This window comes from Carex rostrata, chromosome 19 (assembly GCF_964058835.1).
Source record: "Carex rostrata chromosome 19, lpCarRost1.2, whole genome shotgun sequence".
NCBI classification, from domain to species: Eukaryota; Viridiplantae; Streptophyta; class Magnoliopsida; order Poales; family Cyperaceae; genus Carex; species Carex rostrata.
In genome coordinates this window covers 6,887,711-7,017,100 of record NC_135936.1, presented here as the reverse complement: position 1 = coordinate 7,017,100, position 129,390 = coordinate 6,887,711, and the positions used below count along the sequence as shown (strand labels likewise).

The following is a 129,390-nucleotide window of genomic DNA, read 5'->3' as shown; positions in this document are numbered from 1 at the left end:
GTCAATCTTATAGGTTTTAGAGTTAAGTTTACAATTACACTTAGTGAACTTAGGAACATCCTAGTTCTACTCGATAAAATTATATACTACAATTTTGCAATGCTGGAGTCGGAACTAGAAAATTTAGATAGAAGGAACTGAAAATAACATGCATAATATGTAAAAAGATAATGTGTAATCCACAATTTAAACTCAAGTCTCTACAACTACTAAATAGATTTGAGGTTTCTAACAACTAGACTGCAAACACACATTAGCATTTTATGAGAAGGACCAAACTATATAAAACTTTTAAAAAAATTAAAAATTAATTAATTTTCAATACATATAATTAAAAAAAAAAGTGAAATCATAGAAGTAGGTAAGCACATCCTAGGCTATACGTAGATCCACACCCAATTAATTTGTGTTTTTTTTAATATATATAATTAAAGAACAATCAATTAATTTTCAATATATATAATTAAAGAACAGAGATATTTATTTTTTTGAATTTGTGTTTTGATAACAAAAACAATTTAGTTGGAATTAATTTTCATATTAGTAATGTGATTATATATGTGACAAATAAATGTGTCTTAGTGTTTTATTTAATAAATAATAAAAATAATTATTATATAAGTATTAACCGTTATTTACCCATTTCGTTATCCGACAACTACAACGGATAAGGGTAGAATACAGTAAGGCAATTTGTAATGGGTAAGGGTAGGGTACGGATAAAGATAATTTGTGACGGATACGGGTATGAAAATGCTTCCACCCGATCCTTACCGTACCCGTTGACACCCCTATTTTTAACCCCTTTCCTCATTCTTTATCCATTTTTTTCGACCTAATAAAAATATTAATAACATAAAATTAGCCCCAATTCTTGGCCCATTCTGGTTCGATCCATTAGCAACCCATGACTTCAGCCCATTAACAAGTCAAGGTCTGACACTTTAGAAATAATGTAGCAAATTGAGGGTCTTTTGGGGTACCAGGCGGGAATGAAAATGGGCTTGGCTTTGAGTCTAATTTGAATGTCCAAAACACTGTGCACGTGAAAAAAAAAATTCACTCTGAGTGAATTTTTTTTTTCCCAACAGATACAGTGGCAACCGAATAGATCCTTACATTTGATTCGTTTAAAATTGTCATATGCTTTAATCCAGCAAATATAGCAAAATTCATGATTCCAGTTATCTCAGCTTGCACCATTGAAAACTCACTATCTGTACAATTCTAACTGATTTGGGTACAATAAAAAGGTAAATGCAAATCTATTTCGTCTCCATTTTTCTTTTTCTTTTTTGGTTGAAAGTTTGTAGGCGATTGCATTTATACAATAATTTATAAAGTAGCTATTACATAGATTTGTTTTGTTAAAATTAAAAAATATTAAAATCTATACATTGAGCTACTTGTACAATCATCTAATTTGTTATGTCAGAAAATAAAAGATACATGAAGTCAGAGAATACAAATTGATCTATTTGCGCCCGAATAACAAGTAGGTGGGCCTTTCGATTTTCTTCTCTGAAAATATAAACACAGCAGTAATTTTTTCGAGTTGCATATCTCGCGAACTATGCCTCATTCTTGAGGACGAAACGTCTTCTTCTTTTCGAATTCGATGCCACCCAGAGAAGTTCATAGTCGAGAGGCACTGAATCAAACCGGATCGGGACAATCACCACTCAGAGAGGAGGAAGATGAGGACACTGAATCAAACCGAACCAGGACAGTCACCACTCAGTTGAGATGGCACTAAATCAAACCAGAACTGAGAACTGAATCAACCGGACCAGGATAGTCACCACTCAGAGAGCAGGAAGAAAAAGAAAAGAGACAACTCTTCACATTCTTGTCATTGGCAACAATCAAAATACATACCTTATTCATATATAGATATAGTAGATACTAGGGAGCAGAATGAATTTACAAACCCTTTGTCGAACTTGGAAAGTCGAAGCGAACGGAAAAAACAACAAGCGATAGAATCCTTAAACAGATCGATCTGCTCAATTGAGACACAGTAAGATAAACCGGGCACACAAGAGAGGCTGGTGGAAGGGGCGGGGTGAAACAGCCGGCCGACTCTCAAACCTGCGGCTTCATAAAACTGGATCGCTTTTTTTTTTTTTGTTCTTTTTGTTCTTTTCTGCTTTTCTGCGCGCGGAGAACCCTAGAAAAGAGGCGGAACTTTCCCCATTTTTTTTTTCTGTAATATACAAAAAGATAACTAAATTAAAGACCTTGAAATTCTCATATTCACCAAAATAGCACAGAATGAAAATTGTCTCTTGTATAATATTTTTTTATTACAGTAAATTATGATAACTTTTCATTTATCTTATGAATTTACTCACGGATAATATTGCATTTATTATTATTGCAGAAAAATCTAATTACCAAATATATTTTTAAAAACCTTGTATTATATATATTGAACCTTTTACTATTTATGTTTCTTTAATAAATTGAACACAACAATGTTGTGGTCTTCATCTACATGGCAGAAGTTGACCTTCAAATCTATTTTACTATTCATACATCAATTTATGTGTGCCTCTGCCAAACCTTACAAACCATTTACTAACTGATAAAGAGGAAATATGAGGTTGAAACAATTCCGCTACGATAATGGGATGGAGAACACTCCTACTGCTGAGACTGCTTAGTCGATGCCATGCTGTTATTTAGCTGTTTTTTTTGTGTCAATTTGTGTTTTGTAATAAAGGGTATTCTAGTAAGAGATGGGCTACGGTGAGTTGCGAAGTAAAACGTGTTCCTACTTCACGTCGTATTTTTATTTTGAAAGTCCAAATGACCGATTCAAACCGTTAGATATTTAATCTATATTGAAATGTGCTTGGAGACCAAATTTTACATTTTTTTGAATTTTTTTACTATTTATTAAGTATTTTTGAAAATTATTGTTTTGCTGTGAATAGTGAAAAACAGTAAAATTTTCTGGACTATCAGATCAGCGACTTTCAAAATTGCTTAATAAATAGTAAAAAAATTCCAAAAAATGTAAAATTTGGTCTCCAAGCACATTTCAATATGAAGAACAAGATGAACGGTTCGGATCGACGTTTTGAACTTTAAAATCGCAAAATATGAGCATGAAGTAAAATAGTCGCTTTACTTCGCAACTCACCATAGCCTAGCTCATTCTAGTAATTTGTGATGTGCACTTTAATATGTTTTAGTTTACTGGAACTTGGGGTAAGATCTGACTAAATGATGTTATATGCTGAGGTCTGATTTAAAGGGTATTTCAGGATGTTTCTTTTTCTGTTGGATATGTAATTAATTAACTCTCTGTTTGCTAATGCAAATGGGCATATATGTCTTTTTTTATTAAAAAAAAATGGATAGAGAGGAAACTGGACATTCAAATTATGAGAGTTGAAACATAAAATACATAACGTGTGACCTTTAAAATTTAAACTCAAAACTTTATGATCACAGTGAAATTTTAACAACTAAACTATAAACACATATATATGTATTTTATGAGAACTTGAACCCAATAAATACATTAAAAAAATTAATTGTATTTGAATATACATAATTAAAAGTTTAAAATTTATTAAGAGCATGTTCAGGTCCAATTTGAATAGCCAAAATACTGTGCGCGTGGAAAAAAAAATTCACTCTGAGTAAATTTTTTTTTTTCTCACAGACACACCTTATCATCAATGTAGTTCTGCAAATAACAGGTATTTCTCCATGGAGAGGGTTCAAATGTCTCAGAAAATACTGGTACCGATTTTGAATTGCACGGTTCAGAACAAACAATGATTCCCTCAGTGTGAGAAATAAGGCAAGTCAACCTTTAAATCATTGCTCAGTTTTTTTGTCATTTAATAGCTACAATACAAAATCCTGTTCTCAGTTTCTGCCAATATGACAAGCAATGAGAAAACTAAATGCAACACAGACAATTCCAGGATTCCACTGTCTATTGAACCAAAAATGAACCAACAAATAATACAAGAAGATCGCATCCGAATTGAGTGGTTACATCAACTTTTAATTTATGAGCATGTAGCTCTGTCCCAGCAGAATTTCTAAAATTTCGTTCAAAGCCCTTAAAAAATGAGAAAATTGACATACGGTCCATGATTTTTTTTTTTTTTTTACATTTTGCAGATTATAATTCTTCTCAACTTCTCAGCATAAACAGATCCATTGAAATCTAAATCCACTATTTACTAGCAGAACATGGTTAATTAGGATTTTCTTTCGTTTTCAATTAACAGTTGATTATACTTCATGGTACAAAGAAAATGAATCATGGGAGCGAGAATGTTTTATTTATAGAAATTCTTATCTCCATTCTTATATTAAGTACGTAGATGTCCTGATCCGCCAACGGTTCTTATTAAAAAATGAATTTTCGGATTTAATATCAGCCATCCAATCAAACAGTATGTTTTTTTTGTTCTATGCATCTTTTTTTATGTTTTTTCTACGTGTAATTCTAAATTTATTTAAATATGTACTCGCCACATACAGATGTCATGATTTCTTCATTGTTTTAATTTTTTTCCTAAACTCCCTTATTTGATTGTCAAATACTCGATTTCTTTCCATTTTTAAAATGTCGTTTAATATACAAATCTACAGTAACGCTGCAATTCTTGATTTCGTTGTTTGTCATTTAAGAATACAAATCCAAACACAATAGCAATAAAGATTATAAATCTACATTAATAGCAATAATGATACAGATTCACACTTAATAGCATATTACATATTCACATTAATTGCAAAAATATACAAATTTTCATGCAACAAAACTATAATAGATTGATAAAATAGTATAATAACAAATTGCAGTATTGTATAATAGAAAATACCACACAAAATCTAACGTACGTATTGAAAGTCCTCCAACTTATTTTTTTGTGAAATACTGTATTTTGAACACAATTTATTTGGGAGAGAAAAGGATTAAAATGAAAGAGTATATTTGTCAATTTAATTTATAAAAGAATTGAATTAAAGATTAAATGGATATATGGGATTAAAGAAACAATGTGATTTTTTTATGGGAATATTGACTACTTTAGAAGTTTACATGGGCACACTAAAATTTTTCCTTATTATTTAAACACTGTAGGAATTGTGGTTCATGTTCAAGTTCTTGATCCTTTTTATTTGCTGGGGTTATGTGATATATTCAGTTTTTGAGGGGGGTATCTGTGAATAGTTTTTGGTTTATTAAGATAGTAAGATGTAAAATAGTAAATGTATAGGTCATTGATGAGAACAGCTCCCAGAAATCCCGGGTTTGCAATCCCATACCTAATTTGCTTATCACAATCTCTTACTCTATAATAATTTGTTTAGAATATATTCAAATAATACAAGGTGACCTGTCCTCTAAGGTGTCATTTTTGTATTGTCATGTCCATTTGGCCGTTAGCAGGACCAAGTCCTTCCAAAATATTACATTTTTTATATGAATAAAAAGGAAGGGCGTTTTTGCATTTGTTAATATTTGTACATTGTACAGTATGAACAGCCAAACTTGTAGTAGGTAACAAAGACAAATAGTTGAGACTGTTTTGGTACCACTTAAAAAGAATTGTATCATCTGCGTTAATTCAAAAAATAATCTTTTGAATTAATATATCTGAACTGTTCAATCTGCTTTAAAATCTATGTAGACTAGATCTGCACTAATATTAAAGGGTCCCTAAATTATAGGAATGCGTACACTCTGTATTAACTCAAAAGAGAATCTTTTAGAGTTAATGAATCTCAACTGTTTGATTTTAAACGAAGTCAATCCAGTTCTTGCTTATAACTTAGGGGTCTTTTAATATTAGTGCAAATCTAGTCCGCATGAATCTTAATACAGATCAGATAGTTGAAATTCATTAACTCAAAAAAATTTCCTTTTGAGTTATTACAGGATACAAATTTGAATTATAAGCTGTAGTCAGCTTGACTATATTTAAAATCAGACGGAGATGCGTGAACTAAAAAAATGCTCTTTTAAATTAATACAAACGATGCAAACTCACTTAAAAAAAAGAAGGCTCGAGGGAAAAACAAAGTTACTTTGAAATTACCAAGCGGCAAATGATACTGCGACGAGACAGTACAGTTGTTACAGTGAAGATCTGCCACAGAAGATCTAGACTCGAGTAGGTATTGTGAAGTTGTTATTGTAGATGGCACTATATATAAGACTATTAGAAAATAGTTTATGAATATAATTAGAGTGAGGCTATGGTACTATATATATTATGATTTGTTATTGTGCTACGGTTCTATATTCGAGTTTTCAAATTATAACGGTCGATCCGAACCGTTCATCTTGTTCTCCATATTAATATGTGTTTGGAGACCAAATATTACATTTTTTGAAATTTTTTTAGATTTATTGAAAATCACTGTTTTTAGATGGTCCAAAATTTTCAGATAAAGTGATTTTCTAAATATCTAAAAAAATAGTAAAAAATTTTTCAAAAAATGTAAAATTTGGTCTCCAAAGTCCAAACACATATTAATATGGAGAACAATATGAACGGTTCGGATCGACCGTTAGGATTTGAAAACTCGAATATAGAGCCGTAGCACGGTAACAACCCTTGATATGCATAGTACCATAGACTCACTCATATAATTAAATAAAATCCTTGTAGAGAATTGGAGTAAAGATAATTTACAGAGTTGTTTTGATTTTATACACCACACTAAATTATATGTTTTTTTTATTTTAATTCTATTATGTGTTTTATATCAAATTAAAACAACACTGTCAATATCTTTTATTTTTATAATTACCTACTAAAAGTGTCCACCATTGTTTGTCTTCAAATACGCACCTAATTGTTGGAATTCACATTCTCTCAGGTATCTGACTGAACTTGACCGAAACGGACGGTCCAGATTTATTTTTAGTTCAGATTTTTAAATTGGCACGAATCTCAAAGCAGACATAATACTGCCCCCTACATCATCCCGAGTAATTACCGACTGAGAGTAAATCTGGGCCGTCCATTTCGGTCAGATTCAATCAGGTACCTAAGAGGATACGGATCCTAATTGTTGAGCATCTAACTTGAATTATCCAATTTTCTATGCTATTATATAAAAAAAATAAAGATAAACTAGCCGTGAGATGGATTTTTTTTAAATATAATTGTTTTTAATCTTTTTAATTAAACAAGCACTGTTTGTGGTAAAGTTATAAAAAAAGATTTCACTGGACAAAAAAAAACATTTTAGATAGTGCTGATTTTAGATAAATATGAAGTTTTTTGCTCTATCGATTCTAGAGATCAGAGGAGAAAATAGTGTTTTTGCCGATAGAGTCTTTTTTTATAGTTTCTCTGCGTATAGTGTTTGTTTCCTTAAAAAAATTAAAAGCGTATTTAAAAAAAAAATCCGTGAGATGGGAGCGCTTCCTTATTTTTACTTTAATTCATCAAGTATTGTACTCCCGTAAAAAAATTGTTTTTTTTTTTTTTTGGTTTGCTGATATCTGTTGATCGATCTGCAGAATGATTACATTTTTTTAATCTGTTTCATTGATGTGGATTGACTGTTTTGTCATGTTAGCTCAAATAGTTGAATATTTTTGTGACAATAGTATTGAGATTTTTGAGACTGTACAATCTCTTTGGCAATTCGACCCAATTTATATATAATAATCGCTCGTAGGACATTTAAAAGTATTGCTCATGTATTTTTTTTTTTTTTTATAAAAAAGTCAAAGTCCATTTTCGTACAAAATATAGATATTTTTATGGGAACGACTAACAGTACCTCCATATCAGTCCCCTAAACGTTCCCCACACTAAAAGACAAACAATTTTTAACAAGGGATCACTAACTGACTCTAACATCTGATATGGGGGTATTTATACTCTGAGTTAATAGTCAAAACGTATAGTATTCATATCTACGAATGTATAGTATTCATACTTATTATCAGAACCATTTGTCGTATGTAAACACAAGCTGGAGGGGACCAGTAACGACCAGGGGGACCGTTGACGTCTTGTGACAGCCTGGATTGGGGACCGCAACCGTCTGAAAGCGACATTTGCCAAGATTGGGGACCACTACAGCGAATTTATATATTATTCATATCTAACTGAAGAAGTATGCATATCTAAACAAATGAAGTATTCATACATGTTTGAAATAATTTATACAATTCAAAATTCAAAGTTAGACCCTTCTTCTTGAACACCTCTTCTAAGAAATATTAATATCTAACTAATGAAGTATTCATATGTTGCACTCTTGACAACCTTCGCTGGGCTTAGCATGGACCCCCTCCAATGGTGCACCACGCTCTCCCTACCAAATCTCGACGGTGCACCACGCTCTTCTCGCCGGATCTCGACAGTGCACCACGCTCTCCTCGCCGGATTTGAGTTGTGTTGAATTTATTTCTATTTTTTTTCTTTCTAAGAGAAGATTGAAGATGGTGGGTTTTGACCACGTGGGGGAACAAAAAAAGAAAGTTGTTAGAGGAACAGATAGATAACAGATTCAAGAGGGACAACATTTTTACTCTATTTTTATATCTCATCCTTATTCTCTTCCTAGATAATTCTCAAAAGGTCTAGATATTTTCATACAACATTTTAGATTAGAAAATATTTTCCTACAACATTTTAGACAAAACAATAAGTTAAATTTAATCATTCAACAATTACAACATCGGATAATTTTTTATAAACACAAATATAAGTATAATATATACTTTAAGAATTTTGTTAATTTTTTCTATGCCAATCGTCTTAGAAAAAAACAATTATCTGGTTTCTAATAAAAGTTTAGCAGTAATGAAATATAACTCGAAAAAAAATATAATGATACTTTGCCAAATTGAATTTTAACAATTATTGCATGAAGTGTCAAATTAAATTATATGTCTATTTTAGATAAGCGAAGTACAAAACACAGTATAAGTTATCAGAGAAATTATTGTTGTCTTCAGTTTCTGCCTATCTGATCTGTTATTTAAAATTCACGAGGCAGTTTGATAAGAAAAGCTGACCGACTCACATTTGGGCGGTCAGGATATTTATAAAATTATTTTCAATGCGAGAGCAAATTTGATAATTTAATTTTTTTTTAGGATATTAATAAAAAAAATGACCATTTTTGTCTCCTCTTATCTCACCGCGCCAATATTATTTACCTCCTCTCAAGGATACATAAATATTTTTTTGAGAGTACAATGTTAGAAATATTTGTATGATTTGTATTAGTATTTAATCAGATGAAATGTATGAGCAATGTGATTATGAATAGAAAGAATTAATGAAATATTTCAAATGACAAGTGCTTGATGTAAATATATATTTTTTAAGAGCGTAACTTTTTCAAATTGACAATTGTTACTAGTTATTCAAATGTCTCGTGTGAGATGCAGAAAAAAGTGCAAAATTTAGAATTAGTTCAACAAGTTAGTAACAGAACTGACAAAAAAAATGTAGAACGTGCATGACGATTGGCGAACCATCCTGTCGTAGTGAGACAGAGAGCTTGTCAGCAGCTTGCTTTGATAATTTCTAAACTCATATACAATTTCTTGTCAGTTACATACCCCACCGTTTAATACTATACCAGTCGGTGCCAGAGAATCAAAATTAAATGACCTGTGGCACAAACAGCCTGTCACAAATTCCCAGGTGCACTGCACGAGTATATTGAAAGTTTGAAACATCATCAAATCAAGCGCATGCATGAGATTTAGTCATATAATAATGATAACATTAAGCATTTATTCATTTAACAAGCTTGTTTCATTTAAATGTTTCACTGACACTAATGAGAATATGAGATGACAGGGGACAAATTAGTACCTGATAACCTGACTGTTTGGTAATAATGAGACATTAACCAATTTACAAACAAGTCAGAGACATGCCAAAGAGCTCAGATCAGCACACAACTTGGCCATAATCAACGGGAAACTGACAGTTTCTAATTTAAAGAGCTTCTTTATAAAAAAGAAAAATAAAACTTGAGAATAATTTAATAGTGGAGCTATTGGAAATGGAACCAATATATATCAGTATTGTAAATAACGGTATGCGGTTGTTGGACGGATAAGTTACCGTTAAGTGATTAATCGGAAATAATTAGAAATAATCAGTCATATTCAGAAATAATTGTCTGATTAGTTAAAAAAATTTATGACGGTTTGGTCACCGCTGGCACTAACGACTAATCTGTTGATTAATCGGCCTAAACGGACGTTTTTTTTACAAAACTGATATATACTTGTGTATACCAGTATTGTAAATAGCGGTATGCGGTCGTTGGACGCATAGGGTACCGCCAAGTGATTAATTGAGAATAATCGGTCATAATCAGAAATAATCGGCTGATTAATTAGAAAAATCCATAACAACCAATCGGCTGACTAATCAGCCTAAACGGACGTTTTTTTACAACACTGGTGTATACGAAATTAATATTAAGTTATTAACTGAAACGTAATCTATATGGGACATTAAAATGTGTAACTTGGTATATTGTATAATTAATTTCCTATTTTTTTCTTTTAAAAAAGATGAAAGTCGAGTCTTTAATAAATTTTGTTGATTAAAACATTATATTGGTACCTTCACAATTTTTAATGTTTTTTTTTCCCTTAGGGACGCTCTTTTTAAAATATTTTTGTTGTTGAAAACCACTTCTAATATATTTAATAGAGAATAGATGAAAAAAAGGTATTTTGTACTTGAAATAAAATGTTAAAGATATACGAGGAGGGTTCAAATGCCTTCATTTTTTGTGCTTCCATCATATCTCTATTTTTAAAAACTTAAATAACTCAAAGTTTAAAACTTAAACATCAAAATAAAACCGTTAGATGTAATCTATGTTATTTTCTCTTTGTGCCCATAAAAAATATCACATTTTGATTTTGCTTTTATATAAATCAATAAGTTGAAAAATCAACGTCTAGAAATTATCAACATTTGTATACATTTTTACAAGTTCAAGATGACAATCAAAACAAAGTTGAAATGCCATAATTTTTTATATGTGCATAGATAAAATGATATAGTTCATATTCAACGGTTTTATTTTGAATTTTAAGATTTAAATTTTGAGTTATTAAAGTTTTTAAAAATAGAGGCACAAAAAATGGAGGCATTTGAACTCTCCTCAAGATATATAATGTAATTTTGAAATAGCAAGGATATGCTCTTAATTGGAGTACGGGAAAAATTAGGGGTGTCAATGACTTAGAAAAAACAGTGAGAGAGAGAGATGCATTATTACAAGAAGATGCGGATCGATGGCGTGGCAAAATTTATATTTATTTCATCACACACCGATTATATAGTAAAACTGTATAGAAGTGATGGAGCATCCATCCAAAAATGCGCTCCATAAGTTCAAAAAATATTCTCCAACACTCATACACGGTTTTTAGTACAATTGGACCATATTGTACTCGATTTTATTGTTTACAACAGTGTATGAATGTTGGAGCACACTGATACACAGTTGTAAACAATAAAACAATGTATAATCTGCATCAATTTTCAGAGCATATTTTCTTGCTTTGGACACAGATTTAGAAATTTTTTTGAACAAACATGTATAATACATAGTTTATGGTCACGTTTTCTGTACCAGTGTATAATACATAGGTGATGACTCTCATTTACATGAGGCTTGTATAGTCTGTATGGATACACAAACCTTATTTTTGTTTGTATGAATTACAAAATGTAGGTCATGCAAATAACTCCCCATGTAATAAATTTTTTATCCATACAATAGTTGTGTCCATATAAGGAATACATTTTACGCGAAATTCATTTTAAGATGGGAGTTGTATTTAGTTATTCATGCGAGTAATGCAAATTTTAGCTGTGAATTTTAGTTGTATTTAGTTATTCATTTTAAGGTGGGTTGTGCATATCAAGTCGTTTATTCTAATCTAATAGAATTTTACGATTGCATCGTAGAGCATTTACATTCCAGCAACTCAAATGAGTTTCTAAATAACTGTTAACTATTTTTTAGAAATTAAAGTCTTTGAAGTTTCTAACTTTTACGTCTTTAAAATTAATTTTAGAGTTTATATGAAGCCAACGCCAGCAATAAATAAAAAAGAAGAAATAATTTGAGCCAATCATTTAATCAACATGAAATTTATAAAAAAATTTAATGCATAGTTTATAAATAAAAAAAACTCCCTCACATTCTGAAATTGAATTAAACTGAATTAAAAACTACCATTACATATAAAACCTCACAAAAGATTACAAAGCACAAATAAAAAACTTTAACGACAACACTACTTGGGGTTGGTCCAAGTCAAGATCGTTGCTTATTTGTTTTGCGATCTCTTCTACCGGATTTAAAACGGTATACTTAATTTTATCAGTGGCCTCTAATGCGGACAAGAAGGTCTCTTCTGTAGAATTATAGTTTTTTTTTTCAAAATTTCTATGCATTTTTTTATTCAAAAAAAGTTATATGCATTTTTTGTGGTAATTTGTACTTGTAATTTTTTCTTTCTTTTTTTCTTTTCTTGTTTTGTATTTTTCTTGGTTAATTTTTTTTTTACTAGGCAAGATCAAGGTTCTAAATAGCGCAACCATAGCTAGCTATTTAGAATCATTATAAAAAAAAGCAGTTAATAGCGTTATAGCTTTTGTGGTTCAAAAAAAGCTCTAGCGCAGCTGTTGCGTAGCTATAGTTAGCTATTTAGAACCCTGGGCAAAATAGCATACATAAAAATTTCTTTAATTTTGATATCATGAGAGCAAGTTTAATTGAGGCATTTCTCACAAATTAGTAATTACATATCCTCAAGCATATATATTTAATTATTAAAAGCTTAGGACATGCAAGAAAAAAAAAATATAATTCTTTATTTTAATCAATTAGAATATGTTTGGATGTACTGAGAATAGCGAGAATAGAGCTGTTCCAATCCATCCAAACATACTCAATTGTTATTCGGAACAGCAAGAATAGCGTTGTTCTCGCTATTCCTACAAAAAGTTGGAATAGCAATTGGTGCTCTCTGAAATGTTCAATCCCTCCATCGCTATTCTAAATGTTCAATCCAAACAACATTTTCGCTATTCTGAATAGCACCACATCAACACTATTCTCACACTCTTTCAAAAATCACTATTTTCATCTACTATTCTCAAATAGTCACTATTCTGGCTATTCTAGAGTGCATCTCAAATAGTAACTATTCTAGCTATTCTAGAGTGCATCTAACTATTCTCATCTACTATTCCCAAAAATCACTATTCTAACTATTCTAGCTATTCTATTATAGTGTCTAGTGAGGTACAGAAGTGTTAAAAGTAAGCAAAATAATAATTGAAGCGATGAAGTTCTTTGATAGGACCGAATCACAGAGAACATAAAAGAAAGACTAAGACATAATACTGAAAGAAGAAATCGCTGGAAAATGCTTTTAAAAATGCTGATTCTCTACCACTGATTTTTCCCATAATAGTATAATACACTATCTCATTTTCAAAGCTGTGATTATTTTTTTATTTTAAACATAAAGCCTATCACTGGGTCTTATTTGGAAACCAACAAGATATCTATAACAGCTGTTCTCAAATCTCAAACCTCAAGCATATATACAAAAGCAGAGTCAGACTTTCAAACTAGAAATATCAAATATATATAGGAATCAATTATATAAATTTTTTGTGTGAAAATAGAATTAATTTTATAATTTTTTGACATTTTACTTTAAATTATATAAAAAAATTATACATAAATATAAAAAATAGAGGTCAATTGAGCCCATACTTCCTCTTTACTTGTGTATATATATATCATAAAATCAATCTTTGCATGAATGATAAATTGATAACTGCATCCAGGGGTGTTCAAAACTTCAAATGGTTCGATTTGTTCTGTTTTTAATCGAACCGGAAAATTTCAGTTTAAATGAATCGGTTAAGTTGAAATTTTGAATTACTATTGTTTAAATGGATCGATTCGGTTTAGACTTTTCAAAACCAACTAAACTGAACCGACCGGTTTATATTGGTTCGACTCTAACTTTATTGGTGTTATAATGATTTCATTAAACCAAACCAAACCAAACCAAACTGAACTAAACTTTAATTGTTGTGTATGACAATGTATTATTTTCGTTAATAATGGTAACAATGAGTTTACTTTCATTTGTTCAGTTATGTTCTTAATCAGTTGATAGCTTTAATCAGTTTGGTTATGTTCTTTTTTTGAAAACCAAAGAAAAGTTTTGATTTGGTTATTTTACTTCGGTTTTAAGTTTTAACTGAAGTGACCGTTTTAACAATAATTATACCCAGTTTGCATATAAATAGTTCTGAATTTAAATACATATGATTTGCATATTAAGTATAATAACTTTTTTTTTACAAATAATAATAATAATAATAATTTTTGTTTCTTATAATAAATAAACGTCAATCTATCTAGAGGAGGGTTCAAATGCACCCAAATTTTTGTGCACCCAAATGCACCCTATCTTTTAAATTCTTTTTCTTCGTTTTCAAAGTCGGAATAATCAATCCGAACAGTTAGATGAAATCTATATATTAAGATGTGCTTGGAGACCAAATTTTATATTTTTGAATTTTTTTTTACTATTTATTAAGCCACTTTGAAAATCGCTGATTTTACATTTTCTGGACCATTGGATCAGCGATTTTCAAAGTGGCTTAATAAATAGTAAAAAAATTCCAAAAAATGTAAACTTTGGTCTCCAAGCACATCTTAATATATAGATCGCATCTAAAGATTCAGATTGACTATTTGGACTTTGAAAACAGAGAAAAAGGATTTGAAAAAATAGAGTGTATTTGGATGCACAAAAATCTGGGTGCATTTGAACCCTCTCATCTATCTATAAGGACTATTAATTATTTATTAATAAACATCATTCTTTAGTTCATCCATGGTCCATGAAAGAGTTTCTAAAACCTAATTTCTGATCTAAAGATAAAAGAAGGATAGTTGCCATAATCATAATTAAGTGAAACTAAGGCATTTCGTGATATACCTAATAAGTTCATGTATTACTCTATGATGTGTTGTTCATAGAGCCTATATTATATATATTATGTGTCTTTATTAATATCTAAAGAATAAATTAGATTCTTGGTCTCATGCCTAGCTAAATGAACTTACATTAAAGAGAATAAAATTTGCAAACATATTCGAAATAAATTTTAGAAAGACCTGGAAAACAATTGTCAATTATAAAGGATGCTTTTTGTTTGGAAGTATATAAAGATAATTTTTGAACGGTTGTTTTGGAAGGAAAACAATTGTCAATTATTTAAGAGTAAGGATTATGTGATATGGATAACATAAGGCTTTCCGTGTTACGGTCTCAAAAGTTTATCGTATAAATTATAAATTTTGATTTAAATAATGAACTTGTAGAATACTAATTTTTATTATTTTTAAAAAAAATTTACTATTTTTTATGATTTATGAAAGATAGTAAAAAAATTTTATAAATAAAAGAAAATTGTCAATATTTTAAGCTATTTTTTGTCATATTTCATAAATCATAAAAAATAGTAAAAAAATTAAAAAAATAGTAAAAATTAATATTCTACAAGTTCATTACATAACTAATTTACCGAGCTACTTAGATAAAAGTTTTAAATTTATACAGTAGATTTTTAAAGCCGTAGCACAGAAAACCTTATGCTATCCATAGCACCTAAGTCTTACTCATTATTAAAAGTGTTCCTATTTAAGTTATCATAATAAATTAACATATAAAGAGCTAGGCGAAAAATAAGCCTTTGGTCCAAAGACAAACCCAGGTGGAGTACTTATAGGTCCGGACCAACTTTGTTTCTCTCTGGAATTATTTTTACCCTTTTCTGGATTTTTGATATGTAATTTGGGTTAAATATAGAATTAAAATTAGAATAAATTTCTTAAATTCGGATTGATAATTAGAATTAGAAGAGCTAGGCGAAAAATCAGCCTTTGGTCCAAAGACAAACCCAGGTGGAGTATTTATAGGTCCGGACCAACTTTGTTTCTCTCTGGAATTATTTTTACCCTTTTCTGGATTTTTGATATGTAATTTGGGTTAAATATAGAATTAAAATTAGAATAAATTTCTTAAATTCGGATTGATAATTAGAATTAGAAGTTAAAATATTGAAAAATAAAAGTGGGAGCATTGTTTTTTATTATCCCATGAACTATTTAAACCTGATTCGCATTTTTTTTTTACCCTCCATAGGTAAAAATTCTAAATCGTCTTGGTATAGTGACAAAGACATATATCTTCTGATGTGGAAGATCATAAAATTAAAACTCAAATAAAAAAAAAATTTCTATGAACAATTAAATAAAAGTTAGTAGACTAGACCTCCATTTTAATATATCAAAAATAAAGAACTAGGCGTTCTTGCAAAGCTCATTGCCAACCAAACTGTGGCCAAAGATTTTCTCTGGATTTTATTGGCACAGATGCTTCAAGTGTATTAAGACAAAGATGAATAAAATAGAGGTCGCCGTAGAATCAATGACAATGCTTCACATGCCCACCATCAATGATCCTTGTTAAATAACAAAATAAACACACTCAATGGAAAAAGAGAGAGGCAGCATAATTTTATAGGCAAAAAGCCTAGTTCTAAGGCAAGCAAAAGCCTGATTCCAAGGGAACATACAACTATAATTATTGATGACGGTTTATTCAAAACAAAAATACTATCGTAATCATTCATTACGGTAGATTTCTTGTATGACCCTACAGTATCTTGAAATAACATGTATACCCCTGCAAAATGTGACACCTTTCTTTCAAGCTTTCACTCAACCTTTTCACCAATTCTATGGATTTTGTTTATGCCTATCAAATATTTAAATCTTTAACGGTGATATTTTAGTTTGAAAGATTCAACAACTTTATACTTATTTTATGAATGTACACGTTTCCAATTCATACTGAACTCAACGTCTAGACAAATAGAAAAACGTTGTAATTATATATTTTCTTAAGTACATAATTAAGAAGATTGAACATATGGCCAAGGGCGGACCCAACATGTAACAGGGGGGCAGCCGCCTTCCCCTGAATTTTGAATTTTAGTGGTGATCTATCGGTACTGATCGACTTTACTCCTCCCTGAAAATTTTTTTGCGCCCCCCTCCCTCTAAATATTTGATTTGTAATTCAGGTTAAATTTAGTATTAAAATCAAAATAAATTTCATGAATTATGATTGGTAATTAGAATTATAAGTTAAAGTATCAGAAATTACAAGTCAGAGCATTAGAAATAAAAGTCAAAGCATCGTTTTTTTTATCGAGTACCCAATTAGTTAATGTGTTTAAATTCGATTCAATATTTTTTTTGCTCCGTCTGACAAAAATTCTGGATCTGCCCTTGAGTATAGCTTGAAAATGTGTATTTAGAATGAATTGTGTTCAGGTTAAATTGTGAATATATGCGTTCACCTTTTATTACGACAACATGTATTCATAGCTTTTAATTTGCTTATTTTAGTACTTAGAAAAATATTAATAATTTTTTGAGTTGTCTTGTGTTCAAAAAACAAAATATAGTTGTACTTTTTAAACCACAAAGGAGTCTCTATCACTGCTCTCTTTCTCCCTCATTTTGTCAATAAAAAAGCATAAAAATAGCAAATAATTTGGGGTTGTCTTATGCAGTAAATGGTGGAGCAAATGACTTTGCTGCTTATTTTCCCGTTCTTATATAAAAAGTTACATCCCTATGTTTTGCAAATACACGTGATATATACACCATTATGTAGAGTCCAGTTAGTATGACATCAGCGTCATATGACACTAATTTTAAAATTGATTGAATAAATTTCAAACGACTAATTCAAACCGTTCAAATTGATTTATTTTATGAGTGATACGTTTACATGCAAATATTTTATATTTTCGAGTTATTTTAGTATCAAATCAAGCGGTAAAAAGTGTTAAAAAATGAATGTATTAAAATTAACTTAAAAACTCACACATTTGACTGCTTGACTTGATACTAAAGAAATTCGAAAGATTATAAATTTTGTATGAAATACACAACTAATGAAGTAGATCGGTTTGAACGATTTAGGTTCATCGTTTGAAGTCGATTCGATAGGTTTTGAAGTTGGTGTTATATAGACTGAAATAACACTGATGTTATACTAGTCAAGACTCCATTAGAGTTATGTATAGGTGTACATTATAATTTACAAGTTTGGAAGGATACGCATGAAATTGCGCCTATTTGATAATTACACATACGGTGCTGCGCGACTTTTTATCCAACCTGAATGATGTAAGGGAAGAGAAGCTTTTCATGATTTTCCCAAACTTAAGTTCCCTCCAACCCCACATGTCAGAGACCACTGTAAATAGCATAGTACAACCACAGAATGCTAATATGACTGTAGCATTCTTACTTGATTACGCTTTTCAGAAGAGAGTCATGAGATGAGACAATTAGAAACACTGCATACAAACAATAATTTTGTCTAGGATTTTGGAAAAACAATTATACTTCTTTACACGGACAGAGTCTGAGAGCAATGATTAAGATCTTTCGTTGAGATCTCATTATTATGTGCAAAATCATACAGAAGTTTAGCCAACAACTGTTTGTTAGAGAAAGCATGGAATCTAAGCACCTAAAAAGCAACAAAAATAATTGAAACAGACATGAAGCAACAACAATTAGGTGTTAATAGAGGTCAACATTTTGGTCAATTACCAAATAAATGACAAAGAATGAAAAAAAAAAAAACACACACACACACAGCAAGCTGAAACAGCAACACTTTAACATGATCAACTTCCAAACAGAGACTAGTCATGACAGGCAATTTACATAAACTGGTAAGCAAGCCAAAAGTTCATTGCACACCTAATAGCATACAGGAGGAAAAACATGACACACTACAATGATAACAATACTAGACAGTTAATGCAGAGGTGGAATTCCTCTGACCAATTTCATCTTTTTTCAGAATGCCACTAATTTCGGCTCTTGCCCTTCTCAGCTCTTGGAGCTAGAAAAAAAAACAAATGTTTAGTTTGAATTTCAAATGCATGTTTATGTTCATCAAAAGATAAGGTTCAGGTCAACCAATCTTAGACCAAGTGCAAAGAAATTATACACCAATAAAACCTTAGTAGGGAGTGCACAACTAGTCAACAGGCTTCCTAAAACTGGGATTTGATTAATTATAAATTTATAATCAATTAAATAAAAACTATTTGATCTTACCAAGTCCAATAGCATCAGAACCCTTCATGATCCTAAGCCTTCTACAAGAACCAGCGAACATCCTGCATGGCAATTGTATCATCCGAGGTCAAAATGACTTCTTTTTCTCATTCATCCTTTCATTTTATTTTCCTAGGTTTCTTTTGTTTTATATGTGGTTATGTACATAATCAAAACTGAACAGCTTAATTTTTCAAACAGCTTGATTTTTAGTTATAACTTAAAAGGAACTATAATACGTACTCCCACGGGACATCACCAACAAGCATCCAGTCTCCATCCTTATCTTCATAGGTCAACACAAATTCAGATCCGTTTAGAAGGTCAGTGGGCCCCACATGTGCAGATTCATTGGAGTCGCACTTGCCTGAAATAAACCGCGAAAGAGAAAACAACTCCTCAGAATAATAGGTACTGAAATACATTGCCAAGAATGTCCTTCTATTTGCCTTATTTTTTTTTTTTTTTGAGGTGATCCTTTACCAAAGGTTTTGCCAACTTAATGTCAATGAAAATAAGTATGATTAATGATTTCTGACCTTTCAAGTGATAAAAAGTGATCGAAGGTGTTATACATATCATGCACTAGGTGCACAAGAAAAAATTGCATCAGTTTGTATGACATGAAAAAAGAGCTCAACAAATCTAAAGACCAAAATATTTTAATTTTTCAAGCTCTCAACACCCATAGAAACAAATTTGAATTCCCTTAATTATTGCCAGGTACATAATTGAGGTAATATAGAACACATTCAACAAATGAACTTGCTGCCTCAAACCCAAATAAAAGAGTTGGTACGATTTAAATACAGAATAGTAAGGTGGTATTAAATCCCGCTTCTTTTTTAATGCATTACATCTAAATTAATGTTCACAGATCATCTCAAGAAACATTGATATTATTCAAGGTATAAAACACCATCTTACCACCAGATACAAAATAAAAAAATGAGTTGGAATAAGAGTTAAGCCAAGTAAATGATCAGCAACGCTTTATTTATATTGAGCAATAATAGTAATAATTATGACAGTAGAGAAAAGGAATTAATGAAACAAATATTGTCACAAACTTAAGAGAGAATCTATCAATTGAAACTTGGAAATGATACAAAACTTCTCTTTTCCAAATAAATAAAATAGTAAAAGAAAAAATTAGATACATCTCACCTGAAGTGAAACCACTGAACATCTTCTCCAGTGCAGTTGAGAGATCCCTGTAATTCTTGTAGGTTTGGAGATCCACCTTTCGGAGATATGGAGCACCATCCATGCTCACCTTTACATAAAGGCACCTGCCTCCTTGTTTCGCCTCGGCACCATCCTCTTTGTTCTTTGATGGATTTATTGCCATGGTGTTCTTTCTGTAGCTACGAATCGGAGGCCATCCAACAACCTGTGACCTGCAATTATGCGCATTACAATTCATTAGCTTGCATTAAGGGTTATTAAAATAAAACCAGAATGAAGGTTTATGAATTATCTCAGGTTGCATGGCAGGTGTCCCTACTATTTGTCTGGTACAACTGTGATACATCAATAAATAGTCGTGAAAACAAATAAGAACAACCACTTATTGGGACAACGGGTAGTATGATTAATTAAAAGAAATCAAATGAAGTAATTGCTTTCAACAACTATGAAATAAGTTGCTTAGCTCCAAAATTGATTTAGCCAACAAACTCGAACTCTCATTTTATCACATGGATTGCTCGTCCAAGAAAGAGAAGAATCAATTTATTCCCCTAAGAAGGACCACCTCACCAACTATTACAAAAGCTATATAGATGCATAGTATATTAGTATGTAAGAAAATGAACCTTTTATCTAATATAAAAGAAAATTAACAAATACAGAATACATTTTTGCTACTCGAATCATAACCTAAAAGGGAAAATACTCAAATAGTATCCTCCATCAGATTGAACTGTTGAACATCATTAATGCTGGAGAAGTAACTAATTGAAATAATAACAGGAAAATTTTAAACTATTTACTTGAGAATGGCATGCTAACTTCAGCTGAGGTTTTTCTTGTTTATTAAAATTAGCTCCTAAAAGTAAACTTATTTTGAACCACAGAAAACTAAAAATTAGTGAGAATATTAACTGTGAGGTTAATCGAAAATATTAGTCAGGTAATTTTTAACAATAAACAATTCTTTAGCTTAAAAATAGAAAGAAAATAGTAGATCATATAAACAGATATTTAAAATAATTAGAAGAAATTTTTATTTTTATTTTTATTTTTATTTTTACTTAAAACTCAACAATTTTTCCAATAAACGCCAACCAACCATCATATAACTTCACAGAATGTCTCCAGCAAAAATAAAATAATAATGATACAAAAAAAAACTTGAGAAAAATTACTTAGCAGCTGGAGCAGCTCCAGCAGGTTTCTTCTCTTCCAGCTTGCCTTTGGTACAGTTCTCGTCTTTCCTTTGAGGCCCCAATTTATCCCCAGAAGCTCCACCATCCTTCTTTAGTTCAGAGAAGCCTCTCTTTCCCTTCGCCGAAGGAGGCAACAGCTCCAGAGTAAGTTGCTTCCTCTCGGGCGACACGGATCCGGGTAGGCCTAAGCGGAGCTCCGTTTCCCTCAGATCTGGCGAGGAGGCTTCTGTTGAAAGGGCCCCACTTCCTCCCATGTAGTCGTGCTCCAGCAGCGGTGGTGACATGAGCTAGAGATGGTTGTATGGAACTTGCATTAACAGGTGCTTCGACTGGAATTTGTCAGGAAGAGAGAGAAAGAGAGAGGAGGTGATAATGGAGAGCTGAGAGTGAAAGGACTAAAGGTGAGAGAGAGAGAGAGAGAGAGGTTTTGGCTTTGGCCTTTGGGTTCGGTTGATTTTGGTTTTGGTGTTGTTTGATTAGGGAGAAGAAGGGAAGGCGTTGAACTGGATCCGTATCCTCCCAGGTACCTGACTCAAGTCACTCAACACAACTGAAATGGACGGTTTAGATTTACTCTTATCCGGTCAGGATTCGGGATGACAGAGGGGCAGGATTATTTGTGCTTTGAGAGGCGTGCAATCCATTTTCGGACCGTCCGATTCAATTCTACTCAGTCAGGTAACCTGAGGGGATACGAATTCCGTTGAACTGTGTCGATTTTTCTCTCTCGTCCCCGTAAATTTGGAATTCCCATCCTCTGAGATATCTCATATTTTGCGTGACTTTTTGGAAACTCTGAACCGTTCAAATACGTTCTGCACGAATCTCGAAGCTAAAATAATACTGGCCCCCCTTCTATCCCCGAATAGAAACAGGACACGTAGGTCACGCGAAAGTTGAGATATCTTAGAGAATACGCACTAGTAAATTTGATACATTATCATCCTATTCATTTTCCAAAATAAATAAGCTGTCGCATGACCGAATTTAAAAGAAATTACAAAATTATGCGTCTAGTCAGATAGCATGCATTGATGTTGTAGCACACGTGATTAGATACTTGAAAGTATAATCCTTCAATTATTTCTTTGGAGCTGTTACTTCTGTGTTTTATTCTGAGATAAGGAATAGGAAAAAAATGCTCTAACTGGATGCATCCAGTACAACACAAAACAGAGAATTTACACTGAATTGAAAAGAAGAGAAAAAGTAGATAGAGTAAAATATCATACAATGAGACAAAATATGGTATTGAGTTCAGAAAATGTGGATCAATTTCAATAATTATTAATTAACGTATGTGGATTGTGGATTGCCACGGCTAAAGTGTTGTTGTCATTCTAATTTCTGCCTGAGTTGAGCCGTTGAGGTGCCACTTTTTTTTTAAAATACCATAATCAGAAAAAAAAAAAAAAAAATTAAACCAAAACACTCTATATTTTGGGGATTTCTATATTTATCCGGACCACACAGCCAATCTGTGGCCCATTTATGGTGGCCGCAGATTGGTTTACAGGTCTCCAAAATTTAAATATATCCAGCATCATTTTTTGTGGTTTTGGGGAACATCTAAGCCAATCTGCGGCCCTCTATAAATGAACAGCAGATTGACTGTGCAACCCAGGTAAATATGAAAATCTCCAAAATCTAGAGTGTTTTAATTTTTTTAATTTTTTCTGATTGTGGTACAAATAAAAATTTCGGGTTGAGGTGACTACCAACTTGGTAGCTTTTGAACACCTTCTGAATTGCACATATCTTCTGTTTCAATGTTATTTAATAACGATAATTTTCAAGATTCTGAATAGCAATTATAGCAGTATAGCGGAAAGATTAAAAAAAAAGTTATTCCGAATAGTGTAGCTATAGCGGAAGCTATTATATATAACTTTTTTTTTCCTTTTTAAAATTTATATTTTATATTTCTACTAAATAACAACTAATATAAATCTATAGTTTTTTCAATCATACAAATAAGAAGAAAAATATAGATCAAGATGATAATATTATTTAATAGTTTATATTTCATGGTATTACGGATTATAATAGACAAATAACAATGAATTTTACAAGTGGAATGAAGTTAGTATTTTTTGGAAATTTTTTATTATTTTTTTAGATTTATTGAAAATCGTTGTTTTTTATAGTCCATATTTGTCTGAAAAACAATGATTTTCAATAAATCTAAAAAAATAGTAAATTTTTTTCAAAAAATGTAAATTTGGTCTCCAAACACATATTAATATGGAGAACAAGATGAACGGTTTAGATCGGTTATTTGGACTTTAAATCCAATGATTTATAGTCCAATGTACAAAAATGCCTATGCAAACATAATAAATAGTTAATATTTGAATATTTTTTGATATAGAATGAGAGACTAAATCATAAATAGGAACAAAAGTACATAATTCGATTTAGCATACTTACCATCGCAGATCATGTAGCATCAGAAATAGAAACAGAAACACAGAAGCCCATGTAAATCATAAAAAAAAGTCTATGTAACATAGTGGTTGGAATAGCGCGTAGTAGTAATAGCGATTAGTCATTACAACTATAGCGGTCGTAACTGAATTAGCGTACTTTTAACTTATAGCTTAATTTGTATAGTCTGAAAAAACTACAGCGCAACTGTAGGTAACTATTTAGAACACTGATAATTTCACATCTGAATTTGATATTGTGTTTACATCGAATTCGTATCATTTACATTAACTCAAAAGGGAATCTTTTGACTTAATGAATCCTAACCATCCGATATATTTTAAGATTCGTGCAAACTAGATCCGCACTAATATTAACGGAAGCAGGAGCCGAATTGGCTCCGTTTAGAATCAAACGGTTGAAATTCATTAACTCAAATATATTATTTTTTGAGTTAATGCAGAGGATACGTATTGTGTTTACATTATTATATCTCTTCTTGCAAATCAGTGAAAATATTAATCATATTATTATTTTGCTGATACTGTTTGAAAAGATACAAATCGAGCAGACGGGCAGTAATATCAAAGAACAGGACTTGGTGGGGTTTGGTTTGTACATTTATAGATGATGTCTTTGTTTTTTTTTAATTGAATGCTGTTCGCCGTTTTCTCAACCTCCGTGGAATATATTTTTTGTTTGAAAAATAGTATAATATTTTCTTGCTGAATCGAATTTAGGGAAATTTATTCTTATTTAATAAATACAGAATATTTAAGTAAATTTCTAAAAAAATATTAAATAAATTACGAGAACTAGAAAGTCCTGAAATTTATTTTCGCGACACAGGCAAGAATAAAAAAAAAAAAATCAAAATTTTCATTAAAATTGTCAATTGATTGGTAGATTCTAAGAGCTGAAATTTTTATTTTTAGCACACAAAAAAAAAAAAAAAATCCAAAACACTCTAGATTTGAAATTTTTTCACATTTATCCGAACCACTAAGACAATCTACGATCCATTTATGAGGGGCCGCAGATTGGCTCAGAGGTCATCCAAAAGCACCTGTCGTTGAATATATTTAAATTTTGAGGGACCTCTAAGTCAATTTGCGGCCGTCCATAAATAGGCCATAGATTAGCTTAGCGGTCCGAGTAAATGTAAAAATCCCTCAAATTTAGAGTGTTTTCGTTTAATTTTTTTTAAAGGGTATCAATAAAAATTTCAGTTCTATGAAAGTCGAATTTACAAGGGTCAGTTGGGTTTCAGAACTTCTTAGCCATGACATGTCATGCTCAACAGCTCAATAATAATTGTATGATAAACTTATCTAATTTTATATATCTTGATTATAAGGTTCATTTATTCTTGCTTCTTTTTATCATTTAAAAACGTATTGGTTGTAGCAAAGATATTATGTAATTTTTTTAAAATAACACATCTTTTTTGTATTGTTATGTAAAAATTCTTACGTAGTAATTATGTTGTTCTTCACCTAACATAATTTAGATATTTGATAAAAATATTTAAATTTTATCGTGTGCAAACCTTTTTTTTAATGTAAATTGTCTTCTTTTTTATTTTACTCATCATTTATTATAAAAAAAAAATCATAGGAGTAAAACACACAACAAGAGTCAATTATAAAAAAAAAATTAAAATCATAAATAAAAATCAATTTTACAGTACTTAGAACATCCTACTGTAAATTATATAGAAAATAATGCATATTATAAAAATTTGACAAAAATAATTAATTCCATTCCACTAGTTGAAAAACTATTATTCTTTATGACGCACCAATTAATCATTTAGTAGTCCTTGTCAAACTTATAGATTAAATTGGTTATATTATATCAAACTGTTTAATAATTTACATACCAATTTTTTTCGTATTTTAAAGTCTAAGATCAACTTGTATGTATTTGTATTCTGTTTGATAAAAAAAAGATCGGTAAAGATCACATTAAAAGCATGCCAGTTGAATAATATTCTGACCACAACAGAGATGTACGGTTCCAAAACTGACCTCTCAATCCCTGAAGTAACACAAAAACTGAGTTTTTATTTAGACCGTCCGATCAGCATCTGCACGCATATTAAAGAATCCTCGTGAATTTTATCTCCGGCCAGATTGGCTCGGATTCTGATCTGACGGTGAAGTTCCAAACACAAACTTTGAAGTACTGTAGGGTTTATTACCCTAGCCTCTAGAATCAATAATAAGATTGTCTGGTTCAAAAATTGCAATTGTATGTCTGTTATCGGATCTTCTGTGACCGTAATAGTGTGTCTTTGGTATTGCTACCACCCCAACCAAGCACCCGGCTTGTTGCACTCTTTCTCGTATTCAATTTTTGCCACAGGCGTTCATAAATTCATAAAACAATTTAGGAAAATTCCTTTTGCGCCATGCATGTATTTGTTTTACTCGAAAAGGCGAAAGATTCCGATAATAATTAGGTTCCATATGGGTATAAAAAATTCACTTTAGTTCATATAAAAAAAACAAAAGTGGTGATACGCCTACTCGATAGCAATAGATTTCATGTAAAACCGACCATGAAAACTTATAATTTCTTTATTTAATATTCTCTCTGTTCGGTGTAGGGCTGCAAACGAATCCAACCCTATCAAACTTACTCCAGTTTTAGTTTGTAATTAATTTGAACTGAACTGATTTAATTTGTAAATTAGTTATGATTTTCTTTTGAATTGAATTGAAGCCAATCGAATCACGAACTACAGATTTTTTTTTTGGCAGCACCGATAATTTATGCATTATTTTTCTTCACGCGGAACAAAATTTACGCGGTTTCCTTTTAACCTTTATCTATTACGAATTCACACTGATGAATTATGAGCTAGTCCAAAATTCTCTTACCTTTTACACTGCTGGAGATTGATTAAAATCATGGAATGAACCTAGTCAAATGAAACTTATTTTCATTGTTAATTTGTTACGCCGCTTGATACGGACCAAGTCCCAGGGGACGAGACCGTAAAGTCTCTGTGGCTCGACTCGTCCCGGCCCCGGAAGTCGGATTCGAGTCTCGCCGCCGTGACTTAGGGGAATTGTAAAGGTATTCTTACTCTAGCCTGTTAGTACCTTTTCCTGTTAATAATGTTCAACCCTTAATTTCTCGGGATCTGGAATTTATATAGGTTACTCTTTTGACAATCATTCCGCGTTGTCAGGATTGTCAGAGTCCGGATATTGCCTTCGTGGCGCCCCTGCGGACTCTCATAGGCTGACCCGACCGAGGAGGCCTTTCGACTGGGTCGGTTTTGGGCTCGTCTCGCTTTGTCCGAGATCGCCCTGGATAGGCGTTGGGCCTTGGTTATGCCGGGTTGGCTTGACTGGGGATGAGGATCTTATTCTTAGTCCCGGCCTGGCCCATTTCGGGATGCGAGACCGGGTTATTCATGATCCAAATCCATTCTTCTAAGGCCTTGTTTACATGGGCCTATCACCGCTAAAGCATTTTCCTATTATAAGTTACTATTATATTAACAATTTTGAACTTTGATATAAGTTTGGTTTTTGTATTATTAAAGATTGATGGTTGAAGCCATCAGTTGCATTATTTGAGATTCGAATCTAAATAGTTCACGAATCAATTTCGAACCAACTATATCCAGTTTGAGTTTGAGTTTGAATAAGATTCGAACCGAACTGGTTGAATTTATTTCAGAACAAACTAATTCCGAATCTAATTAATTACGAACTTTTCCAAATCAAACTCAAACCGAATCACGAACTACGAACTTTTTTTGCATCCCTAATTCGGTGTGATTTCTCCGGATTGGGCATTTTAAAAAAAAAAAAAAAATCAGATTTTCCAAGCATAACTAATAATTTTTATTTTAGGTTGGATATTAATAAAAATGTCGGCGGATTGGTTCACACTGTAAATCAATATTTTTTTATTTTTTTATTTTCGATGAATAGAATAATTGATCTGAACTTTTCAACATGATTCTCATATGTAAGTATATATACGTGCATAATAAATTTTACAAAAAAATGTAGATTCTAGATCAAGACGATTCAGGAGTAGTGATTTTCTACTTATCTAAATAAATAGAAAAAATATTTACAGAAATATAAAATGTGGTCCGCAGGTACACTTTCATACAGAGATTATGTTAAATCTATTTGAACTTCAAAAACAAAAATATTGATTCATATTATAGACAAATTCACATCATACAAAATATCATAACCTCACACTGGATATATATGTTATAAAAATTGTATCTTAATTTTATATTTAAAACTTAAAAACTTATTATCAATTTCTTCAAGATTACATAAATGTTACACGATCCTAATTTTCTTTAAAAAAATTATACATTTGAACCCCGTATTTTATATGAAATTGTGTACAATTTTTGCACCCTGTTGCATAAATTTCCTAAAGCGATCATCAGCGGAAGGGGTGCAAACGGATCCGATGGTGGTAAAATCATATCCGAATCCATTTTTATTTTTCAGATAATGATACAGATCAGATATTAGATGGATATATACGGATACGGATCGGATATCCGTAAATATATACATAAATAATTTTATAATATATCAAAGTATATGACATATATTTACTATTCGGATACGAATAATTAAAATTTAAAATCATATTCATATATGTATCAGCACGAATATTCAGTTATCGGATATCTGTATCAAATTTTCGGATACGGATTCAGATACGGTCGGATATTATCCGATCCGTTTGCATCCTAAATTCAGTGGTCCTCTATTACTAACAATGTTTTTTTTATTGCCTGAGCTCTTGATCTGGAAAGTGTTCCTCCAACAAGAGACATTCTTAAGCTTTAATCGAGGTTTATGTTGGGTGTAAAGTAGCTTTCCATGACACCTAAGCCCTTATTTAATCCCTTTAATTGTGTCTTAATGCAAACTGCTCCTGATTTTTGGGTTAATTAACATCTTCTTGTTAACACTTGAGATATAATAATAATTTTTCTCAATTAGGGGTGATTAATTAGCTTGCAGGACGCCGTTTTGGTTGCCCTTCTAATTTATTATTTCTCTCTCTAAAAACTTGATAATTTATTTAATAATTGATGAGGTTTCAAATTTCTTCATTTTTATGCCTTTATTATTATGTCTATATTTTCTAAATTTAAAATAATTTAAAATAGATATTAAAATAAAACCATTATAATATGTTTTAAAAATTACGATAGTTTGACTCTGTCTTGATCAGCATCATGAGCTTACCAAAATATATTGATATAAATAAATTATGGACGTTGATTTTTTAAATTTATCGAGGCATATGAAAACAAAACTCAAATGTGGTAATTTTGCTACATGTATGTAGAGAAAAAAATATAGATCACTTTCAATATAAGTTTTAAAAGTTTTGTTATTAGAAAATTTAAAAGCAGAGGCATGATAGAGGCACTTAATTTATTTAAACCCTCTTAATAATTTCATATTAGTATATTGTGTTGTTAAACGATATTATTGGCATTGTAGTATTTTATTTGTATATTTGTATATTATAATACACTCAATAATTCAACAAGCCAAACTTTAGCATTCCATTTTTTATTTTTTACTTCATTGTATATAAGACGAAAAAGTTGAAAGCTGAGTTTTGATGCATCCATTTTTCAACTAGTTTCAACTTCTTAATCTCATAAGTTACAAGGTCAAAATAAATTGTTAGTTCAAATAATCATGAATACTAAATAAACACATTTTTAGCTAATTTAGTTCTTTAACCAAATCAAACTCAGAAGTAACAAATTAAATGCAAATGCTTGAAACATTATTTTGTCCAATCTTAAGATTTATTTGTTGGAAAGGATAAACACAAAAGTATTAACAGTTAAAATCAGATATTATGAGTCATCAACCAACTCATCACAAAATTTGTAAAACTTATTTTCATAATTTATTTATTTCATAAAAACTTATTTCTGAATGTAACTTTTATTCAGGGAGAATTTCACGTATACCCCTCAAAAATTTCAAAATTAAGTATTCCCCCCTCTAAATTTCAAAAACTCACATATTTACCTATTTTGTTGTCTTTTATATTACAACACATTCTAAATTTATAAAATATCTATTTTACCCTATTAGTAAAAAGCATAAAACGCTATATGACTCCAATTTGAATTTGAAGGTTCCTCTACCATCCGAATTGCTTTAAGATCCATGTGTGCTAGATCAGCACAAATCTTGAAGCGGACACACACGAATATTGAAATAGTGTGCGCATATCTTAACGCGATGCACGCGGATCAAAATTGCTTTAAGATCCGTGCACACTAGATTAGTACGAATCTTGAAGCGAACAAGCAATAGTCTTATTGCGATGCGCACAGATCGAACGGTAGAGGAACCCTCCATATTCAAATTTGATTTTGATGGAGTGTTTTATATTTTTAATGAATGATAAAATATGTATTTTATAAATTTAGAATGAGTTTTAATATAAAAGACAATAAAATAGGTAAATATGTGAGTTCTTGAAGTTTAGAGAGAAAATACCTAATTTTAACATTTAGAGGGGGGAATACATAATTTTGATGTTTTTTTTTTTTTTGAGGGGGGGGGGGGGTATACGTGAAATTCTCCCTTTTATTTAATACAAAAATAATAATTTTGCGTACACATAGCAGGTAGTTGCAATCCGCTAGGAAGAAGAATAACAGGTGTGCACAATTTGTGGATGTTTGAATTCCAATATCATTTCAGATTTATTATCAACTCAAATTAAGGTGCAACATATAGGGAAAAAAAAGGCAACAAGAAAGTCTCTGTCGATGTCGGTAGCACTGTCTGCGCAAGAACTGGTGCGAGTCAATTCCATCTCGGTCTTGAGCTCTTGACATTGAAAAAAAAAAAAAAAATGGGCATTTAGATCTTATATGATCATCGACTGTGCAGATGAATGTGCGGTTGTTGGATCGGATAATGAGCTGGTTTGATCATGATGTTGTAGGCTTGTAGCTAGATCTGTTGGCTGTAGCCTCGTGTGTTCGCGCAACATTTTTAACAAAGTATCGGCTGATCACTGATACAGTTACAGTCAGTGTTTTAATATTCAATTTATATGCTATATGTGACTACATATGCGAATTTTAAATAAGAATTCATATGCATATATAAACAAGTATGCGGTAATATGTGATATAAATCAATGTTAATATACTCTAAATTGGTAATATGTGGTATAAACCACTGTTATTAATATATTTGTTATCGGCAATTGCCAACAATCATTAAAAAAATATATATTTTTAACAATGTAGTTTGTGCACTGTATTTATTATCCTTGTAATAACAAAAGTTTTTAGAACATATTTTTTTTATTTTAGAATTTCTTTTTTAAAATTCAACATGAATCACTTGGTCCAAATGGATTCCCAGTTTTTATTTTATCAATCTTTCTGATATTTACTTTTGCTGATAATTTTAATTTAGTGAATGTTTTTTTATTATAATGCACTAAATATATATAACATAAATATGACATCTCCTTGTTCAATACCTAAAAAAATCAGATACCAATACCAAAGTACATATCTACAAGTCTAATAAATTGCAGTTTCTAAATTGTAACAAAATTGTTAATTTATTAGATTAGTTACTTTAATGGATAATTTAATTAATTCTTCTCAATTCTGCCTACAATTTGGAGAGAATGGTAATGGTCATTGCATGCATCCAGAAAGTTTCGCATCAAACCATCATACATAAAGAAATGAGAGAACTTTTCAAAATTGACATTAAAAAGATTTTGAGAGAGTTCAATTAGATTTTTCTTATTGAAATCTTAGAATGAAAGGTTTTAGGGAAAAAAATGCATCTCATGAAATAAAGTTATTTTAGATGAAAGTAGAACCTGTATAAATTTTAATGATCATTTAAGAGAATATTTTTTTTGAGTAAAATTAGGGTGTGATGTGCTCATTAAGAGAGATTGGTGAGCACACCTCTAAAATACTATTGAATTGATTTCGAACTACGAATTCCAACCATTGAAGTTCAAGTGCTTCGTGAGCGACGCATGTACATGTAAAAATTTTGAAGTTTCGAATTCATTTAATACATTGTCAAATGACTCTAATTTCTAAATCTCAATTTCTTTGTTCTCATAAATTTATCTAAACTACTCTCATCATCTAATCCTACTAATTTACACTCTTAAACACCATAATATATCATTGTCTAACCAATTTCGACGATTGGATTTGTTTTCGTCCGATAGCCGCCGCACTCCGATGGTCCAATCTACTCACCGCCACACTTTGACACTCATTGCCGCACTTCGATGATCCGATCTACTCACCGTGGTGCTCCGACGGCTGGATCTACTCACCGCGGCACTTCGACGGCCGGATCTACTCACCGTCGCGTTCCGACGGCCAGATCTACTCACCACCGCGCTCCGATGACTGGATCTACTCACCACGGTACTTCGACGGCCGAATCAACTCACCGTCTTGCTCCGATCGAGATGAATAAAGACTATATGCTCCAAGCTCTAATGATACCGTGTTCTCGACTCTGATTGACTCGGCTCCCTCCTCTCTCTCTGATTCTCTTCTCCGCTCAAGGAGATAGAGAACGTAGAGAGGAATATACCAGTTTGTTGGATTGAAGTCTAGAAAAAATGAGAAAACTGAAATGGAGGAATAGAGAAAGGGGGCGGCCTAGGAAAGTTTGATTGATCTGATACTATTCAATCTTCACTTTGCATATGATATTATACTTTTTCAGGAAGCTGATCATAAAAGTATTGAAAAATTGAAATGGAATCTAGTTGGTTGTGAGGATTTATCAGATTAAACGCTTCCACTTAACAAAAAAAGTGTATCTTTGGCAAATGTCATAAATTGTAAAATTGTAAAATTGTACCGTTTATTAATTATATATATTTGGTAGTCCCTCTGCATTAAAGAAATCCAACAATAGATGATGAAATTTCTTATAGAAAAAAGTAGACAAAATTGCAAGGATGACAAAATAAGTTATTATCATTAGGTAATAGAATCATTTATTTGGTGTAGTCATTTCAGCCATACACTAGTATTTTTTTTTTTTTTTTTGGGTTTGAAAGTATGTAGGATATTTTATTAATTAAGACAAAATCAGTTACATATCATTTTATGCTAGTACATACAATATTTGTATCAGTACTCACACTATTACAACTGAAATCTCTTTACAAAGTAGACAAGAAAAATCATAAAAAAAGTAGCATCAAGGGTTACTGTGCTCGGATCAGTATATAGTGAGCCTGCAGGATTTTCTGTGCTCATGCTCAAATTGGTAGATTGTGAGCCTGCATAATTCCTTATCATTAGCACAAAGTAGTGATGTTGTAATCAAGACGAGACAGGGATATCCAGGAGAGTTTTCTTGCTCATATTTGTTTTATACCTGAGTTATTTAAAAAAAAAATACAGAGAAAGGAGATAGAAGGGAGAGAAGAAGAGGAAAAGAAAAGGAGAAGAAAAGAGATGACAGTCAGCATCATCATCATTCTTAAGTCTTAACCATATATATTTATACCTTATTTCAGCCATACACTTGTATTTATTGTCTATCTATTGACTAACTACTTAAGTTAGGAATAAAATTAGAAATCAAGAACACAATTTTCATACTATAGTGACAATTCAGTAAAAAAGAAAATTACTTTATTAGCAGAGAGTCTTCACATGCAATGAAAGCTTTGCAGTGACAAGAAAGAATTGCAAAAGCTATATTCCAATTAACCTGTACCAGTTGAACTTCTGTAAAAGGAGCATGCTTGATTGTAATTGATGTAGACTTAATAAATAAGACACTATTAGCCAATTGGCTCATTAGATACAAAGATTCCAATATTAGGGGAAAACATAAAGATATTTTAATAGATTTTTCTCTTTTTGGAGAGGAATTCTGGAATATAAACAGACAGTAAAACTTGAATTAAATAAAATCTTAGGTATTAAATATATTGTGCAATTTTGAACTGATAGGCATTGTTGAGATGTAATTTTCTTACTGTTATTATTTTTTATTTTTTTTCAGGGGTTCAAGAGATGTCATGGTTGGATAGACTTGTAATTAGATGTAATTGGACCCTTTAAGCTTTGAATATATCCCTGGCAGCCTCTGCCAGTTTGGTTTTCAAATTTTTTTTTTGAACTGATAGATGACTTGATGACTGTGCCTTTTGCAGCATACATTGTAAATTATTTTCTATTATATTAAATCCTTTTCTAACAGTGGCTGAAGCTTATGAAACAAAGGCTCTGCATAGTTGACATTTGAAAAAAAAGGAAAGAATATATATAGTTGACATGAAATTGGAAGCAATTCTAATATTATCCAGTACACAGACATTATCTGAGTACTGCTCAAAAATGACATGTGGATATTATTTGTGCACCACTCAGGAATTTGATAATACCCACTTGCCACAAGAGTACCACCAAGGCAGACTTAGGATTTTCATGGAGATATCGAATTGGGTTTAAATAGCTTATCAGATTTAAACTCATTAACTAATTGGGTACTCAATAAAAAACAATACTTTGACTAATAATTCTAATTACAAATCATAATTCAAGAAATTTATTTTGATTTTAACACTAAATTTAACCTGAATTACAAATCAAATATCAAGAGGGGGGAAATTTTTTTTCTAGAGAAGAACAAAGTCGATTAGTACTGATAGATCACCACTAAAACTCGAAATTCAAAAAGGAGGCGGCTGCCCCCCTAATTCTATACTGAATCCGTCCCTGAGTACCACCTTTTGAGTGGTACGCAAATAATATCTGAGTACCACTCACTGTAGATAATATATGCGTACAAGATAATATTAAATTTGTTTTCAATTTCATGTAATATTTTTTTATTCAAATGATAACTACAAAAATATCTAATGTGGAGTGTCCATTTCAACTTGCCCAACAAAATTGCATGCATTTTTTGTGAGAAGATTCTTTGATTTAATTTTCTTCAACGGCGTGTCCCCACACCCCACCATACGTATATGGTATCCCATTGTTTAGTTCGATAAAAACTCAATTAGGGGTGGCAAAAAAAATCTCATAGCTCGTGGATCGATTCTGACTAGTACCTGACTCGCTCGCTAACAGCTCGTTCGTTACTGGATCGAGTTGTTAATGAGCTAGCTCGCTATTAGCTTGGTCCAGAAGTAACGAGTTCAAGCTGGGGTCTAGTTTGCTCACCAGCTCGGCTAGGCATCAATTTGTGAATTTTTATGAATTTATGTATATTTTATAATGTCTAGCTCAGTCGAGCTTAGTTCAGCTCGATCCAAAAAACTTGTAGAATTCATTTTTTTCTTAAAACAAGATCCAATCAGACCCAGCTCGCCAGCTCATCAGCTTGCGAGCTGCTCAAGCTGGCTTGTCACGATTTCAAGTTGAGGTTTTAGCTCATATATCCTAAGTCCAGCTCGTTTTGCTTGACTCGGTCTAGAATTAACAAGCTAAATTAGAGCCTAACTCGGACCGAGCCAGCCTGTTGTCACCCCTACTTGTGTTGATGAGAATGTCAGAAAAATGTGTGTATTAAATTTCTGTACTAAGACAAGACCGAAATCTTTGATTAACAGACATGCATTTTTAAAAGAGATGATGTCAAGTCTTGAAGTGTGACTGCGTGCAAATATCACAATTTGCATTGGAAATGTCGAACCATTCCTTAAAAATGTAATTTTGACGAATAAACAAACGATCAAGTATCATAAAAGAATTTAAATAGTCTCTGTCCACATTTCATTTGGTTTTGAGAGAAAAATTGATATCAATTTGTGAAACGTTATTGTGGATAATAAGGTCTAAATGTCAAGTCCATTATTTTGTTTTTATAATTTTTCTTAATTATCACTATCAATCTACAGAATAAAATAAATCAATTTTAAATCTGATTAAAAGAAACCAGTACAATAATAGTTACTCGCGTGGTTTCGATCAAATTATTGTAAAGATAAAAATGAGATCCTTGCAAAAATAAACAGAGAGTGTTCAAAATTTAAATAGAAGATCTTTTGTGAATATTAGATATTTGAATAGTCTGATCTAACCTCTTCCGAAAAAAATAAATAAATAGATAAGAATATTTTTTTTTATAGTTGGTGGTGAAATGCCGCTAAATAAATATTGTTTACAAAACCAAAATCATAAAAAAACAGATATATTGATACTAAAAAATATTGTTTACAAAACCAAAATCATAAAAAAACACAAATAAATATATAAAAAATTTAAAAATTAAGAAAAATATTTCACCCCGCAGTCATCTTTTTTTTTTTATACAGCGGTTTGAACTCAATTAGTTCAAGAAAAATAAAATAATTTGTCATCACATCATGCAGCTGCAGCCCTATTAACAAATGAATTATTCGGGTTCGGTTTAGCGAGGTTAAAAATTCTTGATTCGGAAATAATTCAGGTATAATTCGAGAATGATTCAGAATTATTTGGATCAGAGATCTCAGTCATGTAAGAGAGAAAAAAAAGAATGTTATGGAAAAAATTCGTGAATAATTCAGAAAATTTGAAAAAAGTTCGTAAAATTTGACCCGTTTAGCGGATTTGCATGACCGTAGTCCGCAGAGGTCAGAAATGAAACGGTCCGTAGTCAAACATTGCAACTGCAAATGATAAGGTATAATTTTATAAAAAATTCATGAATCAAGCATATTGTCCAGTCATTGTTTTATTAATACATCAGGGATTGGGTGGCACGAGATGTACACGCCTGGGATGTGGGGGTCGGTACACGAATGGTTGTTCACGATTTGATGTGGATCGCTGGTCACTCTCGATAGTGGGGTCATGTCTGTTCCCCACCTTCCCTTCATAGGGACCCACTACACATATCACTCGTATATTAAAGGATAAATAGATTATTATGCCAAACTATATAAAACCGTCGATATGTCCGAGTGGTTAAGGAGACAGACTCGAAATCTGTTGGGCTTGCCTGCGCAGGTTCGAATCCTGCTGTCGACGATTTATATAGGTTTTTTGGTCGCATTTTTTTCAAATTTTTTCATTTCTCATTTTTAACATAGGGAAAATCCGTGTTTAAACAATTAATTAGTTGCTTTAAGCATATAGTTATGAAAAAATTGATTGCGTATTTTCTAATATATTGATTGAGTTAACTTTTAACAAAAATATCGTGATTGTAAACACTTAAAGCATGTCCAATAAGAGTACAAAAGTTCCACGGGTAATTATCACTGCACTTTTATGCCATCATAAAACACTTCTTGAGAGAGAATATATGAGTGTTAAATGAAACAAAGAAATGTTAAAGGAAATGGCTAAATGTTACAAAAATTATAATTTTATTAGAAATAACTAATTTAATGTTAAAAACACACAGTTATCCTATTATTCTTCTACTGTATATGTTTAAAGCAACTAGATTACAGTTGAAAATAATTAATTTAGTAAACATAATTGTAAAACTACCAAGGATAATTCCTTATTACCTAAAATTCTGATACGGAAATTTTTAATTTTTCCCTTAATACATAGTCATAGTTCCACCCGAGAGAAGATAGAAAGCAACATGATTTTGCCTTCACAGAATCTTGTCAGGTCTGGTAACGCATGTGCATTTGATTTCAAGTCCCTTCATTTTGATAAACTGCTTTCCTTTGTAAAAAAAGAAAAAATAAGGGTCAGAGATACATGTGCATTTCTCTTTTGTGTTTCTCAACTCGTAATTTTTTCTTTTCGGGATGCAAAAGTGAAAAAGAATTGCAGGGAGACTACACCAAACTTTTGTGCCAGAATTTGCATATATTCGATAAAATTGTAATTATAAAAAACATATTTTGCCAATCAAAATTACAAAGGACATCAAGAGAATGCTTTGTATTCATTCAAATAACTCTCCTCGTGTAAATTTAAGTAAAAACAGAGGAAGACAGGAGAAATAAAACAAGGAGAGTATCTTTCAGAAAGACATAATAAAAACTATCTGATTGCTGCCTGTAGCAGATCATTCCAATTTGTTATCTTTTCTCTAGGCTTGTTCTTCAATTGGCCTGCCATCTTTTCTTTCAAATCTATTCTCTCCCAGCCACTAAATGGAACAAATTTGACCCCCTTCTCCACCAAAATTTGTTGGAGGCCTTTTCTGCCTGGTTTTGAGGCTGGAATCAATTTGCCATTTTTCACATCCTCTAAGATGCTTGCAACCTGCCAATAATATTGATTGAAGGACTTTTATAATTTGCTTTCTTATTTGACATGTTATAAATAATTCTTGTACTTGAGAGAAAATCAGTGAGGTAAAGTTAAGCCTTTCGAACCCAAACTCAACAACCAAATCAATCAATGCATTACTCCATTAATCAAAATGCTCATACATTTAGAAAAGACAAGTCAACGCTTCCATTACTTACTATTAGCCCATTTGGACATAGCTTTTTCAATCTAAAAAGACTTGATTAGACTGGAATCGCATAAAATACCATAAGACTACGAGTCTACAACCAATAAAAACAAATCTGCAAGATCCTGACTACAATTTCCCCAATTGTAGTGAAAGTAAAGATAGAAAAGAAATCACTTAGCTCCCGTTTTAAAAAAGAGAGCCGCGTCTGCTTCTCAAAAAGAAAAGGGGTATCTTTCTGTATCCATCAAGTTCTTTCACTGAAACCTTTACAATGATAACTGTCACTAGAGACCTTTACCTATATATTTAACGGACCAAAACAAAATAGAATTTTGTACACAGTTCTCTATTATTTCTTATATTCTACCCCATTTCAACTATCCACTCAGGAAAATGAAAATTGGACTAAGCTTAGAAGTCCCTCATGAACATCCAAATGATTAGTGTGCAGCCTTTCTTAGACAAAAAATATAACTTTGTCTTGTATGGTTTTAACTATTTTGTCAGGGATCCTTGTCACAAATAAGAGAGAGGTGCTAGTCTATTGTTCATATCCAATTAAGTTTAATTTAGCAGAGATTCATCTCACACAGCGCTAACTAGTTTGGTGCATGTCCAAGGTAAAAAGTAAAGGCTTTTCTTTTATGCCTGAGCTGGGATTCTATAAGTTCATTCCCCTTGTTGACATAATAAGAGAGAAGGACATTTCCGTGGGACCAAAGAAAAAAGTGATTGAATTTGACCTTTAGGAAATTTTGATCATTTGGTTCCATGATAAGTGCAAAAACAAATTTGGTTTCAATTTAGACACCCACAACTGAATATCCTTGAAGACCTGATTGATAATGCATCTCTTTCAAGTGGGGCAAAATTTTAATTTTTTCTGTTTAGAAGGGTGTGTTGGATATTTCACCACTTTAGAGTTCAACAGGAAATTTACAACGGAGAAAAACTTACCGTCTCTTCGGCACAATACAGGTTTGTACCAACAATACCGGTAGGTCCCCTTTTAAGCCAACCCACCACATATAACCCTTGCTCAGTTTTTGTATCCATCCGATCAGCGCTAGCTAGCACTCTTCCTTTCACATTTGGTACGACCCCTGCAGTGCAAAGTAAAATAAGACTTCAAATATTTATTTTCATAAAAAAAGAGAAAGTTTTCATTATTGTGAATTTACTACGTGGTGAAGTACCAACCAGCAATTATTTCCTATTTTATCTACATGTCACAGCTGGCTTGCTAGTTGCTAAACCTACAAATCTTAACTAACAACTGTTTAGTTATTAAATTTGTATTGCATGCTTTCAGGTGTTTATAATTTAAATTCCTGACTTGCTGTCATTTTCATTGCAGATTCACTTAGCTTGTGATAACAGCACCCCTAAAAATAAGAGATACCAAACCTGCATTGAAAAGTACTACCATTTCTATATATACAAATATAACAATGTACGATGAAATTCCACTAATCTAATCAACTAACCTCTATCATTATCAAAAGGCAGCCCATCTACTGGCAAAGATTTATAACCGATGCTTTTTAATACCAGACTATAACAAAAAAAAGGGAATTGAGCAATTGATTTAGAATCTGATTTATAGAACAGCCACTAATTATTAGTTAATAGTTATACGTAATTATTAGCTAAATGACCTACCCACACTTAATCTCTTCAAACTCTCCAGTCCCTACTGCCACCTGCTTTCCAGAAGAACCATTCTCTAATAATATAAAACCAGAATGAGAGAAACAATGAGATTTTAATAAGGAAAAGAAATTTGATCAGTGCAGTACGAATATATCTTCTTGAAAGGGACAAAATTCCACAGACCTTTTAAAACTGTCTTTTCAAGATGAACACTGCTAACAGTTGAATTATCTTCAGAAATAAATTTAATGGGTTTTCTAAAAAAAATGAAGTGGAGGTCCCGCATGTCAGTGGAACCATCTCTTAGTGAGGATTTAGCTGCTTTTGTGAGAAGCTCGTAAACTCTTTTGCGAATCCGATTATTTTTCATTTCTTCCTAATAGTGAGAGATTTCAAACTTAATTCAAGAAATCTCAACAATTAATTGAAAGCATTTAACTTAACCATCTTACAAAAGAGCAAGAGCAGATATAAAACCTCATCCATTGGAGATGTAACCAAGGCAGTTTCGTTGATATGAACATTCAAGTTCTTCATACCTACAGCATTCATGAGCCTATTAAATCAATCATTCTAGCTAATCTAAATTAGCAGAGCAGCATTTGATTTTTTGATATTTGCAAACAACCCCATAGTTAAGACGACCACTAAATTGTGTGATAGACAAAAGCAAAGACCACTTTTTCCTTGACTCTGTAATTATAACACAAATTTAACCGTCTCAGACCTCATACTGTTGTCTTGTGAAAACAGCTTGCTCCTCTAAATTGAATCCCTCTCTTCCCAGTTCCTCATTTTTCATTTTTTTCATCTTATTTTGGAAACCAAAAAACCTTTTCCAATCCAAACCCGCTCTTTTCATGCCTCAGATCTCTAAAACTCTTAACCCCAATAACCCATCGAAGGAGAAGAAAACTAAAAAAAACACTAGTTTTCTGAAAAAAAAAAGATAACGGAATGGTAAATGGTTCTAACAATATGATTTGGGTTCAGAAAAATTATCGGCCATTTAATAGTGGGTGTATTTGCAAATAAATTAATCGTGATATCTGCAAATAAGAAGTACATTTTTATTGAAGGATATGAGAGCTGAATTTACCTAGAATTTCACGCAATTCCTTTGCTGTGCAGGCAGCCTGTACCGGACCTCTTCTTCCAACCAAGTACACATTTCTATAGAAAGAGGATTATAAAAATCTCAAGGGACTTATGCATTTTCAAACTCTATACAATAAAGTTACACACCGTGAAAGTAAAATTTACCTTATTGTACTTTTTCGAAGGAAATCTAGAGCATGGTCTGCAATATCTGTTGTTTCAAGCTCACTTATTGGGCGCAAAAGGATTCTGGCAACATCAAGTGCTACATTTCCCTTACAATTTAAACATGAAGTTAAAACAATAATCAGGGTTGACCCAGCTAAATAGAAGGTCGTGGAATGATTCCTTGCTGCAAATCCATGATTTCTGTAATTATATTACATGATATTTTGTTAGAACTTTATTGGGTACCTGACCAAGAACTACTGCTGTGTCACTGTTGCATAACTCTGGAGCCATGTCACGGTAATCAGGGTGACCATTGTACCACCACACGAATTCCCTAGCCGAATGCACCCCTTTCAAATCCTATACAAATACAAAGCGAATACAAATAAAAACAGAGGAACAGGAAACATTACCATGAATTTTAAAGTTTAGACTCAGCAGGAGCAACTCACCTCGCCTGGTATGCCAAGGCACCTATCACTCTCAGATCCGTATGCAAGCACAACCTGAAGAAAAGAAATTAAATCAATGCAATTTATTAAGTAGTGATGAGAACCAGCCCAATCAGTATGGTACCGTTACTGGTACTAAAATCGCACCCACATTGATTTATGGGGTTCTAGTACTATGGCTTGAACCTCAATTACAAAATAATCATCTTCTTTTACACTTTACACAGATACTAATATAAGAACTTACCACATCATAGGTCTGACGAAGTTCTGACAGAGAAACACTACTCCCAAGGGATACATTCCCAAAGAATGAGCACCGATCATGTGAAGCTACACGAGAAAATTGGTTTACCACAATCTGTCACATAATTTAGTTAAAATGTCAAACATTCAAATCCTAAATGATCACTCCAGTAACACAGCTAAAATCTTACTTTAGTTTCAGGATGATCCGGTGCAACACCTGATCTCACCAACCCAAATGGTGTTGGCAGCCGGTCAATGATGTCAACTTCTGCCCCTTCATTAGCCTTTAACATCTACAAAACAAGCAGTATAAACATGGTTTATTAATACAAGTAGAAGAAAACAATTTGAGAAAAAAAATTGTACCTTCTCAGCAGTGTAGAACCCTGCAGGGCCACTTCCAACCACGCAAACATGAAGTGGGTCCCAGCTGGCAGAAGAGAACCCCCTTGAATGTAGCCTCTGCCTCTGCCCATAGAGAAGAAATCTGCGCATCACCTTCATCGGTGCCTTAAAGCTGCTAATGGGCCATAATCAGTTCAGAAATTTGAACAACATAATCGGATGCTGTCAAACTGAATGGGTATAGGAAAAGCCCGGGCCTTGTTCAAACCAATCTCAATTGAAAAGCCCGGGTCCTGCCCGTTTCATCATGGACCCTGTTAGTGGCGAAGCTAGGAATTTTGTTAGGGGTAGGCGAACATATATAGTTGCAAATTTATTTTAACAAATTTAAAGACAAAATTAGAGTTACCTTACTAATTGGTCCACATGAGAACAAAAAAATAAGCTTAGTCCTCATTTAAACAATTCAAGCTATGCAAGCAATTTAAACAATTCAAACAATTCAGAACCTATCAAAATTCTCTTAAAGCCATAATTAATTGGGTTTAAAAACTGATTAGTCCTCATTTGGACAATTGAAGCAATTTCATTCAAACAATTGAAGCAATATGTAAATAAAATTAAAGCAAGAATACAAGTTAAAATTAAGACGAGAGCTATAGCAATGCACAAAAATAAACAAGTGCTTAATCATCTCTGTTTCTCTATCAAATAATTAATTCAATCTAATTCATCTCTGTACCCATGAAGCTCTCAAATAATTAATTCAATCTATATGCAACATAGAAAGCAAGCTTGAGCCAAAGTCTCAAATATGCAATATATAACATAAATACTTCCAGATATATATATATATATATATTTTTTTGAAATCGAGCAGTGGCTGATTGTATTAAACACATAAATAGGGTTACAACGTACCAGTAGACATTGTACCAGCAAAATACAAGAAAAAAACAGCATGGTGCCAACCAGTGTTGTAAAATGCGGCCGCAAATACTTATGTAGTGGTCTTCCTCATACAAAATCTCATGCAGTCAAGTTCACGCAGTTTTGAATATACAGGTACATATACTGTCTATGCGGACTTGAAAAAAAGCCTCAAAATTATTTTGCGGTGTGGAGGAGATTAGAATCTATAACCTTTTATAATATAGTAAAGAGCACAAACTACTATACTAAACAAATCTTTAATTATAAATTTGTTTTATTTTATCTATATTTCTTTAACAAAGCATAGTAAAACCGCATATGTGGCCGCATGCCGCATATGTGGCCGCATGCCGCATATGCGGTATGCAGTGGCCTTCCACATGCATTAACAAAACCGCATTTTACAACACCGGTGCCAGCACAGTGGCATGGCATACACCACTCTCTATCAGAACCCTGTCAACTGCAAAAACGCCTGGACTCTGAATTCATCAGACCGACTAAGCTTGGTAACAACAGTAGAAGGGGATTTACCGAATAGAAGTAGAGGCGGCTATGGCTAGCGGGCACAGGCGGCGCGGCGATCAGCACAGACGATGAGCCTTCTTCTTCGCGCAGGCGGAGGCGACGGTCCTCCAATTTTTCGTTTTTCGCGTAGCGCTGCTCTGGCTCTCTGCTAGCGGAGGCTTGAGAGCATCTTTATTTTTTTTATTGATTTAGGCTCTGGATTCTGGGCTCTGGGTTGGGCTCTGGGTTGGGCTCTGGGTTAGACAAATTCAAAGTAAAGCCCGGTCCAAATTGTTTTTTTCAGCCTGTTATATACCAGCTTCGCCCCAGGGCCCTGTCCAATTCAATTAAAGTGGACATCCCTTTCAATTCTACTCTGTGGTTTGTATCAAATTCATTAACAATTGATAAATATGTAGCATGTCACTATCAGGCAACTTGGGTTGTCTAATGTACTTTACTTTTAACTAAGGACGGACTTACTGATTACCAGCAGCATCTAGCTTTCTGGTACATAGAATTTACCAGCATCATCTCGCTTTTGATGTTATTTCAAACTTCAGTTATTGCATTCTCACATAAATGACTTTGCATTTCTTATATTAGAGATATTAAACTTTTATTTTGTTGTATGAGACTACTTCAAATAGATGTATGAAACTACTTGCGAAAGTATGCTTCTATTATTTTTGTTAGAATATACAAAAGTAAATAAACAGTTTGATTTTCAAATAATAAGTTATATATATTTTAAAAAACCAGCGATTGAACAGGTTGCTCTCCATTTTTTTTCTTTGCAAATTCCCTCCATTTAACAATAAAGAGTAATTAAAGAAAACAAAAGCTCTGGTCCAAACGAAGAGCTTCGGCCCATCATGTTTTATGTCATTCAATTTTTGAACTTTTTCCTAAAATAATAAAGTTTCAGAACAATTACAAACATTTTGGGTCCTGACTCATGAGTCATGACAGTCCAGATATCTCTCTCTCTCTCATAATATGTCAGCATAATAGAAATCGATCAATATTACGAATTTATTTTTTATTTTCAAAATTTAAATCATTGATTTGAACTGTTAAATATGATTTCTATATAAAAATGTACTTAGATATTAAATTTTATATTTTTTTGGAATAGTTGGAAGGAGTAGAACTAGTTAGAGTGTTCTTAAGTTCATTAAGTTTCTTTGTGAATTCAACTCTAAAACTTATAAAATTGGTTTCAAAAGACAAATTTAAACTGTTAAAGTCCAACTACTGTACGAGCAATGCAGAAAATTTTAAACTTTCAAGTTAATTTTGTGTAGAGTTAAGCGGTCAAAATTACAAGATTTGTAAATTAATTTTAATGCATTCATCTTTTGAATGTTTTTTACCACTTGAATCTATACAAAACTAGTTCTAAAATTTTAAATTTTTGCATGTAGACACATCACTCATAAGGTAAATGAATTTCAACTGTTTAAATTCGTCGTATAAAATCAATTTAATAAATTTTAGAGTTATATTTACAAAAGAGATTTGATAAACTTAAGAACACCTTGATGTACTTTTTTTTAAAATCCTAGTTAAAACTGTCAGGATTAATGTATTAAATAAAAAAACAAGATACATCAAGTTCTTTACATCACATATCTTAACACTATGTTCTACTTTAGTTGGAAGATCACTTGATCTAAAAGTTTTAGACCTATGAAAACGATAATTTCTATCTATTAAAAAAAATTACAAAAAAAATTAGTTCTGAAGAATATTTTCATATGAAAATTATATATAACAATTCAAATCGACTGTTTAAATTTTTAAAACAGAGATATAAATTTATAGCATAAGCAAGGACGAATCTAGGATTTTTGTCATGATAGAGTACTTATTGGGTTCAAATAACTAATCATATTCAAACCCATTAATTTATCGTGTACACAGTTGCAACTCAATCCCTATAGCTATGTTTTATTATAAAATATGTTATAATTATAAAATCGATTGACACAACATAGAAATATTTTTCCTAAGCTAATTAAATATTTGTTTGATACAATTCAGAGTGGGACTATTCTTAGCCAATTAGAAAATTGAAGTCAAAACTAAGATAAAAATTTAACCGAAATATAAGTATTGAATAATAAAAGACACAAAAAATTTAGTCAACCTATTTTCTTAGAATTATAATAATATGACCTACTGTTAGACCTTTTTTATTCTCTTTCATTATATTTACAAAATATAGTATCGCAGATCTAAAATAAAAATAAAATACACAGAATCGACCAAAACTCGGAAAGAATTGGTTCAAGAATCGGACTAACTCAAAATAGGAAGACACTACATCGAACTAGAAATAGACACATTGAACAATTAGTACTTGATCGAAACAAGAAAATTCAAATTCAGAAATAAACACTTGCCTATCCAAATCTCTATATGGATCTGCCAGTGAGCATAGGTCAGATCTATGATATGCATATTACCGTGAGTGCGTATCCTCTGAGATATCTCATATTTTGCGTGACCGACGTGCCCGGTACCTATTCGGGGATAGCGCAGGGGGCCAGTATTATTTGAGCTTTGAGAATGTATTTGAACGTTTGAAATTCTCCAAAAAAAGTCACGCAAAATATGAGATATCTCAGAGGATGCGAATTCTATTACCGTAGCCTCCGCTCTTTGTTTTATGGTATAATATATATGGTAGACAGGAAGATTACAAATTAATTTACAATAACCCAGCAGACTAGGAGGAGCGTTGTAAAAGGGCTCCATGGAGACAGGAGAATAATCAGCAATTTGTAAAAAATTCTGAAGCAAACAAGAGAACGTGCGATGCACTTCTGTTTCCGTATAGATCGATGTCTTGCATATCTCGCGTGCGCATTAAGGGGCCCTTCTGATAGACACAACGGTGGCACGACAGGTACTATCTCTAGTCCTCTTCTTTTCACTTACAAGAGAACAAAATATTTCCCTTTCTTGTTTTCTTTTTCTTTTCTTATTTTTTTCTCGTGTGAAGTGAAGGGTGATACTGATTGACACATAACTTTTTATTATTATTGAGAAATGAATGGATAGAGATAGTACTTTAATTGATGTTATAGAAAGAACCAAATTATTTAAATTGTTGATTTGATATCTTTAGACACTTTTAATATAATAGAATCAATGATTCGGTTATATATATTGGGTCCGCATCGTCTGCATTGACTCAAAAGAGCATCTTTTGAGTTGATACATATTAATCGTCTAATTGTAAACGGAGCCCATCCGGCTCTCACCTAAAATATAAGAGTCTTTAATATTAGTGCGGATCTAATTCACACGAATTTTGAAACTAATTGAACAGTCAAGATGCATTAACTCAAAAAATTCATTTTTGAGTTAATGCAGAGGATACGAATTAAAATATATTGTTATACCACCTCACCACACATACCATGTCACATAAAAATCCTTCCTAATCTCCATTGATTGAGTTCCTTTAAATAATCAATAATTTGATTTTTTTTTTTATGAGATTGGAATTTAAAAAAATATATATAAATTTTCCTATATTTTTTTTATTTTTTTTATAAATAAAAAATCTGGTTGATTCATGAGGACCACATAAAATAGCCAAAACAGTGTCAATTTTGTTCAACACAAAATTGGATTCCGAATATTAGTGAATTTGTTTTCTTACAATGGACAAGCCGAATATGAAATGGGTCACACTCTGCACTGTATTAGGAAAGGTAAACACTATTTGACAAGCGATTTATTGATAATTTATGAACTTCAAAATATTTTATGACAGGAAAGGAAATCATTTTAAGATTCTTTAAGATGTAGTAATGCAAAATCAATTTCATAGATACTTTAAACTTAAAAATACTAATTATTTTATTCTTAAAATCCATTATACTTAGGCTGTGCTCCAGTATCAGAGTGAAAACCCTTATTAAAGAGAAGGAAGGGGACAGGATAACGGGGGAGACAACCCTCGGATCAGTAAAATCTACACTCCAAATTGGGGTAACAGATTTCATCAAAATCTCTTTGTTGCACCCCTCCGAACAGTGCGCGCTCTCTTTCGTTCCCATTCTCTCCCTCTCCTCTTCTCCTCTTTTGGAGTATGTGAGTTGGTCTGAACTGACAAGATTTCGGGAGTTCTCACCTCTGCACAGAGAATTTGCCGTTCCTTCCCTCTGCATCCCCTGTCTAGAACTGACCCTTACATACTCCTTTCTAGCATAATACATGAGAAATTTGATTTTTTTTTTTGTCAATAATATATTGTTTACTTCCTTACTAGTTTATTACTATATATCAATTCTTCTTTCAACTTTCACTCCTACATTCTCAACTTTATTATTAGTTTTTCTCATTTCTTCATTTAGAAAATTTTCTTGTTGCACGTGTCTAATTAAAACCGTACTAATTAATTGATTAGGATAATTCTGTTGTAGTGATTTGTCCAGCAGATACCTTCAATAATATTGCTTAAATTAGAAAAACAAATAGAGATTTGTTTTTGTCGTTTATATGGCATGCATCAAGCTGTCATTAACAAATAATTTCAATTATATACCTTGAGATGGGGACATGGGGTCATGTTCATGTAATGGCATTTTCCCTTGGAACATTAAGAACATATATATATTACCAGAGAGTGCGATTTTGAGAGATATTACTGTCACTACAACAAAATAGACACTTTTTGCGAGGGAAAAGTATCGTCACAAAAAGAAAAAGTTAAACAATGAGAGTAGTCCGTCGCAAAAAGTTACTTTTTTATCCTCGCGAAAAGCGTCTCATTCTTGTTGTGTGTAATGCAAATCATGTGACACACTTAATTAGCTAGCTAGCAAGTTGAATGTATTGCAGAATACTATTAATATATACCAAATGGCTAACTAAAATGCCTCAGTTCAGCTCCGTAAACATACAACGACGGACAAACTACATACATGTATGATCATGAATCTGTGACTGATCCAAAACATATCTAATAATACATCTAGATTATTCCAAAGTGCTAATAAAATAAACCAAATATAGCACTTCCTTGATAAAAAAAAACATCTGGATTTAGTTTATATCTTGTCGTGATCGCCTTCTCTCCCACATATGCAATGCAAACATAGAAATTTCAACCAGTACATAGCATCAAGAGCAATCAGCCTTGAGAAGTTTAAGCAAGACTGAGTGTTCTTGATGTTATGTTGTTTAGTAGACACAAAGCAACCCTACCGGCCAAAACCGCCAAGAAACGCCGGAGCCCAGTAGTCAGCCATGCTATGATCAGTTGCAATATCTAAGAGGAAGGAAACTGGTACTAGGCATAGTCCTCTGGTCCTCAAATCCTTCTTTGTTACCTCTTTGATGCTCTAAAATTTGATACATGTACAAGTTGTAAGTCATTGCACATAAACAAAATGCAACATATATATTTATACCATTAATCATGACAGTTCATGGAAGTGTTAAATATATTAATTCAGTACGTCTCGCTGTCGTTATTTTATGGATCATTAATAAATTATTAATCTGCTATAGTGGCTTAGTAGTACAAGTAAGAGTAAATTTTGTGCACCAATCATGATCTAATGTGCAGTAGCTTATTATATATTGTTTACATCTATATATCATGAGAACAAAAATGAACTGTTAATTAAATATTTGAAAAAAAAATGTACCTGGTCAGATGTGTTTCTCACGGAGTTGTCATTTAAAAGCTGTTCAACACATCATAAATCAAAGCAACATTAATATATATATATTTTATCAGATACTTTTATTAGACCATTTAAATGTTGCAAAGTTTACACTAATTAAGTTTAATTTGTCATTTGTCCTTTAAATTTGCTATATTAATTATGCAATACTGCCTTTTGAGAATATATAGGAAGGCCATTAACATATACTATAAATTTAATCTCAATATATACCTGGCCGGGATCATCTGGAAATATGCAATTTTTCTCTCCTTGGCCCTGACAGTTATTTTTCCAAAAAAAAGAAAAAGCAAAGAATAGTTAGCTTTATATATCTATATATGCACCAACAAGTAACTGGTTTTAAACATGCATCCATCGATCTCCCACACAGGAAACACCTAACAAAATTAGAGCGAGGCGTGTTTCTTATTCTTTTCTGACTGTTAAGATGAATAACATATGCACGTAAATATGATTTACTTGCGCATGGATAAAAAAGAAAGAAGTTGAGTAATACGTACATATTATCATTGTAAATTATCATTTTTTTATTTGAAAAGGTTGTAAATGTAAAATGAGAAAGCAAGCCTTCTTCTTTCAGATATATATATAACTGGCTGATAATATTCACTCCAGCTGGTTAATTAAGACACAGTAGCATCCATTCATTCCATTTGGCCTTATTTCCCGATGAAATAGATATATATATATATATATAGAGAGAGAGATGAGCTATGGTGCATTGCAATGCATGGAGGGGTTTGTGCATTGGACCATAAATCTAAAATTCAAAATCCAAATAGCCAATCCAAACCGTTCATCTTGTTCTCCATATTAATATGTACTTGGAGACCAAATTTTACATTTTTCTGAATTTTTTTACTATTTATTAAGTATTTTACAAAATTGTTGATCCAACGGTGGCTGCTGATTTTACTGTTTTGTTAAGCCACCGTTGGATCAACAATTTTGTAAAATACTTAATAAATAGTAAAAAAATTCAGAAAAATGTAAAATTTGGTCTCCAAGCACATATTAATATGGAGAACAAGATGAACGATTTGGATCGGTCATTTGGATTTTGAATTTTAGATTTATGGTCCAATGCACAAATCCCTCCATGCATTGCAATGCACCATAGCCCATCTCTCTCTCTCTCTCTCTCTCTCTATATATATATATATATAGGAGTTGGCTACGGTGCTACACGTAGCATAGAGGGCCTCCGTGCTACAGCTAAATATTTGAGTTTTCAAAATCCTTTCAACATGATTGATCTCTATATGAATATGTACTTGCAAATCAAATTTTACATTTTTTAGAATTTTATTTTTATTTTTTGTTAAATAGGTAGAAAATTATTTGATCTGAATGGTACAGATAGATAGATAAATATAGACACACACTCGATCAACTACACAATGTTCTGTTATTTTGTGTATAGTTGTATCATAATTATCCATTTACTATATATGACAATACATATGACATTAAGCACGTTTTATCATACTTAATTACATCATAAAAAATATAAACAAAAAATAATATGCATGAATAAAATTTGAATGCATGGTCAATCTCAACTGCTTGAAACAGTGAACGGGGCAATGCACAAAAGCAAAAATACAAAGAGAAAAATATATATGTACTGAAAAATACAGACGAAAGTAAGACAACCAATTAATCCACACTCTTAACCGCCAAAAATTATTCTGGTAGCAGTTAAGGACAATGAGGAGTATTTGAAATAGTAGTACTGTTTTTATCCATGTACGTACCGCTCCAAATACTAGCTATATATATATATCAGCCTCTTCACTAAGTGCCAAAATTCTGTGACCTAACATGGTCCTAGTCTCTACTCCCTACACATATATAATTAAAATCAAACTACAATTTGTTTGTGGGTTGTTCTTTTTTTACAATTAAGTAAAAAAGGAGGGCCAACAAGGAAAATTACCAAACAAATCCAAACCTTGAGATTAGGGGTGATTAACGAGCGAGTTGTTACTGAACTTTTAATGAGCGAGTCACGAGTTATCAATTACAAAATTTAACAAATTATCATACTCCATTTAACCTTTTTTTTATAGTAGAAACCCATAGTAACATAGAGACAGAATCTCACAAAGTTTCTCAAAAAAGAAAGTTTTGATACATATTGAGCGCTTTAGGTTTTGGTGGTTTAATTGGTCTGCCAGCTTTTAGGTTTTGGTGATTTTGGAGTATCATTTACCCAAAATTTTAAGTGAAATTAGGCAGGGATTTAATGAGGCAGCGAAACTTAATTTAATGTGACAGAAACTTGATTCATTGATTTATTTGAAATTGAATGTGTCAGAGATTGAATATGACAAATTCTTAATGAGCAAATTGGAGTATGCTCATACTCGACTCATTAAGCTAATAAGTAAATTTAAACGAGTTGTTAATGAATTTTTAATGAGCACTGGTTATAAGCAACTTATTCACCCCTACTTAGATGAATCCTACGAGTTGGATTCTTGATTTAGAAGTTATATAATTATTAATTATTAGCCTCGGAAATTGTGAAAGCAGAGATGCAGTTTTTTTTAAGATACATGACTTACATGGTGCCTGGAGTTATGGGACCCACTTCCACTGCTGAGGTAAGGTAAGCTCAGAGCCTAGAGGCAGAAGTATTCATGAAAACAAATTTAATTAGTCAAGATGAGTAATGAGTTCTGATCCATTCTAGAGAGAGAAAGAGAGTTAAGAGCAGAGATGGCCAGATGGGGTTAAAATTTTTAAAAAGCTTCTTTCTTTCTTTTCTTTTTGAAAAAAAGCATAGTAGTCATGGATGTGAAAACTGTAAAGTTAACTCTGGAAAGGAACCAAAGACTCAAAAGCGAATCAAACAAGGTCACAGCTTTAACTGCGTGCTCTTACACGCACTACTTCTTTTTGTTTCACATGATACAGAGATCTAGATAGAGAAAGAAAGAAAGAAAGAGAGCGAATTGAACCTCAATTTGACCGTGAAGGAATCTGATGTAGCCAATAGCTTCTAGCAGTACAGACGCAGTGTCAGTCTGAAAAAGAGAGGCATCAAAATAAAAAGCAAAAGACATATCACATACATGTGTTTATATATTATTTTAAAGGGTTCAATCTTTTTTTTTTTTTTTGAAATGACTAAAGGGTTCAATCAACCTATATATATATAATATATCCATGTTCATCCATCTCTGGTGCAGTACTATAAATAAAAACACAGGCAGTTCAATCACCGAATGCCATAATATATGACAGAGTACTTTCAGAGATATATGGTATATGTATACGTATACATTAATACATATATCCTACCTTCGGTAAAGAGATGGTATATACATATGTGATATATAAGTATTGAAGAATAGATACATTTGCCTCAGATATTACTCATCATTGGCAACTTAGGCAACAAATAATTTAGCACCCAAATGTATAGTTGTCACACTAATTAGGTATCTAGCTGAATATTAGTAACGGCTAATAAATCTTGTAATTAAGACAGATTACAACTTCTGTAAATTAGGAAATAGACTAACGGCTAGTACAATTTTAGCCTATAAATAGTCATGTACAGATATTGTAAAAGAATAACAATCAGTAATACAGTGTTTTTCATTATTCTCATCTTCACTCTAAAATTCCACAATAAGTGTGTGTATAATTTGGTTTGCAATTACACATTCATATGGAGATCATGTTGAACAGTTCGAATTGACCATTAGGATTTTGAAAACTAAAAAATTGAGCCGTTGTACGGAGGCCCTCTATGCTACGCGTAGCACGTACCGTAGCCAACTCCATATATATAGAGAGAGAGAGAGTTGAGTTATGGCGCATTGCAATATTAATGTATATGTCATCTTGTACATTGGACAACAAATTGTTGGTTTTGATTTTCAAAACAACCTATCCAAACCGTTCATTTTGATATCCATGTTAAAATGTGATTCGAGACCAAATTTTACATTTTTTTTGGCAATTATTTGCTATTTTTTTAGAATTTTTTAAAATCATTGTTTTTCTATGGTCCAAAAATTTCTAAAAAACAACAGTTTCAAAAATTCTAAACAAATAGTAAAAAAAAATCCGAAAAAATATAAAATTTGGTCTCCAGACACATTATAATATGGAGAACATGTTGAGCCATTTAAATCGATTGTTTGAACTTTAAATCTAACGTTTTACATTCAATGTACAAGATGACCAATACATTGCAATGCAACATAGCTCATCTCTCAGTTTTTTTTAAAAAAATACTTGGTAGAAGTACATAGCCATCTCTCTCTCTCTCTCTTTCTCGATATATATATATATATTATATATGTAATGCATACCTTTCCAAATGGGGAAACAAGCTGATGCAATGCAGTTATTCTATCCCCTAGCTTCTCCTTTCTCACCTGAAAAAAAAAATAATAATGAGAAGAGTAAAAAGTTTAGACTTTCATGGAAGTGTTAAATATATTCCTCTCTCCTCGTTGTGATGACCTAAGGAACTAGGCTTCTAATGTGACTAAGATTTGTTGCACATTCTAAGAAAAAGGGTTCAATGTGCCCCCGAATTATTGCTTGTCTAATTAACTTTCTGAGAAGTGGTAAAAAGTTATCTTACTAGTTAATAAAATATAAGTTTCTGCACTAGATATTATATTTTTTTAGTCGCTAACAAAAATATACATTTTAGCACAGACGAGGACATGAATGGCAAGCTAAAGTTAGAAAATAAGCACATGCAAGTGACATTTGATTTTCTTTGAACCTCTCTCTACTGATTTCAAAGAAAAAGACACAAAGCTCACAAGCTTGTGCTCGTGCGCATGCGTGCGGGTCTACGTGCGATTTTGGGAGAGAGATGAAAGCCTACATACATATATAATATAAGGAATATACCTTGATTGTAGACTGTGGTGAGGAGCCTTGAATTTTAGCTTTCTTCAACTGTGCACCATTTCCTGAGCTATAGCACTTCAACAAAAAAATATATATATGAAAACAAGAACATCCCTGAGGGAGATTAACTATTAATGTCTTTAATTGTTATCCAATTGAAGACCGTGGATGAACTAAAACCCTAAAGAACTTCTATTTTCTCTACATGAACCTAATTAAATGCATGATAATTTCTGAATTCTTATTACTAGTTAGTCTTGTTATTATACAAAATAAGGAGGAGCTTCAACATTGTATTAATGTTTCTACATATTACTTTGAAAAATATATATGCACTCTAAGTTTTGATACAAAAAAAATATCCTGTGGTGAATTTACTTGCCACTATATGTAAAATACATGATACTTGTTTAATTAGAGAATCATCAAATACAAAACAAGGAAAGATGAAATTTTTCATATAAAACATATTGGGCACCTAATGACAACCATATCAAGTCATGAAACTTGACCCCTTTTGTTAACCATGTATTAAATATTCTCATGTAATTACCTCAGATGTGTTCTGAGGTTCATGCTTTCTTTCTGACTTTTGTGAGCACTCTGCCACGGTGTTATTGCCTATGTTGGAAGTAACACATGACATAGGCGAGGAGGATGGCCACGGAGGCTTTAATTTTGTTGCATGAATTTCTTCGTTGGCATTGGCTTCATGGTTCTCTTGCTTCACACTAACCATATCTTGTACATTTGTAGTTGGATACACCAATTGCTCCGGCCAATTGTTTCCCAACTTTTTAGATTGAAATTGAGAGTACATGTACCTATCTTCCTCTCCTATGTATCCACCCCTGCATTGTTTCATAATCACCCAAAAGAAAAGAAAAAAAAATATTTGGTTCAGAATTATGTATATATATATCTGCATGTAGTATGAATATTGAAGACAAAGATTAAATAATAAAACCGAGGGAAGAAGTTCTATAAGAAAAACAGTAAAAATATTCCTAGTGGAGAGAGGAAATGACCATGCACCTACTATGGATTCAAGGTGTCAGATCTATATATACAAACTCTGAAATAGAAATTGTAAACTTTCATGCATTGTTCTAGTTAAACAGGCCATATGATATTCATCAAATCTAAATTTAATTCCAGTACTGTACTTATCAAGTAAGTTGAAACAAAATCTTTTAATTTTGACAGTGACAACCTGAAAACAGTAAAGTTACTTGGAATCTTTCAAAAATATGCACAAGAGAGAGATGTTTCAAAAAGAGAGAGATTACAATAGCAATTGGCTCAAAGATTCTGGTTGATCTGAACCCCATGGAAGTATATTAGAAGAACAAGAAGAAGTAGGTACAGAGGAAGAAACACTAGGCAAAAAAGGTGAGTAATTATTGCTCAAGCTCCACCAGTCATGGCCTTCGCCTATCATCTCTTGCACCACAGATCTCTCTCCCACTTCTCTATTCATACTTTATCTCTTGATATATAGCTAGCTACTTCATAATTTGGTTTCCTTTCTTAATTTGATTTTTCTGCTTCACTCTCCGTTGCTATTCCAAGTCAACCTTTTCTTGATTCCTTCTGACTCCTTTTCCTCTTGAAGGAGATTACGTTATGGAGAGGAAAATTATCTTCTTCTTTTTCTCCTGAGAGGAATATATGGAGCTCCTTTTTTTCTGTTTGTTGTGTAATTTCTTCTTTTCTCTCCACCTTTATTTAACTTTCATCTGTTGCCTTTCCTCTTCTCCACCTTTAGTTTTGTTCTTTTGCTTTAACATTAAAATAGTGAGGAGGAAAGCTGATTGAGGCCTTGTATCCGGGCTATATAAAGAGTGATCCCTACATCCCTGCTTGTTTTTCACTCCAACAATCCTCTGAAATTTATTAATTTGTTCCACAAGTATATGTAGAGTGGGAAAAATGGCACGGCGGAGCCGGCTCTGTCACGGAACGGCACAACACGTGTATCACTTACGTGTCGTGACTCACATGTCCCGTGGCGTGGTCATTCACCTGCCGTGACCATCATTTGAAACTTTGACACTGCACGGTATGTCACGTGAAAAATCTAGTCACGGCACGTAGTCACACGATTCACGTGTAATTAGGACCATTATATATTGATTAAATGGTGAATCTTGAATAAACTAACTTAAATTATGATTAAATTGTCACACAAGTCACGCGAGGCACGTTTGGGCACGGCGTGACCATTTGCGTGCCGTGACTACCCCTTAATATTTTAGTCACGGCATATTAATCACAGCACGGTCACGTCACGTTTTTTCTACTCTAAGTATATGTAGACTTAATATGCATGTCCAAGTACTACAGTTCTTTTTTCTAGGCTCTTTTGTTCTTTTCTTAGCATAAGATTGAGACAGGAGTTAAATTTCATTTAATTTTATTATGTAGTGTGTTATGATGTTAACCTACATTTTTTTGTTGCAAATTTTAACTTTCTTTTATGTTTATGTTGTGAATTAATGTATGTTATGCATATATGTACCTTTAATTCTAATTCTACGTATATGATGATTCTACAAAGAGAAGATGTTGTATTTATTGAATATTAAATTTAATTCAAATGAGTAAATTGTCAAAGACTTATGAAGAGTTATGATAAAATATATATAAGGAGGATGATATCATTTACAGAGACGTACGTATAGGAGAAGTAAAATTAATTAGAAGAGATAGTGCAATAGAAAAAATATATAATGTAACATAAATAATAAGATATTATATATTATTGTTAGATTTTTCCAATTCTGCATTCCACAGTATTATTGCTCCACTCTAATGTGATTTTTTATTTAAAAATAAAATATTGTTTTTGTTGAAAAGCAAAGGAGTCGGGTTTAGGTATCCAAAAAATAGGTAACGTTGAAAAAATGCGGTGCAAGAAAAATACTGTGCAATAATAAAAAAAAAAAAACAGAAAGCTGCTTAATTACACTGTAGAAATACTAGCTTCGTTGTAAGTAGTATCTCAAGTTTACACCGTAACAATTTTTCAAAAACCTTCCTGATTTCTTCCCTTTTCAGTAGAAAATAATATTTTATTTCTAAATAAAAAAAATCATCTAATGCATGTTGACATCTTTAGTCTATGCATAAATTATATATTAATCAAACTAAAGATCTCAAAGCTTTGCTTAGAACTGAAGCCATCATGCATGCCTGTGATATATATAGTTTTGTATTTATTAACAAGATACAAGCAACAAATTGAAGAAATGCAACTAGAAACAAGTGAACAAGGAAAGCAGAGAATGAGCAATATCTAAAAGGAGGTGTCTAATCTAAGAGATGGGCAGCTAATGAACCCTAACTCGGTCTATGGAAGCTATGATTGGATATGGTTCCAAATTTTAACTTCTTTTGGGAAAGCAGATAAAACCAAATGTCTTGTTAAATTGAAGGCAGCCAAATGAAGTGAAATGATTTGTTTAACATTAGGACTACCTTTGGGGTCCACCAAAATATCGAGGAGACTTGTGGTTCACCTTCCGTGCTCTTTACGACCTAGTTAAATGTTTTCTTAATTTAATCAAATGGCCATCACTCTTATTTTTACTAAAAAGTATAGTGTTCACAAAAGTGTCTAAAATAGAGGTTTTGAAAGATCCATATATACAGAGAGAGAGAGAAGGGGGGTTGGCTAATATCAAATTTATTGTTTCTGAGGTCCCGTGCAACTAAGTTGTTTTTTAATTTTCAAAGGCCAAAAAGTCAATCCAAACCGTAAGATGTGATTTTTATATCTAAATGTACTGGCAGACCAAATTTTACATTTTTTTTGAATTTTTTTTACTATTTATTAAGCCACTTTGAAAATCGCTGATCCAACGATGGTTTCTGATTTTACTGTTTTCTTAAGCCACCGATCAACAATTTTCAAAGTGACTTAATAAATAGTAAAAAAAAAATTTAAAAATGTAAAATTTGGTATCCAAGCACATTTTAATATGAGGAGGGTTCAAATGCCTCCATTTTTTGTGCCTCCACCATGCCTCCATTTTTTAAAACTTTAATAATTCAAAATTTAAAACTTAAAAGTCAAAATAAAACCGTTGGATATGATCTACATCATTTTATCTATGCACGTGTAAAAAATTATGACATTTCAATTTTATTTGGGTTGTCATCAAAAACTTGTTAAAAACTTACTAATGTGGATCATTTCTAGACGTTGATTTGTGAACTTATTGATTCACATAAAAACAAAATTGAAATATGATAATTTTTTATGAGCACATAGAGAAAATAACATAGATCGCATTTAACAGTTTTATTTTAACTTTTAAGTTTTAAATTTTGAGTTATTAATGTTTTAAAAAATGGAGGCATTTGAACCCTCCTCTTTTAATATATAGAGATTACATCTAACGGTTTGGATTGACTTCTTGAACTTTGAAAATTGAAAAATCATTTAGTTGCACGGGACCTCAAGAACAATCGATTTAATATTAGCCAACCTCTCTCTCTCTCTCTCTCTCTCTCTATATATATATATATGAGGAGGGTTCAAATGCCTCCATGTTTTTGTGCCTCCATCATGCCTCCATTTCTCTCCATCATTTTCAAAGTTCAAACAGTCGATCCGAACCGCTCAATCTAACCTCCATACTAAAATATGTTTGGAGACCAAATTTTATATTTTTAGGAATTTTTTTACTATTTTTTTAGATAGGTACAAAATCAGTAAATCTGAACCATCTAAAAACAGTATTTTTGTACCTATCTAAAGAAATAGTAAAAAAATTCCTAAAAATATAAAATTTGGTCTCCAAACATATTTTAGTATGGAGGTTAGGTTGAGCGGTTCGGATCGATTGTTTGAACTTTGAAAATGATAGAGAGAGATGGAGGCATGATGGAGGCACAAAAACATGGAGGCATTTGAACCCTCCTCTCTATATATATATATAATCTATACGTTTTCTTTGATTTTTAATAATTTCTCAAGATCATAAACGATTTATAGAGAGAAACTGTTTTTGTTTTAGTGGTAAAAAATTAAGAACACCTGATCAGTAGGTCATATTGAGTTCAAAATCCGGATAATGCATTTTTTATGGACATTAAATAAAAGGTAGTAGACTAAATCTCCACCTTTATTATTAATAAAAAAAAATTAAAATGTGAGGTAAAAAAATAATAACTCTATCACAAAGAGGGAAGGAAAAGAAAGAAAAATTAATATTACTGTAAAATATACCTTCTCTAGCTACCGTACCTCAATTCAGGAGCGAGGAAAATTTGCTGAAAATCGTTAAACTTGTACAACATGTACACTTCACCTCTCTCCCATTCGAATTTCCTCTTTTGAAGCAGGTGAACACACCCAATCAGATCCAGTGTCATTGCATCTTCGATCCCTTCCATCTCCTTTCTTTTATTTATTTAATGATCACGTTCTGAAGTACAGGCGCAGTCTCCAACTCTCCATAAACGAATACATTTTCTTGTATATTGTTCAAGTTTATTCTAGGCAATGTTTTGTTGACTTAAAATTTTTAAACGATCAAAATTTTTTTCAAAGTCAGATTTCTTAAAAATTTGAGGAATATAAAAGAAATTAGAGTTCGAAAATCCGTCTATTTTGAGAGATTTTAGTTTTTGATGGATTAATGGAATTAAATTCCGTCTATAATTAATATATATCTCTGCTCCGACCCTTAATTAGCATTTAGCAATGAAATTAAAATCACATTTTTAGGAGGAACGCTATGCATAAATCATGTTTCTTCGTTAGAACGCTCTATGATATCACATCTTTTGGTTAAGACATGCAGTCTATCAAATCATGTCTTAATAAGACACACGTTGCAAAGGAATATAGATCATGTTTGGTTATGGACTAAAGTTAATGAGGTCTAACTTGGTTATTCCAATTTAGGTCGATCTAAATTATTCATATTTGGTTGATATCTAAAGTTATATCTTGACTTAAATTATTTCTTGTTTGATAAAAATTTGATAGCTTAAGGCATGATTTGATATTACAAATTATTTTGTCTTATAAAATTTGTAATAACAATAATAAAACTATTCTTTGTATTTTTTTTTGTCTTTTCATTTTAATTGAAAAAAATTGTACAAGAAAATGAGTTATGTATAAATTAATTCTATATCTTAGAGAAACACATTGTATTTAATGAATCTTATTTAATTAAAATTATATGTGTACTAATTTATTTGTCAAAAATGTGTTAGGTTGATGAATAAATTTTTTATTATTTTGTAGTACAATTTAAAAAATATTTTATATAATTATTTTCTAGATTGCATATTTTGTTGATTTAGAAAGTTATGTCATTTAAAAAAAATATTGATTCTATAATTATTATAAAGTTATAACTTGTAAGTTTCTTAAACCACCTAAAAAAACAATTGCTTATTTTATATTTATTAAAAAGTGATTAAAAATAATAAAAATAATGAAAAGTTAGGCCGCATATTCAATTAAAATTAAACCACCTAGAGAGGTGGTTTAGTTTAGGCTAATTTAGTCTGGCCTAAAAATCGGCTTATTCTTAGTCCAGCTTAATTAAATCACGTTTGGTGGAATAAGTGAGGCCTAAAACCCTTATTTCACTGTTTAGTCCACAACCAAACATGACCACATGGATTATGGAAGGCTATATATTGTGAAAACTTTTGAGCAAAACTAGAGTGTGATATGCTTACCAAGAGGGGTTGGCGAGGTACACCTCCAAAAAGCTATCAGATTGACTTCAAACTATGAATCCAAACTGTTAAAATTGATTTACTTTGTGAGTGATGCATGTACATGCCAATTTTTTGCAGTTTCGAATTCATTTAGCACATGGTCAAGCGGTCAAAACAGTGAACATTTTATAAGTTATTTTTTAAATTGTTTTATGTATTCATTTTTCATCATTGTTTTGACCGCTTGACCATGTACTAAATGAATTTGAAATTTCAAAAATTTTGCATGTACATGCATCACTCACGAAGTACATGGATTTCAACGGTTTGAATTCGTAGTTCGAAGTCAATCTGATAGTTTTTTGGAGGTGTACCTCGCCAACCCCTCTTGGTGAGCATATCACACTCTAGTTTTGCCCGAAAACTTTTATTCCTGATTCATATCAGAGAAACTATATCATGAATGAAATTTCAAGGACCATTCTACTTGTTTTTCAAGTTTCATTAATTACTAATTTTTTTAAATATCTGATTTTGAAAAAGAGATGGGCTACGGTGAGTTGTGAAGTAAAACGCGTTTCTACTGCACGCCGTATTTTTATTTTGAAAGTCCAAACGACTGATCCGAACCATTCGATGTTTAATCCATATTGAAATATGCTTGGAGACCAAATTTTACATTTTTTGGAATTTTTTTACTATTTATTAAGCATTTTTGAAAATTGTTGTTTTGCTGTGAACAGTAAAAAACAGTCAAATTTTCTGGACCATTAGATCGGCGACTTTCAAAATTGCTTAATAAATAGTAAAAAAATTCCAAAAAATGTAAAATTTGGTCTTCAAGCACATTTCAATATGGAGAACACGATGAACGGTTTGGATCGACGTTTTAAACTTTAAAATCGCAAAATATGAGCATGAAGTAAAATAGTCGCTTTACTTCGCAACTCACCGTAGCCCATCTCTTTGAAAAAAGTTTAATTATTTTTTTTAAGTTCGGGTTTCTTTTAATTTTTCAAGAGTTGATGACTTGATATAGAAAGCTATATATATATATATAGAGAGAGAGATGAGCTATGCTGAGCTATAGAGTAAAAGGGGTTTTTTACTCCATAGCAAAAAAATTTCATTTTGAAAATTCAAACAACCAATCCGAACCGTTCATCTTGTTCTCCATATTGAAATGTGCTTGGAGACCAAATTTTACATTTTTTGGAATTTTTTTTACTATTTATTAAGCTACTTTGAAAATCGCCGATCCAGTGGTCCAGAAATTTGTACTGTTCACCCGGATTTTCAGATTTTTCAAAGTGGCTTAATAAATAGTAAAAAAATTCCAAAAAATGTAAAAATTAGTTTCCAAGCATATTTTATTATGGAGATCACATCTAACGGTTTGGATCGACGATTTGGACTTTCAAAATGAAAAAATAGCACGGAGTACAAACGCGTTTTACTCCGCGTCTCACCGTAGCACATCTCTCTCTCTCTCTCTATATATATGAACTGTTAACTTTCTTTTAATTTTTCAATTATACTATTTAATTCTCAGCCAGCATGAGACATATTAATTATACTTGCAATTTGATATTCTTATTCTTCTCTTTATTTTTAACGGCTCTAATTAGCTACCATTCCATTAAATGTTAAAAATTGACACTTCTCTTTATGTTAAAGCAAAAGAACCTTCCAATAAATGTTAAAAATTGACACTTCTTCATTTTCTTCTCTTTTTAACAGAATTAATTAAGTGCACTAGTTTCCAGTTGTCATCATGAATCAAAAGACCTGAACTACACTTACCAATGATGAATCTAGAGACTTATTCATATATGCATCAAGTTCATCACTGTCGAACCGTTTTGTACCTTTGTTTTATATAATTCAATAATTGATGTATTTTCATAAGACATCTCGTGAAATATCTTTCATGCACACATGCGCCAAATTCTCCTCTTGGTCAACTAAGCAATGATATTCACTTTTGTCCGACCAGAAAAACAGTCCAATAGTTCATCCTTAAATTCTTCAAATACTTTCAATGTAGCTCTCCACACACTATAACATATAGGAAATAAATCTGCTGTGATTCCCTGCGATTCCAAATCCCTTCCTTGATATTTTAGAATGCACAATTACTTTTTATGTACAAATATCTAAACAGATGAACAGAGGGATATATGCGGTATGCGCATATGCGGATTTTTATGCAGACTTATATATGCGAATTTTAAATGAGAATTCATATATATAAACAAGTATACGGTAATATGTGGTATAAACCACTGCCAATATACTCTAAACCGATATTTTTACCACTGTTAATATATTCTAAACCAGTAATATGTGGTATAAACCACTGTTAATATACTCTAAACCGGTAATATGCTCTAAACTGCATATTCGAACCAAATATAGATTTTTTATTAGAATTGCAGCTGAATAGACCGAATATTACTACACTAGATAACAGTTTAACATAAGGATTTTCTTACTGGCCTTTTTAAAGTTGCCTTTAGTATAATATGTTTTTCAGACCTTCACTTTTCTTTCAAAAAAAAGAGTATAATATGTTTTTCTCTTTCAACAGGTTTAGCATTAGGATAATTAATAGGATGGACACTAAACATTCCCTTAATTTGCACCAATAATCCTATCTAATAGATGAGTTGAATGAAATGGAAAAATATGAATTAACAAACTATATATGAGATTACAATCTGAAGATAACTAATTATTGTCTTCTGAGATGTAAATTGATTTGACCATACTGCGGCCATTTTTATTAATACCTCAAAAGAAAAAGTTAATTTTAAAAATAACCCCGCATTCTATTTTTTTTCAAAAATAACCTAACCGCATGGCCCGCGGGCGGTCTCCTAGGAGACCAAACCGCCCCCCCCCCCCCCCCCCCCCACGGGCGGTCTCCTAGGGGACCAAACCAGCCCTCCCACGGGCGGTCTCCTAGGGGACCAAACCGCCCCTCCCACGAGCAGTCTTTTTTTTTTTTTTTTTTAGAGATCTGAGTATTTTGATTCAAATAATTTTGTGAAGAAAAAGTTTTCTTGTTTAGAGTGTATGCCAAAAAAATAAGACATTTGATAAATTTATGAAGTGATGTCGTAACTCTTTATAACTTTGATTTTATTTGTCAGTTAGATATCACAAGTCTAAATATAACACTAATGAAGGACTTGACCTTTATTCAAAAATTTCCAAGCTCTGAAAGCTTGTTGATCTTTTTCTCTTTTTTCGGTTTTTATAATATATGTATAATATATACATATATACAGGACTTGGCTACGGTGTTATGGGATGCATAGAGGCCTCCCGTGCTACGGCTCAATATTCGAGTTTTCAAAATTCTAACGGTCGATCTGAACCGTTCATCTTGTTCTTCATATTAATATGTGTTTGGAGACCAAATTTTATATTTTTTGAAAAAAATTTACTATTTTTTTAGATTTATTGAAAATCGTTGTTTTTCAGACAAATCTGAACCATAAAAAACAGCGATATTCAATAAATCGAAACAAATAGTAAAAAATTTCCAAAAAATGTAAAATTTGGTCTCCAAGCACATATTAATATGGAGAACAAGATGAACGGTTCGGATCGACTGTTAGGATTTTGAAAACTCGAATATTGAGCCGTAGCACGGAAGGCCTCTATGCAACACACACACACACACACACACATATACATATATACATATACACATATACACATATACATATACACATATCCAACGGTTTTACTGTTTTGTTAAGCCACCGTTGGATCAGCAATTTTCCAAGTGGCTTAATAAATAGTAAAAAAAATTCAGAAAAATGTAAAATTTGGTGTTATATTTAGACTTGTGATATCTAACTGACAAATAAAATCAAAGTTATAAAGAGTTACGACATCACTTCATAAATTTATCAAATGTCTTATTTTTTTTGGCATACACTCTAAACAAGAAAATTTTTTCTTCACAAAATTATTTAAATCAAAATATTACTCAGATCTCTAAAAAAAAAAAAAAAAAGACCGCCCGTGGTCCAGGTGGTTAGATCATTTAAAAAAAAAAATAGAATGCGGGGTTATTTTTAAAATTAACTTTTTTCTTTTGAGGTATTAATAAAAATGGCCGACCAAAATGCATAACATTGGCAACAATATTTATATTTCCATCATAGCCAATATAATAATTTTATTTTTATTTTCAAAAAAACTACGTTAGTATATATAGGATATAAAATTTAATTAGAAGCCCTATTAAATTAACCCTTTGTTAAATGTGTTAATTAATTTCATTTTTATTAGAAAGGTTATTGTATTTAATTAGTTTTGTTGAATCACAGCTAGCTAGCTAGTACCTAAAGCTAACTGTCGAATTGACATTATGACATATGGCATATATCAGACATACATGTCCATAGAGAATATATATATCATAAACCTCTGAACCATCTACTACATATATATTGAATTCAATAATGTAAATAAAGTACATTCCAAGTTTCTGAGGCAAACATATAAATACAAAGATACTTTGTTCTCACATTAAAATAAAATTAGCTAGCTAGGGGAGTTTCAACCTCCTCTATGTCATTATCTAAGGTCTTATTAATAATCTATCTGATAGTTAGTAATCAACTCAGCTTATATTTGGGCGTATCTGCTTCCTAACATTCTCTTCATATATATATTGTTTGAATTTTTAATATTAATTGATTACTCCTTTTTCATATATAAGAATATATCTCATATTCTTTCAAATAGACCAACTAACTTGGTGCTACAGATTTCCTAGCTAGTCTGCTTTTAGTAGTGTAAAGCTCTCTCATACTAGAATCATTAATTATACTTACTCTTCTTCGTCTTCTATAACTCTCTCTGATCCTCTGTTTTTTTTTTTTTTTTGGTAAATATTATGTCTGATCAGAAGACATTTTGAGCAATTACATTATTAAATAGGTATTATATATGAGGAGGATCCACTAGCACTCTTTTTTGATAACACCGAATTAAAAGTCCAAACAGTCGTTTCAAACCGTTCAACATGATGAATATATTAAAATGTGCTTGCAGATCAAATTTTATATTTTTTTGAATTTTTTTCTTACTTTTTGTGAAGTATTTTACAACTCGTTGTTTTTATACCATTGAATTTTGTATCCATCTTAATAAATAGTAAAAAAATTAAAAAATATATATATAATTTGATCTGCAGGCACATTTTAATATATTCACCATGTTGAACGGTTTGAATCGATTGTTTGGATTTTAAAAATGTAAGGTCTAATTCGGTGTCACAAAAAAAGGGTGTAAGTGGATCCCTCCTCATTATACACACACACATACACACACACGCGCGCGTACGTATATGTATATATACACACATACGTATATGTATATATAGAGAGAGAGTGATGCTACCATGCTTTGGGAATTAAAGTGGGTGTTTTAATTCCCACTCATATCTCTATTTTAAAGTTCAAATATTTAATCGTCCGAACTTCTCAACATGTTATTCATATTGAAATATGCTTGGAGACCAAATTTTATATTTTTTGGAAATTTTTACTATTCTTTTAGAATTTTTAAAAATCAGTGTTTTTCACAGGAAAAACATTGGTTTTTCAAAAATTCTATAAATAATTTGTACTGTATCCGAAATATAAATTAAGAACCAACAATAGTAAAGTACATTTCGGATACAGTACAATATCAAAAAATTTCCTAATGAACAATCAAAAGTCAAAATATAAATTAATTAAGAAGACGAGGATATATGAATAATTACTAATTAGAGATGAGAATGGTTAAAATGCACCATTGGTTTTATGTCTCAACTATACCTCATGTCTCTATCTCCGTTTATAAAGTTTAAACAGTCAATCCAAACCGTTCAACTTGTTCCACCTATTAAAATGTACTTAGAAACCAAATTTTATATTTTTTTTGAAATTTTTTTATTATTTTTTTAGATAGGTACAAAATCACTACATCTGGACCATAAAAATAGTGATTTTGTACATATCTAAAAAAATAGTAAAAAAAATCCAAAAAATATAAAATTTGGTCTCTAAGCACATTTTAATATGTAGAACAAGATGAACGGTTCGGATCGACTGTTTAAACTTTGTAAACGGAGATAGAAACGTAGAGTATGATTGAAGCACAAAACCAATATGCATTTTAACCCTACTCATTAGAGATATCAACATTTGATTACTTGTATATATAAATGACCTTCACATAGCTCGCTCTCGTCGGTATACACTTCAAAAAATATAGAGAGAGAGAGAAATTAATTTAGCAAATAAAAAAGTATACTAAAATAATGATATTCAAATAATTAAAATAGAATAACGGACAAATAGTATTTCTAGTATAAGTCACGACATCTACATATGCTGTGAAATCCGCTGCTATTCTTTATCTGTGAACAGTATCTCTGCTATCCCTGCTTTTTTGAATCTAACTGTTCAATTTTTTTCGGAAATGAATCTCAAAGCAACTTTTTTTCAAAACTTTTCTGTGCACGCATCTCGAAATAATTCAATGACTGAATTTGAAAAAAACAGAGATAGCAAAAATATTGTTCATGCGCGAGAATAGCAGCAGCTTTTGATCCCTATTAGATAGCATTTCAACAGAGGATTTATCATTTATCATATGGGAATTGGTACCTAAACACTTCCCCCTTTTTCTGTTTTTGCTTTCAAAACACTTCCCTTAAAAAGTATCTCGGGATTAATAGAGGTCCGTACGACATGTAAATATTTTTTATCAAAAGTGGTTTGTTCTTCCCTACAAGTCCTTTTTCAACTTCTGATATTTTAATATTTTCTTTCCCTTGACGCTTTCCTCTCAAGGGGCACCCTTTTTCTTTCTTTTTTTGTCTTTTTCTGCTGTACTCTTATTATTCTTTCATTTAATTTCTTCTGCATATCCCGGATTTTAAACTAAACGCATGAATATAGACAAGAGATCCACTTGCATTCTTTTTCAGTGACACTAGATTACATTTTATATATCAAAGTTTAAACAGTTAATTTAAACCGTTTAATAAAATTGATATATTAAAATGTGCTTGCAAATTCAATTTTATATTTTTCTGAATTTTTTACTATTTATTAAAAGAGGAGGATTCAAATGCACCCAAATTTTTGTGCACCCAAATGCACCCTATCCTTTTTTTCCGTTTTCAAAGTCCGAATAGTCAATCCGAACCGTTAGATGCGATCTATATATTAAGATGTTCTTGGAGACCAAATTTTACATTTTTTAGAATTTTTTTACTATTTATTAAGTCACTTTGAAAATCGCTGATCCAATGGTCCAGAAAATGTAAAATCAGCGATTTTCAAAGTGGCTTAATAAATAGTAAAAAAATTCCAAAAAATATAAAATTTGGTCTCCAAGCACATCTTAATATATAGATCACATCTAACGGTTCGGATTGACTATTCGGACTATGAAAACGGAGAAAAAGGATTTGAAAGATAAGGTGCATTTTGGTGCACAAAAATATGGGTGCATTTGAACCCTCCTCTTATTAAAATGGGTACAAAAATTCAATGGACTGAAAACAACAATTTTGAAAAATACTTAATAAATAGTAAAAAAAATCAATAAAATGTAAATTTTGATCTGCAAGCACATTTTAATATGTCGATCATGTTGAACGGTTTGAATCAACTATTTAAACTTTGAAAACTTTGAAAATCAAGAGTGTAATTTGATATCACTAAAAAAAATATAATTAGATCTCTCCTCATATTATTTATATATGAACAAGTCCCTATCACTGGCACCGACAATGAAGACAATCATGTATGTATTATATTATTTATCTTTACAAAGACTTTTAAACAAGCCATCATAGTATTCGTAGGCTGGAAAATGAACAATTAATTATTAGTTATCATAGGCTTCCTACTTTTATATATCATTCAATCACAATCTATTAAGATAATTTGGTAGCAAACCAACAAAAGAGTTGATCTCGCTTAGATTCTTTTAGTTAAAGAATTATTTTCAGAGACAAACCCAAGAAACAACGACCGGAACTCCAGTCTCCATCCTGCCTCCTGCGTGTATTTGCCATTTATGGGCCTTATTCTGTGTTAGTTTGAGCCCAAAATTATTAGCCATATGGGGCTATGGGCTACGTACACTAGATATACAAGATAATAATTTAAACGGACCACAGCGAATGTATCATCACAGTGCCATAGCTAGTGGAAAAAAAAATGTGTCGTTTGCTGTGATTAATATGTTGCCATTTTGATCTTGTTTCGTGTTATGCTATGATTAAGTTAATTTTTTAAGTGCTGTATCGTGATCAAAATATCAAGGGGTGGTCATAGCATGCAAATAGTCACACCACGCAAATAGTCACGCCACGTGAGTTACGATGTGTTCAGACATGTCGTGACTAAACGTGATTTGCGTGACTATTTAATTACTTCAAGTTAGTTTATTCAAGACTCACCATTTTATCAAGATCTAACAGTCCTAGTTATTTATATGTCCAGATCCCATCAATACGACTTCTGGCCGTGCTTCGCCGCGACCCTTGCGAAGCTAAAACATAATAAAACATAAAACATAATAAAATAACGAAGCTAAACTGAACAAAACATAATAAAACATAATACTACGCTAAAGGAAAACATAATAAAACATAATAAAGCACTCCTTCAGCAAGTTTGGGCTCAGAAGTGCAAATTTGAAGGTGTTTTGATATGTTAATCAGAGGTGCAAATTTGGGCTCAGAAGCACTCCTTCAGCAGTTCGGGCAATTTTTGAGAGCCGATATCTCACGATCTGTTTTGTGATTTTGTATGAAACTTCACAGTCTTGTTCTATGAAGTCAAGAATGCATGTCGGTAAATTTTCATGATTTTTGAAGGTGTTTTGATATGTTAATCAGATGTGCAAATTTGGGCTCAGAAGCACTCTTTCAGCAGTTTGGACAATTTTTGAGACCCGATATCTCACGATCTGTTTTGAGATTTTGTATGAAACTTCACAGTCTTATTCTATGAAGTCAAAAATGCATGTCGGTAAATTTTCATGATTTTTGAATGTGTTTTGATATGTTAACCAGAGGTGCAAAGTTGGACTAAAAAAAAAGCAAAAAAAAAAAAAAAACTCAAACCGTAAGGAATATATACAGTTCCGAATTTTTAAATCAAAAAAAAAAAATCAAACCTTAAGATTTCCTTACGGTTTGGGTAAAAATATAATTTTGCCAAACATCTGATTATTTATAATAAAATATTAATAAATTTTGGTATTTTTAAAAAACTCGGAGCTAGAGTGGGAAAAAATTTGTCGTTTGCTGTGATTAATATGTCGTCATTTTGATCTTGTTTCGTGTTATGCTATAATCAAGTTAATTTTTTACGTGCTGTGTCGTGATCAAAATATTAAGGGTGGTCACAGCACGCAAATAGTTACACCACGCATATAGTCACATCACGTGAGAAAAAAGAAAGAGAGGCAGCAGGATTTGAATTCGCATCCTCCGAGATATCTCATATTTTGCGTGACTTTTTGGAAAATCTCAACCGTTCAAACACTTTCTGCACGAATCTCAAATTATATTGGCCCCTGAGGTATCCCCGAATAGGTACCGGACACGTCGGTCACGCAAAATATGAGATATCTCAGAGGATACGCACTCGCAGGATTCTCCGTCGACATGCTTTACACGAGTTGATTTTATGTGGCAGTCATTTGCAATTTTCTGCGGAATTTCAAAAAAACAAACGGATCAGAATATCAGATCATATGAGACTGATTCAATTATCACTTAATTTTATATGACAACCGTATTTCAAAATTTTCAGAACTGCAATCTAATTTAAAAAAAAAAAAAAAATGGATCTGAGGCAATGCCTCCGATCCATAAAAGGTTGGATCATTTTTCTGCCTCGGATCTTACTAGTTGGAAAAAAGGCACGTTCCGTACATCTAAATTTTATAATTTATATTATTAAAAAATTCCGACAAAGGTTGTCCCGCGAAAACTGATTCCACGTGACTTCGTCATTGCTTCCACCTGTTTCTCTCCTCGCCACTTCCCACTCCCCAGTTCCCACTATTCTTGCCTACGTATCCTCCCAGGTACCTGACGCAAACAAATTAAAACTGACGGACCAGATTAATTCCATCCGGATCAGACTCAATCCAGTTCATGTGGAGATTGTAGGATTCCGTTTTGAGATCCGTGTCAGGTGAGAGAACCGTCCGATTGTAATTGTCCTCAGTAAGGTAACCTGAGGGGATGTGAATTCGCCTACCGGCGTGTTTTAAACAAAAAAGAAAATTTTCCAATTATACCTACCTTTGTTAAAAGCGCCATGGAGTACTCCGTCGCTCTGCCCCGTACGACTCCATTTTTGGATCCACTTAGAACCCGTATCGGGTTTGGGTCAGGATCTGCCTCATTTCGGGTCACTCCAACGAGTACCACATCTCGGATTGCGGCTACCAATTCAGTCGCCGGAAGTGAGGTCGTTCCAGCTTCCTCTGTGAACCCGGTCTATACGCCTACGCCGAAAGACCGGGAGCTTCGTACTCCGCATAGTGGGTATGTTATTCTTCAGCTCTCTCTCTCTTTCGCCCCATTGCATGCCCACGTGGTGTTTGAGTTAATTCCCCTATTAGTCGATAAGGAATAAAATTTCTTCAATTTTTGCGAAACCTTTCGCCAATTGGCTATATTTAGGTAGAGAATTTCATTTCTCAGGTACCATTTTGATGGGACTGCTCGATCTTTCTTTGAGGGATGGTATTTCAAGGTATCAATCCCGCAATGCCGACAGAGCTTTTGTTTCATGTACTCAGTTGAGAATCCTGCCTTTCCAAATGGCATGAGCATGCTTGATAGATCAATTTATGGAAATCGGTTTACTGGAGTTGGTGTGCAGATTCTGGGTGCAGATGACAAGTACATTTGCCAGTTCTCTGACAAGTCTAAAAACTTTTGGGGAAGTAAGATCCTCATTCCTTCTTTCTTTTGTTTATCTCATTCTAGTATTATGTCCAAATGTCTGTATTTGGAGTTGAAAATCACACAATTATATGTGTATAAACAATGTGGGTTATAAATTTAGTCAGGCATTGTACTATTAAGTCTATATTGTGCCAGTCCTGAGACATACAGTTTGCTCTCTATGCATTTATAAGGGTCAGGATCCACTTGCAATTGTTTTACTCGCCAATTTTGACAACTATTAAAAAGGTTAAGTTTGAATAAAAATTTCCAACATCTTAGCTAGGATGTATCATGTATGTGGTAAAAAGATGAGATCAGGTGCATGTTTTACTCTTCGTCATATGATTGAATTTTTCAATGTTCTGAATTAGATGACCTGGATGCAATTTTAAACGACACTCAAATTGCATGGAATTTTATAGATAGGCTATCAATATGTCCTTTATTTTTATTTTTAATTGATTTCAACTTTGAAAAATAATTCCATCATCAATGGACCCTATCATCAGTAATAACACTCTTGATTTTCTTCTTGATCGAGGGTTTCTTTCTTTTTCCTATCAAGTATATAGTTTGCCAGGTTTATGGTATTTAGTAAATTTTTCCTGACAGTAATATTTATTATTTCTTCTCAATTGCATAGGTAGGCATGAGTTGATGCTTGGAAATACTTTCCTACCAAATGGGAAGTCAACTCCACCTACCGATGAGGTCACTCCTCAGGTTGGTATTCATCTATTAATTTTCACAAGTACCACTGATATCTCTGCTACATATGTATGTTCCTATGTTATTGTGATTGTAGGAGTTCAATAAAAGAGTTTTAGAAGGCTTCCAAGTCACCCCACTATGGAATCAGGGTTTTATATGTGATGATGGAAGGTATGCAAATCACCCATCTATGATTTATTATGTAGGAAAATATTTTAAGTAAAATCAAGGCATGGACAGAACTGTTTTTGTTTACCTAATTCCAACATAGCGTGTGTTGACAGCAGATTTCTTTACCAGAGTTATTATGAAGTGGAAGTTTGTTGCATCCATGGAAAAGTTTGGAGACTTTTTTACTACTAGTTCATTTATATACTTTCCCAAATGCAACAGGAAAATTTCATACTAGCTCATCCTTTTTCCCTCGTTATTATTGTTTAACATTGTAAAGAAAATGGCACTTTTTGTTTGGTGTTTTTTGCGTTTTGCAAATTTTGAGCTAAATGTTTTATCAGATTTGCAATAGTGCTCACATCTCTTGCATTTCCGTTGTATCAAGAACTTTTGGCCTTTTCCTAAATATAACAGCAAGTTATCCAAACAAGGCTAGCAAAAACTGTCATGCTAAGCCAATTATAGGAATATCGTATCAAGTTGTTAATAAATTTGGATTGAAATATATTGTACACTTGACTCAATTTAGTTCATTTTGAGCTTTGGAAAGAAAAAAATAGTTGATCAGGGCAAAACTGTCAATTTATAAAATTGATTTTAGAACTAATAATGGTATTTGGGAAGAAAGATAAATATGACATTTTTCTACATTGTTTGGCTTGACAGGTCAAATTATGTTGAGACAGTGAAAACAGCACGATGGGAGTATAGCACAAAACCAGTGTATGGATGGGGCGATGTGACGGTTAAGCAAATGTCAACTGCAGGATGGCTTGCGGCGTTTCCTGTGTTTGAGCCACATTGGCAAGTATGCATGGCTGGTGGTTTGTCAACAGGTGATCATGTCTCCTTCCTGATACCAAAAGTTTTGTTTCAGCTCGAATTTGAATTAATATGTTTTTTGTTTTCCAATCAGGATGGATAGAATGGGATGGAGAAAGGTTTGAGTTTGAAAATGCTCCTTCTTATTCAGAGAAGAACTGGGGAGGAGGCTTTCCAAGGAAATGGTATTGGGTGGGTTTTTTTTAAATTAATAATTAAATAATAAAAATAGTATTTTCCTGACATTATTATAGGAGTTTTGAAGCAAGTAATTAAGAAACAACTAATGAAAGTAAAAACAAAAATAAAAAAATTGTAATTTTAATAATGGCAATGGCAGTATTTACTTTGTTGATGGTCATTATTTTGAGTTAAAACTTTACTAATATATATGGCAGTAACATTGCTTTTTTTATTTTATTTTTCTTAAAAAATCAGAGTAGATTTTTCTTTCTTTCTTTTTGGCAGATCCAATGCAATGTGTTTGAAGGTACATCCAGCGATGTCGCCTTGACAGCAGCAGGAGGGCTGAGGAAGCTGTCCGGTTTGTCCGAAGAATACGAAAGCCCTTCGTTGGTATGTAATTTATATAGTTTAATTTGCTTCTTACTTATTGTATATAGAAAGATAATTGAGCTTTCTGGCCTTCTGGGAACATCTATTTGTTTATTTTTTTAGAAAAAATAAATTGTTCTTTGTGCAGATTGGTGTCCATCATGCGGGCAGGTTCTTTGAATTTGTACCTTGGACTGGTGCAGTTACCTGGGATATTACACCTTGGGGTTACTGGAAGATGACTGGAGAGAATGAAACTCATCTGGTATTCACTATTCAACAGAACCCTATTGAGCCTATTTCATTGTCGTACTAATTTAGTTTTCCTTCTAATCAATTTCTAAGATTACTTAAATTGTGTATGTTTGTCAGGTCGAAATAGAAGCAACCAGCAAGGAACCAGGAACTCCACTACGGGCCCCAACAATGGAAGCTGGCCTGGTGCCGGCATGCAAGGACACTTGCTATGGAGATCTGAAGCTCCAATTGTGGGAAAAGAAGTATGATGGTGGCAAAGGAAAGGTATGAGCCTACCAGTATCGTGTCCTTTAAGATAAAAAGTAGCAGCAACATTTTGAAATGTTTAGAAATCAAAATGTTTTTCATGTAGGTAATACTTGATGTAACCAGCAGCATGGCAGCATTAGAGGTCGGTGGCGGGCCATGGTTTTCAGGTTGGAAGGGCAAAACTGTCTCTAATGAGCTGCTGAATCGAGCTCTTGGAGCACCTATTGATATGGAGAGCTTCTTCCCTATAACCTTTTTTAAGCCACCCGGGCTTTAGTCCTATTATAAATATTATAATTAATATTTTGTAGTATGGACATGGTTGTTCATAAACAAATAGCATTCAAGTATTTGGTGCATGCAAAATATAATATCGGTTTGCTTCCGTCTTAATCTTTTCTTCAAAACTATCGACCTACTGGAATCTTTAATTTATGAACAACCTACTCCATCTGAAAGTTTTTACCAGTTATGAAAGGTTTTAGTTTCTAAGCATGATCATTTTCTTTTGATTCTGTGGAACTAGAAAAAGAGCTCAATTCAATATATAATTATATATATCAATGTCAATATGGCTCTATGTAAATTAGTTATCTTCAGAGACCATATCTGTTACAAGTATGTCTTAATAGTTCTCTTCGCATATGGTTATCTAAGAATGATTCTGACAAATCCTCAAAAAACTATGAAACCGACTCATTAAATATTGATTGTTACTAGTGTAATTAATTTACATTTACAGGAGGTGTACTAAACAATTTATCTGACCATAAAAGCATGTGTCAAGATTCATGAATCCTTCTACAAAAAAAATACAATTTTGGGTTGGGCATTTTATCAAACACCTTAAATGCATTGATCTATTCAATAAAATCAACTCAAATATTAACCTTTTAAGTGTTTTATCAATTTGATTTCATCGACTATATGAGACTTCCTGGAGTATTTGATCTTAACAGCTTTTGTAATTTCGTTTCAAAATCAGCCTTGAGAATGAGCAACCATGAGGTGTTGAGGTTGAGTTGTGCAATAGTCTCATGCAGAGAAGATCAGAAAATCAAGAAAAAAAGAAAATAAATCAAACCAATTTTGTTACATAATCCAACAGTAATAAAGTATGCTTTGTGTTTTTCATGTTAACGAGCGAGACAATGCAAGAAGATCGAGGTTGTGCTCCAGAGGAGGTGAAATACCATTCATTAAAGGTTGTGCTCCAGCGGAGGTGGAATCCCAGCAGTCTGGACTTGACTGAATTTGTTCTCTTGCTCCAGAAGAGGAAAATCGAAGTGAAAGCGGAGAGGAGTTTGTTATACAAAAGCTCTGAGATTTGTCCCTCCCAAATCGGGATGTAGAGGGAGTAAAATTAGTGCTAATCCCTTCCTTTCTTTTCTGTTCCTTCCCTCTACGCAGAGGTTTCTGGAGCAAAGAAAGGAGAAATGTACGAACTAAAAAATGCAAATAAATATTTTTTTTTTTTAGTTTTGAGTCATCAGTTTTTACTTTTTAATAAAATTGACCAGAGTAACCAAGTCTGGTATTTTTTTCGGTTGAACCGATCGATTTGGTCCGGTTTTGACACTGATTTGTCCTCTCAATTTTTTTTTTCCGAAATCAGAGTACTCTTAAATTGCACATATTAAGTTATTTAGGAAAAAAATTTCATTTCTTTCTTTTACCTTATTGACTTATTGTATTTGAAAATAATATATATAATTGAGTAGAACTAGGGTGCTCTTAAGCTCACCAAAGTTTTGGTGAGCTTAACTCTAAAACTTATCAAATCGATTTCAAACGACGAATCCGAACCGTTGAAACCCGCCTACCTTACGTGTGATGCATCTACATGTGAAATTTTTAAACATTCGAATTAATTTAGTATAAAGTCAAGCGGTCAAAATTAGAAGGTTAATAAATTAATTTTAGTGCATTCATTTTTTGAACGTTTTTGACCACTTGACTTTATACTAAATTAATTTGAATGTTTAAAAATTTCACATGTAGATGCATCACACGTAAGGTAGGTGGATTTCAACGGTTCGGATTCGTCATTTGAAATCGATTTGATGAGTTTTAGAGTTAAGCTCACCAAAACTTTGGTAAGCTTAAGAGCACCCTAGTTCTACTCTATATAATTTATCTCTAACATTGTCAGTCCTAATTCCGTGTTAATGGCTTCATTTTATTTTATTTTCAGTAATCATTAATTATTATGCGGATGATAAATCATTTTTTATTTTATAGGATAGAAGATTTGAAGTGGCAAAAATAATATTTTTCTGTGTGAGAGATTGTAGATTTGAAATTTAAATGAATTTTTTTTTAAGGATATCAAATAGTTAGATGGTTTGATCTTTATTCTTTAAAATTTGCTTTTAAAAAAAATGATAGCAGATTATAAATGGAAAAGAACATTTTTTTTTAATCAAAATTCAAGGTTCTAAATAACGCGCTATAGCATTTTCGGACCATAAAAGCTATGATGCTATCGGCGCTATAGTAGCGGTATATGGACATAGCACTGTTTTTTTAGTCATTCCGCTATAACGCTATAAATACTATTTAAACATTTACAAAAATATGAAAGAAAGAAAAATAATGTGTGACAAATTAGATCTCCCTTGTAACAAGTAGCTATATTTCATAACGATTCATTCATGGAAAGTGCTCTGTCTAACGATTCTTTGGCTTATTGTGCGTTTGTGTAAAGCTAAATTAATTATGTCAATATTTGTTACCCAAAATTTACCTCCAATTATTGTTTTGTTTTGGTAAGAAAATGTAATTGCCTTTTAAGCTCCATCCATATTTCTATCAAGTATCAAATTCAAACCAGCTACATCATATTTTTTTTAACAGAACTCAATAATATTTTTCCTTTATATTTTGCTCCTCTAATAATATATTCTTCCTGGAGGTGTTTTATCTGAATGAAAGACAAAGGTTATGTACCTTTCAACTAGAACTAGAAGGTCAAGCAACCATGGTAGAAGGTAATAATCTAATATTTTACATATCTTTTGTAAAGTTTATCGAACATACTACTATGTCAATAAGAACTAGCATTTGGTTCGAAATCCAGATGGAAGAAATATTTTATTGTAATAGCAAAAATATTAAATAGTTGAGTAATTTGACCTCCAATCTTTACTAAAAAAAAAAAAGAAATACGGTTGTGCCAACAAATCAGTTTTAAAACGAAATAATTGTCTGAAAAGATTAATGGTCTGTCCATTCTAATCAGACTTTATTGGATTGCAAAAAAAATATTATGTTATAAGAAATTAGAGGTCCTTGTTTTCATATTTTGAAAATAAAGATCCTTGTATTCATAAAGAGCGGTTTTTTAGTGCAGATAAACGCTTATTTTAGAGCAAACCTTTTAAGCTCCAACATAACTATATATAATAGCCATAGGAAATCATTTTTAGAATTAGAGTTACTTTTCTACCATTACTATTATTATTATTTTTTTTTTTTTTTTTTTTTTTTTTACAAGAAGCCTGTAGGCATCTCCCCCCATTATTTTTGTCTCCTATAATGTTTAATATAAAATAAAGAGTTGAATCTGCCCCCGGCCGAAAAAAAGGTTCAGATACCGTAAATCCGATTAGAATCCGGATAAATTTGGTCCGAGACAGCTTTAATATTTTAATATTTTGTGTAGATTAATAATCTGAATCTAAATACAAATTTTGTGTTATTTTAGAAATTCAAACTCCGAATATATATATATATATATAGAGAGAGAGAGAGTACAGCTAACGCGCTTTCTCTAGTATTTCAACAATATATTTCCGGGCTTCAAATGACAAATTTAAACCGTTCAAACCAATATCCTTAACGAGAATTTCGTTTCCATATAAAAAAAGAAATTTTAAATTTTTTTACTATCAAGTCAAGTGGTCAAAAAAATGAGAAAAATAGTGCATAAAAATGCACACAAAATCCTTCATATTTTGACCCCTTGACTTGATAGCTTTTGCGTTGTAATAAATCATACGGCCATGAGCCTCGATGAATCATTGTGACTTTGTTAATTTTATATATTTTGTAAAAAGAATACTATGAATTTAATTTATTTTTTGCCACGAATAAAAAAATTCTGTATACAATTGTATGGCATGCGCTCCCAGTATTGCATTATTTTTTTTTTGTTTTTTGTTATTAATTATTTTTTAACTAAGCGTCCGTTAATTCTAGCATTTTTTTTTTCTTTTGAGTGTCTGTTACAAAATTAAACATGCACTTAGGTTTAACACAAGTTCGGATTCTCATCGAAAGGTAACTCATTTAATTTACGAAGAATTTCATATGTATCTTAGAAAAATTCAAAATTGTGTATTTTTCTTGTAAAATTTATAATATCACATTTATCTTTTCAAATTTTGAAAACTCATAAATTTACTTAATTTTATCCAATTTATTGCCTTTTCTATTAAAACTCATTTGTAAATTTGTAAAATTCTCATCTTTATTAAAAAAAATAAAAATAAAAATATGTAGTGTGTAAAAAAAACTATTCATTCTTTTAATTGGTCAGTTTTTTAGGATAAATGAGTTATTTCTTTACTCGTGACACGTATACAGGACATTTATGATATGCTTGTGTGTGTCACAAATAAGAAATGGACAATTTGTCCTCATAATCAGACAATTAGAAAGTTGAATGTTTCTCTTAAATAAGCTACATATTTTTTTATTTTTCTAATAAAAAGGTAAAATGAGTAATTAATACATTGTAAATGAGTTTTAATATAAAATGGCAATAAATTGGGTAAATTTGTGAGTTTTTTAAATTTAGAAGGATAAATAATTAAATATGATATTATGAGTTTTAGAGGCAATTTTGAAGTTTTTGAAGGATATGCATAAAATTCCCCTTAATTTAATTTTACACATGCAGATATTATAATTAAAATTTGAAGTATTTTTTCTCTTTTCTTTTATGAATGAGAGCAATTTATGGTCATTAAGAATCTTAATGAATAATGACCATAAATGTTGCAGGATCTTAATGTTAATAAGAATATATAATATTTTAAGTTATCAAAAGCTTACTAATAATCATAGTGACAAATGAATTATTCGGGTTCGGTTTGGCGAGGTTAAAAATTCGTGATTCGGATATAATTTGGAAACGATTCGGAATTATCTGGATCAGAAATCTCAGTCCTACAAGAGAGCAAAAAAAAAATGTTCTGGGAAAAATTCGGAAAAAAATTCATGTATAATTCATAAATTTCGGGCAAATTCCATAAAATTTGCGAATTATTCGGGTTTAATTCGGTCAACCGAATAATTCGACATTCAGTTCGACATCATCCAAAAAACAAATTATTCGGATATAATTCATGAATCTTGTAACTATGCTAATAATTAAGATCAGAAAACATGCGCACATGATCCTTTGTTTCTCTACTATGCTAATAATTAAGATCTCAAGGAAAACATGCGCACATGATCCTTTGCTTCTCTACTATGCTAATAATTAAGATCTCAAGAAAAACATGCGCACATGATCCTTTGCACAAGAGAATCATACTCGATTATGCTACTTTTTAGCTATAATTGCTCACATTTTCACTGTTTAACAAAGAATTCGCCATTTTCACGGATCAAAGATCCAAAATCTCCACATTGTGTCCGGTCCCTCTAGGAAATTCCCTGGTTTTTTTAGTCTAAAAAAAAAAGAATCGAGCAAAAAAGTTGAGGATTTCTGTACCATAAGATAAAATATAATTTCAACTTTTATGACAGCACACCTGGCGCTAGTTACTGCTCTCCTCATCCTCTTGCTTTCCTTTGACAAACGCTCCTTCTTCCAGTACTTGAAAAAGAAAATATTCATCAGAAATTCGGAGCCGAGGAGAGTCGATCCCGCGCCGATGGAAACCACACCATGCAAGTGGGACGAAACCGCTTTGCTCGTCATAGATATGCAGGTGTGACTCTCTCAAATTCTCTCTCTCTCTCTCTCTTTTTGTTATTAAATTTTTTTTTTTTTTTTCAGAATGATTTTTTGTTGCCAGAAATGGGGAGCCCGATGTTGGTGGCTGGGGCGAAGGCCATCGTGCCATCAGTGGCCAAGGCCGTTTCTCTGGCACGGGAGAGGGGCATTTTAGTAATTTGGGTCAGTTTATTCATTTTATTCAGTTTTGTTAGCTCATTCTGAGTACCAATTCATAGAATCTTGAAGTATAGAGCCTTCAAGTAACTCTGGGTTTTAGCCCTCATTTTAGTTTGGTCCAATTAATTTTGAGTTCTGGTTTAACTCAATTAAACCTCATTTATTGTAAATTGCAAATGAAAACCAATGCCGGTGTAGAAAGGACACGGCAAGAATGAGAATAAATTGCCCTAGTAAGCCTCAGTTTGACAACATTAACCCCCAAGTCTCCAAATTTGTATCCCCTCAGGTTACCTGACTGGGTAGAATTGGGTCCCAAAATGGATTGGCACGCATCTCAAAGCACAAATAATCCTGCTCCCTCAGTCATCCCGAATCCCGACCGGCTGAGAGTAAATCTGAGCCGTCCGTTTCAATTGTGTTGAGTCAGGTACCTGGGAGGATACGGATCCTAAGTCTCCAATTTAAAATAAATAAGCATCAGCTGTGTGAAACTAATAATAACAGGTTGTAAGAGAGCATGACCCCTTGGGAAGAGATGTTGAGCTATTTCGGAGGCACCACTATTCTAATGGCAAGGGCCCCACCATGAAAGGGGCTAAAGGTGCCGAGCTAGTAGAGGGGCTCAAAATTAGAGAAGGAGAGTATAAGTTGGTTAAGACACGCTTCAGTGCCTTCTTTAATACAAATCTCGATGCACTTCTTAAGGCCACTAGAATCAAACGGCTTGTTATTGTTGGTAAGCAAGTTATAGATGTATTTTGGTTTCATGCGTATACTAGCAGACCTAATATTGTTGCCACATGTGCCAAAAACATCTAGTATTTGTCATGTTCGCAACTTGATACCCAAAAATTTTTGGGCTAATTTTCATATAACACTGACGGATCAAGCAAACTGTTTTTTCTTTTTAAAAAAAAAGGGACTTAACACATCTCCTTTTCATGGAGTAAGAGAAATGTTAAGTTTCTTATGCATCATATTGTTGACACAACTGAAAAAATGTTACCACTCTTCTAAGTTGTCACAATTTTTTGTTTATATTAAATAGGGGTTCAGACTCCGAATTGCATTAGGCAAACTGTGTTTGATGCAGTTGCACTTGACTACGAACATGTTACTGTCATTGCTGATGCAACAGCCGCGGCTACGCCAGAGATTCATTCCTGTGAGCTCCTGTCTTTCTTTTTACCTGTCATGAATGTATAATTTTTCATCTCAATACCATCATTGAAGTTTACCTGAATTGACCCATCAGGTCGAGATTCTAATATCCCAATCCAATAAGACTCTTTAGACTATACCAATTAATTAAGAAGGGATCTAATGCCACTGCCTCTAGTGGCATCAGATGCTATTGCATCTCAGCTCTTCATTACAACTCTAATTTATGGCTTGATATTTAAAGAAAAAGAAAAGAAAAAAAAAATTGGAAGGACAGACAAGGGTTTGTTCTAGCGGGTCCTAGTTTTTTCTTCACATTGCTTGATGGTTACAGAGCTTCGTGAGAGCGTTCCAAACTTGAAATTATACTTTTACATCCAGTTCTATATTGGTACCTTCTGTGCCGGAAGGTTTAGCGTGGCTTCTTCAGAAGTTGAAAGCAAATCAGTAGGGCAAAGGAGCAACCTTCAAATTCTCTCTGAAATTTAAGTCCTTTTTGGTGTATCCTTGTTTCCTTTTTGCTTTTGACTAGATAGATTGTGGAGAATTGTGGAGGCGAGGCTTCACAAAAAATGTCTTAATTAAGCTCGATTAAGTATACTTCGACTTGTGTGGGTTTCTTTGAACTGTTTTGACTGTGAAAAACATATTATTCCATAATTTTGCAATTAGGTGCTAATCTGGTAGAACTATAAAATTGGTTTGTGCAATGATTGTAATTGCCAGGGAGGACACCTCCATGGTAATTGCAATTAAAAAGGTAAAAAAGACGAGGTGGTGGTGAGAAGATGCTGAGAAGGGAGAGAGTAACAAGAGGTGACTGGTAAGGAAAAGGCATCCATGAACGAGTCAATGGGGTTAAGAGGAAAAGGCAATGGAAATTGTAGGGACAGAGAATCCCAGACCAGACCTCACCAGCTTCCACTTTCCACCTTTTTCCTTCTCTTTAAAACTTCCTAATTTAATTGGATGTAGACCGGGATACTGCAGAGTGAAAGATAATAAAAGGAAAACTAGTTCTTGCCATATATCTAGAAGGCAATGAAGGTATAGGATATATTCCTATCTAGTGCACTGGATCCTTCCCTTTAATTTACATTACGTAATAAATCAATGACAAAGATAACTGTGTACTTGTAAACAATGCTAGTTAATAAAATGAATCTGTAAATAGTTTCCCCAGATGCATTTCTTTCCAGTGTTTTCCAAATCAAAAGATAATAGACATTATCTATAAATTCTGATTAAATTAAAAGAATGGGTATTTTACTGTCAACACAAGGCAGACCTGAATCTTTCTATTAAATCTGTTCTGTGATAAACGTAACCAATTGATGTCCGTGAGTATTACGATACAAGTTGATGTTGATACTCTGTGTCTCCATTTAAATAATATGTTTTCCCTTGATGGTACTATGCTTTTATCCAAATGCATATAATTATATTTCGAAAATCTTTTTGTATATTCCAGCAAATATTAGAGATATGAAAAATGTTGGAGTTGCCACACCAACCTTGCAAGAATGGACCTGCGCTGCCACATGATCTTAGTAAGTAACTGATTAATGAACCAAAATGTTGCTGTGATGTGTGCTTTTATTGTGCTTTGTATTAAAATTTGTTATAACTCGGTAGATATCTGTCTACTGAAAATTTACTGGGAAACCGCAGCAGCTATTATACTTGTAAAAGAGAGAATCGTTGCTTTTTTAGTATATGAGAACTAGTGCTCTGTGGGGGCTGTATACACCTTTTTCCGCTGATGCAAAATTGGTTTTTTGTTCAACTTTGGTGTTTCTGAAGTACCTTTGAGAAAATTTCGTTAGGAAAACTAAGAAACTTGTAATTATGTCTTCTCAGGTGATGAGGAAATGGTACGATGAGATCGGAGCAAGGTAGATGATAGAACGGCACCCATGAAGGGATTATGACGAGATGCTAATGTTAGGTGCTTAGGACTTCCATTTTTCTTTTGCCTTTTAAAGGGTACATAAGATGTGAGCTTGATTGGTCACTTCCTGACAGAAATCATTTAGTTATCACAACCGTTACTGTAAATTTTAAGGTTGTAACAGTTGTCAATTGCTATTGAATATACACTCTCTCTTTTGAAAAACCTTGACAGAGGCTACCAAGATTATAATGCTACAACTACAAGGATACCAACTCATGGTACCATTTAGTATCATTAGAACTCTCTCTCTCTGAAATACTTGGCGGAGGCTGTCAAGGGTATTATTAAACAACAAACACTGTTTTGAACTCTTTTCTCTCTCCGCATAAAACTAAGTTCGGAGTCTCATCAAGAGCCTGTTATTAATTATTTTTTATTAATTCTCCGCGTAAAACAATTTTTTGTTATTAATTATTTTTTAACTAAGCGTCCGTTAATTCGAGCATTTTTTTTTTCTTTTGAGTGCCTGTTACAAAATTAAACATGCACTTAGGTTTAACACAAGCTCGGATTCCCATCGAGAGCTAACTCATTTAATTTACGAAGAATTTCATATGTATCTTCAAAAAATTCAAAATTGTGTATTTTTCCTTCTAAAATTTATAATATCACATTTATCTTTTTAAATTTTAAAACTCACAAATTTATTGTCTTTTCTATTAAAACTCATTTTTAAATTTGTAAAGTTCTCATCTTACTCTTTATTAAAAAATAAAATAAAAAAGTATGTAGTGTGTGTAAAAAAACTATTCATTCTTCTAATTAGTTAGTTTTTTAGAATAAATGAGTTATTTCTTTACTCGTGACACGTATACAGTGACATTTATGATATGCTTGTGTGTGTCACAAATAAGAAATGGACAATTTGTCCTCATAATCAGACAATTAGAAAGTTAAACGTTTCTCTTAAATAAGCTACATATTTTTTTTTATTTTTCTAATAAAAAGGTAAAATGAGTAATTAATACATTGTAAATGAGTTTTAATATAAAATGGCAATAAATTGGGTAAATAAATTTATGAGTTTTTTAAGTTTAGAAGGTTAAATATGATATTATGAGTTTTAGAGGGAATTTTGAAGTTTTTGAAGAATATGCATAAATTCCCCCCTAATTTAATTTTACACATGCAGATATTATAATTTAATTTTGAACTTTTTCTTTTCTTTTTTTAATGACCATAAATTTTGCAGGATCATAATTTTAATAAGAAAATATAATATTTTAAGTTATCAAAATGTTACTAATGAGTCCAGCTAGTACGACATCGGTGTTACATGACACTAACTTCAAAATTGATTGAATAGACTTTAAACGACTAATCCAAACCGTTCAAACCAATTTACTTTATAAGTGATGCGTTTATATTTTCAAGTTATTTTAGTATTGTATTAAAATTAACTTAAAAACTCACACATTTGATCGCTTGATTTGATACGAAATAAATTCAAAAAGTTAAAAATTTTACATGTAAATGTACAACTAATGAAATAGATCGGTTTGAACGGATTGAATTCACCGTTTGAAGTCGATTTGATAAATTTTGAAATTAGTGGAGACTGAAATGACACTAATGTAATATTAGCGAGACTCGTTACTAATAATTAAGGTCTCATGGAAAACATGCGCACACGATCCTTTGCACAAGAGAAGCATACTAGATTATGCTAATTTATAGCTATGATTGCTCAGCATTTTCATTGTTTAAAAAAGAAATCGTCATTTTCACGGATCAATGAGGTCCCATTAGCCTTTATGAATATCCCTAGTTATTTTTTAGTCTGAAAAAAAAAGAATCAAGCAAAAGGTTGAAGAATTATGTGCCATAAGATAAAATATAGGGTAAATTTCGCTGTAGGTCACTAAACTTTGTTATTTGTCACGAATTGGTCACTCAAGTTTGATTTGTTCCTTTTGAGTCACTCAACTTTGTTATTTGTTCCAATCAAACCCCTCTATACTTTTCCATCCAAAATTTTAACGGAATATTCCTATTCCGTCCAAAAAATTAACGGAATATACTCATTCCATCCAAAATATTAACGAAATTAGTATATTCCATCCAAAATATTAACGGAATTAATATATTATGTTAAAATTTTGGATGGAAAAATATAGAGAGACTTGATTGGAACAAATAACAAAGTTGAGTGACTCAAAAGGGACAAATCAAACTTGAGTGACCAATTCGTGACAAATAACAAAGTTTAGTGACCTCAAGCGAAATTTACCCTAAAATATAATTTCAACTTTTATGACAGCACACCTGGCGCTAGTTACTGCTCTCGTGTAAACGGTGGGATATGGATCGGACAGTGGTATTATCGTATCTCTATTTGTTATAATTTTTTAAATACAGATAGTCTTAGATATGAATACGGATCGGATATTAAACGTTACGGATATAGATTGGATATTGGACGGATACATATATTTTTCATAATTAGTTTGTTAGTTACAAAATATATATTATATTATTAAAATATTAGTCACAAATTATGTCAATATTGTTCATCAAAATATATATCTATATACAATTTAATAAATTCTTGTTACAATATGTAATATAACACATTTGTTGTGGTTTAAAAGTGTAAACAGTCAGATACGGATAGTTAAATGTCTTACTGTATTTTTATCAGTTATAAATTTTCCGGATTCAGATCCGGACGAAATCGGATAATATCCGATCCGTTTACGCCCCTACCTTATCCTCTTGCTTTGCTTTGACAAACGCTCTTCTTCCAGTACTTGAAAAATAAAATATTCATCAGAAATACGGAGCCGAGGAGAACCGATCCCGCGCCAATGGAAACCACACGGTCCACACCATGCAAGTGGGACGAAACCGCTTTGCTCGTCATAGATATGCAGGCGCGACTCTCTCTCTCTCTATCTCTCTCTCTCTCTTTTGTTATTAAAATGATGTTTTTTTTTTTTTCAGAATGATTTTTTGTTGGCGAAGGCCGTCGTGCCATCAGTGGCCAAGGTCGTCTCACTGGCACGGGAGAGGGGCATTTTAGTAATTTGGGTCAGTTTATTCATTTGATTCAGTTTTGTTAGCTCATTCTGAGTACCACTTCATAGAATCTTCAAGTATAGAGCCTTCAATTGGTCCAATTAATTTTGATTTCTGGTTTAACTCAGTTGGACCTCTTTTATTGTAAATTGCAAATGAAAACCAATGCCGGCTTAGAAAGGACACGGGGCAAGAATGAGAATAAATTGCCCTAATAAGCCTCAGTTTGACAAGATTAACCCCTAAGTCTCCGAATTTGTATCCCCTCAGGTTACCTGACTGAGTAGAATTGAATCGGACGGTCCGAAAATGGATTGGCACGCATCTCAAAGCACAAATAATCCTGCCTCTTCTGTCATCCCGAATCCCGACCGGGTGGGAGTAAATCTGAGCCGTCCGTTTCAATTGTGTTGAGTCAGGTACCTGGGAGGATACAGATCCTAAGTCTCCAATTGAAAATAAATAAGCATCAGCTGTGTGAAACTAATAATAACAGGTTGTAAGAGAGCATGACCCCTTGGGAAGAGATGTTGAGCTATTTCGGAGGCACCTCTATTCTAATGGCAAGGGCCTCACCATGAAAGGGGCTAAAGGTGCCGAGCTAGTAGAGGGGCTCAAAATTAGAGAAGGCGAGTATAAGTTGGTTAAGACACGCTTCAGTGCCTTCTTTAATACAAATCTCGATGCACTTCTTAAGGCCACTAGAATCAAACGGCTTGTTATTGTTGGTAAGTAAGCAAGTTATAGATGTATTTTGGTTTCATGCGTATACTAGCAGACCTAATATTGTTGCCACATGTGCCAAAAACATCTAACATTTGTCATGTTCGCAACTTGATACCCTAAAATTTTTGGGTTAATTTTCATATAACACCGACAGATCAAGCAAACTGCTTTTTTTTTTTAAAAAAAAACAAAAGGACTTAACACATCTCCTTTTCATGGAGTAAGAGAAATGTTAAGTTTCTTATGCATCATATTGTTGACACAACTGAAAAAATGTTATCACTCTTCTAAATTGTCACAATTTTTTGTTTATATTAAATAGGGGTTCAGACTCCGAATTGCATTAGGCAAACCGTGTTTGATGCAGTTGCACTTGACTACGAACATGTAACTGTCATTGTTGATGCAACAGCCGCGGCTACGCCTGAGATTCATTCCTGTGAGTTCCTGTCTTTCGTTTTACCAGTCATTAATGTATAATTTTTCATCTCAATACCATCATTGAAGTTTACCTGAATTGACCCGTCAGGTCGAGATTCTAATATCCCAATCCAATAAGACTCTTAGATTATACTAATTAATTAAGGAGAAGGGATTTAATGCCACTGCCTCTAGTGGCATCAGATGCTATTGCATCTCAGCTCTTCATTACAACTCTAATTTATGGCCTGATGTTTAAAGAAAAAGAAACGGAGAATAAAATTGGAAGGACAGACAAGGGTTTGTTCTAGCGGGTCCTAGTTTTTTCTTCACATTGCTTGATGGTTACAGAGCTTCGTGGGAGCGTTCCAAACTTGAAATTATACTTTTACATCCAGTTCTATATTGGTACCTTCTGTGCCGGAAGGTTTAGCGTGGCTTCTTCGGAAGTTGAAAGCAAATCAGTAGGGCAAAGGAACCACCTTCAAATTCTCTCTGAAATTTAAGTCCTTTTTGGTGTATCCTTGTTTCCTTTTTGTTTTTGACTAGATAGATTGTGGAGTATTGTGGAGGCGAGGCTTTAAAAAAATGTCTTAATTAAGCTCGATAAAATATACATCGACTTGTGTGGGTTTCTTTGAACTGTTTTGACTGTGAAAAACATATTATTCCATAATTTTGCAATTAGGTGCTAATCTGGTAGAACTATAAAATTGGTTCGTGCAATGATTGTAATTGCCAGGGAGGACACCTCCATGGTAATTGCAATTAAAAAGGTAAAAAAGATGAGGTGACTGGTAAGGAAAAGGCATCCGTGAACGAGTCAATGGGGTAAAGAGGAAAAGGCAATGGAAATTGAAGGGATGGAAAATCCCAGACCAGACCTCACCAGCTTCCACTTTCCACCTTTTTCCTTCTCTTTAAAACTTCCTAATTTAATTGGATGTAGATAGGGGTGGCAAAAAAGCTCGTGGCTTGATCGTAACTCGCACCTGACTCGCTTGTTACTGGGCCGAGCTGTTAACGAGCCAGCTCACCACTACCTCGGTTCAGAATGAACAAGTTCAAGCTGGGGTCTAGCTTGCTCCCGAGCTAGAGCTAGCTCGGCTAGGCATCAATTTGTCAATTTGTATGAATTTGTGTGCATTTTATACTGTTTAACTCGGTTCAGCTCAATCCAAAAAGTTTGTAGATTTTATTTCTTCTTAAAACAAGATCCAATCAGACCCAGTAAGCCAGCTCGTCAGCTCGCAAGCTAGCTCGGGCTGGCTTGTCTCGATTTCCTAAGTCCAACTTGCTCAGCTATAGCTTGGTCCAGGATTTAACAAGCTAAGTTAGGACCTAGCTCAGACCGAGCTAGCTCATTGACACCCCTAGATGTAGACTGAGATAATGCAGAGTGAAAGATAATAAAAGGAAAACTAGTTCTTGCCATATATCTAGAAGGCAATGAAGGTATAGGATATATTCCTATCTAGTGCACTGGATCCTTCCCTTTAATTTACATTACGTAATAAATCAATGACAAAGATAACTGTGTACTTGTAAACAATGCTAGTTAATAAAATGAATCTGTAAATAGTTTCCCCAGATGCATTTCTTTCCAGTGTTTTCCAAATCAAAAGATAATAGGACATTATCTATAAATTCTGATTAAATTAAAAGAATGGGTATTTTACTGTCAACACAAGGCAGACCTGAATCTTTCTATTAAATCTGTTCTGTGGGAAACGTAACCAATTGATGTCCGTGAGTATTTCGATACAAGTTCATGTTGATACTCTGTGTCTCCATTTAAATAATATGTTTTCCCTTGATGATATTATGCTTTTATCCAAATGCATATAATTATATTTCAAAAATCTTTTTGTATATTCCAGCAAATATTAGAGATATGGAAAATGTTGGAGTTGCCACACCAACCTTGCAAGAATGGACCTGCGCTGCCACATGATCTTAGTAAGTAACTGATTAATGAACCAAAATGTTGCTTTGATGTGTGCTTTTATTGTGCTTTGTATTTAAATTTGTTTAACTTTCTAGATATCTGTCTACTGAAAATTTACTGGGAAACCGCAGCAGCTATTTATACTTATAAAAGAGAGAATCATTGCTTTTTTAGTATATGAGAACTAGTGCTCTGTGGGGCTGTATACACCTTTTTCCGCTGATGCAAAATTGGTTTTTTGTTCAACTTTGGTGTTTCTGAAATACCTTTGAGAAAATTTCGTAGGGAAAACTAAGAAACTTGTAATGATGTCTTTTCAGGTGATGACGGGTACGATGAGATCGGAGCAAGGTAGATGATAGAACTGCACCCATGAAGAGATTATGAGGAGATGCTAATGTTAGGTGCCTAGGACTTCCTTTTTTCTTTTGCCTTTCAAAGGGTACATAAGATGTGAGCTTGATTGTTTACTCCCTGACAGTGAGCTTGATTGGTCACTCCCTGAGAGAAGATCATATAGTTATCACCACCGTTACTGTATATTTTAAGGTTGTAACAGTTGTCAATTGCTATTGAATATACACTCTCTTTTGAAAAAACTTGGCAGTGGCTGTTAAGGATGAAAAATGGTCAATTGCTATTGAAAAACTTGACAGAGGCTACGAAGATTATAATGCTACAACTACAAGGATACCAACTCATGGTATCATGTAGTTGTATCACGAGAACTCCGTCTCTCCGCGTAAAACTAGTTGACGAGTCAGCATCAATAATGCCAGGTTCTAATGTTACAACTACAAAACTGACAGCACTCAAAAAAAATAAAAATAAAATAAAATAAAGGATGGCAAATTATTAGCCCAACAGAAATATAAAAGACGCAAACATCTTACAAGGATAGATATGCATGAAACAATGACACAAGCAGCACAAACAAAACCGCTATATAATTGCATCAATCTCACCAAAGCTGGAAAAGAAGCTACAACAGCCCCGTGTTAAACTGAAAGCCTGATGCAAGCGTAAACTTTGTTCCTAATAAGTTTGCTATCTTCTCTCCCATGGCCATCTCCTCGGTGGAGGTGGTGGTGGTGTGAGAAGGTCAAGCATGGTTTCTTTCTCCTTCGGGGTTAAAGGAACCCCTCGTACTAGGTTTAATGCCATTATGTGCACATTTGTTTTTTGACGGTGCCTTTGATATGCCCACACCCCAGCACCAGCACCAGCTAAAATTACCTGACAATAATAAGCTCCATTTTTAAATTAAATCAAATTAATTTATGAGATTTTGCAAACATGTCTGAATTATTTTAGTATTGTCATGATTTAGCAACATTTGCATTGAAGGTATTTTTAAAATCATCTGCATTTTTTTAGTATTTGGAAAACAAGCCCATAACTTGCCGCATTTGCCAGAAAAGATCATCTAAGTATTACCGTGCCACCAGGTCAATAGACCCAACATGACTATAGCCCATTTCAATTAATGCTGGGGCAAAATTATTTCTACTTGAATTGCCCCTTTTTTTCCCCTCTTGTTCCATGGATAATTCTCTAAACCACTGTAATGCTAATCAGTATTTGATGAGAAAAACTGAAAGAAACAATTGTTTTCGGAAATGATAACAAGAGAAGGGAATGTGTAAGATTATGATTAATTCTACAAAAGAAGTAACTACTCAGAATATTACTTATCCATTTTAGGTACCATCTGCAAACATAAAAGCACAATTTGGTGAAACCCCTTATTATCATTCAGTATAAAAATCCTCAAGTTAATTACCACGTGGTTCCATAAATTCAATTACTTTCAAAGTAAAACAATAAGATCTCTACATCCTATTTTCTTAAAGTGTTCATCACTTTTCCATTATTGCCAAAGAAAAACAAAAATTAAACACACAATAAGAACAAAACAAAAAAAGGCTATCATTTTGTGATGCACTGGTACTAGTTAGTAACAGTTCAGTGGATAAATCAGCTATTTCATTCATAAATCATCACACTTCAGGATCATACCAAAGAGAGATATAATAAAAGAGATGTTAATATTTTTTTAAAAGAAATTCATGGATTATGAACTGACCGGTGAAAGCCAAAGAGCGGCAGTTTGAAGGTCAAATTTTGGAGCATATAGCACCGTCTCACCAAATTGCTCTTCCAGTTTTTTGTATATGTCCTTGTCAGTTTTGCCAGATTTGATTTCATCGCGAATCAGCTACAAGACATCAATACATAACTAAGTTTTAATAATGCTCAAACTCAATTAACTTTCTATTCAACCAAACATTCAATGACAAAGTGAAGTTATGCAGACAGAACTTCAAAAATATCGTATTTGTCTCTGTAAACAAAAGTATAGCATACACGGTACCAAAAAAATGGGAATTTTAAGATATAACCTCCTCCCAATATCTTCAGCAAGTACCCAAATTGTCCATGCCTCTCTTCATTTCTTCAAAGTATTCAAACTAACCATCTCTCATGTTTTGCACATGCACACAAGATTTTTTTTTTTTTTTTTTGCAAAAGTGGTATTGACCACCTGTTTCATTACGAAACAGAGTCCATACAGTCCAACTAGCATCAACATCTAACCACCACTAAATCTCTAACCACATATCAAATTAACAGTAGGACCAAAATAACAACTAACAGCATAGGCTAACAACTAAAAGCATACCATGTAACTATCATATCATGAAAAAGTAATACTAAATGGAATCAGTAATGGCGATAACACTAGAATAGGAGGCACTAGCTGATGAAGATGAAACACATGCACACAAGATAATTTTGAGGTTCCCTAGGGATACCCAAGAAACCCCCTATGCTCAACCCCCACAACACACAAATGAAAAAAAAAAAATGCAGAGAGTATACCAGCAGACATAACCCTAGCAGGTCTAGGTATATGGTAACTGCATCATGCCAGAATGAAAAATCTTTTGAGTTCAAGTCTTCATAACACATATTTCAGACATGTTTACCTTCCGGAGCAAAACTGCCACATCAGCGTTGGAATCTTCAATTGATTGGCTGCCACACTCAGTGCACCGTACATTGTGGCTTATATTCCTAGCCCGAGCTTCTACTATCTGTGTCTTCTTTGATTCATCGTCAGTTGCCATCATAAAGACCTATCAAGACGAATTAATAGTTCCTTTTCCCTTGACCTGTGTGCAGTGGCGAAGCTAGGAATTTTGTTAGGGGTAGGCAAGCATAACATAAATAGTTGCAAAAAAAAAAATCTCCCATTTCATAGGAGAAGTACCGTTCGCAATGGCTGATTCAAGCTAACTCTCGCCTTCAAAGGAATTATCTAGAGATAGCAACGCACACGATAGAGAAGAGAGGATTTCCTGAAATGTACAAAAGGTTCTATAAGAGTTCTTTTATATATATACACATAATATCCCCTGTGAGCAATGCATTGATGTATAACACTGTAAAATTTAGATCTTTATTTACCAGATAAGTAGGTGAAGAATTCAACACGCCTAGATTAGTCGGTTCTGTATAAATTAACCTGCGATAACCCAATACAAAGTTGAGATCAAAACAAAAGGAGAAAAAATCATGTGAAAATCTTTCACACGTATATATAGAATTGTAACCCTTTAATTAGCCTGTTACTGGTACATCAAAATCTAATAGTTATAATTTATGTGAAAATTTAATACTCTACTCTTGCAATTATTCAAAAAATTCCTACATGGCAGCAAAAGCATAAAGAAGGGCGACAACACAAGGCAGGCAACAACAGAGGGCAATTCCAATAAGCATACCAGTGCCACACAAAATATAGCAAAGAATACATTATAACCGTAACCCTGTCAAAGATAAGATACTAAACATGATCAACCAAATCTGAAAAATTCCCAAAATAGTACATGCTTTCCCAAAAAAATTAAAAACAGTGCGTGAAGCAGCATCATTAGAGCTTGATTGTTTCATTAATAGGGCTTGATTGATTCATTAACAACAGAGGGAAATTCCAATAAGCATACCAGTGCTTTTATCTTACAATATCTAATAAATTGTCCTATTAAGCAGTAAGACCCAAAATCAATCAAAAATCAGAAATTGATTCATCTAACATCATACTAACATCATATTAAGCATGACAGACCCAAAATCATCTGATTCAGTTCATATTTCTTCAGCAATTCAAATAGTCTAAATTAACAGACCATTGAGCACCAAATAGTCTAAGTTAAGAAATTTCGGAATTCAGAGAAGGAGATTTACCGAACAGAATTAGAGGCGGCTAGGGTTACTGGTGGCTGAGACGGGCTGCGGGGCTGGCAGGCGGCGGGCACACTGGCACAGTAGAGCGGCGCGGCGCGGCTATTCTCTCTTCGCGCAAGCGCAGGGTTGAGTGTTTTCTTTTCCTTCGCGCAGGGGCTAGGGGTGTTCAAATGGTTCGGTTTATTTGGTTTTTAACCGAACCGGAGAAGTTCGGTTTAATTGGTTCGGCTTTTCGGTTTAATTGGTTCGGTTCGGTTCATTTTTTTGTCTTATTCGGTTTTTGTTGTTTGGTTCGGTTTAGAAAGAATTTAATTCGGTTGAACCGAACCGACCAAATTTTTTTAATGAAATCGCGTCAGGGTTGGATTCATTTTCACGCTCCCCACCCCTTGCTCTTTTTCCCCTTTCTTTTTTCTGGGATCTTATGGCTGCCTCACGCTCCCCCACTCTTTCTTTCTTCTAGGTCAATCTAAATCTTCACAGAGCTAATTAGATTTATTTGTTCTGTCTCACGCTCCTCCACTCCTTCCTCTCTTTTTCCCTTTCTTTATTTCACTCCTCTGCTGCAATTCGATTTCAATAGTTTTTTTTTTCAAAAATTTGTCTTTTCTCTCTATTCTCTTTCTTTCTTTTTGTACTTTTTGTCTAATTTGTGCAACGCACCACAGGAACAAAGATTTCTTGTTGGATTTTCTACTTGAGTCAAATCAAATCTAGTTTAAGTTTTTTTTTTTTTATTTCTTGCTTGAGTCTTATCAAATTTTGGTTCAACCGAACAAACCGAAGTAAAACTTCGGTTTGTTCGGTTTGGTTGTAATTCGGTTGAGAAGTTTAGTTCGGTCGGTTCGGTTCTATTTTTTAAAACCGAATAAAACTTTGGTTTGCAAAAATTAGTTCGGTTTCAACCGAACCGACCTTTTGAACACCCCTAGCAGGGGCTCTCAGCAGCGCAGCGGAGCGGAGGTTTGAGTTTTTTTTTTTTTTTTTCTGGGCTGGTTTCTCTGGGTTATTGGGTTTGGGTTTTGGGCTCTCTGGCCTCTGGGTAGGCAAGCCCATTTAATAAGCCCGGTTCAAAACAAAATTTCCAGGAGTTGGCAGGGAGTCAGCTTCGCCTCTGCCTGTGTGTCTGAAGCGTCGAAAGCAAACTAAATTCCGGAAATTAGAAAAGACCGTAACCAATATAAACCAATACAAAGATTAATATCTCAAACCACAAGAAATAATCGAAACCGAGGAAAAACCTCCGAGATCGTTAGAAATAACTTACAAGATGGCTGTAGACGCGAATAGGACGGGCTCTCGCTTGTATCAACTAGACCATTCCAAGCTGAACAAGAGGTATTAATGGGCCTTGATTTGGAATGGTTGAAGAGTTAACCAGGATTTTAATATACTAAAATACAGGCTAGTATTAATGGGCCTTTATGGGCCTTACCTAATTTTAAATTTCCAACCCCTTCCTCAACGAGTCCGCATCGTCTGCATTAACTCAAAAGAGCATTTCTTGAGTTAATGCATCTCAACCGTCTGATTGTAATCGGAGTCCATCCGGCCCGACCTATACTATAATATAGGGGTCTCTAATGTAGGTGCGGATCTGTATGCACGAATCTTGAAGCTGATCGTACGGTCCATATACATTAACTCAAAAGATTCCTTTTTTAGTAAATGCAGAGGATACGAATTCTTCCTCAACTAGTAAGTTGGAGTCTATCCGTTCATAATTCGTATCCTCTGAGATATCTCATATTTTGCTTGACTTTCTGGGAAATTGTAACCGTTTAAATACGTTATGCACGAATCTCAAATTTCTAATAATACTGGCCCCCGCGCTATCCGCGAATAGGCACCGGACACGTCGGTCATGCAAAATATGAGATATCTCAGAGGATACGCACTCGTCAGTTCACACCAGTTGAAAATCTTCAAACATTTTCCGAAACGGTTGGCGTACAACCCACCCAACACTGAGACCCGATGTCTAACCGGACCCGAAGCTGGAGCATCCACGGGCGGCCGGAGATCACGACCCGGTACGAGATCCTCGGCCGCGTCGGCTCCGGCTCGTACGCCGACGTGTATCGAGGCCGCCGACTCTCCGACAGCCTCATCGTCGCCTTGAAGGAAATCCACGACCAACAGAGCGCGATTCGCGAGATCGAGGCTCTGAGATCTCTCCATGGCGCGCCTAATGTTATCGAGATGTTAGAGTACTTCTATGATGACGATTTCGAAGACGATGCGGTTGTGGTGCTCGAGTTCTTGCCTTCTGATCTCGAGGCAGTAATTTCCAATGTGAAGAAAAGGGGCAGTGCTATCACCCCCGGTGAGGCTAAGAGCTGGATGCTTCAGGTATTGATCTGTACATTCTTGAGTTATTCGTGCAATTGTTGTAATTTACTTGGTGTTACATGTTGGATCAGTGACCAAGGTTGGAACTTGGCGAAAATAATTGTTAGTTGTTACTTTTTGTTCAGCTGAATTGACCTCCTCGTGTATCAGGTACTTTCTGGGGTGAATGCATGTCACCAGGCTGGGTTTATGCACCGAGACCTGAAGCCTTCCAATCTTCTCATATCAGCTGGAGGCGTACTTAAAGTTGCAGATTTTGGCCAGGTAAAATCCTTGATTCATTAACTATCTCTGTTTAAAATATTGTGAAAAAGAAGAAGATAAGTTATATATATTTATCGCTACAGGACTAATGATTCAGACTGTACTGTAAGTCCCTGCTTCAAGACAACTGATTGTATATACAAGTTCTCGGTAAAGAAGCATTAGCATTGTCCTCCTCACTATTGAAATTTGACATCGTCTTGTTACTAATCTATTTTACATGTGTATTTGTTTTCCAGTCAAGGGTACTTCAGGATCTAGGCTTTGAAGAAGCTACCCTGAATGAGGCAAATTCAGAAAAGGATAAAGCATCAAATCAATTAACTGAAGCTGATTATTTAAAAGAACTTGAGTTTATCAGGGAAAAATCAAAATTTGAAGATAACGCATCTTGTCTTGAAACCTCTTGCACAGGAGACAGTAAAGATGTACAGCTCGGATCTTATACAGAAGAAGAACCTGCTGGTGCCCTCACCTCATGTGTCGGTACAAGGTGGTACCGTGCACCTGAATTACTATATGGTTCATGTTCTTATGGGCCTGAGGTTGACCTTTGGGCACTTGGGTGCATCTTTGCAGAGATGGTTAGCTTGGTGCCATTGTTTCGTGGTGTGTCTGATATTGACCAGATTGCAAAAATAATTACTGTACTTGGGGATTTGAATGACGAGAATTTTTCTGGGTGCAGCAATTTACCAGATTTTAATAAGATTTGTTATAGTAAGATTGAGAATCCAACTGGGTTGGAGGCATGCTTGCCCAATCGGCCAATTGGAGAGGTAACCATTGTTAAACGGCTTCTTTGTTATAACCCAGCAAATCGAGTTCCTGCAATTGAGCTGTTAAAAGATAGGTATTTCATTGAAGGACCCTTACCAGTTGCAATAGATCAGTTGACAGTACCAGCCAGGGATGAAGCTGATAAGATTTCTGATGGTGAATGGGACGAGTTTAGAGATGTTGGGTCTGGTCCAGATGATTTTGATGAGTTTGGTAGCAATTTGATGGGTGTTACCAAAACAGAGAAAGGGTTTTGTATAAGTTTTTCATGATAGGAATGCTAAAGTTGCTTGTATAAGTTTCTCATGATTTCTTCAAGGTTGTGTTCTTCTACAAGGAACAAGGCAATTTTGCAATTTGTACGAAGTTTAATTCAGTTGAGTCGTAGAAGAATTCTTCTTTTGTTATATGTGTGATAATAAAGGCCAAATTGTTACAAGAATATACATCAACTGTGCATGCTTAGAACTTGACCTGTTTTCATTTTTTTCATTCCTCGCATTCTTGATCATTTCTTGCAGAAAATTCTATAAGCAATAGAGATGTTGTTTACTTAATCCAGGGTTAGATTTCTACTTTCCAACAGTACTTTTTGTGAATTTTATCTGCAAAAAAGCATAAATATCTGGTTATTTCTAAGCCTGAATAGGTTTCTTCCTATTTGGTTAGTTTAATTAGGCTAATCTTAGTTAAAAAATATATATATAATGGCTCTCTGGGTACAACTGCCTAAAGTTAAAATTACCTGTTCTTGCGAAAGGAGAACCTCTTCTGGTTTTAGTTATGGGAGCAGACATCGAAATAAGAAAAATGACGGAATGGTGAATTTGACAAATTTTGTTCATCAATATATCCTGTTTACTCTTTTCTTTGATACTATAAAATGTGTATTTTGTATAGCGGATATTGTTAATTGCCAATCACAAACTTTCAAAAAGAAAAACTATCCCTCTACTTGCAAAAATTTATGACTCGACAAATTGATACCTAGCTCAAATTTTGGAGAAACGTCTGGCATTTAATTGTTTGAAATTGTGATTAGCAAATTTTTGGTCCAATCCGAGCCTAAAATCTCACTAATACTGCTGGAAATATCACTTCATCTTCGTTTAGTGTAGCAAGGAGCCACAAGTTAGTGCTGTTTGTATTCTGACTGTACAGAAATTTCAAATTTTTTAGTTTCTGGAGTCAGTGCACAAGAACAGTTTGAAGATGATTCTAGTACAAATGTGCCCCTAATTTTTTTTTCATGTCTTCATGACCTTGCTTGGTTGAACGACAAGGCAGGTCATGCATGGGCTCGCACGCATATCTTCTCAAAAACACAACCCAATAGGTACGATATCACTTTTTGGATGGTCCAGAATCTCCTAAAAATAGTAATTTTGTATCTATTTAAAAAAATATAAAAATATAATACAATATAAATTTTGGTCTCATATTTTACTGTGAAGATCATGTTGAGCGATTTAGATCGACTATTCCGACTTTAAAAATGAAAATAAACATATGGAATCCAAAACCATGAAAATGAAAATAAACATATGGAATTCAAAACCATGATGCATTTGAACTCTCTTTTTTTTATTAAGCATTTGAAGAAAAAAAAAATAGAGTTTGAATGGAATTGGAAAAAGTTCCAATGTTAGCCAGTCGAGTATCACACCCAAGATAACATCTGCATACCATCCTTGTGTGACACACGTACATAATATCCGAGTACTGAGTAATATAATTTTTTTCCAATTCCATACCAACTCTGCATTTTCTTTTTTATTTCAAATGCTAACAAAATCGGCAAGATACATAATGGTTAAGAATCTATTTAACGATCACACTTCAAATATTTTGTACAGTTTTTCTATGCAGATATGCAATTTATGACGTCATGAACTAAGGAGCCACAACGGCACAACCTACATTTATATATATATATATATATACACGGAGCATCTAGGTCCATGTATAGTCGAATAAACCAGTCCTTTTATCAGTTTAATGACCGTGGTGGATAATGACATAGCTTATCCACTTGTGCATCAACTACCCCTAAGAGAAGGTGAGGTAGCTCTGCTCACCATTTTATTATTGTGATATATGTTGCAGAAGGTTTGCTTTAATTTATGAAATAATGGAATATCCCACAAGGACGATGGATCCGTATCCTCCCAGGTACCTGACTCAACACAATTGAAACAGAACTCATATTTATTCTCAGCCGGTCCTTGCTCATGCTCAGGATGACAGAGGGGGCAGTATTATTTGTGCCTTGAGATTCGTGCCAAATTAAATAGAACAATTTTGGACCGTCCGATTCAATTGTACTCGGTCCGGTAACCTGAGGGGATGTGAATTCCAAGGACGATACCATTTGAGGCTTATAAAGCACGAGCAATAGCGATGAACATCAATGTCAACACCATACCAACAAACCCAAGGGAAAACAGAAGGCATGTGTTGCTGAAGATCAGCAAGTACTTAAAGACAGCATTACTTATGAAAGACCGGATATACTAACACCGTGAATTTATACAGATATACATTAATATACTATATTGTCAAATACACTGAATACCTCAACACCACCAAACTGAGCTCTATTTCAGATATTCAAATTCTGTACTACTCTACCTGCACTAGTACCTGCAGAAATACAAGTATAGATCATTAATTCACTTGTTTTATAATTTAACAAGTCAATGTCCAAGTAAAATTAAAAACAGAAGCCACTTCCATGTGTACGGTGTACCCAGTGAAATATCACTAAATGGCCAGTGACCACACAAAATATACAACATATCTCTGATTATATAAATTTCAATATCCCAAGATTTTCCTGCTATCACAATTTGCTTTAAAGGCATGTACAATCTAGCCTTCAGTGCCAGGGTGAATTTTCCTATGGTCCATTGATGATTTATAAGTTCAGGAATAATAAATTCAATAAGAATTAAGTTTGCACCACAATTTATTATTCAATCCTCTTTCTGAAGAACTAACTATATTAGCTGAACTCTGTAAACAGCTATTTAACTACAAATCCAAGTATACCTAGCTTTTGCAGTATGGCTAAGTTTGCAGAAGTGCAACTTCTATTTCTTGAAGAGTCTTTCCTTTTGTCTCGACCACATTCTTCCTCACAAAAATTGCAGCTATGACACAAAATGTTGCAAAAATAGAATACAGCAACTGTGCACCCAGTTGTTCTAGAAGCCGTAAAAACAACAAACCAACAAAGAAATTTACCACCTGAAAGTATTTAAAAATTTCAAATTTCTTAGCATAGCTAACAGGTGACAGACTTTACAATTTTACAACAAGAAAACTTATAACCTCAACCAATTAAGTAATGATAATGAACAGTGGTTGGCTAATTTTTTTTTACTAGAACTAATAACCTACAAATTCTGTCACTTCATATTTAGTTTTCGGTGAAATTTCTATTACTTTCATATTTTGATTTTATTCTAGTTGATTTGGCGCTAACTGTGGCCTCCCTTTTTTCTGTTATCCTCATGAAACACTTTAACTCTGAACAACATAAAAAAAGCAATAGGTTCTACAATATTAGCTTAGCTCAACCTTCCATTTCTAATATTCACCATAATATAATTAATATGTTTTCTCCTTATTTTATTAGGAATATCAGATAAAAGAAATCATGTACATACCCAATGCACTGACATGCACAGAGCCATGGCCTTTGCACGGATTTTGTTAGGAAAGATTTCAGGTAAGAGAAGGCCTGGAACAGGGCCTGCTCCTAGAGAAAATGACAAGACAAACCTGAAAATTGTAATTAATCAGTTAACTCCGTTACAGAAATCATTATAACTTCATTACAGAAATCATTATAACTTAATAGCTTTCTGCTTATTGAAAAAGGAAATGTGAAGCTTTGTTAGGTCTTACAAAAGCATGCCACCAACAGAGAGAGAGACAGTTCCAGCAATGAGATGATGGAGGCTTGCTGCACCAGCTTGAACACCCATTGCTACAGCCTGTATCAGGACAAATATTATCATATATGTCTCATGTAGTTGTTAATGGATCTATTTTGCACTATTTTCTTACGAGAGTTAAAATAAATTGGTTAATTCCATTTTTCCAAATAAAGCACTAGCAAGAACTCCAGACAAATATTATCATATATGTCTCATGTAGTTGTTAATGGATCTAGTTTGCACTATTTTCTTACGAGAGTTAAAATAAATTGGTTAATTCCATTTTTCCAAATAAAGCACTAGCAAGAACTCCAGACAAGTCAAAGAAGTTCTGAGTGTAAATTACATGGTATGCCTTGTAAAAAATGGTAGAACCTTATCAACTAAATCTGCTTCGGCAATTTTGGCCTATGATCGCAGGCTGAAATAATTTCCCTGACTATACATCAACATGCTGGCATGTGTGTTTTAAATATCGCATGTCTAAGATTGTCAGTAAATAAACATAGTTGCTGAGAAATTACTCTAATTCAATCATTTATAAAGCTTACCATGCCAATAAAACTGCCTAGTAACAGGTATCTTCTCCCAAGTTTGTCCATCAAAAGCATAGCAACAACAGAACCTGGAAGATTTCCCAACAATTGTAATTTAATCAAGTACATACAGTAGTAAAATATAAATACAGTTCCACAATAAAGCAAAATCTCACCAGACAAGTTTGAAAAGCCAACACACATGTTGGCTAGGTTAGAAGGCACACCAGCACTTTTGAACACAGTTGAGGAGAAATAGAAAACAGCGTTTATTCCTGACAGCTGTTGTAAAGCAAATAGCATTGTTCCAATAAAAACAACTGCACCAAAAAAGCCACTTGTAATGTACAAAACTTCGGCAAAAGAAAAGGAAGGAAAAGATTTTTTAAGACAACCACACATGACTTTTGTCCATAAATTATCTAAATTTGTTTAAAGCTGGTCCATGGTCAAACAGACATAAAGACTAAGTTGGGCAACAAGGACCAAATTTGAGCAAGCTTTTTTTTATTTTTATTATTCTCTCTCTTTTTTTTTTCTGCTAATCTGTCTACCAATTATCATTATTAATTTTACAAAAATTACGATTAGCAAACGAAGGTGCTATGAGTCTATGACTACATGGGATTGAACTGTTTAGTTGTGGGCGTCACTCTGTTCCTTCTCGTTACAGACCTCCTGGTTTTTGTTTTTTAACCACTCCCCCCGTTTTCTTTTCTCTTTTAATTTTATTTGAATTTTTGTGAGAAGCACGGAGATGCCTAAAATATCTTTGAAGGGTAAATGGATAAAGCTAGTGGTGCAATGATGGTACATATCCTCTCTTTGTTTCAAAGTTGGTTAGGTTTAGGAAGAGAGAAAACCTAATTCATTGGAATGAGAGACTTTTTGGGAAATTTAGTAAAGCTATACATGGATCAGGTCGAATAAAGGGATGGTGAGTCTGACAGACTGAAGTTTTTAGCACGAGGTGGGCCCTTGCTGTCAAATGCTGCAGTCAAAAGTTTGCAGTGCTGTATTTACAGATTTTTAAAGGATACATTTGTGGCTAACTTGTTGAGAGCTCAAGAGTGTAGTGATTGCAAAAGAATACATATGTGGCTTTTTGTTTTAACCATGACTGGTTTGCTCATGTGGACCAGAGGGTACTTGCAATTGTAGTGCAAGGATGTTGTGAACTCCTTCAATTGTCACGCTTTCATTTTATGAAGTTGGTGGTCTCGACCTGTTAAAATTTTGAATATCCTATAAACTAAGAGGCTGCTAAAGGTAATATATTAGATTTTTTTTTTTTTTTGGGGGGTGCATGCAAGACCATTCTCATTTTGCAGGGTATGCATGATATTGAAGTCTAAGGTCTGATACCTTTGAAATGGCGGCCGTAAAACAATTCTGAATATTTTACAGAATCACCATCGTCACCCCTGTCTGACCTTGTCAACTCGGCCATGGCTGCTTTAACATGAGTAGCTCCTAAAAGCCGTTCAAACTCAGCTTCTGCCTCGCCAATTCTACCTCTCTGTATTGAAAAGAAAAAGGCAAATAAACATTCCATAATTGTTAATGCATTATAGAACTTTCATAAAATACTGTCAATTTTTTTAAATTAGACCTAACATCTCTGGCTCAGAACATTCCCACCACAAAGCGTCAAAGAAATGGTTAGTCCAACAGAAAATTACCACTAGTATGTCTAGAAAAGAACAAAATTACTATAGAACTTGCTTACGAAAACTTGAATAAGATTTGTTCAAACAAGAAAGAAAAAATAGGACTCATAGGAAGAAAGGCAAAATTTTGAACCTATCATGATATACAAGTTTTCCATCAATAAGTCAAACATTTGGTTATCAAATGCAAACACAAGAAATCTTTCTGTTTTCTGCAGACCGGGTCACATTATTGGGCTCAAGTTACAAGTCCAAACAAAAAGAAAAAAAAAACCTTATACAGCCAATGGGGACTTTCAGCACAGAACTCCATACAAATTGCAAGCAATGCGGCTGGCACAGTTGAAACCCAAAAGCAAACTCTCCACCTGAAATACAAGACATAGAATATTTGCACAATTGGCAATGTGGTGGAAACAATATATTCAGTTGGATATTGAACACCTTGCTTTAACTTTGCCCGGCTCTGATTTCCTAAACCTAGACTGAACTTCAATAAAATATTTAGATTAAGTAAACACCATAATGTTGGAGGGCACCTTTTTATCACTTGGTCATGTATGTGGATTGGCCGGAAATATCAGGTGCTAGATGCATTATAAGTTGCACAAATGAAACCGCCATCACCATGTATGTAAAATATGCCAAAAGCACATGGCCTCACTAGGTCACTTTTTCTTTTGGCACATGCCTCATTTGTTTAGAAATTTTCAGAATTAAATATATGTGTTGGTATTTGTTGTTTTTTCTTTAAAAAATAAAAAATAACAGGTACAAAATATGCCAAAAGCACAGTACAAAAAATTAACCATAAACCTCATATAGAACTTACCATCCAGTCACATCCTTGACGGGGATCCCAATAAACAAAGCCACTATTATACCAAGGCAAGTAGCTATCTGAATAAAGCTACCATAGGTACCCCTAACATATGATGGAGATATCTGTATACAAGAATAGTATATCTAAGTCTTGTGTGATCCAGGAACAATAATATAAATACACAACATGCGTTTTCAAGTTCCATACCTCAGTGACATACAGAGAAGCTATTGGTGGACCTAATCCCATTCCAGTTCCAACTAAGAATCTACCCAAAAGCATTCCCTCTAGTCTATTGGATGAAGCACTGCAAAGGAAGGAGATAAAGTGCAAATAGGAACAATTGATTAAACTTTGGATTAAGGATAAGAAAAAACATTAAAATTAAATGAATTTGCATTAACCTTGTATTATACTGGTATAAACCACCTAGCATCCCACTGTTTTTGTTGCTGATAATGAACTTTTTCTCTTTTGTGCTTTATTCTCGTAATGGCTGGTAAATCTATCAAATGAGGCCATGTGAATGGGAACCTATACATGTGTCACGGTTGGACCAGTACAAACCAGTTGACAGCATGAATAACATAATATGTTTCATAATAAAAAAAGGCACAAATACAAAATAAGTGGTTAAATTAACCTTAAAGCAGCTCCGATAATCATTGGCAAAGCACTCAATTGGAAAGATCTCCGCCTGCCAATCCCATCTGCTATAGAACCACTGAAAAGACACCCCACGAAAGCTCCACCTAAGCATGTACTCACCACGAGCCCTGCACAAATTTATTGATGTATATACCAAGTATACACTCCCAATTAGCACCTAGTGAGGGTGTTTCTTATAAACTTGTACTGATTTGTTTATTGTTATTGCCATGACTCCACAAATGTTATTGATTTCGCAACAACATAACTGAGTGTATCGGTGCTTCTTTGCAGATGCAAAGTTGCACACAAGTTCACATCTATTTCAAAAAAAGAGCTTCTTTTTTAAATGAAGCAGCATAAATCAAAATCCAAGATCAGTGCTATGTGAACACATTAGTTTAAAGAAATAAATATACAAGTAGTTCAATAAAACCTGCAGCTTCCCTACAACTAAACAACTTAGATTTCGATACTACTATACATGTTTACAGGACTGAAGTTGCATGAAATGGTTTATACTTTTCAAATTTGAATTGAAAATACCTTCAGCAAGCGTGTTTCCGGCAAAGCCAAGATCTAGTGAGATACTCTCCAGTGGCTCATTAACAACACTGCAACATATAATATACAAGGAAAAAAATCAATACAGTAAGCTAAAAGCATTCTTTCATATTCAATTTCTGTTTCTTTTATTTTTGTTTCAGTAACTTCAAAAATCCAATGTTCAGTATAGTCAAGCATACCTAACATGGTATCCAAACAAGAATGAGACGAGTGTGGCCACACATATATGCGGCAGAGAAAGCTTCCATGGAGGATTTCCATTTTCTTCTAACAAAGCACTTTTCACTGCACAAAAAGGGATATTATTTGCTATTAGAGAACCTTAAATTTGTGCAAATTTTAGCAATAATCCAAACAAGAAACAATATTATGGGGTTCAGATCATTGGCAGAGGTAAGATCAGAAAGTATCTTCTCGTCAAAAAGGAAAATAGCCTGACCAGATCAAAGCACAATGCGGCATGTGACAAGAAATCAGGAACAATTGAGAGAATCTCTATTACATAAACAATTTGGATCAAAGAAATATCAGAAACAGTTGCAAGACAATTTAAAAGCTCTCTACGAAATAAATAAATTAGATCGTAATATAAAAGTTGCATGTTGAGAAATACCACTTGTCTGTTAGAAAGCAAGTTCGTTAAAAAAAATAAAGGAATACGTTGCATGCATAAAACCAAACCGACATCCAAAGTATTGAAAAATCAAACAACAACATTGAACACAAATCAAACTCCGATTACCAGATCATTGCCACCGAATAACAAACGATCAAACAATATATATTTTGTAACCTAAAAAGCCAGAGACAACCTTCACAAATCTAAAATAGTATTATTAGATGAACATCAAAGAAGAAAAAACTATTAAGCTGAAGAAAACAAATCAAAACCTGAGTTTTCAATGTCCTGATCAAGCCCGTTAGTTAATTCCTTTGACGACATCCTCTTGTAGACCGAGGAATTAAGCTTCCAACGCATCTCCACTTACATGCATATGAACTCGCCTGCATTTAGAAAATTCCAATATACCACTTCAAATTCGCTTTCTCCACTTGGTAACATGGACAAAACACAGTAATAAGGGGGTTAATTTAGGTTTTACCTTGAAGGAACCATGCGAAGGGGTGAAAGAGATGAGATTGTTCGTCAGATCTCGCTATTCCAATTAAAAGGCGAACTAGATGACGCGATTGTAAGCCTTGTTCTATTTGAGTGAGGGAGAGCTGCTTTGGTTAGAGGCAGAGCCGCGAGTTTGCCGCTACTTTATTATTATTAAACTTGTCGAAAAATGAAAGTGAGCTTTAAAGGCTTTCCTTCTCCAATTCTGCTTTCTAGGCTTTTCTGTGTTATTTATTTCATTAATTTTAGCCACAAAAGATAGAACTAGAGGATCCGTATCCTTCCGGGTACAAGACAATTGAAACGGACGGTTCAGATTTACTCTCAGCCGGTCGGGATTCGGAATGACAAAGGGGCAGGATTATTTGTGCTTTAAGATGCATGTCAGTCCATTTTCAGACCGTCCGATTCAATTCTACTCAGTCAGGTAACCTGAGGGGATACGAATTCGTAGAAGAGAAGTGTTTGTTTTATGACCCTAGAATTCTGATATTTTACGAAGAAACCCGCAAATTTGAACATACGATTACTCGCAAGTTATAATGAAAGAAATAAACCCTTGCAAATATTACTTCATAGAAAAAACAATTTTTTTTAGAAACCATAAATAAAAAAATAGATTTTACCAAACTAACTTGATTGCTTTGTTTTTTACAAAAATCATAAGAATCGAGATATCATTTCAGTCCTTTTTTTTTAGACCGAATTGTCATTTCAGTCCAGCCGCTTTCACAAATTTCAATAAAAAAATATGTTGAAAAATTGTGAAAGTAGCTCGGACCGAATTGCCATTTTGATCCCGAGAAAAAAAAATTCGAACCAAAATGGCATTTCAGTTCTGATAATTTTTGTAAAAAAAAAAAAAAGTAATCATGTCGGTTTCATAAAAAAAAAATTATAATTATGATTTATAAAAAATCGAAATTAACCGATCCAATATGTTACCTTATGGAAAATAGTACAAAGATTTAATAACAATCACAAAAAAAAGTTTAATAAGCATCATAAATAGTATTGATAATTGACACCATGCCAAACAGGTTGAAGAACAGGTGACATGTCAAAACAAACAGTCCCAAGGATGGCGATGTTTTTGCCAATCTTTTTTTTTTCATTATAAAAAATATATAATTTTAGTAATGTTTGGATTTAACGATTTCAAGCTATTTCAATTATGTTTGTCACATGAGTAGATATTTTAGATGTATTAGTGATTAAACTGTTGTGTTCATGTATGCAATTCAATCTTATTAAGTTGATCCATGTGTAATATCAATGTACATTATTTATTTCGATGTAAATACAATTGTTGACAATTATTACGCATTTTTTATCAAATCAAAATACATTTAGCTTTATACTCGTTTGTCAAACTCCTTAAAATATACAATTTATTATTATTATCCAATACAAACTTAAGTATCACACCATAGCACACTTGACAGTTATATCAATACATATTTATTTAAGAGGTGTTAGAAGTGAGGAATTAAAAACTGCATATAATATGTTAAAAGAATAAAGTGACAAAAATTCGCTGTTGTTATTGTCTATAGACATGCTTAATAAAAACAGTGTTTCCGCATATGCTTATGCAGTGGTCTTTCGCATATGTAATATCATGCAGTCAAGTTTATTCAGTTTTAAATATACAGATACATATACAATCAATGCGAACTTAAAAAAAGTCTAAAAATTATTTTGCGTCGAAGAAGATTGGAATCTATGACCTTTATAATATGATAAAGAGCACAAACTACTAAATTAAACTAGTCTTTAAATATAAATTTATTTTATTATATTTTTTTAACAAGGCATAATAAAATCGCATATGTACTTTCGCATGTACACCCGCATACCGCATATGCAGATATGTAGTGGCTTTCTGCAATCCGCATGCATGAACAAAATCACATTTTAATTTGTTACAGCTAACAATTACTACCGGTCAAAATGAATAACTTTTTGGAATGCAAAATATAATTATAGGCCCATCATCTTTTGTTAATTCTGTAATCAATTGCTTGAAATAGGTAACTAGATTTCTTAATTTTACTGGGATATATTTGATTAATTCGATGAGCTGTTTAGTTTTGTAATATTAATAAATAGAAGTTGCCGACCCAAAGGACCACTGGTATCATGCAAACCACAGGAGGCAAAATTTTCTAATAGAATCACATGCTTGACTTGGGTTGAGGCATGATCCCAGGATGCAGGTGTTGCAAATATAGTCAAACGAGGAGGTACTAGGAAGGAGAAGTGAATAAATACATAAAAAAAGTATAATTTAATTATTTATAAATATAGTCAAACCTGCGCAGCGGCAGTGCGCTGAATTCGGTCGGTGGTCTCTTTCAATCGATACCCTTGGGCCGGAATTCGTATCCTCTGCGTTAACTCGAAAAGGAATCTTTTGCGTTGATGTATCTAGACCGTTCAATCAACTTTGAAAGTCGTGCATATTAAATCTGCACTAATATTACAGTCTCTAAGTTATAGGTGGAAGCTAAATAGACTCCATTTAAAATCAGACGGTCGAGATGCATTAACTCAGAAAATGCAGATGATATGGGCTTCTTGGACCAGAACCTCGGAGAATCTTCTGGAAATAAATTCCGAATAATTCGTTTTCCTTTTTATTGGTGGAATTCTGAATGATGTGGAGAGACATCGGCGTATTTGCATATTCTTTTTAGTACGAACTAGGTCTTCTTAAACGATTTTTTTTTTTTAAAACCATAAATAATTTTTTTTTTTTATCAAACTAACTTGGTTGCTTTAATTTTTTTTTTTTAAAATAAGTACCGAAACACCATTTCGGTCCGAGTCATTTTCACAAATTTCGATAAAAAAAATGATAGTAAAACTTCTGAAAACACCTTGTCCTGAAAATGACATTTCGATTCTTATGGTTTCTATAAAAATCAAAGTAATCAAGTTGGTTTGATAAAATATTATTTTTATTTATGGTTTTTAAATAGAAATCTTCTTATATAAATTTATAATTAGTTTAATATGAAATAAAACAGTTAAAAAAGTAAGATTTATAAATTAATTTTATATGTTAATTTTTTATAATTTTTTTATAACTCGACATTATACTGAATTAATTCAAAATTCTATAAATTTTTACATATAAATGCATTAATTATAAAATAAATCAGTTTCAACGGTTATATTAATCGTTTGAAACTAATTTCATAAGTTTTGAAATTAAGTTTATTAAAAAAACTTGATGAGCCTAATAACACTCTAATTCTAATTACACTTTTCCCGCTTAATTTAGTACTCGTAATTTTCATTTTACTTTTTTTTTATGCTGCAAAAGTTGTACCAAGTACTAGACTGAGAAAAATGATACGGCAGAGCCGACTCTGTCACGGAACAATACGATTATGGCACAGAACGGCATGGCACGTGAGTCGATTACGTGCTGTGATTCGCGTGTCGTAACCATCTTTAGAAAATTTGACAGGTACGGCACGTAACGCGAAAGATCTAGTCATGGCACGTAGTCATGCAAGTCACGTGTAATTAAGATTGTTTAATCTTTATCAAACGGTGAATCTTGAATAAACTAACATAAATTATGATTAAATGATCACGCGAGCTATGTTTGATCACGGTACGTTTGGACATGACGTGACTATTCGCGTGCCGGGACCACCCCTTGACATTTTAGTCACGGCATGTGAAAAATTAACTTAATCACAGCACGACACATCACTTTTTTTCCGCTCTACCAAGTATTATTACAACCCAAAATATGTACAAATGAGATTTATTTGCAACATCGTTGAGCTTAAGCAATATTTGGATAGAATTTAGCTAATTTAATTCTCAATTTTTATGGTTTCATCAAGGTGTAGTTGGTGTTAAGATCTTTACCTTATGACCTTATGGGATGGAGTGGTTTATATAGGTCTAATGTTACATTATTATGTTTTGATCATATCAATTAAGAGGAGGGTTCAAATGCCTCCATGTTTTTGTGCCTCCATCATGCCTCCATCTCCCTCCATCATTTTCAAAGTTCAAACAGTCGATCCGAACCGCTCAAACTAAACTCCATACTAAAATATGTTTGGAGACCAAATTTTATATTTTTAGGAATTTTTTTACTATTTTTTTAGATAGGTAGAAAAATACTGTTTTTAGATGGTTCAGATTTACTGATTTTGTATCTATCTAAAAAAATAGTAAAAAATTTCCTAAAAATATAAAATTTGATCTCCAAACATATTTTAGTATGGAGGTTAGGTTGAGCGGTTCGGATCGACTGTTTGAATTTTGAAAATGATGGAGGGAGATGGAGGCATGATGGAGGCACCAAAACATGGAGGCATTTGAACCCTCCTCATCAATTAATTTAGTGTCATATTGACTTGGAATGAGGCGCAAATAAATTAATAGACTCAGTCAGTGTGCATCAGTGCATGTTGCAAATTACAAATTGATTTATTTTTTGCAAGAACTTGATGAAATTGAGCAATTGACATATTGTTTTCATGACTCAAAACCTTTGAGCTAATAAAACTATTATTTCAAGCGTATTTATAAGTTTTAAGTCACTGGTACATAACTATAAATGCATTATTGTAACAAATATTTTAAAGAAGTTTATATATCTCTTCAAATTAAAACAAATCAAATTTATTTCACAAACGATTGATAAAATTTCAGTAATTAAATTATCAAGTTGACAGTTAAAATGACCTGATTAATTGATTGATGCTCAAGGCGGATCCAAGATTTTTATCAGGGAGGAGCAAAAAAATAGCGAATCAGATTTAAATATTTAATCGGGTTCAAATTCATTAGCTAATCAGATATTAGATAAAAAAAAAACAATGCTCTAGTTTTTAATTTTCAATGTTCTAACTTTTAATTTTCAATACTCTGACTTCTAATTCTAATTATCAATTAGAATTCAACAGATTTATAATAATTTTAACTCTAAATTTAACGTTAATTACAAATCAAAAGTTCAGACTGAGACGAATAAAATTCTACAGAGGAACAAAATCGAACCGAATTTATAAATTTGTATAAAAATTCAAAATTCAGGAGAGGCAACTGCTCCGTGAGTACACTAAATCTGCCCCTGAATGCTCATAATAAATTAGAGGTATGAAACGACATATGTAATGTGTTGTAAATTAGTCTAATAATATTTTTGCGCGAAGTAACTACTACCAAGTTTTCAAAAAAAAATATTTTTGCGCGAAGCATAATCTATTAAACATAGTTCTGGTGCATTTTTTATCATAATTAATAAGCTGGTACCATCATTAAATGTCGCATTCCTAAATCTAGGAATCAAATGATAAGGTTGTTCCGTCTTCTTTGACTCCTGAGCATAAATCTAGTACCGTAATATCAGTCTACACGCGGTGTAAGGCCGTATGAATGACACTTCTCCGCATTGATCCAGGCCTCCAGGGGCGATGGTGTGATGCTCCGAATTTTTTTTGTTACCATTTTAATAAATTAAAATTAATTGATTACCATCTTTCAAGGCAAATTTTAAAAATTACCACCTACGCGAACTGAGGATGCACACGAATTTCAATCGGTTCGCAGACCCAGTCTGTGCACTGATTGTTTTATTTTTTGCCACTTACAGTTTTCTAATAAACTAAAAACAGACACATGTGACACAGTTAGGTTTGGATTGAAATGACAAATATAGGCTGATTAGTTATGTGGACTGTGTTCACACTTCAACGGCTGAATATTAAAGATTTAATATTCAGTGTTTTAGATGCAACAGCAGTGGTTGTCAGATGCTACATCTTGCATGAGTAGAGGATGTAAATAACGTCAAGATCAAAGATAGGCTTGTGTTTTAAATTTAAAATTGTTACTGATTTAACATAGGTAACCGCGTTCGTGGGTTCGCAGACTTAATCTGCACACCGAATGGTTCACAGACTCAGTCTGCGAACTGATTGGGATCCGTGCGTATCCTCAGTTCATGTGGGTGGTAAATTTTGAAATATGGGTGGTAATCAATTAATTTTGATTTATCAGGGTGGTAGTAAAAAAAAAAAAAAAATTCCTTGTGATGCTGCGATGGAGGTTTATCCTGAATTCCTCATAATACCGTCGTCTTGTTTATTCTTGCTCCGTGTGCACGGTAGAATTGAGGAGAGTTGGTGCTCCTAAATCTTCAACCAAACACGTGGCTCTCTCGAAATCACCGGCTAGTTATTAGCTCGGACGAGGACAATTACAAATCGTGGTTTTGTCGTTTTAACAGCTCAGCTCATCGCTGGTTTTGCCAAAGTCCTGAGTTGGTGATTTGGTGCAGATATTTAGAGCTCAGATACGGTGCGGATTTTAGAGTTTAGATATAGTGCGGTACTCTACGGTGTAAAATTGTTTTATTTTGAGGTACAATAATTATTTTTAGTTCTTCTTGGGTTGTATTTTTTTATCTCATTATAATATATTTTATTGCTTCTTTTGTACTCTGTTATTTATTGATCTGAACAAATAATATCCGTAGAAGTATAAACCGAATATTAAAATACTAGTTCTATAGACACGTGTCCTTACAAGCACCAATGTGACTTGCAAATTGGACTACGCAAGATAAAATGTGCAGCATGTGCTCGCTTTTGTAGATTGCAATTTGCAATGAATTGGTTCTGGAGGATTCGAATCCAAACATGATTAAATCAGCTCCCGAGAAAGTCAACTCAAACTTGTTCAGATTTCTCTACCGAAATGAAAATCAGTTTACCAAATTTTGTTTTATATTTTTTACTTCAAATAATAATATTGGCAGACGAAATGCAAGGTGTGCTAATTATTTATGTTACTTGTATCTATTGAGGTGATTGAGAAGTGGGCCCGCGCAAGCTGGACCAGGCATGTCCTCAACAAGGGAAGGCAGATCACCAATTGAGCTTTAATAATCCATTCGTCATGTCAGGTCATTGATCTGCACGAGTCTCTCCTTTGTAGCAATTTCAGTTTGTCTTCCTATTTTGGGCTTTTGGGCTTTTGGGCCGGAAACTGAAGTTTTATGTATTACGTGCTGGACTTCCCGATTCTTTCTTAGTTGGGGACTTAATTTAGATTTTTTTTTTTTTTTTGACAAAAGTGGGAGTGCCCACCTATTTTCTCAAAAACAAAATAGCCAATAACATAGAGGAATATAACAACATCTAAAGAACTAATCCACAAGTTGGAAAACTACATGGGGATATCTAAGAACATAAAAACATACAAATATGACAGTAGAAGTACTAGAATATTACAGAACAAAACAACCAATAGTACTAGAATCAATAACCAAAAGTCTATGGAAAAGTAGAAGTATTAGTCAGAGAAGAACTAGAAGAATCAGCAGCATCCAAAAAAGCAGCATCGATGGCATCAGCCTCAGTTCGGAATCTAAGATAATATAATAAAGAGTGAGTCTACGGTATTATGTATATCACGGGTTGTTACTGTGCTACGGCTTTATATTCGAGTTCAAATCCTAACAGTCGATCCAAACCGCTAATCTTGTTCTCCATATTAATGTGTTTGGAGACCAAATTTTATATTTTTTGAAATTTTTTTACTATTTTTTTAGATATTTAGAAAATCACTTGATCTGAAAATTCTGGACCATCCAAAAACAGTGATTTTCAATAAATCTAAAAAAATAGTAAAAAAATTTCAAAAAATGTAAAATTTGATCTCCAAACACATATTAATATGGAGAACAAGATGAACGGTTCGGATCGACCGTTAGGATTTGAAAACTCGAATATAGAGCCGTAGCACAGTGCCAAATCGTAATATGCATAGTAGCATAGACTCACTCATATAATAAATCTGATCCCTCGAGTCCAAAAGCTGGATCCTCCTCGGAATCCCATGGACTACTTTCCCCTCCCTGGGTATTGGAATTCGACAGGATAATAATATTGCCTGCCTGATTTAAATTTGTAACATTTATAAGCAAAATTAAAGTTATTTTAAAAAAAGAATCATCCATATTTGCCTTGCACCAAAAAGAAGTAAGGGCAATTATTTAGGAGTGAGTCTATGGTACTATGCATATTACGATTTGCTACCGTGCTACGGCTCTATATTCGAGTTTTCAAATCCTAACGGTCGATCCGAACCGTTCATCTTGTTCTCCATATTAATATGTGTTCGGAGACCAAATTTTACATTTTTTGAAATTTTTTTACTATTTTTTTAGATTTATTAAAAATCACTGTTTTTGAATGGTCCAGAATTTTCAGATCAAGTGATTTTCTAAATATCTAAAAAAATAGTAAAAAATTTTCAAAAAATGTAAAATTTGGTCTCCAAACACATATTAATATGGACAACAAGATGAACGGTTCGGATCGACCGTTAGGATTTGAAAACTCTAATATAGAGCCGTAGCACGGTAACAACCCGTGATATGCATAGTACCATAGCCTCACTCATTATTTAGAACCTAAGGCTTTACAAGTAGGTTTTTCAAAACTATTAAAACACACTTTATTCCTAGCTAATCAGATAACTCAAATTGTAGCAGCCTTAATAAGTTATATTAATGTACGATCTTTAAGAGAAATTCAAACATCTAAAAGCCAGAGAAGTCTAAAACAGTATCACAAATAATTGGTGCGTTTTTTCACTGTTTATCTACTGTGGCTGAAATAAAACTAAGAGGAGGGTTCAAATGCCTCCATGTTTTTGTGCCTCCATCATGCCTCCATCTCTCTCTATCATTTTGGAAGTTCAAACAGTCGATCCGAACCGCTCAACCTAACCTCCATACTAAAATATGTTTGGAAACCAAATTTTATATTTTTAGGAATTTTTTTACTATTTTCTTAGATAGGTACAAAATCAGTAAATCTGAACCATCTAAAAACAGTATTTTTGTACCTATCTAAAAAAATAGTAAAAAAATTCCTAAAAATATAAAATTTGGTCTCCAAACATATTTTAGTATGGAGGTTAGGTTGAGCGGTTCGGATCGACTGTTTGAACTTTGAAAATGATGGAGAGAGATGGAGACACAAAAACATGGAGGCATTTGAACCCTCCTCTAAAACTAATGTAGCTAGGCTGATGGCTATATGCGAACTTGAATACTGTTGTAGGTGTCCTCACACTTTAATAAGATTTGCGAATAATGTACGAAGTATTAAATTTCTGAATATGATTGAAAAATTAATTATTTTTTAATACATAAGTTATCTATAAATTATACGTATAAACCGCTCATCAGTCGTGAATTTTTTTAATAATATAGTTCCTCAGTTTTGGTTTTAATTAATATGTTTGAACTTTTGTGTAGAGGTGTTATTTTTACTTGATTATTCGGAGCTGATTCGGAACTGATTCGGATCCGATTAATTTGGATAGGGTATGGTTGAAAAAAATATAACCCGTTAAATTATGAATACAGTTACAAAATTAATAATTTAATATTTGATTCGGATTCGAACCGAACCTGATAATCCACAAACAAGTTATGAGTATCTATTTATCCGTAACTGAAAAACTGAACCCGAAATATTAGATAAGTATTCAGACCCTGACTCAAACTGTTTTGAAGCTAAGTATATAAATTAAAATTCTAACCCGAACAATTTTAAAATACCTCTACTTCTATAATGCGAGAAGGAGATAAATCTCACCTAAAAAGGTATAACTTCCTCCTCATCAGTGACCTACTGACAAGCTGAATAGATATTTAAGAATTCAATATATTAGATGTTAGAAAAAGAAAATTGTACTTGATAGGATTGTATTAATATTCTAAATAGTGCACTATAGCGTTTATGGACTTTAAATTCTGAGTTATGGAATAAAAGTGCGTTATTTCAGCTACGACTATTATAGCACTAATAACAATATAGTGGCATGTAGCGTAAATAGCGCACACTATGGTACATAGACTTATATTTTAAGGTCCAACTTAAAAATTTCTTTTAAGGACAAAATTTGTTTTAAGTCCATACTGCTTTTGCTTTTGAATAAAAAAATAAATGTGTTTATAACAAGATGCTTAGGTTATTTTGAATAGACAAAAAATAGTTTATGTCATGATGCTTAGGTTATTTTGAATAGAAAAAAATAAATATATAGTTTATGATATTACTAGAGATATTTGAATAGGAATTTGGACTTTTATTGGTTCAATCTTAATTTTATAATTTCTTAATTAATTTGGTGTTACTTATTGCTTTATGAGACTTTAGATAACGTTGATAATTACTATAATTATATAATATAATCTTGCAAAAAATAAATGTTATATAGGATAGCTTTCGTCCGACATTTTTATTTTTACCCCATTAAAAAAATATTTTAATAATAATAACCAAAGTTTAGTAATAATTTTAAAAATACCCCACTCGTGGAATTTTTCCACGGGCTGGAATTTTAATTCCAATTTTTTTTTAAAACAGAAATTTGTTTTTATTTTTTATTTTTTGTATTGAAATATTAGAAATGTTGGATATATTTCTTTGAAAATAGATGGAATACAATATAATTTGATTTATTAGAAAGAGTGTAACAAATAACCCAGATTAATATTTTTCAGGCCTGATTTTTCGCGGCTGTAAGAAAAATTAATATATATTTTTATGTGTTATTGGAAAAATAATAAAAATGCTTAGATTCTGAGTTATTGATCCCGGTTCAAAAGTCACTTCTATGTAATCTAGAAAATATTGTGATCCTTCTAGGACATTTAATTTATGGAAAATGGTATCTATTTTTGAAAAAAAAACAAAAACTTTAAGTTATTTAATAATTATTATTCAAAAAGAATTCTCAAAATAGATACAACTTTTTATAAATTAAATGTCCTAGAAGGATCACAATATTTTCTAGATTACATAGAAGTGACTTTTGAACCGGGATCAATAACTCAGAATCTAAGCATTTTTTTTTCCAATAACACATAAATAAATATATTAATTTTTCTTACAGCCGTGAAAAATCCGGGCTGAAAAATATTGATCCGGATTATTTGTTACAGTCTTTCTAATAAATCAAATTATATTGTATTCCATCTATTTTCAAAGAAATATATCCAACATTTATAATATTTCAATACAAAAAATAAAAAATAAAAACAAATTTCTGTTTAAAAAAAAAAATTGGAATTAAAATTCCACGGGTGGAGTATTTTTAAAATTATTACTAAACTTTGGTTATTATTATTAAAATATTTTTTTAATGGAGTAAAAATAAAAATGTCGGAGCTTTCGTTGTAGCTGCATTATTCGTGATATTTTTTTTTAACTTTCCCGCAACTCGATAATCGTTATTTAGAATCTTGAATTGTATACAACAAGGTTAACAATATTTTTTGTAATCAAAAGTATTTATTAAAAGACTTAGAGAACCTAATAAAATAAAAATATATCATAGCGGAACGGTTAAGAAAACGGCACTATTTTAGTATTGCACTGTTATAACGTTATAGTTTTTATGGTCTAAAATACTATAACACCGGCATAATATGCTATTTAGAACCCTAAGAAATATAAATATTAAATATGATAATATGTCATGAAATATCGTATTATATATGAACTGAATATATTTTTATCTAAGAATATGATAAATAAAAATAATTCTGAATTATATGTGTATTATATCATAATTATAAATTTCTGACGTATTATATCAAAATTACTTTCTGACATATTATATCATAGTTATTAGGAGCTAAGGCCTCTCGTAGCTGATTTTTTTCTATTAATATCCAAAAATAAATAAAAAATACAAAATTATCCAAGACTTATGGGTATTTTTAAAAATGCCCAAACCGTTAGAAATTTTGGCGATCTTTTAAAAAAAAAAAAAAAAAATCCAAGACTGTCATAAATTCTGATGGTCCCGGGACTTTTTTTTAAGATGTGTTCATATTTTTAAAAAATGAATTTGACATTATGGTCAACAAAAGTGTTAATATCACATTGGACCCTATAAGGAAGAAATGGTTGAGCCGCATGAAGAATTGATGTCACATAGAAATCATTCGATTGCAAATCCCACTAAAATAGAGGGACCCACACAAAGAACTATGATAAAGGAAGTTTAATGTTGGTTCTATTGATGCTAAGAACTATGATAAAGGAAGTTTAATGTTGGTTCTATACACAAAGAACTATGATAAAGGAAGTTTAATGTAGGCTTCTATTTGGTAATCAATCAACAATGGTTTGTGATTCTGTATGTATAGCTAATAAGTAACACGTCTTGCTAACATAAGATCAGTGGTTTTTGAGTGTCAATTGGTTCTCAACAGCTAAATGAGAGCATGCTACCATGAGTACATGCATTGACCTATTTATCAATTCAATATTGTTGAGAACTTTTTTAAAATAAATTTTCCTTCTTTATATTGAGACATTCTAAACCAATTTCACAATTGCCTTGCTCTGTGAAATCATCATTTGTAGATGAGAGAGGGTTCTCTCTCTTGTCTGTTCAACATTAAATTTTTCCTTCTCAATATTTAAAAATAACCATCATATTTTTATTGTGTCAATTTTATCTCTCTTTTCTTCATCATCGAATTGTCAATTAAACTTTAGAAAAATAAACACATCTAAAAAAAAAAAATTACATGACCCCAGAATTTTTAAATGTCTTGAAAAAAATTAAAATTCTTTAAAATAATGGTCGCTTCTGACAGTCTGGGTAGTTTTAAAAATACAAAAAAATATGGACATTTTTATATTTTTATATTTAATGTTGAATATAAGTAAAAATCAGCTCTCATAGAGAATTCGTATCCTCTGTCTTTAACTCAAAAGAAAATATTTTGAGTTAATGAATTTTGACTATATGATATGTTTTAAAATTCGTATAAATTATATTTGCATTAATAGTGAAGACTTCCTATATTATAGGAGGAGATAAATTGACCCAGATTAAAATTTTGAGATTCATTATTTAAAAAAATTCTTTTTTGAATTAATGAAGACTTATTGACTCAAAAGATTCCCTTAGATAAAGCAGAGGATACGCATTCTGGGCCAGCTGGCTTCACCTTAGCCGCAGGCCCCGTCACACTGAAAAAAATATGTCCCATTTAGAGTTAGACACAGAATATCTCATATTCTCGTATATCCCAAACCAGAAAATTGCAATCACGGACTCGCAGACTCCAAATTTAGGAAGTTCCCAGTTTAGGGATCATTTTATTGTTTCCCAGTTTTTTCTCACAACTCCCTCGCCTCCGAGTCCGACACAGAATTTAATACGACTTTAAAACCCGTCGATGAGACCTCGCGAGACAGAGACGACCGACGAGGAAACTCCAACGCCGCCTCCGCCGTCTCTTGAAGCTCTGTCCGCCGACCAGCCACCGCCTCAGACCCCGTCCCAGGTCTCTCCGACCAACGGCGCTGGTCCGAGCAGCATGGCGGCGCGCGATTCTGAACCCGCCGCCGATCCAAAGGAGCCTCTCTCCACCACCACTACCAACTCCCCTAACCGCCTCATGTCAGAACCTCTGCCTCCCGATGGTCGCAGGAGCGGATCATTGCCGTCTGACCGATGCCCCGCTTCTCCTCCAGCAGGATCCCGACGATCGCCGGATTTTCGGCGGCGCGGCTCTTCACCTCCCAGAGAATTGAATCGACGCAGGTCTAGATCGCCTTTTCTGGCAGAATTCAACCGGAGGCGGCGTAGATCCCCTCCTCTAACAGAATTTGGTCGGAGGGGGCACAATTCTTCCCCTCTGACAGAAAGTGCATGGCATGGGAACCATGGTTTTAGAGAACTGAGGCGCACTCCCCCTCACAGAGGAATGCCTCTGGAAGGATTTAGGTGCCGGGGGTCCCCACCTCGCATGACAGAATTTCGGCGCCGGGGGTCCCCTCCTCTAGCAGAAGTGAGGCGGCGTGGGTCCCCACCTCTGGCAGAGTTCAGACGGCACAGATCCCCTTTGATGGTAGATGCACATCCCTATGGTCGCGGATCTGGTGATCGAGGTATGTGTTTTATAAAAACCCTGCATTTTGTTGTATTCCTAAATCTTAGTGCTAGTGTTAATTTGTAGTTGTTGGTTTGTGAGTGTTGTGTTTGTGTAATCACAATGTAAGACGAAGGGCTAAACATCTGGTCCTTTCAGAAAACCAACATGTTTAGTTTAGTTGTTTACGTGGTACATAGGTTTGTTTATAGAGTAATAAATGAAGCCTATGTGTTAGCTGGAATAACCTTTAAAATCAGCAATTACGTAAAGTTCTTAGAACAGATTTCAAGAAGATCAAGAGCCGGAGAAGTTAGATAATATACCTTGCACAAATAATGCATCAAAGTCAGCTTGTTATTTCTTGCACGGGTATCTGACAATTTAAGAAGACTATTTAATCTGAATCCAACAGCAGAGCCTATGAAATCAGAGACAATATAAGTAAATAGTTATATCTATTCTTTCAATATAATTCATGCTCGTACCTCTAATGTCTCTTGCTCATTTGGTCCATTTCACTTTTTTAGTTTTTACATTTTGTCACTAAATGCTTAATAGATTGGCATAAACATAGTAATTAATATCAGGATTATATGCTGCAAGTCCTTTTGATATAGTTCTTGCTGCATTGGTCTAGTGGATGGTTGAATAATGCATAGATGGCCAGAGGCAGACTAAAACATCCGTAGGGCATTTATATTCAAAAGAATTGAATCACGTATGTATGATTATAGTTATAATTAAAAAGTAATTCATGTCAGTTGGTGCTTTAGATTTTTATGAAAAATCAACAGCGCATTACCTTATTCTTTTGTACAAATATGCTGACGTGTCATCTTTTATTTTAGAATATAGTTTTGGGTGGTATTCTGTGGTGTCAATAGGGTGCGTACAAAGTTTCGTTTTAGGATATTATGTTTTGAAGATCTGAAAAAATCTACTATGAAGTCTTAATGTTTAATGTATGTCAGTAATCAGTAGTATATTGCAAAATTAAAGGGTTTCCAATTAAATAGCAACTGTTAGGTCGATCCATCAATGTTTCTACAATGCAAAGTTGATACCGTGGATGAAGTTAAACTAGAAAATAATGAGTGAAATTGAAAAAATAAATGCAGTCTGTTTTCAAGCAAATAAAAGAATAAAAGGTACGTAATTCCTTTAAATAATAAATAAATTATTGCACACATTAGCTTAATAATTAATATGCTGTGAATTTAATGCAAATATTTATTTCTGTTAAATCATAGCTGCATTGGACAAAATGGCATTCTTTGTTGGATTTCTATCCTTTTTTTAATATCTTCATTGTTGCACTCAGGCATAAGAGCTCCTATAGATGCCAAATGAAGAATGAATTTGACTTAATGATATAATGTCTTCCAAGTTGATTGACTTGGTTAAGGTTCTCTCTTAGTGGAGGGGAATTTTCGCAATTGACTTTGAGACTTGAGGAACTTTTTGAGGGATTATAATGGCTACTTGGGACAACACAAGGGTACAGGTTGATAAAGTAAGTCCAGATGAGGAATTTCTGGGAGATGTTATATTAGGTGCTTAATCATGCATGGGCTTTTGTGTTAGGTTTTAGGTAAGGGATTTTGGATATTAGCGGTAAATCCTCTGTCAGGCTTATGGGATCTATATAAATTATGCTCTTAAATGAAAATGTAGTTTGGCGTTGCATGGTTTATATATCTTTCAAAAGAGCTTCAAACGGAATAGCCTTGCTTGGGAAACAGCATGGCCTTCTATGCATTGTTGAGTTATTGGATATTGCTTACAAATTGGTCAGGAGTTTAACTTAATTAACCGTCCTTAAGGTAAAGTGGGTGTTTTGGGCTTTACCGCATGTTTCAAGATTCTTGGAGACTGAAAAACATACCTTGAATTACAAAGGGAATCCACGTGTTTCTTAAATTCAAGGAGATCCTCAAACTTAGTCGGGTGAATTCTGGAGGGGCTTGATGCATTACAACTGCAACATCAAGGGAAATTTAGATTGTTTCTGGCTTAATCATTTGGTTTTGGAACCTTGGTGATATGTCTAGCCATTCCAATAGTTGAAGCTAACAGAATCCATAAAGCTCTTCTGAACTGGTGATGGTGAATGGCATGACTCCATGAAACTGCGAACTATCTTTTCTTTCTTTTTAGATGCGCCTCTTCATATACTTCCAAAGCATAGTGATTTTGTTCAATAAAGCTACCCAAGTCTATTAAAGGTCGCTGTCAACAAGCGCCACTTACTTTTGGTTATTAACAAACTGTGTTGCTAGTTCCCTAACAAAATCTGGTAATTGCAAACCTGGTTGTTTTTTCATTCATAACTATTGGTAGTCTGGTACTGTCTTCGAGTCCTTCTGGCAGCATGATTGCTTCTTCGGAGGACTGGAAATTCAGAAAAAAAAATGCTATTTGGGACACCCAATTAAAAACTGAATCTGTTTTAAATTCTGTCCAACATAATGAGGTAATACAGTTGATTTCACAATCACGACGTTCATGCTTTTGGAATTTGCTTAATGGTTCTACTGTACATTATCCTTATTATGACTCATGGAAGGAAAAAATCTTTGCCAGGTGGAGTTCTATTTTCTTTGTCAATCTGCCTACTGTTATCTTCAAGTTTTCACTGATTTTGTTTCCTTAGGATATCCCATGCATGCTGGTCCAATATCCCCCCCACACAGGCTCAGGTCTGACGAGGCACGGTTTGACATGGAGTTTGACGGGCCTGCTGGCCCCTCACGGCATGGGCATGGATTTCGAGGTGGGAGGGAAGATGGGAGGTTGAAGGACCGGGATAGTCTGTTGCTGAATGGTCGAGAGAAAGGTGCTGGTGGCAGAGGACAGGGCCAGTCTTCACGGGGACCCGCTCCTCACTATGAGCTTAGAAATGATCCCAACTTGTCTCCCAGGGAAGGCGATTGGATATGTCAGAATGCGAGGTAACATGTTTTCCAGGAGATATTTCTCTTAGGAATTATCAAAATTTCCAGAGAGTTCTAACCTTCAGTTAGGGACAACCAAAATTCTCTCTAAATTATCAAGTAGTCTTGGAAAACTAGAGTTGTCATGTAATCCCTCTGAGGTAAGGAATATTCACTCCACCTCTGTGCCCCATTTTATTCAACTATCTGCTGACTCATCATTATTTTTCTCTTGGTGGGGCAAGGAGAGTGGAGGGTTAGTTTCTTTCGTCCTTTTCTTTTCTTTTTGTGCAAAAACTGGTAGTCATAGAATTTGGTGATACTTTCATGTTTTACATGGTGTTCATGGCATTTCTTGGTTTTCATTGATATTCAGAAGGAAATTTATATGGTGTCAGCACTCCAGAAGGATATTTTGAGGCTTCTGGGGTTATGCATAATTTTTTTTCTTTTCTTTATGCTTACAATTTTTCCTTATTTTAGTTGTGGCAACCTCAATTTTGCTAGACGAACCCACTGTAACATCTGCAACAAGCACCGGCATGCAAATCAGCTACAGAATCGTAGCCTAAGCCCACAACGGGGCTACTTCTCCCCCCCTCCACCTCTCCACAGGTCCCCACCACCTCTCCACAGGTCCCCACCAGTCAGGATGCTGGGCCCTCCACCTGAACGAGTGTTACATAGAGAACCCGTGAGGTTTCCTCGCTCTCCACCACGTGATTGGGCCATGGACGCGGGCCCTTTTAACCCACGCGGGGAGAGATTAGTCCGTGCTGATTTACTAGAAGAATGTAGGGAAATACATGGTGGGATGGGTTGGCAAGGGAATGAAGAGTTTCCTAGGAGAGAGAGAGGTGTCAGAGATGGATTTTTACTGGAGACAAGACGGGGTAGAAGGTCAGTTTCACCCGTGCGCGGTAGGTTTACTAGGGATCTGCGAGAGAGAAGCCGGTCACCCATTGGAGATAGGAAGTTCAAGTTTGTTGGGAGCACTAGGGGTAATCGGGATTTTGGCACGGGCTTTAAAAGGAGTCGTGGTGATTCCTTTAATAGGCGGAGCCGGGGTGATGGGAGAGTTGTCGGCCGGGGTGATGGGAGAGTTGTCGGCCGTGGTAGGAATGGTAATGCTTACTAGAGGCAAAAAAATTTAGTCTCAATTAAACTGTGAGATAATTATATTATTTGTTGGTAATTTGTTATTGTACTTTTATCGAGTTATGTGGGGGGATTTTAGGGTTGTTGCTTTGCAAATGATTTGGAGCTGGAGCAATTTCTCTGGATTTAGATTTTCAAATGGTTTGCTTCCACGTCCGTTGATTGTCGTCTAGTGTATGCTGTTTCTTTACCATTTCAACTGTTGTTGGATAATTACGCCTTGGGTACAAGTCCAGTTAGATGACTGGTCATATTCCTTGCCTGTTTGATTTTCTATTCGGTAATACTGCCATTCTCTTTGGCACGAATTGTTCGTCTCTGTCTCTGATAAATGAAGTAAAAGCGCATATTTTTTAATCTTGGACTTCTGTGTTAACATTTACTTCTCTGCGGTATTGTAATTTCATAACAGGGAAGGCAGATCGCACATGATCAAAATGAGAAATTTGCACCATAATTGTTCCAACTTTTTTTTTTTTTCGATTTTATTTATGTTCAGATAGTATTGTACATTCAAACAAGCAACTCATTAGCAATTCAGAACAAAAAGAGCGCAACCATGGGAATTAACAAAGGCAGAAATAGTTGTTTTAAGAGGCTGCATGTTCTTCCCGCTCCAAACTTCTGTGCAGTTGCAGGAACCTTGCTTGAAGAAGCTACTGCCTATGGAGTCTTGCAAATCTGACACACTAGCAGTTATGTGCGTTGCTGTGGGATTAAGGTTGAAAAATGCAAGATAGATTTCCCCTGCAACAATGCAATTGTCTTTCAGAAATGCACCAACAAAATACTTCTGATCAAAGAATTAATTTTATTCCTGACATAAGCAGCAATAGATTTATTTATTTCAGGCTATCAAACTTTGCACCTCAGGAAGAAATCCATATCCTTTAGATGGGGGAAAATTCGCTAGGAATAATTTTTCAAATCGGCTTCTTTTTGTTCTTATCAAGTGTGGACCAAAGAAAGAGAAATGCTTTTTAGTTACCTCGTAAGAATCTTAATTGTCACTAAGACATTGACATATTTATTGGTATATTGAAAACAATGTATAAATTGGCTCTCAAAATGTTGGTGTTCAGCATGGCACTGACAAAAAATAGCCAGCATTGCAGATTGGTACTTAATGGCACGAAGCTGACTCAGCTATGAATACATCCCGGTTATTATTTCATTAGTATCAGGCTTTAACTATGACTCAGGTAACACTTAGATCTATTTTGTTACACCCATCCAGACAAGTATCCAGCAGCTTTTACTTGGCATCAGTTAGCTGGTGACAATTAATATGTAATTAAATTAAGCTACTGTAGTAGCTATATCTTTTTAGATTTAGATTCAGACTGCCAGTTATTATCGTTCTTGGACTAATCATGAAGCAGTCTAAAAACACACACACAAGGTTGTAGAACTATAAAGAAGACAAATTTGAGAAAATGTAAAAAAAAAAAAGAAGTTCAACACTGACCTTTTCTACCAGTGGCTACCCAAGACCTAATCCCTCCACTGGTGGTACTCACTGCACCAGAAGATAAAGTCAGATTCTGTAGTTTTTAGAAAAATCAAGCAACACCATATGAACATGCTCATACTGCTAAAAAGGAGCCTCTCACCCAACATCGGCACTTAAAATTAAACAAAGACAGAAATATAGGATCCACAATTGCAGCATAATTTAGATATTAAAATTCTAGTGAATAAAAGTTAGAAACAACAGTACCAAATTTGAGACGGAAGATTGGGAGAAAATGTTGATTTTGTCCTTTACAACAAACTCAAATTACAGAATCATCAATTAACTTACCTTCGTTAGAATTCACTTTTGCACACATGTTTGAGTAGCTGTTTACAAGGGTTCCATCATCATTTAAACTCCACATCTGCAATTTTAGGCAACACAAAAGAACAATTTCAACAAATTGCAATTAGCAACCTACTAGGTACTAGTGTATATACCTGGCTAGTATGCCATTTGCAACTGGTTAATCTAATGTCTTGTATGTCTGATGCTATCCTTTTTCTTCCTGGAGATGCATCCAAACAATAATCATCTCTCTGAGAAGCTACAAGATGGAAAATTTCTCTGTGTTCTTGATATATAACATCCTTATCACTGACAAAGAAAAAAATAAATTTTCTTATACACTACTTTTCATGGAGAATTTTACATATTTATTCCAAAGGAACCATAAATAATAAAGAACTCGCACAGAGCCATATTTTCTGTATTAAAAAAAAATATATATTGCAACAAGGAAAATCCAAAGGTCCTTTTTGAAAAATGTGGTTAATTATGAGATGATGATAAAACACCCATATTTAAAAGTTAAAGTTATCTTTTGCAATTAATGATTACATCAACAACGGTGGATCATTCAAAATGATAATTTGTTTGAAAGGTATTACTTGGAATAAGTGTCTCAACCAAGCAAAAATTGTAAAATTTTCATTCAAAAATGTGCTTGTTTTTAACTAAAACATTTTAAACATGTGGCCATGGGCCAACTATCTACCTTGAGAAAAGCACGTTCCTTTTGAGAAGGCAATATGAGAAGTTATCATTTCGTCTCATTTTCAAGTCCCAACAAATCTGATCAGGATTCCCTGTTTGCAAGGTAGCGTTCCAACATTTTGCTTTTTCATTGTTACAACTTGTCAGATCAAAATATTTCTTTTCAGGCTTTTGTTGATTCATCTTCTCCTTGAACTTGAAAAAAATATGGTTTTTCTTTCTGAGGTAGTTCTTAGTTGTGTAGACATGGGGAAACTGATAAACAGTTAAAAAATTAGGCCAAATTCAATAAAATAATTAAAAGCAGAAATAATTTAAACACTTACCTCCGAGTTGTTTGAACTATAAGAATTAATCTCCAGTAAGATAGGGTTGCTGATCAGGCTTAGTGTAGTTCCATCTAAGTTTCTTAAATCACCTCCAAACATCAAAGGAGACTTGGCCATTGACCAAAGTGTCATCTGCACAATTTCACAAAAACAAAGATATAAAACGAGCAAAAATTTATCAGCATGGTAATACACGAGTCAATTATGTCAACCAAAGGAGTCGATTGGTGGGATTAAATTGCTCCATCACGCTAACCAATATATTCTCAAATAAAAGCTGAAGCTGATAATGAGATTGTACTATTTAACTACTTTGTAATTTTTTATTCCTTAAAACAAATAGTTTGTGGGCATTTTGCCTGCTGACCTAAAAAAAAGCTGAATCTGATAAAAAGGGACATTGAATTTCCCCCTTGCAAATAACATTAAATAGTTTACAGTATTTGCTACTAACACTCAATAATTCCAATAAAGCTAAGAAACAACACATTTTGAGATGTTTGCAATCTGTACCAACCCTCATTAAGTTTTTGATAATTTTTTCTCGCAACTGCAGTAAGTTTTCCTAACCCATGAGCTATAAATGACTAAGAGCAAACTCAGTGGATTCATATGTTTGGCTAAGTTTTATGAAGTATTGACCAAGAGTTTTGGTTAATTTAATGTTAAAAATAAGAAGTACTCTAGTCATCATTTGCTAGACTTGAGCTTTCTATCCGTGGTTCATTATTTGCAAATAACTCAAGGCATCCATACTAAGAGTTTTGTAATTTTTTTAACCAATTAAAAGGGACAACAAAGCAAGATCACCAACCTGGGTTTTCTGTTCATCAAGAGTTAGATTACATTTCCTATGAGGGCCTTGCCGTACACCTGTTAGATTTAATTATAAAATATCACATATCTTTCTGTTTACTTAACATTGTTTATAGTTTGAAAATAAATTGTAATGCCAACTACAGTTATTACTGTACCAGCAATACCTGGATCAGTTAGCCAACCAAGGGGTAGCATGTCTAAGTCTGGCCATGACCTTCCCCTAAACCCTTCAGCTCCAATTTTTCTAACAGAAGCAAAGTCTCTGAATCCAAAATAGAAAAATGGTGGACAAGAGATTAAGCTTATTTTTTTAATTTTCTAACAGAAGCTTATTATTATTACTTATCTTTATTTTATGATTGTGATTGGGTTTCATTTCTAGCCTACTCCAACTTGTTTGGGA

The 129,390-nt window shown here is 33.1% G+C and overlaps 11 protein-coding genes and 1 non-coding gene across 22 annotated transcripts in view; 6 read left to right on the top strand and 6 right to left on the bottom strand.

Annotated features, from left to right (window-relative positions):
• Positions 1 to 18,785: 18,785 nt before the first annotated feature.
• Positions 18,786 to 22,165, bottom strand: LOC144571942 (auxin-responsive protein IAA17-like). Its single transcript, XM_078321333.1, has 5 exons — positions 21,618 to 22,165; positions 20,416 to 20,648; positions 19,492 to 19,615; positions 19,249 to 19,310; positions 18,786 to 19,030 (listed from the first exon to the last, which is right to left on the bottom strand). The coding sequence occupies exons 1-5, from the start codon at positions 21,920 to 21,922 to the stop codon at positions 18,996 to 18,998; spliced, it is 759 nt and encodes a 252-aa protein (XP_078177459.1). The 5' UTR covers positions 21,923 to 22,165; the 3' UTR covers positions 18,786 to 18,995.
• Positions 22,166 to 37,014: 14,849 nt separating this feature from the next.
• TRNAS-CGA (transfer RNA serine (anticodon CGA)) lies at positions 37,015 to 37,095 on the top strand. Its single transcript has one exon. It is a non-coding gene; the product is annotated as a tRNA-Ser (tRNA).
• Positions 37,096 to 37,889: 794 nt separating this feature from the next.
• Positions 37,890 to 44,072, bottom strand: LOC144571351 (Pyridine nucleotide-disulfide oxidoreductase family protein). Of its 3 annotated transcripts, none has more exons than XM_078320618.1 (14): positions 43,933 to 44,072; positions 42,487 to 42,637; positions 42,309 to 42,413; positions 42,119 to 42,232; positions 41,872 to 41,925; positions 41,663 to 41,779; positions 41,414 to 41,523; positions 41,250 to 41,323; positions 40,628 to 40,689; positions 40,334 to 40,526; positions 40,160 to 40,223; positions 39,985 to 40,052; positions 39,455 to 39,600; positions 37,890 to 38,298 (listed from the first exon to the last, which is right to left on the bottom strand). In XM_078320618.1, the coding sequence occupies exons 2-14, from the start codon at positions 42,622 to 42,624 to the stop codon at positions 38,074 to 38,076; spliced, it is 1,470 nt and encodes a 489-aa protein (XP_078176744.1). In that variant the 5' UTR covers positions 42,625 to 42,637; positions 43,933 to 44,072; the 3' UTR covers positions 37,890 to 38,073. The 3 variants fall into 3 exon arrangements, 2 of the variants coding, with proteins under 2 accessions (XP_078176744.1, XP_078176745.1); XM_078320619.1 differs by having other exon boundaries at positions 42,487 to 42,640; positions 43,933 to 44,046; XR_013517491.1 differs by lacking the exons at positions 37,890 to 38,298; positions 43,933 to 44,072 and adding an exon at positions 39,698 to 39,761 and having other exon boundaries at positions 39,476 to 39,600.
• Positions 44,073 to 48,759: 4,687 nt separating this feature from the next.
• LOC144571356 (basic helix-loop-helix (bHLH) DNA-binding superfamily protein) lies at positions 48,760 to 56,319 on the bottom strand. The gene is made up of 9 exons (XM_078320628.1): positions 55,796 to 56,319; positions 55,060 to 55,357; positions 54,507 to 54,581; positions 53,951 to 54,016; positions 52,586 to 52,651; positions 52,190 to 52,246; positions 49,830 to 49,874; positions 49,578 to 49,616; positions 48,760 to 49,268 (listed from the first exon to the last, which is right to left on the bottom strand). Exons 1-9 carry the CDS (start codon positions 55,984 to 55,986, stop codon positions 49,128 to 49,130), a joined length of 978 nt encoding a protein of 325 aa, XP_078176754.1. The 5' UTR covers positions 55,987 to 56,319; the 3' UTR covers positions 48,760 to 49,127.
• A 15,208-nt stretch (positions 56,320 to 71,527) lies between these two features.
• Positions 71,528 to 75,379, top strand: VTE1 (tocopherol cyclase, chloroplast / vitamin E deficient 1 (VTE1) / sucrose export defective 1 (SXD1)). The gene is made up of 10 exons (XM_078320625.1): positions 71,528 to 71,790; positions 71,950 to 72,194; positions 72,842 to 72,921; positions 73,004 to 73,080; positions 73,750 to 73,919; positions 74,000 to 74,097; positions 74,374 to 74,481; positions 74,609 to 74,725; positions 74,833 to 74,982; positions 75,071 to 75,379. Exons 1-10 carry the CDS (start codon positions 71,561 to 71,563, stop codon positions 75,242 to 75,244), a joined length of 1,449 nt encoding a protein of 482 aa, XP_078176751.1. The 5' UTR covers positions 71,528 to 71,560; the 3' UTR covers positions 75,245 to 75,379.
• Positions 75,380 to 80,474: 5,095 nt separating this feature from the next.
• On the top strand, positions 80,475 to 84,374 carry LOC144571357 (putative inactive nicotinamidase At3g16190). Of its 2 annotated transcripts, none has more exons than XM_078320629.1 (6): positions 80,475 to 80,909; positions 80,978 to 81,097; positions 81,602 to 81,833; positions 82,146 to 82,262; positions 83,730 to 83,808; positions 84,119 to 84,374. In XM_078320629.1, the coding sequence occupies exons 1-5, from the start codon at positions 80,718 to 80,720 to the stop codon at positions 83,801 to 83,803; spliced, it is 735 nt and encodes a 244-aa protein (XP_078176755.1). In that variant the 5' UTR covers positions 80,475 to 80,717; the 3' UTR covers positions 83,804 to 83,808; positions 84,119 to 84,374. The 2 variants fall into 2 exon arrangements, with proteins under 2 accessions (XP_078176755.1, XP_078176756.1); XM_078320630.1 differs by having other exon boundaries at positions 80,694 to 80,909; positions 84,127 to 84,374.
• A 2,569-nt stretch (positions 84,375 to 86,943) lies between these two features.
• On the top strand, positions 86,944 to 91,176 carry LOC144571358 (putative inactive nicotinamidase At3g16190). 2 transcript variants are annotated; one of them, XM_078320632.1, is made up of 6 exons: positions 86,944 to 87,085; positions 87,156 to 87,242; positions 87,727 to 87,958; positions 88,279 to 88,395; positions 90,257 to 90,335; positions 90,645 to 91,176. In XM_078320632.1, the coding sequence occupies exons 1-5, from the start codon at positions 87,020 to 87,022 to the stop codon at positions 90,328 to 90,330; spliced, it is 576 nt and encodes a 191-aa protein (XP_078176758.1). In that variant the 5' UTR covers positions 86,944 to 87,019; the 3' UTR covers positions 90,331 to 90,335; positions 90,645 to 91,176. The 2 variants fall into 2 exon arrangements, with proteins under 2 accessions (XP_078176758.1, XP_078176757.1); XM_078320631.1 differs by having other exon boundaries at positions 86,956 to 87,085; positions 90,257 to 90,339.
• CCMH (cytochrome c biogenesis protein family) lies at positions 91,138 to 94,736 on the bottom strand. 3 transcript variants are annotated; one of them, XM_078320633.1, is made up of 6 exons: positions 94,576 to 94,735; positions 93,796 to 93,853; positions 93,599 to 93,686; positions 93,315 to 93,518; positions 92,411 to 92,542; positions 91,138 to 91,560 (listed from the first exon to the last, which is right to left on the bottom strand). In XM_078320633.1, exons 4-6 carry the CDS (start codon positions 93,456 to 93,458, stop codon positions 91,372 to 91,374), a joined length of 465 nt encoding a protein of 154 aa, XP_078176759.1. In that variant the 5' UTR covers positions 93,459 to 93,518; positions 93,599 to 93,686; positions 93,796 to 93,853; positions 94,576 to 94,735; the 3' UTR covers positions 91,138 to 91,371. The 3 variants fall into 3 exon arrangements, with proteins under 3 accessions (XP_078176759.1, XP_078176760.1, XP_078176761.1); XM_078320634.1 differs by having other exon boundaries at positions 93,315 to 93,500; XM_078320635.1 differs by having other exon boundaries at positions 93,315 to 93,686; positions 94,576 to 94,736.
• Positions 94,737 to 96,478: 1,742 nt separating this feature from the next.
• CAK1AT (CDK-activating kinase 1AT) lies at positions 96,479 to 98,442 on the top strand. The gene is made up of 3 exons (XM_078320626.1): positions 96,479 to 96,927; positions 97,078 to 97,191; positions 97,431 to 98,442. The coding sequence occupies exons 1-3, from the start codon at positions 96,553 to 96,555 to the stop codon at positions 98,241 to 98,243; spliced, it is 1,302 nt and encodes a 433-aa protein (XP_078176752.1). The 5' UTR covers positions 96,479 to 96,552; the 3' UTR covers positions 98,244 to 98,442.
• A 1,984-nt stretch (positions 98,443 to 100,426) lies between these two features.
• On the bottom strand, positions 100,427 to 107,543 carry LOC144571352 (putative plastidic glucose transporter 2). Of its 5 annotated transcripts, none has more exons than XM_078320623.1 (15): positions 107,263 to 107,543; positions 107,051 to 107,164; positions 106,339 to 106,444; positions 106,139 to 106,206; positions 105,588 to 105,720; positions 105,152 to 105,251; positions 104,954 to 105,066; positions 104,396 to 104,489; positions 103,817 to 103,970; positions 102,628 to 102,771; positions 102,467 to 102,540; positions 101,884 to 101,972; positions 101,643 to 101,757; positions 101,009 to 101,220; positions 100,427 to 100,602 (listed from the first exon to the last, which is right to left on the bottom strand). In XM_078320623.1, the coding sequence occupies exons 2-14, from the start codon at positions 107,136 to 107,138 to the stop codon at positions 101,041 to 101,043; spliced, it is 1,458 nt and encodes a 485-aa protein (XP_078176749.1). In that variant the 5' UTR covers positions 107,139 to 107,164; positions 107,263 to 107,543; the 3' UTR covers positions 100,427 to 100,602; positions 101,009 to 101,040. The 5 variants fall into 5 exon arrangements, with proteins under 5 accessions (XP_078176749.1, XP_078176747.1, XP_078176750.1 ...); XM_078320621.1 differs by having other exon boundaries at positions 100,427 to 100,610; positions 101,022 to 101,220; XM_078320624.1 differs by having other exon boundaries at positions 100,427 to 100,614; positions 101,023 to 101,220.
• Positions 107,544 to 120,431: 12,888 nt separating this feature from the next.
• Positions 120,432 to 125,601, top strand: LOC144571350 (RNA-binding protein-like protein). The gene is made up of 3 exons (XM_078320617.1): positions 120,432 to 121,252; positions 123,890 to 124,187; positions 124,653 to 125,601. Exons 1-3 carry the CDS (start codon positions 120,538 to 120,540, stop codon positions 125,305 to 125,307), a joined length of 1,668 nt encoding a protein of 555 aa, XP_078176743.1. The 5' UTR covers positions 120,432 to 120,537; the 3' UTR covers positions 125,308 to 125,601.
• A 171-nt stretch (positions 125,602 to 125,772) lies between these two features.
• The window catches only part of LOC144571349 (Melibiase family protein), a 7,820-nt gene continuing 4,202 nt past the window's right edge, over positions 125,773 to 129,390 (bottom strand). The window contains exons 7-14 of the mRNA XM_078320616.1: positions 129,152 to 129,249; positions 128,983 to 129,041; positions 128,166 to 128,300; positions 127,841 to 128,094; positions 127,284 to 127,440; positions 127,132 to 127,207; positions 126,796 to 126,846; positions 125,773 to 126,074 (exon numbers count right to left, since the gene is read on the bottom strand). Of these exons, the coding sequence (XP_078176742.1) occupies positions 125,857 to 126,074; positions 126,796 to 126,846; positions 127,132 to 127,207; positions 127,284 to 127,440; positions 127,841 to 128,094; positions 128,166 to 128,300; positions 128,983 to 129,041; positions 129,152 to 129,249 (1,048 nt within the window). The 3' untranslated portion in view covers positions 125,773 to 125,856. The remainder of the gene's footprint in view (positions 126,075 to 126,795; positions 126,847 to 127,131; positions 127,208 to 127,283; positions 127,441 to 127,840; positions 128,095 to 128,165; positions 128,301 to 128,982; positions 129,042 to 129,151; positions 129,250 to 129,390) is intronic.

What these genes read in the sequence shown, in the direction of transcription:
- LOC144571357 (XM_078320629.1), top strand. Translation starts at nt 80,718, where the DNA reads ATGACAGCACACCTGGCGCTAGTTACTGCTCTCCTCATCCTCTTGCTT. An exon ending in TGCTCGTCATAGATATGCAG is followed by an intron (nt 80,910 to 80,977) that starts GTGTGACTCTCT and finishes TTTTTTTTTCAG; the next exon opens with AATGATTTTTTGTTGCCAGA. An exon ending in CAAACGGCTTGTTATTGTTG is followed by an intron (nt 81,834 to 82,145) that starts GTAAGCAAGTTA and finishes TATATTAAATAG; the next exon opens with GGGTTCAGACTCCGAATTGC.
- VTE1 (XM_078320625.1), top strand. Translation starts at nt 71,561, where the DNA reads ATGGAGTACTCCGTCGCTCTGCCCCGTACGACTCCATTTTTGGATCCA. An exon ending in CCGATGAGGTCACTCCTCAG is followed by an intron (nt 72,922 to 73,003) that starts GTTGGTATTCAT and finishes TTGTGATTGTAG; the next exon opens with GAGTTCAATAAAAGAGTTTT. An exon ending in ATGATGGTGGCAAAGGAAAG is followed by an intron (nt 74,983 to 75,070) that starts GTATGAGCCTAC and finishes TTTTTCATGTAG; the next exon opens with GTAATACTTGATGTAACCAG.
- CAK1AT (XM_078320626.1), top strand. Translation starts at nt 96,553, where the DNA reads ATGTCTAACCGGACCCGAAGCTGGAGCATCCACGGGCGGCCGGAGATC. An exon ending in CTAAGAGCTGGATGCTTCAG is followed by an intron (nt 96,928 to 97,077) that starts GTATTGATCTGT and finishes CTCGTGTATCAG; the next exon opens with GTACTTTCTGGGGTGAATGC. An exon ending in AAGTTGCAGATTTTGGCCAG is followed by an intron (nt 97,192 to 97,430) that starts GTAAAATCCTTG and finishes TTTGTTTTCCAG; the next exon opens with TCAAGGGTACTTCAGGATCT.
- LOC144571358 (XM_078320632.1), top strand. Translation starts at nt 87,020, where the DNA reads ATGGAAACCACACGGTCCACACCATGCAAGTGGGACGAAACCGCTTTG. An exon ending in GGGGCATTTTAGTAATTTGG is followed by an intron (nt 87,243 to 87,726) that starts GTCAGTTTATTC and finishes TAATAATAACAG; the next exon opens with GTTGTAAGAGAGCATGACCC. An exon ending in CAAACGGCTTGTTATTGTTG is followed by an intron (nt 87,959 to 88,278) that starts GTAAGTAAGCAA and finishes TATATTAAATAG; the next exon opens with GGGTTCAGACTCCGAATTGC.
- CCMH (XM_078320635.1), bottom strand. Translation starts at nt 93,458, where the DNA reads ATGATGGCAACTGACGATGAATCAAAGAAGACACAGATAGTAGAAGCT. An exon ending in TGGCAGTTTTGCTCCGGAAG is followed by an intron (nt 92,543 to 93,314) that starts GTAAACATGTCT and finishes GATGTCTTGTAG; the next exon opens with CTGATTCGCGATGAAATCAA. An exon ending in CCGCTCTTTGGCTTTCACCG is followed by an intron (nt 91,561 to 92,410) that starts GTCAGTTCATAA and finishes TATTATTGTCAG; the next exon opens with GTAATTTTAGCTGGTGCTGG.
- LOC144571356 (XM_078320628.1), bottom strand. Translation starts at nt 55,986, where the DNA reads ATGAATAGAGAAGTGGGAGAGAGATCTGTGGTGCAAGAGATGATAGGC. An exon ending in TCTTTGAGCCAATTGCTATT is followed by an intron (nt 55,358 to 55,795) that starts GTAATCTCTCTC and finishes GAAACAATGCAG; the next exon opens with GGGTGGATACATAGGAGAGG. An exon ending in CACCACAGTCTACAATCAAG is followed by an intron (nt 54,017 to 54,506) that starts GTATATTCCTTA and finishes TTTTTTTTTCAG; the next exon opens with GTGAGAAAGGAGAAGCTAGG.
- LOC144571351 (XM_078320618.1), bottom strand. Translation starts at nt 42,624, where the DNA reads ATGAAGGTGATGCGCAGATTTCTTCTCTATGGGCAGAGGCAGAGGCTA. An exon ending in GGTTCTACACTGCTGAGAAG is followed by an intron (nt 42,414 to 42,486) that starts GTACAATTTTTT and finishes CTTGTTTTGTAG; the next exon opens with ATGTTAAAGGCTAATGAAGG. An exon ending in TGAAAAGACAGTTTTAAAAG is followed by an intron (nt 40,224 to 40,333) that starts GTCTGTGGAATT and finishes TTATATTATTAG; the next exon opens with AGAATGGTTCTTCTGGAAAG.
- LOC144571352 (XM_078320623.1), bottom strand. Translation starts at nt 107,138, where the DNA reads ATGCGTTGGAAGCTTAATTCCTCGGTCTACAAGAGGATGTCGTCAAAG. An exon ending in ATTATCGGAGCTGCTTTAAG is followed by an intron (nt 105,252 to 105,587) that starts GTTAATTTAACC and finishes CTTCCTTTGCAG; the next exon opens with TGCTTCATCCAATAGACTAG. An exon ending in TGTGCATGTCAGTGCATTGG is followed by an intron (nt 101,221 to 101,642) that starts GTATGTACATGA and finishes AAATACTTTCAG; the next exon opens with GTGGTAAATTTCTTTGTTGG.
- LOC144571350 (XM_078320617.1), top strand. Translation starts at nt 120,538, where the DNA reads ATGAGACCTCGCGAGACAGAGACGACCGACGAGGAAACTCCAACGCCG. An exon ending in TCGCGGATCTGGTGATCGAG is followed by an intron (nt 121,253 to 123,889) that starts GTATGTGTTTTA and finishes TTGTTTCCTTAG; the next exon opens with GATATCCCATGCATGCTGGT. An exon ending in TGGATATGTCAGAATGCGAG is followed by an intron (nt 124,188 to 124,652) that starts GTAACATGTTTT and finishes TCCTTATTTTAG; the next exon opens with TTGTGGCAACCTCAATTTTG.
- LOC144571942 (XM_078321333.1), bottom strand. Translation starts at nt 21,922, where the DNA reads ATGTCACCACCGCTGCTGGAGCACGACTACATGGGAGGAAGTGGGGCC. An exon ending in GGAGCTGCTCCAGCTGCTAA is followed by an intron (nt 20,649 to 21,617) that starts GTAATTTTTCTC and finishes GCATAATTGCAG; the next exon opens with GTCACAGGTTGTTGGATGGC. An exon ending in GTTGGTGATGTCCCGTGGGA is followed by an intron (nt 19,311 to 19,491) that starts GTACGTATTATA and finishes ATTGCCATGCAG; the next exon opens with GATGTTCGCTGGTTCTTGTA.